Source organism: Prionailurus viverrinus, chromosome D1 (genome assembly GCF_022837055.1).
Source record: "Prionailurus viverrinus isolate Anna chromosome D1, UM_Priviv_1.0, whole genome shotgun sequence".
NCBI classification, from domain to species: Eukaryota; Metazoa; Chordata; class Mammalia; order Carnivora; family Felidae; genus Prionailurus; species Prionailurus viverrinus.
Genome location: NC_062570.1, coordinates 104,600,420 through 104,736,028, shown reverse-complemented (window position 1 = coordinate 104,736,028; position 135,609 = coordinate 104,600,420). Strand labels below are relative to the sequence as shown.

At 41.1% G+C, this 135,609-nt stretch overlaps 5 protein-coding genes across 8 annotated transcripts; 1 reads left to right on the top strand and 4 right to left on the bottom strand.

The window, feature by feature from the left end:
• Window positions 1-1,610: 1,610 nt before the first annotated feature.
• LOC125147055 (membrane-spanning 4-domains subfamily A member 4A-like) lies at window positions 1,611-7,882 on the bottom strand. Of its 3 annotated transcripts, none has more exons than XM_047824016.1 (7): window positions 7,661-7,882; window positions 4,572-4,710; window positions 3,836-3,970; window positions 3,570-3,626; window positions 3,068-3,184; window positions 2,188-2,289; window positions 1,611-1,807 (listed from the first exon to the last, which is right to left on the bottom strand). In XM_047824016.1, the coding sequence occupies exons 1-7, from the start codon at window positions 7,729-7,731 to the stop codon at window positions 1,721-1,723; spliced, it is 708 nt and encodes a 235-aa protein (XP_047679972.1). In that variant the 5' UTR covers window positions 7,732-7,882; the 3' UTR covers window positions 1,611-1,720. The 3 variants fall into 3 exon arrangements, with proteins under 3 accessions (XP_047679972.1, XP_047679971.1, XP_047679973.1); XM_047824015.1 differs by having other exon boundaries at window positions 4,572-4,681; window positions 7,661-7,862; XM_047824017.1 differs by lacking the exon at window positions 3,068-3,184 and having other exon boundaries at window positions 4,572-4,681; window positions 7,661-7,860.
• Window positions 7,883-19,839: 11,957 nt separating this feature from the next.
• LOC125176005 (high affinity immunoglobulin epsilon receptor subunit beta-like) lies at window positions 19,840-28,297 on the bottom strand. The gene is made up of 7 exons (XM_047876709.1): window positions 27,748-28,297; window positions 26,320-26,443; window positions 25,650-25,784; window positions 23,564-23,620; window positions 22,630-22,785; window positions 22,186-22,284; window positions 19,840-21,324 (listed from the first exon to the last, which is right to left on the bottom strand). Exons 1-7 carry the CDS (start codon window positions 27,807-27,809, stop codon window positions 21,229-21,231), a joined length of 729 nt encoding a protein of 242 aa, XP_047732665.1. The 5' UTR covers window positions 27,810-28,297; the 3' UTR covers window positions 19,840-21,228.
• Window positions 28,298-37,678: 9,381 nt separating this feature from the next.
• LOC125146975 (membrane-spanning 4-domains subfamily A member 3-like) lies at window positions 37,679-53,391 on the bottom strand. Of its 2 annotated transcripts, XM_047823915.1 has the most exons (7): window positions 53,140-53,390; window positions 47,177-47,348; window positions 46,393-46,527; window positions 43,399-43,455; window positions 41,327-41,485; window positions 38,761-38,862; window positions 37,679-38,137 (listed from the first exon to the last, which is right to left on the bottom strand). In XM_047823915.1, exons 2-7 carry the CDS (start codon window positions 47,330-47,332, stop codon window positions 38,108-38,110), a joined length of 639 nt encoding a protein of 212 aa, XP_047679871.1. In that variant the 5' UTR covers window positions 47,333-47,348; window positions 53,140-53,390; the 3' UTR covers window positions 37,679-38,107. The 2 variants fall into 2 exon arrangements, with proteins under 2 accessions (XP_047679871.1, XP_047679872.1); XM_047823916.1 differs by lacking the exon at window positions 46,393-46,527 and having other exon boundaries at window positions 53,140-53,391.
• A 15,455-nt stretch (window positions 53,392-68,846) lies between these two features.
• Window positions 68,847-76,569, bottom strand: OOSP2 (oocyte secreted protein 2). Its single transcript, XM_047823287.1, has 4 exons — window positions 76,506-76,569; window positions 71,860-72,038; window positions 70,842-70,945; window positions 68,847-69,045 (listed from the first exon to the last, which is right to left on the bottom strand). Exons 1-4 carry the CDS (start codon window positions 76,567-76,569, stop codon window positions 68,847-68,849), a joined length of 546 nt encoding a protein of 181 aa, XP_047679243.1.
• A 128-nt stretch (window positions 76,570-76,697) lies between these two features.
• On the top strand, window positions 76,698-96,113 carry LOC125146588 (oocyte-secreted protein 3-like). The gene is made up of 5 exons (XM_047823286.1): window positions 76,698-76,788; window positions 90,356-90,534; window positions 92,841-92,938; window positions 95,047-95,188; window positions 95,988-96,113. Exons 1-5 carry the CDS (start codon window positions 76,698-76,700, stop codon window positions 96,060-96,062), a joined length of 585 nt encoding a protein of 194 aa, XP_047679242.1. The 3' UTR covers window positions 96,063-96,113.
• The last annotated feature ends 39,496 nt before the right edge of the window (window positions 96,114-135,609 follow it).

The following is a 135,609-nucleotide window of genomic DNA, read 5'->3' as shown; positions in this document are numbered from 1 at the left end:
ATAAATAAGAGAGAGAAAATTGACAAAACCCCAGGGCAGAATATCAAATAACTTATGGGGTTACTCTACCCTCAAAGCAGTAGATCTTAACTCCCTGACTCCTTGAGTCCAGGCTGCACATGCTGGCTGGATAGTGACATCCTTCTGAAGAGTACAGTATAAGAAGTCAGGGAAAAGCTAACTTTAGTGTGGAAAAAACTGAAAAACTGTACTCAGTGAGGTGATTAAAGCCAACGTCAACAGCATAAGTCATGTTGATAATATGTACCCTTGATTGGATGTGATAAGGATCATATTGTACTCCTGACGTCTTCCTCCCCAAACCTCAAAACACTAGTCTGATCATGAGAAAAATATCAGATAAGCTCCAGGTGAGGGACATTCTGCAAAATACTTGATCAGTATTCCACAAAACTGATGATCAAGTTTTGATGATCAAGGTCATCAAAAACAAAGGAAGTCTCAGAAATAGTCACAGCCAACAGGAGGCTAAGAAAACATGGAAGCTAAGTCTAATGTCGTGTCTTGGGTGGGGATCTTGAAAGAGGAAAAGGGCACTAACTAAAAACTAAAGACATCTGAATAATAATAATGCTGTAATGATAACGTATCAATATTGGTTCATTCTATACTAAGGTAAGATGCCAACTGATTTGGGGTATATGGGAACTCTTTTAATATTTTCTCAATTTTTTAAAATAAATCTAAAGCTGTCGTAAAAAGAAATCGTATTCAAATTATTGCAATGTGATACAAAGACATCAAAATGGTTAGAATGAAAATCACATGATATCAGGGTACAGATGTACAATACCTGGAATTCAGGCATTGCTAGAAGGCAGGTGCATATGCCATATGCACTTTGGACATGGCCTAGCAGTTCCACTGCTATACGTAGACCCGATGGAATTTTACACACACACGTACCAAAATATACGGATACATTTTGCACGCACGGCATGATTCGTCCCAAATCGAAGCATCCCAAATATTCATCAATATTTATATTTATAATAGATTGTCCTGCAAGTCTTACAATAGAATATCTTGCAGCGCTATGAACAAAGTATTACCACTGGCAATGGCGGGAATGAAGTTCACAAACATGCTAGAAGAAAGGAGCCATAGCCAGTGCATATATTTCGCAAGACTCCATTTTATGAAATTCAAAGATGCAACTCATATTGGTGGTAAAAGTCAAGACAGCAGTTAAGCTGGGGATCTTAGTGAGTGAAAAGGGGAATTCACCATTGTCTGAAACTGGTAGTGTTTACTCATGGATTCGGATGCTGCTTACACGAGGATGTCCACCTTCTATATAACTAAAAATTGGGGGCACCCGGCTGGCTCAGTCAGTAGAACATGTGATTCTTGATTCCTGGGTTGTAAATGTGAGCCCCATGTTGGGGGTAGAGATCACTCAGAAATTAATATCTTAAAAAATATTAGGCAGCTGTTATAACCATGGTCTACTCAGTTTTCTGTATGTGTGGTTTAGGGCCTTTACAAGTTATGAGAAATGACACTGTGCATCCTAGTCATTTGAGTGGCAATAGGACGAAGTGGGAGATTGGGACTCAAAACCACAATCAGCAGCAATAGAGGAGAAAATGCACTTTATTTGGTTGTGTAATAACTATGCTCCTGTGCACAGATGAGAACACTTCCTGGCAGGCAAAGAGATACACAATGAATAATATTTTCAAAAGCAGGAATTATTCTATTCAAACTCCAGCTCCTCATAAATATGTTCATGGGGGGCTATTGCTGAAGACACCTTGTCATTGGTTGACTGGATAATCACCACCTGTGGATATTGAGAATAATATATACCATTATTCACATCGTCTTTCAGCTAGAGGGATTCGCATTTATCCTGGTGATGCCTACTTTTTTTGTGTATTCTAGGACCTGAAAATTAAATGTCCCTTCCTTCAGGGCCTTACATCCCTCACTCGATAAAAATTGATATCCCGCAAGACCTATGAGGTTCCTGGAAACATACACCATAGCTCTATCCGTGTATTCCTCTGTCTCCTTCAGTTTCAAGAATGACTCATGTACATAACTATCTTTCCATCACTCTGCTTCCTTATCCTTCTCATTGGTCCAGAGAGGAGGAGAGAGACAGTGAGAGAAACAAAAACGTGACAAATTTGAACCCTCCATCAGGTCCTCAACACTCACCTGAGTGACAAAGCAGGTCACCTTGCACCCAAATACAGAGAGAGAGATAGCGATGCTGACTTCCAGCAGGGAGAGGACTAATATCACAATCTCAAACATCCTCTAGAAAGGAGGAGCAGATTCCATGAGGAGAGAGAAGAGGAAAAGGAAAGGAATATTAATAACAGATGGATACTTCCCCTGGCCCTGGATCCTCTGATTCCAATCTGACTCCTTCTCCTCTACGGAAACAGGTAAATTCCCTCTCATAACAAACCAAAAAAGAAAAATTGAAAAGCAAATCCTAAAATAGCAGAGGGGAGTTCTATTCTGGAACTTCATTAAGTGCAAGGAAATTCAGATGAAATCACATGTGTCTGCATAGTTTTCTGGGCTTAGAGATTCTCTGTGTTGTCCACTTCAGGTTATTTTCATCCCTGTATGAATTTATACCTTTTTCTCATCTAAAGAGCAGAGAAACTCCGGGTCTGTGAAAGCGATATCATTGCCCTTTCCTTGTACATACACATACCCCCAGAGGCTCTGAGCATCTTGGCCTGGTGTCCTGACTCTCCTCAACCCACCCACAAATGACACAAAGCCTGCTGAGCCAGTCCAGCTGTCCACCCCCATCGTAACTTGACCCTGGAGACTAAAGAAAGAGCCTAATGATCAATTCTCTAACATAACTGCATTCAGAGAAGAATGAGAGAAAAAAAGGTAACTGTCCTGGTAGGTCCTAGCAGCAAGGGACTGAAAATTCTCCCCGTGAGCTCAAAGTCCCAGATCTTACTTATGGTGATAAGCCAGGATTAACTGGGAGACAGTCATCTCACACTAGTATGCATTTAGATAATATAAATATAATTGCAGAAAATAAAAGCAGCTCAAAAACACTTACAAGAATAAGACACTTTTTCTCCGGTGCAAATAGAACAGTCAGTTCTATTATTAACACGATTATCCCTATCACTCCTGCAACAGCACTGAGCAAGTTCACTCCCAGGCTGCCTTTGATCTGGAAGAGAATGATCAGTGTCCCCTACAACCCTCTGTTTCTTCTCCTTCCTCCCTTCGGAGAACACAAAAACATTCATTCATTTGGAAGGGGTTGAAGACACATTCTCAAATAAGTTTCCTAAGTCTAAGAAAGAAAAGAGAATACTGCTGAAGCATTGGATTCTATATTCACAGATTAATCCCAAGGATGGAGTTTCAGACAATAGGGGCAAAAAACAAAAACAAAAACAAAAGGTAAGTCAAACCTCAGTTTCCTTATGGAAGAATTTGCCATGACCCCCATAGAGCCCAGATGATTCAGAGAATCAGAGATCATTTCTTTTGCCTTGAGATACAGCACTTACGATTTTACTTGTTGCTTCTGGGCCCAGGGACATACTTACCAGGTTCAATGTCATTTTTCTTCCAGCTGCAATAGACACAGCTCCAGATAAGAAGAACTGAAAATGGAAGAAACCACTCAGCCTGGTGAGCCTACACCTGTCCTTCCACGTACCCTAGAGGTCATCAGAACCCCAGTCTTTAGGCCACATACTTTGCTCTAAGAAGTAAAATCCCAGGTCACATCATTGGTTTGTAAGAGGGAAGGCTGGAAGGAATGTTTGTGAATTCTACCGCTGAGGAAGTTGAGATATTCCAACATACTCACAAATAAGGATCCCCATACAGGATATCCTGAGACCATGGTAAGAGGATAACACCAGTAGGGAAAGTCAGAAGAATAAAAACACAGACCTATAACAAACAGGCACACTTTCATCAGACCAATCAGGATCTGAGTCACCTGGGGAGTGAAAAAGAAGATACGCTCAGAGTATGAAGCATGCAGGCTTCTAGGAAGATGATTTTGTGGTCTCTACACAGAACTCCCATCCCCTGGCTTTGAAAGGGTTCCCAGAATGAAATCCTTAGGAATCCATGGCATTTTCTCAAGTTCAAGACTGTTTAGAAAGGTTTTATGATGCGGTGCCTGGGTGGCTCAGTCAGTTAAGCATACAACTTCAGCTCAGGTCATGATCTCACTGTGAGTGAGTTCTGACAGCTCAGAGCCTGGAGCCTGCTTCGGGTTCTGTGTTTCCCTCTCTCTCTGCCACTCACAGTCTGTCTGTCTGTCTGTCTCTCTCTCAAAAATAAATAAACATAATAATAATTAAAAAAAAATTAAAGGTCTTATGGTAACCTTCTTCCCCACCCCCCTCACTAGGGAAACACATTTTCCTTTCAGATTCCGGATCTCTGGTTTTGAAAAAATCTATTTCCTGCCACTAGGAAGGTCAGTTTATGACACAGCTAATCACACCTCAGGAGCCACAAGGGACAACAGTTCTCCTCTCTGGAAATGGCTATTTCCCCAAATACTACGCTTGGAGGTCAAGCTCACTCACCCCCAGTATTTGGGGCTCCCCCTTCAAGAAGATCTTCAGGTTGTCTGTCTGGTCTACTTGGATGATGTTGTCTTTCTGGAGAGGATTTGGGCCAAACCATCCAGTTGTTCCTTTGGGTGTATCAACATAGTCTTTAGTGCTGTAAAATGTAAATATTTTACAGAGAACAGATCCACTCTCCAACCCCTTTATTCTAGATATGAAGAACGGCTTTTGGAAAAAGGTATCATAAGGCAAGTTTGGTGTGACAGTAAGTTAAATTAAGTTATAATTTCACTCACACACTGTGTAAACTTGGGCAAGTCTTTTTTTACCATCTTCGTGCCCTAGGCTTTGAAACTATAAAAACGGTGTGCTTGGGGTACCCACCTCCTGTTGCTTGCCATACATCCATATGATTTCAAAAGATTTGTACATATAAAATTAGAATTGGTATATTCTAATATTTATTTATTTTTGAGAGACAGAGAGAGACAGAGTGCGAGCAGGGGAGGGGCACAGAGAGGAAGACACAGAATCCAAAGCAGGCTCCAGGCCCTGAGCTGTCAGCACAGAGCCCGTTGCAAGACTTGAACTCATGAACCTCGAGATCATGACATGAGCTGAAGTCGACGCTTAACCAGCTGAGCCACCCAGGTGCCCCAGAACTGGTATATTCTAAATAATTAGCAGCGTCATTATTTTTCATGTATTATTATTAAATTTTAATGTAAACATTAATGCAGAATGCTTAAATTTATATCTTCGAGAAAAAAAAAATGACTGATGGAAAGTGAATCAATTGTTATAGAGAGTCCTGAAAGGGATATGTGTTATGCTTTTCATTCACAAGCATACTATCCATTCATTCAGTCAGCAAATTTTGACGAAATGTCTATCAATGAAATGTGCCAGACCCTGTTACAGGTTTTGTTGCTTAGGACTATAGTGACGAATAAAACACACACAATTCCTGTCTGTTGGAAGCCTACGATACAGTAAAAGAAAATAAGTGTTTAATTTATATCATGAATTTATAAGTGCGTGTGAATAGAAACTACATAAAATGAGAACCTTCACTTTCCATGTAAGAAAACTTAGTTTTAAAGGGATTATATCACTTCTTCAATGTCAGTCAGCATTTCTGTGTTTGAAGCAAATGAGAATTACATTTCCCTAGCACACTGGCCTTTGCTAATGTTCCCCTATACCACGAGCATAATGCTGATCAACAAAAAGCTCTGATGAGCCAGAGCTGAGTCAACATGGTTTTCGGAGGTCCTTTTTTTTTTTTTTTAATGTTTTTGTAATGTTTTTATTGATTTTTGAGACAGACAGAGACAGAACATGAGCAGGGGAGGGGCAGAGAGAGAGGGAGACACAGAATCCGAAGCAGGCTCCAGGCTCTGAGCTGTCAGCACAGAGCCCGATGCGGGGCTCAAACTCACAGACTGTGAGATCATGACCTGAGCAGAAGTCGGATGCCCAACTGACTGAGCCACCCAGGCGCCCCTCAGAGGTCCTTTTAATTGTCTTATATTCCCCTTGCAAATAGATTTGTTGCAGCGATAGCCCTTATTCTTTACCCTTCTCTGCATTCCTACAAGTGCCACATGACTTTACTGTAATATAAATAGAGCTACTATCAAATAAATGTATTTCCTTCTCCCCTTAATTCTGATTTCAGCCATGTGACTCACTTTGGCCAGTGAGATATCAGCAAATGTTTTAAAAGCACAGGCTCTTGAACTCATGCCATGGCTAAGAAAACATAGCTGAGTCACCTTGCTTGAGGATACAAGACACTGAAAATGCAAGATGTCATAACATTCATGTTGGCTGAAGTCATCCTCAATCAGATGGCAATTATGGACCTTCATTCTTATGAGTGATCCCAGGGGATTTCAGAAGAACCATGCACACCCTTGTGCAGACTTTTCAGCAATATACATGTTTATTGCTTTAAGCCATTAAGTTTCAGGGGAGTGTTTGTTATGCACCATTACTGTGGCAATAAATCACTGATGCACCCTTGTTTATGCTGTCTGATATGCTCTGCCCTAGTTCTAATGTGACCTATAATTAGTGTGGTTTCTTTATATTTCCCAGTTTCTTTCTCATTCTTTAGCCTTAAAGAAAAAAAGATTGGTCATTCCTGAATAGTTTCCCACAGGAACAGAGATAATTATAAATAGACTTGAGCAGTAACTTCACTACCTCTGTTGAGAAAAAAGATCATTGACAGAGCTTTGACAGCTCTCTGTTCAGGGATCAGGATCCAGGTCTAAGCAAAACATCCTGAATACAAAACTTAAACTTGTGACCTTAGATGACATCAGCTCCCAGATCGTTTTTGTGTGTGTTTAAGGCTCATAAATACAGGGCAATGTCACAACATGCTAGTATATGATCTTATGTGTCTCAAAAAAGAATAATAGCTTTTTAATTTTTTTCAAGTTATTTATTTATTTTGAGAGAGAAGGAGAGCACAAGCGGAGGAGGGACAGAGAGAAAGAGAGACAGAATCCCAAGCAGGCTAAGCACCATCAATGCAGAGCCCAGTGTGGGGCTTGAACTCACGAACTGTGAGATCATGACCTCAGAAAGAGTAATCTTTCTATCACAAGACAGAGAATAAAGAATGGGCCACAAAAGTTTCCTTAGATGATCAACTTTCATAGTTTCCCTCTCAAATCAGGTCGGGGAGAAGCCAGGGTGTGTTGAACTACCTTCTGCACATGAATATACACAACAGAGCCATTTACTAGGAAAGGAGGGCTCTGTCTGATACCTTCAGTCAGCCACTTCTTCCCTTTCCCTTCCTTCAATTTCTCTGGCTCAGATTCCATTTATTCTGGAAGTTAGTTGATGTTTTCCCTTTGAAGAAGATGTTGAAGGAGGCAAAATTCTGCAGCCTGAACATTCACTCCCACATAGATGAGAGCCTAGCCTTCTAAAGCCAGGTCAAGAGCAGGCTAACTTGTCCCAAAGTTCATTCACACCTCAGCCTGTACTAGACACTTTTGACCCACATTCCTACATATCATCTGCCAACAGCTCAACACAGAACTCTTCCTAGAAGCTGAGAACAGAAGATGGGCTCTTCCTACCTTTGCATCCCTCTAGAACTGCACGAAGTGGGAGGTGCGAGCTCCTCCGGGCCATCGTTCCGTAACACCATTTCCACTGAGGAGTCTGATCTGATCTGAAGAGTAATTGGGCAATCATCTTCGACTCTGTGTAGTCACCATTATTTCCTGTGGGTCATCCTACCCAGCCCACCACAGTGAATAAACTGTGCTTGCATGAGATAGTGAAGCCACGGACAAACTAACAACAGAACTTGCTTTTAGATCTTGATGGCACTCCCAGGCTGTTTTCTTAAGTACCATATTTAAGGCTTTTCATAGCAAAACCTCAGTCACAGGAGAACACGTGATTCTGACTTTTATCCAAGGGCCAAATAGCAGCTAAGAATAAACTTGAATTTGTGCAAATTAACATTTTGCTAACAAACATCAGGACAAAAATCACTAACAACTACAATTGAGTATACTAATCATAGGTACCAACCAACCCTTTTGATAGCCCTTTTCTCTTGGATACACTGGAAACCTCTTCCCCCTCTACCTTTATTGATTATGATTATGATTATGATTATGATTATGATTTTGCTTGAGATATAACATATGATGTTCTACCCTGGCCTTCCAAGATGGGTTTTCAAAAATTTACCCACAGCCCCTAGGTCCCATCAGTTGGTCTACAAAATCAGGAAAGATATTCCATTTATTTTATGGCTTGCTAATTACTTGATTTTTTTTAAATCAGAGAACCAATTGCTGCAGAAGATCAAGAGGTAGAAATCAGACCCCCAAAATTTGGTTTTTTACTGATACTATTTTTTTCTACAATATATAACATAAATAAAAGTTATATTCTTCCCACATTGATTTTCCATGCTCTGCTCTTTGCGTGTTTCACTGGATCTGAAAGTCTGCAAAAGGGAGGTCATTCTGTTAAGATATGGGCAGACAAAAGTAGAGTTGTGCTGACAGTTCAGAACCTGGAGCCTGGTTCGAATTCTATATCGCCCTCTCTCTCTACCCCTCCTCTGCTTGTGCTCTGTCTCTCAAAAATGAAAGGGGGAAAAAAAAGAGGTTAGAGTGGAAGAGAGCCAAAGCATAAGAGATTCTTAAAAATTGAGAACAAACTGAGGGTTGATGAGGGGTGGGAGGGAAGGGAGGGTGGGTGATGGGTATTGAGGAGGGCACCTTTTGGGATGAGCACTGGGTGTTGTATGGAAACCAATTTGACAATGAACTTCATATATTGAAAAAAAAGTAAAAGAAATAATAATTTAAATAAATAAATAAATACATGTAAAAAAATTAAAAAACAAACAAGAAACAGTGATAGATTCTCTCTCTGCCTCTCTCCCTCTGCATCTCCCCCATGCATGTGCACATGTTCTCTCTCTCTCTCTCTCTCTCTCTCAAAATAAATAAATAAAAATTAAAAAAAATTTAAACCAGTATTCAATACCTATAAAAGAATCATGCAGATGAAAAATAAAGGCCACCTACTTGGAGGTAATATTTGCAAGATATATAAATTGCACAAGATTAACACACACTAAAGGCTAAATGTTTGTGTACCCTCCCAAAAAGATGGCTAAACGTTTCAGCCTCCTGTGCTTTCAGCTGATGGTTCTGGGAGGTGTTTTACACACTTTTTCAAAGGTATTTGGGTAATCGAATCCCACTTGTGCAAAATGGTAGACCTAACCATCGTGTTTTGGCTTTCCTTCTCCCTTCCTGTCTACTCTCCCCACCCCTTCTCACAACTTTCTGAGCTGACCATCCAATAAACCCTCTGCACTCAAATCCTTGCTGCTTTTAGGGGAAGTGAGTAGAATAGAACCGGAAGTGGCTCTAGGAAGAAAATCTATTAGATTTTGGAAGTAAGTGTCTACACAATCAGATAATCATAAAGATTCCATATTAGGGGGAATTATAACGATGATCTCTAGCATGCTGTAACATCACTACTGAGACTCCAGACTGCAGTAGGTAGGAGTGAGGTCAGTGTAGAAGAGAAAGCTTTGAGTTAAGCAGTTTTAGTGCTTTGAACAATATGGGATAAGGATTGTGGCCGTGGCTGGTGATATTAACTGCATTAGAAATCTAGAGGAAAAGGAATAAAATTCTTAGGTCAGTTAAATATCAATGCAATACACACTATGGAAGTCATGAGGCTTCCCTTAAAACACTTATAAATATATATATTCTGTAGCCAGAGAGCAGACTGTGTAAAAAACCAAGCACAAATTTAAAATTTTAAAGATAATACAACTGCAAAGGGCACCAGACACCTGTCTTTAATAAGTCTTTTATTGTATTGTCAGGGACCTCAGTTTTAGGGGAGCTGTGTGGCCACTGGTGGGGTTTTCTGCGACTTCCTACCATGGACAGCAGCAACCACATCGTAGTTTACTGGAAACAGCTGTTATTTTCCAACTACGTCCCTTTCGTGCCCTTTGATACTCTTATCTGTCTCTTTTCTGATCTCCTCCATACCCCCACTCATGAAGCCTCAAAATTCAGGGTGCTACAGGAGAGAGGCAGTATCTTCCAAAATGATTGAATCGTTTTATGTTCCAGTTTCCCCACAATGATGCCAGCACTTGATATGGCCAGTCTTTTTCATTCTACCACGCTAATAGATGTGAAGTAATCTCATTGTGATTTTAACTTGTGTTTTGAGCTCTTTTCATATCATCCTTTGTTTATTTGGTCAAGTGTCTATTCAAATCTTTTGCCTCCTTTTAAACTGAATTGCTTTTTTTCTGGTTATTGAGTGAAATCTTTGTATATTCTGCATGCAAGACCTTTATCTGAAATATGATTTAAAACTCTTTACTCCCCACCTTTTCTCATCTTTTCATTCTACATTAACATCTTTCAAAGAACAGATGTTTTTAATTTGAATTCCAATTTGCATTTTTTAAAGCGGATCATGCTTGCACTTCTCCAAGTTCATCAGCAAGAGCAAGAGAGATTTTTCTCTCTAGCAAGAAAGCCTCTGCCAGTTTACAGGGTAAAGGAAAACCTGGAAATTCAAATTTTTGAGTTTTCATGACCGTATCTCCATTCCGAAATCTCATCACCCCATTGTTTTTCACTGGGGTCCCTGACAATACAACTTGGCAGTTTCTTAAATGTAAAACATCTTTCGTAGGACTGAGCCTTTCCACTTCTAGGTGTTCACCTAAGGGAAATTAAAGCTTACGTCCATATAAAGTCTTGAACATGAATGTTCGCAGTAGCTTAATTTGTCATAGACCAACCTGGACACAGTCCAAATGCTCGTCGATAGGCAAATTGATAAACAAACTGTGGTAAATCCATACAATGGAATGCTACTGTGTACACGCAAAAGCATGGATGACCACCAGTAGAAGGTTGCTGAGTAAAAGAAGCCCAGCATAAAAGAGCACATGGTTGTCAAAAGAGATTATATATCTTATCACGTTATGACTGGGAAAGGAAGAGAGGCAAGAAAGATAACGTTGTTTTTCAAAGAGGTTCCTCTTTCTGGAATAATCTACAAGGTCACCTTTTCCTACACAGGAAATGGAATTATCTTCAACACCATCAGTGGGCACATTCATGTCACAATAACCACAAGGAAAGATTTTATATTGAGTGAATCTACCCTCCAAGATGCAAAGGTTGGGCCACACATTATGCACCGCAATACAGACCCATAACCATGGTTGAACATTTTCACAGAGACATGGGAGAAAGACTGTCTTGAACCTATAACTTACAGTCTTCCACACATACCAAAAACCCTCAGAGTTAGTGATGGCGAGTCATCTCTGGCAACAGACACCTGTGTCCATCCTGGCATCCCGTTCCATCCTAAATTTCTCTCTTCCTGGTAGAAAATATAAATTAACCCATACAGGAAAGGGAATATGCAAATAGGTCAACATCCAGCATTTGGTAAGATTATCTTGAATATGTATGTTGGATTTTTATAATGGAAACCGGTGGTGGCGGTGGGGGGCACTTCTCATCCCATATCTTACTTTGTGTAAAAGGGGCTGGAAGACTGGGGTCAATACTTCCCAGATACCTTAGCTAGTGTTCTGGAGGCAATTTATACTCTGCCCATGATACATGCTAGAAGAAGATCTGGTAGGAGAAAGAGAGAAGTTACGTACTTTTTTCTAAAATGGCAGGAAAAGGGGTGGATGCGTGTTTCAGCAAGCACGAGGTTTACCAGCAACATCGGTCACTTGCCTCAGTGTTTTAGGGTAGCTGTCTGGCCACTGGTGGGGCTTTCTGCAACTTCCTTCCTATCATGGAACTTCCTATCATCCTATCATCTTAATATACTGGAAACAGCTGTAATTTTTTAAAAAGATAGGCAATGGCAGTGTCTTCCTGAATCTGGCTCCCCAATAATTTCCAACGTTTTTTAAAATTTTTAATTATGGTAAAAAAAAATACAACCAAAAATTTGCTATTTTAACCCTTTTTAAGTACAGTTTCAGCACTGTTAAATATATTCAGATACATGTGCAACAGCACTTAGAACTATCTCTTGTTGGGGCACCTGGGTGGCTCAGTCAGTTGAGCATCTGACTTCGGCTCAGGTCATGATCTCACAGTTCGTGGGTTCGAACCCCGCATCGGGCTCTGTGCTGACAGCTCGGAGCCTGGAGTCTGCTTCGGATTCTGCATCTCCCTCTCCCTCTGTTCCTCCTCTGCTCTCACTCTGTCTCTCTCTCTCCAAAATAAATGAAGATAAAAAAAAATATTAAAGAACTATGTCTTGTTGCAAAACTGAAACTATACCCACTGAACAACTCATTTCCTACCCCAATCCTTGGCAGCCACAACTCTACTTTCTGTGTCTAAGAATCTGACTTCCTTAGATCCTCATAACAGCGGAATCAGAATCATACACTATTTGTTTTTTGTGATTGGCTTACATTACTTAGCATAATGTCCTCAAGGCTCAGCCATGGTGTACATTTGACAGGATTTCCTTCTCTTTTTAGGCTTAAAAACATTTCATTGTGTGTGTAGACCACGTTTTCTTTATTCATTGGTCTGTTGATGAACATGTGGGTTGTTTCCACCTCTTCTGTTACTGTGAGTAATGCTGCAGTTGGTGTGGGTGTGCAAATATTTCTTCCAGATCCTGCTCTCCATGTATCCCCTGAAGTGGAATTCCCAGATCAAATGGTAGTTCTATTTTTTCACTTTTTGACAAGCCCCGTACTGGTTTCCGTAATGGCCATACCCATTTACATTCCCACCAACAGAGTGAAAGGGGGCTCTTTTCCTCACATCGTTCCCAATCCTTATTATTTATTGTTTTTGTTTGTTTTGAAAATGGCCATCCTAATCTACTACAGGTTTTTTGCTCTTTGGTTGCGATGAGGCTTAGATGAAACATAGACAAAACAGGTCATTTTAAGCTGATGGCAACTTAACTTTAATGGCATACCAAAGCTCCCCCCATTAACTGCCTTTACACTTTTGATGTCACAATTTACCTTCTTGACATGCTGTATTCATTAATAAGTTATTGTGGCTATTGTGATTTTTAACACTATTTTTCTTAACATTTATACTATAGTTATTAGGTGGCTAACATGCCAACCCGTTACAGAATCAGTCTTCTAACCCCGAAGGCACATTGACCTTTACCAGTGTGTTGTGTACTTCCATGTCCTTAACTAACATCTTTTTATTCCAGCCCAAAGGTCTGCTTTCAGAGATTCTTGCCAGGCAGGTCTAATGGTGATCAACTCCTTCAGCTTTTGTTTGTCTGGAAAGATCTGTATTTCAGCTTCATGTCTGAAATAACTTTGCTGTATACAGTATTCTTGGTGGGCAATTTTTTTCTTTCAGCACTTTGAATATGTCATTCCACTATCTCTTGGACTGTAGGGTTTCTGTGGAGAAATCTATTAGCCTGATGGTTGTGTAGGGTTTCTTTGTAGGGTGGGCTTCCTGCTGGGGTCCTAAAAGCAGTCAGCAGGAACTACATCCCTTTCATGTTCTCTGGTACTCTTATCTGGCTCTTTCTGGATCTCCTCCATACTCCCAGTCATGGAGCCACAAAACTCAGGGTGCTACCAGAGAGAGCCAGGTTTCTCCAGCAGTGAGATGCACAGCTGTGGCAGCTGGGAATTCACGCATTGCTCTCACTTGTCCCTGAGAGAGGTCACCACCAACCACTTCAGCCCCCATGCTGTGGCTCCTCAAGGAAAGGGCACCACCGGAAGTTCCTCTAACACTCTCCAATGTGTCCAAACTTGGCATTTGTTTTGGTTTTGCTTTGTTCAGAGTGTTAGAGTCTTTCCTTGGCAAGATTAGACTTCTACAAAGTCTCTCTTGCCTATGAGTGTCTGCCCAGGTGAGCCCTCTCCTGGTTTTCCCCTACTGGAGGCCAAGGGGTCTGGGACCAGGTAGCAAGCTTCCACGGGTTCTGCAGCCCCTCCTGACATCTGTCTGCCTGACCCCAGATGCACAAGTCAGCAAAACTCTTCCTAAGTCCCTTGGTGTTTGGTGCTGAACCCCATAGCTCTTGTAGAGGTGCTTTTGTTCACAGATGGAAGAGTCGATGTTTAGTAAGGGGAACAAAGAAGAGAGATATCTTATGCTTCGTGATGTTGGTGTCAGTTCAATGCTCCAAGTTTTCCACATCAGGAACAAATGAACAATCACTTAGAAGATGGCAGAACTCATCTATTCTACACGTCTCATTACCAAGAGAGGTGGCAGAACCAAGTGGAAACAACATGGCTATTAAATCAAGCTGGCTTGGGTTTAAATCCCAACTGTGGAAATCTACTGGCTAAATGGCCTTCGGTGAATTATTTTTATACTTGTGTAAAGAACCTTACAGATTTTAAAGAGAGATATTGTTTACCTCTCAGTGTGCTTTAGAGATTAAAGTGAACTAAAACAAGGCTTCCAGCAGAAGGCTAGAGACCTAGTGGAAATTCAATTAAGTTTCACTTTATTCTTGTGGGAGTTTGAACTCCAGTTCAGCTTTTTGAAATTTAGTTGATTTCCTATGGTAACTTCCCTGCTAAGGATATTGTTCCTCTTTGTTCTAATAGTGTCTCTATTCACCCAAATGAATCTTTCTTTTTCTCTCTCCCTATTTGAATATAAACTTCTGAAGGACAGGATTTGTAGCATATTTCTTACCTTCTGTGACAGAGTAAAGTATCTGGAATTCAACATGAGATCAGCCATCATTCTGTTCTATTGTCATATCCATAGAATCCCAATAGATAAAATATCTATGTTATTTACGAGTGGCAAAAATGTGGCCAGAGGCTGGAAGTGATAGTTGTCTATCCTACGATACTTGTTTTTTGAAACAAAAAAACATTGAAAACTACTACACCATGTAAAAGATGTTCCTAACTTTCTTACATAGATTAATTGCCAACACTCCTTCTGACTGGCCTGAATCTATCCTTGTGACCAAGTCCTTCCAGAAGCATGGGCCAGAATCCAACCCAAAATGTTATCTGAGGCCACCAAAGAACAAGAACAGGAAATGAGCTGTTCTATTCGGGCACCTTTTTGCCACAGCTGAATATTAGAGCCCAGAATCTCCCTTGATTATGCATCCCTCTCTTCCCTGTGTTTGTTTCAGATTGAGGCTTTTGCACTGTTTTCCTAGGAGTTCGTTCCTAATAGGTTAATAGTATGTGTTAAGATATTTCTCATCACCCAAGAGAAATGTTTTTATAAGTTGCCCTCCCAAGGCTCATCTGAAAGCATTTTTTTCTCTATAGCGTCTCCCCACCTACTTCTCTGATGGTTTAGGGCTAAGACAATATCATCCTCTAATGTACATTTCATTCATTTCAATTTAGTTAGAAATATTCTATGTGAAGACTGCTAATAATTACCTTCCCTGGTCCCTTCCAGGATCCCATACCCACTTTCTCCCACTAGAAATGACAAGGTACAGGTGAATTTTGTGAAGGGCTTCTGAGAAGTTGGGATAGTGTGTCTCTTTTCGGGTTCAAGATTAGGCATCAATCCTTATGAATGCAGTATATCCTATTCACCATTCCAGGCACTTGGCTACATGATCTTTAGGCATGCATAATGAATTTGAAATAGTTATATTTCATATACCCATTTAAGAAATAAGAAAAATAAACTAAGATAAAATTGCCCAAGGTCAGAGAGTTGGTATCTAATGCAGCTACTGCAATTTGCTTCTGATTGTATTATATTCCCAAGTTCACATTCTAAACAATTCCTGTTCCACCAAAACCCTAGGCAGGGCATCCCAGAGAGAAGCTGTTTGAGAGACATAAATTGAGCCCACTTGACCGTTTGTGGAGTGAGTAGAGGTCTTCTGGGGGGGGGGGGGGGAATACTCACGAAACATAGCAACTATCAATGGACTTTCACACTCTTGCATATATAAATTCACCTCAACACTCTACATAAGTCTGCAATTATGGATACAGTAACTTATTTTATCAGTGTTTTTTGTAGGTAAACCCAACCCTCATAGATTTGAATAATTTGGGAAATTTTATTTCTAAGACAATTTTCAGAAAGAAACCTTAGGTGAGCTTTTTGTCAGAAAAGTTGAGGACAAATATTATTGTTGCAGACACGTTGCTAGGACACACGTTAAATAGCATCAGATAGCACTGATTGCTTTTGCCATCCCAACTACAAACTTAATAATTGTGATTTACCAAAAGCACAGAAATATCAGTTAGAAATCTTTTGTCACCTTTTCAACAATTTTCCGTTCATTTTAGATGGAGAGCCCGAAGTCCACAAAGGGAAAAGACTGTTCCCAGTTCACATTGCATAGCAAATAAATAAGAGTCAGGACCAACTTGTAACATGAGATTCATTTTTTTTTAATGCTTATCTTTCAGAGAGAGAGAGACAGAGTGTGAGCGGGGCAGGGGCAGAGAGAGAAAGAGACACAGAATTTGAAGCAGGCTCCAAGCTCTGAGCTGTCAGCACAGAGCCCAATGCGGGGATTGATCTCATGAACTGCCAGATCATGACCTGAACCAAAGTTGGATGCCTAACCGACTGAGCCACCGAGATGCCCCAAAATGAGGTTCATGATAGCAATTTCTTTAGCCCTTTATCCCACCATTTATTGACAAGACATGGCTGACAATTGTTCTTACAACTGTTTTCTGTCCATAGGGTTATTTATAGATTGTTCCATTTGATAAAACATTGATTAAAAAAAGAGGACTCCACACCCTGTTCTTGGTCCCAGGCAACTGAATTGGTGCTTTGATTCTCTGTCATCCTTGGTCAGACCCTCACCCTCAAACACAAACACAAACACAAACACAGATAAGAAATCAACTGAAATTATTTCAATTTATTGCACAAATACTAGTAATTGAGGATACATCAGGAAGATCACAAGTACACTAACAATTATTGATCACATACCACATCACAGGGTGAAGTGGTTATGAAGCAAAAAATGAAGGCTGGATGAACAGGTGTGCATTAGGCAGTCTTCATGGAGTAGATGACCTTCAAGTTGAAATTCTTAGAAAGATAATTTGAAGCAATGAATGTGTGAAGAAGGCCAGTTGTGTGCTCAGGGTATGCCTGAAGTGGGCATATGATAAAAGGCAGGCAGGGGGCAGGACAACTATCAGAATGGTCTTGAGACAAAAATTGTGTCATATACACAGGAAAGATACAGTCAATAACATGGTTAAAATATGAATTGAGTTAGAGAAAGAATGATAATGTACAATTGTAAAGGATCCATTTCTCTTTTTTTGCATTTTTTTTTGCATTTTTTAAGTTTATTTTCATTTATTTTGAGAAGTAGAGAGCAAACAGGGGCAGGGCAGAGAGAGAGAGAGAGAGAGAGAGAGAGAGAATCACAAGCAGGCTCCACACTGTCAGCACAGAGCCTGACACAGAGCTTGAACTCATGAACCATGAGATCATGACCTGAGTCAAAATCAAGAGTCAGATGCTTAACTGAGTGAGCCACTCAGGCGCCCCGGACTGAATCCATTTCTAGGGGTCCTGGTAGACCAGGCTTTGGAGTTTGGATGGGAATATATATGCCATGGAAGCGATGTGACCAAGAATGGTGATACAATGTAACAAACAACACAGTGAAAGGGTATATTTTCATGTTGCTATCAAATTTTGAGAAACACAATTTTATTTCAGAAAAATGAAAGTAGAAAACCTGAGGTTCTAAGGCTAGATGAAGCATACCAAGTGTGTGGTTATGTGATCACTTTTATGGCCTGGGGAAATTAATCTCTCCCTGTCACTTTTTAATTTTGGCAAAGTATATAAAACATAATTATTTTATTAATGACTTGTGAATAATGCCCCAAGATGACTCTTCTGACCCTCCACAGGACTCATCTGCTTAGGCTAAAGATGTGAATTATTTTTTCCTCCTCTTACTAACAAAAACATCCACAGCAATGTAATCATTTTGCTTATTTTTCTTTGTGATTTTTGATTCACAATCTATTCTCTTACTTCTCATATCACATATACCTGCATTGTCTCTTTCTAAATGCTTCTGCAGATGTTCTATTCACTTACTCACCACCAGCCCCTGGTTCAAACTTCTCTGCACCTCTGGCGTTCATTCGCCATTGCTACTTGCTCTCCCCATCTCTGTGCCTCACCTGGAGGCAGACTTCTCTCTTGTCTACCACACCCAGGACAAGACGTCTCTTGTAGACTTCTCTCTCACCCTGCCAGCAGATGCTGTCTGAGCTGGTGAGTTATTCTCTCTTTATCTGACCTCTCTCTACTTTGAACTACCTGCTGTCTACTGTTCCACAATGCACTTTTCTGACTAATTCTTGTATCTTCTACCCTAGAATTTTGTCCTTCCCGTCACCCCTGTGATTATAGGCATGTGAAAGTTAACTTGGCTTCCCTTTTATCTCAAAATAATTCCCCCAGAGTATTAATCTGCTTCATTAATGATCTCTCCAATAATGACACCAAATTTCATTTTGACCAAAACTCTGTATTAGATGCCATCAGGCTCTCTCTACTGCATTTCTTTTTTGTCTCCTAAAAATAAAAGCCTAAGACTGAGCCTAATTTAGGTCTATAGGTGCTCCTCCCTCATCAATGCATACTTTTTTTTGTGTGAGAGGGAGAGAGAGAGAGAAACCATAAGTGGGGGAGGGGCAGAGGGCAAGGGAGAGAGAATTCTAAGCAGGCTCCACCAGTGAGGAGCCCAACTCGTGGCTCAATCTCACAACCATGAGATCATGACTTGAGCCAAAATCAAAAGTCAAACACTTAACTGACTAAGCCACCCAGGCACCCCTCATCAATTCATATTTCTGACTTCCTACATCAGATTCATCAATTCATATTTCTGACAATCCATGTTTCACACACACTTACCAGGTATTCTCCTTTGGCCTTAGACCCAGTGACGGAATGTGTTTATCAACCAATCACTTATCAAATCTTGTCTTTTAATTCAACTTGTTAACAACGTCTACCAATTTCTCTTTCGCTCCATGTTTTAGGTATGACCATTTCTCTCCACCCCCACTGACTCCATGTAATCTCAAGTCCTCATTCATTTATTCTTCTTTCATTTCAAATTCCTCATTAAACGATCTTTCCAGTTATGGTTTTCCTGTATTTTTACCCATCCATATCACCAGATACTGAGTAACCTAGTAAAACTCCCCACTGCTCACTCATCATTCTGCAAACATTATTGAACAAAATTGTGTCAGTGAATGTGAAATATGAATGATTCAGAAAATATACAGGTTTTTGTGAGACTTTGTGTCTTTGAAAAAAATGTATGATCATTAAGGGGATGTAAAGTATTTGCATATGGAGGGGCACCTGGGTGGTGGCTCAGTCGGTTAAGCATCTGACTCTTGATTTCTGCTCAGGTTCATGAGTTTGAGCCCCATGTTGGGCTCTGTGCTGACAATGCAGAGCCTGCCTGGGATTCTCTCTCTCCCTCTCTCTATACTCCTTCCACTCCCTCTCTCCCCAAAATAAATAACCATTAAAAATATTTGCATGTGGGGGGCGCCTGGGTGGCGCAGTCGGTTGAGCGTCCGACTTCAGCCAGGTCACGATCTCGCGGTCCGTGAGTTCGAGCCCCGCGTCGGGCTCTGGGCTGATGGCTCAGAGCCTGGAGCCTGTTTCCGATTCTGTGTCTCCCTCTCTCTCTGCTCCTCCCCCGTTCATGCTCTGTCTCTCTCTGTCCCCAAAATAAATAAACGTTGGAAAAAAAAATTAAAAAAAAATATTTGCATGTGGAAGTTATATATAGTGTAAGGTGTGTGTGTGTATTTGGTTTGAAAAAAAATTATCATTTAGAGAAAAGAACAATTTTGACTGGAAAACCTTAAAGAATGAGGAGGGACTTAAAGTAGGGATTGAAGAAAGAAGAAATTCAAGCAAGCACAGAAGAGATGACAGAACATTTCAAGTTGGGGTGCTGATGTGAGATGGTCAAACAGTGTATTTAAGAGAGAAAATTGAAGTGGAATTAGAGAGTGGGGCCATTTGAGTTAGTTTTAAGTGTGTGTGTGTGTGTGTGTGTGTGTTCCCACAATAGACCTTTAATCCTGGCAGGTAAGTTATTCCTAATGTCTTAATTTTACATATGAGAAAAACCAGGTTAAGTAAAAAAAAAAAAAAATTAAATAACTTCCCACAACCCACTCAACTAATAAGCAATAGGCCTGGGATTCCAATGCGCTTTCTAAGATCTGTGATCCTTCTAACATTCCATGTTGGACTCTCCACATAAGATCAAACATAAGCAGAAAGCATCCATTGCTAAGCTGATGTGATAAGCATCCACCAAAATGATTAATAGAATAGAATTCTTTTCAAATTTCCATCTGACAATACTCCTATTGCTAATTATCTGCCAATTGGCCTCCTTCTCACCTCCAAATTCACCTTAAAGGAATTTCTTTCTTCTTCGCAACTCAACCTGGCACCTGACCCAGTGGTATATCTTCTCAGAATGTTCCCCCATCCACTCCATAAATACACTTTGAGCTCCCATGATATAGGAAACTGGGAAACATGAAGTGAAAGAGACAAGTGTGGAAAACTTAGAACACTTATTTGGTCCTCAGTATACATTTGCTGAATGGGCTTTGTCCTTTAGGTGTTTACAGTCCAGTAGGGGGACATATATCATGCACATCTGTAGCCCTTACAAACTCTGAAAAGGGCTAAGAACCAAACATGACCGAACTGTCAAAGTTTAACTCATGTCTCAATCAGACTTCCTCTTGTTTCAGAGTAAATGCTAACTGATTATTTGTTGACTTCCCACAAAAGTAGGTAGAGACAGCAATAGAAAACAAAAAAAATAGGAGTCAATCATATCTAAAAATGGGTGAGGCAGAAAACAAGAAAAATGGGAGTCAATCATATCTAAAAATGGGTGAGGCAGGGGGAATCTAGGTGAGCAGAAACAACAGATAGAGTATTACCATCTTGAGAACAAATCTTAATGTAAAACTGGCAGACCATAGAGAGAATTGAAATTTTGTCGGTAGCCCCTTAAACAAAGATCTTGGTTTTTTTCTAGACCTTTTGCTGTGAGTCAGAATGTTCTGAACACATAATTCTTATGAATCAGCTGGAGATGTCTCCCCTTTGTCTTCCAACTCACTGTAAATTGGCGAATATATGTTTAATTCTTCATAAAGACGATCTTCTGGAATCTGATGAGGGAAAAATGATTTAATATTAATCACCAAGAATTTTCCACCACTAGACGACTTGTCCGAGAGATCTATCTCATCTCTTTTGACTTTCTGAGTGTCACTCTCTTTCTCATTACACTGTAATTATTACTTCCATCTCCAATAAACCAAGCCAGACTGGCTGGCCAAGTGGGCCCAGGAGAAATTACATCAGCCAATAACAAGCTGGTGAGACTACTGTGTCTGAACTTTGGTATATCTGCTGTCTTATTTATCTTTGGAGGCAAGTGATCAAAACAACAAAAAAAAAGGCCACCAGACTTGAATGCTTTGGCAAATGGACAGATGAAGGGAGTGTGTATCATCTGGAAGATTTGAGTCAGTGCTTGTGCAAGTATTGGTGAGTCCTTTTCATACATCAAAGGTATAATGGATGGGTAAGGCAAGCAGAAATGTAGTTGGTAATCATGAATTAGGAAGGAAAGAAAATTGAGCCTTCAGAGCAAGAAGGTGAAAGCCAAGAAAAAAGAGAGAGTAGGAACACATATGAGGGACCTATTCTGGAAGCGAAAATAAGCCCAGATACCTGGGAGGTTCCATCACATGCTACTTTCACATTTGTCTCTCATGCTCAACCCACAGCCTTTTCTAAAATTATGAAAACTCTACTTTCCTCATGCTCAGTCCTGAGGATATACCCGGAGATTGGGGCTTTTACAAGTGGAAAAATGTGATTTAAAATACAAGTTGGGAACCAAAATACTGAAACAAGAAGAAATAATTTTCTAGAAGAAATGTTTCCAGAGATCCAGGCCGTACTTTTAAGATGAAGCTCAAATTCTTCGGTTTGTCATTCAGGATTATCAGGCCTCTACCTACCTTCTTTTCCTGGAATACTTCTCCAAGACCATAGATCATGAGTGACACAGCACTACAAAACCCCAGGACGGTGAGAAACAGGATCATTGCCACGATCTCCTGTTGAACAATAACCAACAAGACAAGTGGAGTCACAAGGTAGGTGCCCTGAAAATGTGCTCCATTATAGCAGCCCCTGATTTCATCACCCCCTCAACGTGATCAGTCCCAATGAAGTGACATATGCATGGGGACACCACACGATGGTCGTCCAGGCAGGTGACTCCAACCTCACAGAATTCAGCTGGGAAGGGGTCGGCAGCCAGCATCTCCATACATGCACCCCCAGAACACTATGTTATGTGATAGAGGTTACAGCAGAGGATGGGGTTCACGGAAAAGGGAAAGAGAGCTCTTACTTGGATTGGGAGTCAGAATCTTAGCACTTCCACAAGAAATACATACGGTGGAAAACCAAGCCACAAAGCAGAAGTCAATTCCACGAGCTTCCGGGCAGTTGTAGATATGAGGCCAGCAACTCTTCAAGTTGATGGTCAGGATGAAGATTCCTATTCCTGCAACAATGCTGCTGACGGTGTTTGCTCCCAGGCTTCCCCACACCTGATGGTGAAGGACAATACTCAGACCTGGGCCTCCATCTGCCAGCGCATTCAGTAGACCGCCCTGCATTCTTACGGCTGGTTGCATCCAGTAAATTCTGCTTTGGTTCCAAATGTAAATTGAAAAAGGAAATCTTGACAGTGTACTCATTGTTTACTAAGCATCTATAACCTTCTTGCTAGGACTGTAGTCAGGAAGGCCCTTGTGGACACACATCATCTCTCCTCAAGCAGTCTCCTTAATCAGAAACAAATCAGGGGCGCCTGGGTGGCTCAGTCAGTTAAGCCCCCGACTTCGGCTCAGGTCACGATCTTGCAGTTCCTGAGTTCGAGCCCCGCATCGGGCTCTGTGCTGCCGGCTCAGAGTCAGGAGCCTGCTTCCGATTCTGTGTCTCCCTCCCTCTCGGCCCCTCCCCTGTTCACTCTCTGTCTCTTAATAATAAATAAACGTTAAAAAAAAAAGGAAATAAAAAAAAAGAAACAAATCATCCATTTGATCATATGACTGTACTCACAAGGACAAGGCCCAGTGTGGGGATATTTCTTAAAACAAGTGTCAAGGTACTGATGCTTTACTGTCTTTTTAAGAAGACGATTGATATTGTAATGGTTATATTTTTAATGATTATATCCAACACAAAGTAGATTGGATAAAAAAAAAAAACCCACGTCCACATTCACTCATTATAGGGGAGATGATGGCACATCTCCCTCAAGACTCCTAAAATTCCATTTTTCTTATTTTCTCACAGATGGATAAAGACAGAATTGCAACTCACCAGATATATGGCATATTTCTTTTCAGACAGAATTGGAAAAAATCCGGAAATAGCAAACTGTTCAAAAGGAAGGAAGGGAGAAATAAAGTGAGTCTCTGTCTGTCTTTACTTCCCCTTTCTCCCCTATCCTCCAAATGTAAGGTTAAGTTGTGGGTACTCTATAAAGCTATGTATTAATATTTCCCATAAGCTCATCATTTTTGTCCTATAGGGTGCTTCTCAAAATTAAGTGTGCATATGAATCATGTGACAGTCTTGTTAAAATACAGATTATTATTTTTTAATGTTTATTTATTTCTGAGAGAGAGAAAGAGCAGGGAAGGGGCAAAGAGAGGGGGACAGAGGATCTGAAGTGGGTTCTGTGCTAACAGTGGGACTCTAACCCATGGACCACGAGATTATGACCTGAGGCGAAGTTGGACACTTAACTGACTGAGCCACCCAGGCATTCCCAGATTACTTTTTTTAATTGAAGTATATGTGACACACACACAATGATACATTAGTTTCATGCATACAACATAGTGATTCGACAAGTCAATCCATTACACTCTGGTCACCACAGGGATAGCTACCATCTGTCCCCATACAACGCTATTACAATACCACTGACTATACTCCCTGTGCTGTGCCTTTTATTCCACAACTGATTCCTTCCATAACTGGAAGTCTTTATTGCCCACTCCCTTTCACTCATTTTGACCATCCTCCAACACCCCTCCCCTCTGGCAACCTCCAGTTTGTTGTCCGTATTTATGGGTCTGTTGCAAAATGCAGACTTTTATCCAGTAGGTCCTGGAGGGGGCGTGAGATTCTTCATTTCTACCAGGCTCCCGAGTGATGCTGATCCTGACAATCCATGAGTTACTGTTGGAGTAGCAAGGTCCAGCAGACCTGGTACATGACTGTTGTAAAATGGCTCTCATTTTGTTGTAATTATTTGTTTGTATGAGCATCTTGGGTGTTAGAGTGTCAGCCCCTTTGGGCAAGAAGCGTGTGTTTGTGGCATGCATATCTTGGGTCTCACATAGGTCATGTAGACATAAAGTAATTATGAAGATGTACATGGGTAAAGATTTCTTGAAAATATAAGTCAATAGCACAAATTCAAAACAATTTCAAAGGTTCAGAGTGTATGATGGGTAGAGAGACACCTAATAAGCGAAGTGTATGGAATGAAGGACAGTAGAGAGATGTGTCAAATAAAATATGGCAAAGGTTCAAAAAGAGTCATAAACGGGTGCCTGGGTGGCTCAGTCGGTTGAGCATCTGACTCTTGATGTTGGCTCAGGTCATGCATGATCCCAGGGTCATGAGCATGGAGCCTGCTTCAGATTCTCTCTCTTACTCTCTCTGTCCCTCTCCCCCACTTGTGCTATCTCTAAATAAATAAATAAATAAATAAATAAATATTTTTTTAAAAGGAGATACAATGAGAAAGCACCTAAAAGAGTTTCCGGGACATAGTATGAGTTTATCAGATGCCCTTGGCCTTGTTTGACCTTGTCCTCCTCACCTCCTCAGTCTCTTCCTCCTGCCGTCACGAAGATAACTTGACTGACAAATAGTGTGAGGGATATTTTTCTAGAATTGGATTCTGAACGTTTATTTATTTATTTATTTTGATATTGATCTCTATTTTTGAGAGAGAGAGGAGACAAGAGGGAAAGGTGCAGAGAGAGATTGGGAGACACAATCTGAATCAGGCTCCAGGTTCAGAGGTGTCTACGCAGAGCCCGATGTGGGGCTCAAACCCAGGAACCATGAGATCACGAGCTGAGCTGAAATCGTACGCTTAACCAACTGAGCCACCCAGGTGCCCCTAGATTCTGAAAGTTTCGATTCATTTTTTATTAGCTAAATGTCCCTTGGGCAATTCATTTCACTTTTATTAATCTCAGGTTTCTCATCTGATAAAAGAGTACTAATGTGCTTACCCCAAGTGCTTTGTAAACTGCAATACATATATATATATATATATATATATACTCTAAATACTAGAATAAATAGTTGGTTAGATCTGATGTGGGCAAGAGAAAAGCTACATGCAGTGTTATTTCAGAGGCAATTGTAGATGTTTACTCACAAACATTGCACCCCAGAATGGGTAGCCTGCTTTAAATGATGAAAAAAAATCTTCCTTAAATTCGGAAGCATTGATCGCAGAGCAGACGATTATTCCAAAACAAAGACATATCAAAGCAATCAGAATTTGTGTTACCTGTAGAAAAAGATGCATATGTTTTGTAAAATAAGAAGGTATTTTTTCAAGACTGCATCAAAGTCCTTATGATGAAGACCAAATATGAGAAATTGCTTGGGTGTCTTAAGCCATCCTGAGACAGAATTCAAATGCAATATTTTCTAGAATCATCAGGCCCCTCTAAGAATGGATACAGGCATGATCTGATGCAGGGATGGCCAATGCATTTCTCATGTGCCTTTATTTACATAGTCATGGTAGACATCAATAATTGTTCTTTCCATCGAGGTGCAGACAACAATTATTAATTTGATATTCGTGATATTAACCCACCAGCAACTGACCAGTGTTGGCAGATCCTCTTTGCCATTCTTCTCCTAGTCTTCATGAGGAAATGCTTCTCTCTGCTCAACCGGGCCCCATGTTGCCTCCTCATCTACCAGATTTTTCATGCCTCATGAATCCAAGTGGGGAAACTGTTCATACACCCAAATACTCTGGCTCAGAGTAGAGCCAGTTCTACTCTGGTTGATGTGGGAAGATGCTCACTCACCCCCAGGAATTCCAGCTCCCTCCTCAAAAACCTCAGCCAGGTACGGCTTGGTGGAGCTGAGGCAGCCTCCTCCCGTAAGGCGTTATCATGGAGAGATACTTCCGAAAGTTCGATCTGGGGCACGCTGTATAGTTTAAGCAGAAATTCAGCCATGAGAAAATTCTCTCTCTGTGAAGTTCTCAACTGACAGGAATGGGGGGGGGGGGGGGGCGGGGATTGACTATTTTTTCAAAAACAATCTTTCAGTGAAAGTCTTTATTATAATGTATAAGAAACTGAGTCAAAGTTAGTGGCCAAGATCACTGTCTAGCTAGTGATTAGATGAACAAAATGGAACAAAAAATGAGCCAAGTCTTCTTATTCTTGGTGTGGGGTCACTACCAAGTTCTTTCTCAGTGATCTACGCTGATAAATAAACATAAAAGCAAACAGACGCGTTTACCTATGTGTCTCTCAGTCTTTTTAACCCAGAAATGGACCTGAATATATTTTGCCAACGACACACTCACCTTCATGTGCACAAAGGAATGGCTTTTAAGGGTTGGTTAAATCTCTATTCTTGTTTTCAGCCTCAGAGGAGGCTAACAAGAGCTACTGTCCTTTCTAAAACTTTGGAATATACTTAACATTTTGCAATAATATTCAGTCCAATATTGATTCCCAAAGCTCTGTCATCAGTCTCTCCTAAAATCTTTAAAAGGAAAGTCTTAATAACATGCCCATCTTCAGTATTCATTTTTTTTTTAATTTTTTTTTTCAACGTTTATTTATTTTTGGGACAGAGAGAGACAGAGCATGAACAGGGGAGGGGCAGAGAGAGAGGGAGACACAGAATCGGAAACAGGCTCCAGGCTCTGAGCCATCAGCCTAGAGCCTGACGCGGGGCTCGAACTCCCGGACCGCGAGATCGTGACCTGGCTGAAGTCGGACGCTTAACCGACTGCGCCACCCAGGCGCCCCCCATCTTCAGTATTCAAAGGAAAACTGAATTATGCACATTCCCCGCCACCCCCTGTTTTCTCTCTAAACAGTGGGACAGGATTCCGTGGAAGGAGACTCACAAAGATTAAACCAGGGATGAGCCCAGGGTTGTTTTGAAAACTTTCTCTCCCTGAACACACCTCAGATGCAGAGGCAAGAAATCTCAATCTTCGTTAGTACGAAACTCCCCTACCTCAACCCCACAATAGAAGGTCCTTCTGTGAGAAAGTTCACATTATTCCCAGTTCCCAAGCTGAGCGAAAACCTTCCTCCCCATCACCCAGAGAGAACGAACTACTGGCAAAGTATAGCAGATAGCTTCTTTATACTCGATGTATTCATTAAACCAGATGGGTCTGTGCCTAAATCCATGAATTGGCGTCTCCCCAGCACTGTCACTATCACTGGCCCACTGGGAACAGAAAGAAAACAGTAGCCTGTACCTACCTGGAGGGGCTTTGTGACATTGGGAAAGCAAGACCTGCCCTGCTACTACTTTCTGTGTCCATTTTTTCATGAGCTGAGCGAGCCACCCGTGAAGAATGCTGTTACGATGAGCCTTGGTGGGCTTCCTCTCGCCGTGTGCTCCAGATGGTCAGTGAGGATGGGTTGTCTCATGACCTTGATGACTATCTTCATACTCAAGGCATGTGTCCCACAGATAAGCTTCCCAGCTGATAAAGAGCAGTAGGTTTGTTTGTGGTTTTGTTATATCGAAGAACAAAACTGAGGGACTGAAGAGGGATAAGTATGGAATGAGGAAATTTGAGACTCCTGGAGAATAGACCCGCCTGCAACCCGGACCATTTACAGAACCAGAAAGAACAAAAAACAAAAACAGTTGAGTGCAGACTGAAGAGGTGAGAGAGAACCGCAGGACAGAAAGAGATGTTCTTCTCTTCTGGAGCTTTCTCTACTTGGCCGTTTCTGTGCCAGAAGTTTTCCAAAGGTACTGTTGAGAAGCCTGTGTTCCCTGTTTACTTTTTTAATTTTTTAAATGTTTATTTTTGAGAGAGAGAGAGAGAGACAGAGAGGGGAGGGGCAGAGAGAGGAGACATAGAATCCGAAGCAGGCCCCAGGCTCTGAGCTGTCAGCACAGAGCCCGACACGGGGCTTGAACCCACAAGCTGTGAGATCACGACCTGAGCCAAAGTCAGGCGCTTAACCCACTGAGCCACCCAGGCACCCCGTCTTCCCTGTTTAAAGTGTACTTGCCTTCATGCACAATCAAAGGCTGAAACACTGCGCAAGTGTGTCTTAGCCTCTGGATCTCTGAATTGGTCTCTGACTTCAATATTTATTGTCTTTCTCTTTCTTCCTGACTTTTGGACACTATTTGTATGAGTCTCTGCAGCAGACAGGCTCCAAGACTGGACAGGAAGAATGCCGTGGGCCTTTCCTGATAGAGTGTGGCAGCTAAGTGTTCACACGAAAGACTCCACGAGCTGCTAAATGTTAGACTGACTCTGCTGCTTTGATTTCTGTGATGGTGAGGATGCGGCCATGGAGAAATGAGGGGCGTGAACTTGGTAATAAATCTTATAGGCTGATCGGAGCAGCATCGGACCGAGCAAGGTATCTAAATTAGGGTCCCAGCTTAATGAAGGTGCTCATTTTAATGACATAACCAGCTAGAAAAATGAATGCACAGGTTAAGATTCACAGATCTGGGATTGTTTTATTTGAGTTTAACTACAGACATAACCCAGAGTGGCTCTTTCTTAAACTATGAGATACTACAAATTGCACCTCTAGTCAGTCACCTGCAATGTGTCTCTGAGATGTGATAAAAGTCCCCCTCATTCTCCAGGAAACTGAGATATGTGTGTGAACAGAGGACATTACATGATATATAAGCATACCTTTCATGACAGAAATTTACTAACCCATGTGCCATCTTCCCACTGTGCCTCTGGCAACTTGTGGACCTAACCAATGTCTTATTGGAATTAAGAAATAACACTCCTTACATGTACCCCAATGTTTATAGCAGCACTCTCAACAATAGCCAAATTATGGAAAGAGCCTAAATGTCCATCAACGGAAGAATGGATAAAGAAGATGTGGTTTATATATACAATGGAATACTACTTGGCAATGAGAAGGAATGAAATCCTGCCATTTGCAGCAACATGGATGGAACTGGAAGGTATTATGCTGAGTGAAAGAAGTCAATCGGAGAAGGACAGATATCATGTTTTCACTCATATGTGGATCTTGAGAAACTCCACAGAAGACCATGGGGGAAGGGAAGGGGAAAAAAATAGTTACAAGCAGAGAGGGAGGGAGGCAAACCACAAGAGACTCTTAAATACGGAGAACAAACTGAGGGGGGATGGGGGAGGAGAAGGGAAAGTGGGTGATGGGCATGGAGGAGGGCACCTGTTGGGATGAGCACTGGGTGTTGTATGTAAGCCAATTTGACAATAAATTATATTCATAATAAAGTAAAATAAAATTAAATTAATTAAATTAAATTAAAATAATAAATGTTTTGCAAATGGAAAGAAAGAGAAAGAAAGAAAGAAAGAAAGAAAGAAAGAAAGAAAAGAAAGAACACTCGTTTACTTACATATTTATCCAAAAAGGACATCAGGCTCTGGGTCAGGCACTGCTCTGTCACCGAGCATGCAAGGGGTGGATACCATGGTCCCAGCCCTGGCCCCACTCACCCTCACAAGCTAGCAGAGTAGGACGCAGATAAATGAGATCAGGTCTCCAATATGTCAGATGCCGCTGGAAACAAGGAGATTGTAACAACTCTACCTGATAAGGGTTATGCAGCGTTCAAGGAAGAGATTCCCTGAGCCAAGTATCATTTGAGCCAGGATTTAAAATTGCTTGCCTCTCCCTCAGTGAAATGAGACCACATCTGCTGGCAAATTGCCTGAAGAAATGCCTGTTGATGGTGTTTCCTGGGAGCCCGGAATAGTGCATGATGCATGCAGCAAAAAATTAGAGACTAGGCTTGAGATTTAGACGGGAAATAAATGGAGGATGGTCTTTGGTGTTCGGACAGGATACTCGTTTGCAAGAATTTTCAATAGCATAATGCAGATCAGAAACGGAAGACATATCTTCGGGCTTCCAGACTGTTTCACATGTGGGTTTCACCAGCCCCCTCTTCCCACCGCTCTTGAGAGGCCCACCCTCTCCTGGACCCACATGTGGGTCCTTTCAGCACGCACTGTAGTCTTTCACAATCATGAACACTGAAACCCAGGCCAACATGACTTTCCTGTTTTGGTGGAGGCAAAATCGTCCAGATGAGTTTTAATCATGCCTCTGCCTGAAAGGAAGAGATAATAGTTAAAGGTTTCCCGCAGGCCGTGCATTTCCTCCTCCGGGCAGTGTATTTGCAGGCACTTTCCATCCATGCGACATCTTTTCCACGAGCGAAGCTTCTTCTCCAGGTACACACTACACACTGGATTTGTCTTTCCAAACTCAGAAGAAATTTGCTTTCAGATCCCATCTGAACAACTGTTTTCTCAAACTGAATGCTCAGTTTCCTTGAGATAAGTAGGCACCAGTTTGCATGTTACAAATGGAAAGTTGCTATCTCTTAGCGGGTATTTTCTGATACTCCCAAAGGAATTATTACAGCCTTATTCTCTCTGTCTCCCCCTACCCACCCTCTGTTTTCTACAACCGAGAGTATGGGTTCAATAAATACAAGAGAGGGATGCCTGGGTGGCTCAGTCGGTTAAGCGTCCAGCTTTGGGTCAGGTCATGATCTCGTGGTTCGTGGGTTCGAGCCCCGCGTCGGACTCTGTGCTGCTGGCTCAGAGCCTGGAGCCTGCTTCAGATTCTGTGTCTCCCTCTCTCTCTGCCCTTCCCCCACTCACGCTCTATCTCTCTTTCAAAAATAAACATTAAAATATTTTTAAATAAATAAATAAGGGTGAGAGGCCCAGAGAGGCCCAAACTGACACCAAACTCCAGGATTCCCTGGGAAACTGGGAAAGAAAGGAAGGAAGGAAATAAGAAAATATTGTTCTTTTTAAATAAGAAAAGCAGGCCAGGTGGCTCTAAAAAAAAAAGAAAACCTTTGTCTCTTCATTTACATGACTCCAGAAATGGGAAGAGAAAGATTGACACAGACTGCCTCAGGTGCTTAAAATCTCCTTGAACCCTTCTTTGAAATTGGAGCTTATCTGCCAGTCTGGGCCACGGAACTGCCAAGGTCCTGCACGTGTTCATTCTTTATCTGCTCACACTCCTTCCAGCTCCCCAAATGGCACTTTCACAGGGAAAATCCTACGCATGTAATATATTTGTTCTCTTGTGACCAAAAACATCTGCTTAGTGGGGGGAATACGAGACACCTAGAATCATGGGCAAGGGGCAGACATCAACTCGTATTCCTCGTATGGATGATGAGCTTGTGAGATTTCCTGAATCCTCTGCCTTTCCCGCTGCCCTCCTAAAATAACTATATTGGGATATTTGCTCATATTCATTTTTTACTGTTTCCAGTATTATTCCAAACTTTTCACAATTTCCTATTCTTTATCGGCTTATTGGTGAAAATGTAATTTTTTTAATGTTTGTTTATTTTGAGGGCAGGAGGGGCAGAGAGAGAGGGAGAGAGAGAGAATCCCAAAGCAGTTTCTGTGCTGTCAGTGCAGACCCCCACCTGGGGTTCAAGCTCATGAACCGGGAGATCATGACCTGAGCCAAAATCAAGAGTCGGATGCTTACCTGATGGAGCCACCCAGGTGCCCAGCAAACGTAATTTTATCTCCCAGTACCTTCCAAGTGTGGTGTAAATAGCCTGTCAATCCTCTTTTTCCCATTGCTAACCCTGGAGAATAAAGTAGCACAGATTATTTCCTGGATCACCTGTCTGCCCTTGTTCCAGTCTGGACTGGTTGCCTCTAAGCATGTCACACTGCGGTCATCGTAGTACTTTCCATTGCCCTGTCTGACACTGGGTTCCCTATTTCCTTGATCCCGTGTGTTTCTCTTGCTTAGTGTACCATTGCAGGTTGGTAGTGTTAACCTTAAAGAACAAAAACACCGGGGGCGCCCGGGGGGCGCAGTCGGTTAAGCATCCGACTTCAGCCAGGTCACGATCTCGCGGTCCATGAGTTGGAGCCCCGCGTCGGGCTCTGGGCTGATGGCTCAGAGCCTGGAGCCTGTTTCCGATTCTGTGTCTCCCTCTCTCTCTGCTCCTCCCCCGTTCATGCTCTGTCTCTCTCTGTCCCAAAAATAAATAAACGTTGAAAAAAAAAATTTAAAAAAAAAAAGAACAAAAACACCGAAAACAAAGACAAAACAACAGCCAGTTGTTTTAACAGCAAAATGAGTTTGCTCAGGAATAGCAAAGGAATTTGCAATTTGAGACAAGCAAAGTATGGCAACCTGCAGGCGAGTCCAAAAAGACAAGGGAAGCTCAGCTTTTATTAGGTTTCAGAAGGGAAATAAGGAGGATTATTCTGTACAAGAGTTCATTGGCGAAAAACAAGGATTTGAGGTTGTGGTGGCTTTTCACTGGCTGCAGGCGGAGGTGAGTGCGTCGTTGCATGGACAAGGAGAAATCTTTCTTCTTTTTCTTAAAAGCAGAAAATAATATTTTTTTATGTTTATTTTTGAGAGAGAGAGAGAGCGCGCGCGAGTCGGGGAGGGGCAGAGAGAGAGGGAGACACAGAATCCGAAGCAGGCTCCAGGCTCGGAGCTGTCAGCTCAGAGCCTGACGCGGGGCTCAAACCCACGAACTGTGAGATCGTGACCTGAGCCAAAGTAGGATACTTGACCGACTGAGCCATCCAGGCGCCCCAGAAGATAAAATTCTATGTGAAAATATCCTCTCTTGCTAAAATAATTCTTATCTTCCTTCCTCCTGCTGGTAAGGCAGGCTGGGGTGGGGGAGTGGTATGTGTGCGAGAGCGCCCCCTGCAGGGCTCCCTGGCTCCGTTTTCAATTTACTCATGGTCAGGGTAGAACACACTCTCCAGTTACAAGCTGGGAAAGGGTACCTGGGAGATAGGGTTTTTGGGATTTTGCTAGCCTGAACATTTCCTGTTTTACACCCTTGTACTTGATTGAATTCTAAAGAGGCATAGAGTTTGAACGGGAAAATATTCTTTTGCTCAGAATCATTCACTCTATTTTCTTCATCTATAGTTCATTTTAGCAATTCCAATGTAACTTCTAATTACAAATATTTGTATGTGCCATGTATTTTCTCTCTAGAGATTTGTATAATATCTCTTCACCCATAGAGGTGAAAATACATGATGTTTGGATTTAATGTAAATCTTACACATTAATTTTACTGGATAGTCAGGGGCCGTTTTTGAACTGGAGACCCACTCGTGTACTTTGTTATAAAAAAAAATTACCCATGTATTCTTTTTTGATAACTTCCTCATTTAAAAAGTCTGTTTCTTTCATCTCTGTGGGCCGCTTATTAGGCAGATGGCAGACATCCAGAATTTGTCTCTATTTTCATGTCCTTCTCACATGTAGAATACACTCATTCCAGCCCAATGGCTTCACTCATTCCAGCATCAACTCAAAAATCTTAATGATGTGGCAAACCAAGGCAGAAGGAAAAAATTAATTTTCCTCACAACTTACAGCCATTGACACGTCCTTAAGAGAGGCAGAGTGGCCTTTGTCTGGGAGCTCAGCTGTCTTAATGATGACACTCTGCTAAGGGCAAAAGGGAATCTCAGCTTAACATTATCCTGACCCCCCAGGATCCCAAGTCTACTTTAACATATAAAAATGCCTTTGAAAACTTCTTTATCTCTACCCCCTCCCAAGACATATTTTGGCAATCATACTCCAAGCTTATGGTCCCCTGATAAACATCTGAAGTGTCTCATGACTGAGTTTTTACTAAACAGTAATAAATTATCTTTTCCTAACAACAGCTAGCCCCCCTCAAGGTCCTGGAAACCTTGTTTCCAAAATTCCTTAGAGACTTAGGCTGTCCCTAACCCCTTCCCAACCTGAATGTATATAATCAGTCACCCGTCACAAACCCAGTACAGCTCTTCCTGCCCAAGGTCTTGTCCCCATGCTTTAATACAAACACCTTTTTGCACCAAAGACGTCTCAAGAATTCTTTCTTGGCCATCGACACCGAATCCCAACACTTCAAGCCACATCATTAAGTCCCGAGTCTCAGCTAAGCAACATCTACATCAGATATGGTGAGACAATTCATCTAGAGGCAAACACTTTTATGGACTACTCCGGTTCCTTTTTAATCAGTATCAAATTGTGACAATTTATCTAACCCTTTCTTGGGTTGTGGCTTTATTTTAAATGTTTGACCTCATGAATTATTGTTCAATGGAAATAGGGACAAAATGACCCTACAACTTATAATTTTATCTCTTAAGGTTTTTAAAAATTTATTTATTTACTTTGAGAGTGAGCAAGTCAGGGAGGGGCAGAGAGAGAGGGAGAGAGAGAGAGACTAAGGATCTATACTGATCTTTAAAAAGGAAAGGAAATTTCCCCCACTTGTAGATGCACATATAGTGAAAAATGAGCAAGATCTTGAAAGGAAAAATCATACAATTAAGGAGAATAACTGAAAACTATAAGACATTAATGAAAGAAATTGAAGAAGACAAAATTAATAGAAATATATTCCATGCTCATGGACTTAAAGAATTATACCATCAAATGTCTGTACTACCCCAAAATAATTATACCGTGCAGCTAAAACAATGTGGTATTTTCACAACAACAACAAAGTTCCTCAAAGAGGAAGTTCTGGATAGATGCTTGAATGTTTGTGTGCTACAATATAGTATATAAATTTCTAGAATTATTAGCTTTCTAAAAAGATGATGATGATAATGATGATGATGATGATGATGATGATGTCATTCTCTATAAAGTAAATTACAGATGTATTAAATAATCATGTCTCCATGGACTTGAGGTAAGGAAGGGTTTCTTGCACAAAACACGAAAGGCATAAATCATGATGAAACGTTGAGTAAATACAACTACAACAAAAACGTGGGGTGGAAACGTAACAAGAGCTAACAAAAACATCAAAATAAAACAAAACAAAATCAGAATGGGAGAAGATATTTGCAACAAATGCTGTTGAACAATACAAACAATGTATGTGTTCCTGAGACTTTCAGTTCCAGAAATAGGCTAAATTTCAGAGGTGGTTAGGTGAGAGTTCGATTTCTATTTTCTGAAATTCTCTTACATCGCCTTCGGTTTAATACTGAGGTTAGTTTTTGCCACGACCACTAGTAGCTACTAGTTCCAGCTGCATCTTAATTCACAAATACATTGCTCATATTTTACATTTGTCAACAAAGACTCCAACTTAATGATGATGGTTCCACAACTGAATCAAGCCTTGGTCCAGGAACATTTTATGGGCTGATAGAGTCACAAATGGAAGTGTTCTGATGGCTCTGGATCTATCATGGTGGAGCCCAGGGTGAGGTCAACTGCCCCAAAATCTCAAGGTTGCCATCAACCTGGGAATAGCTAGAATGAATGCTGGCTAGTCAATCACAATATCCACTACAGGATGTCAAAATCCTGTAGTGATCTTGTTTTGATCAAAATTTGTTAGCCGTTATCTTTGGCAAAATGCAAAGAAATGATTTATTTATTTATAACATATTAGAGGAGAAAAATAGAATTAAATAATGAAAATGTTGATACAAATGTTACTACAAATACCTTTCCTTCAACTGAAGTTTTTTGCCTTGTGTACTGTATCAGATTCTTAATCAACCTTTCCTCCACTAACTCCTTCCAAAGGAGATCTCTAAATTTCAAGTAAGTGCATGGCTTGTCCATATTTATCCAGTGGTGTGCTGGTGGATATTCAACAACTGGCTTTCCAAAGCTAGAGGGTGGGGTGGGAATGTGACTTGTGGCTTCTACCAATCTCTGAGGTGTAAATACTACCACCATAGCCAATTGTCAGCTACCAAAAATATGTTAACTTGCGGTCCCTGCAAATTTAAAATCAGCTCTCACAAGTCGATATAAGCCAGCTCAACACCACTGCAGAAATTTTCAACTGCTTCTGAAGACTCCTAGAGTTGCTCTGTCTTGTGGTCTCCTGTGAAGCGTGTGCTTTTTCTCTGTCCAAAGTTTTACCTTGCCATCTTTCCCACACACATCAAAATTAGATACACTAAACTCTCCTGTTAGTTCCCTGGATATCCCCAATTCTCTTCAGCTGAAAGACTTTTGCATGAATCCCCCTTCATCGTGCAAATTCTAGTAATCGTTAAGACCTCATTTTAGAAGAAAAGTCTTCTAAAAAAATGATATCCCCTCTAACCCAGGTTAGAAATTCTCCCTATGTCTTCCCAAGATTCCTATATTTTTCCTACCACAGCCCTTATTCCTGCATGTTGTAATTACACATTTCCATTGGGTCTAAATCCCCCACTATGAGCAACCTGAGAGCAGAGACTATATATCATTCTCTAATGCACATCAAACTTTTCACACAGCGCATGCACATAGTAGACATTCCCTAAATATTGCTGAATGGATTAAAAAAACATAAAAATATATAATATATATATTATATATATATAATATTGGTCCAGGGACCTATATTATATATACAATGAGTGTGTGTGTGTGTGTGTGTGTGTGTGTGTGTTCTGAAGAAGAGAGGCAACAATTAGTAGAGAAGAATATGAAAGAATTTTTGCCCATGTGGTAAACATGATGCTAAGAATAGCCTATGGGTATGAACCTACGGACATTATGAATGACTCAGCTCAGTATCAAGAGAGGGGAATTAACTTCTAAATCTGAAACATAAGCACTTCAGCAGAAGATAAATCGGGAACCAGATATATCTGGAGGAGACTTAACATCAAACTGCCACCTTAAAAAGACAGCCATTGATGTCACCAGGGGGATGGGAGGAGCCACAATGGAAGTGAGGGTTTCTGCCATCCTCCCTGCACATCTGACCACCGTCCCACCCCAGCCTTAACAGCAGTGGCGGCACCAACAACGGCCACTTAGTACTTGTGGTTCTACGTACCACTTACAAGGGCTGAAGCCTTATAACAACTGATGAGGTAGTCCATTGATATTACACCTATTTTATGGATGAGGAAAAACAGGTCAGGGAGCTTAAGCAACTTGCTCAACTTCACACAGGTAACAAGTGACGGTATCACAATTTAAACCCAGATCTGTAAGGATCTAAAGCCCTTATTCCTTACTTCTCCGTTTTACAGTTTCTCGCCATCCTTTGAAGAACAAATGTTGATTGATATTGCTCTCAAAGTCCCCGATCGACACCATCGCTTACGTGTCAGGGCTTGTGGGAATCTCAGAAGCTGACCGAAATAAAACCTCTGAGACATGACCCTACCCCCCTCAAATGTGAGAAAAAATGATCTTAACGATGATAATGATGATTTTTTATTTGAGGTTTTACAATGCTGACGTCAGCTAAAGTCAAGAAGCATTTTTCTGCAATGCAAAAAACATCTGACTCGTTTTCCTTCTCAATGGGTGGTTCGGAGTTGGATTTAGAGAGAATTCATAAAACGGGAATTATTCTGCCTGCTTCCTTTAAACCTTGTAAGGCAATGGAGTAGGTGGGTAAGAAGAAAGAGCACCGATTATGGGAACAACTTTGGAGTGGTGAGCACAGAATTTACAAAAACAAAAAAGTTGAGTCAGATATTCAAGTTTCTCATGCTTCGTGCCGTAAAGAGAGGAGGCTCCTGTCTTCCTGAGGTCTTTGATGAAGCTCTGACTCATTGGAGAGTTGAGGTTGAACTTCCTTGCTCTCAGATTTAGTTTCATCAGGAGGCATTTCTGCTTACACAGAATTACCAGGTGAGGAAATCGCCTGGAAAATAAAACATCAGTCTCCAAGAAAAGGATCATCATCTCCCTCTCCTTCCATCCCTTCCTTAATCATCATGATTATCGTCAATAATATGTGTTCACTGATTACTACTATGCTAAAGTTTTATATACATAGTCCTCACAACAAATGTCAGAAGACAATGAAAATGTTTTCATCTTATAGGTGAGTTACCTAAAATCTAGAAAGAATTCATGGTTTTTCCTGGGTATACAGTTAGAAACTGACAGGTTACATGGAAATTATTGAACTTAATTATATCTGTATAAAAATATGTTAAATATTATTATTATATTATTATATTGTAGTAACTGTATTTTTATTGATATTGTCATTTATTATCACACTAATTATATTACTATAAGATCATACTGTGATGTTATAAATGTATTGAATATTATTTTAAATATATTGTTTCCGGTTAGATTTTCACATCAGAATCCTTTTCCAGCCTTCATTCCATCCCTCACTTTCCTACCATGTCTAACTCCAGGAACCCCACAAATCTTTACTACAAAAAAGTATATCTTTTCAACTCTGGAAGTCGGAGAGAACCTTAAACCTTAGCAGACCATGTGAATTATTAGTCATGGAAACAAACTCACCTCTCTGGAATTACATGCGTTTTCTGCACACCACATGGCTGAAACAGAGATGCTGATGCATAATTCCAGCAAGGTAAGGATGAGCATTAGAGACATGATGCCCTAGGAGATATGATCCCTCATATGACACATAGTACAAACATTCAGAGGGAAAACATGTCATCAAGAAACCAAATATAACATCTCCCTCCATTAAAACAGAACAAAGTGAACCATAGATTAGGTTTAAGACACAGGCACACACCAACATTCTTTAAGAGACACCTCATCAACCTAAAAACATAGAAACTGGGGCCTGGGGGGCTCAGTTGGTTAAGTGTCTGACTCTTGATTTTGGCTCAGGTCATGATCTCACGGTTCGTGGGATCAAGCCCCATGTTGGACTCTCTGCTGACAGCATTGCCCTGGTTGGGATTCTCTCTCTCCCTCTCTCTCTCTGCCTCTCCCCTGTGTACCCCCTCTCTCTCTCTCTCAAAATAAATAAATAAACTTTAAAAATAAGTAAATAATGGGGCACCTGGGTGGCTCAGTCGGTTGAGCGTCTGACTTCAGCCCAGGTCATGATCTCGTGGTCTGTGGGTTCGAGCCCCACATCGGGCTCTGTGCTGACAGCTCGGAGCCCGGAGCCTGTTTCAGATTCTGTGTCTCCCTCTCTCTCTGCCCCTCCCCTGTTCATGCTCTGTCTCTCTGTGTCTCAAAAATAAATAAACGTTAAAAAAAATTTTTTTAAATAAGTAAATAATAAATAGATAAATGGAAAAAATTTACCTGGAGAGAGAGATACATTGCATTTTTTATCAACCACGTGAAGTGGTCACAGCTGAAGAGGCTGTAAAGGCAAAATTCTGATATTCTTGCTAACGTCTAGGAATGTGAGTCATAGCCAACTAAAGAAATGAGTAGGTAGTTCAGAACAATGGACAAAAATGACCCCCCACCATTTCATTAATGGGATTTTATTAGAAGGTTTATGTGTCTATGCCATCCCTAGAAACTAAACACTAAACTGAAATATTAAACACAAAATTACTAGACTAGCGATCCTGCTATTATCACTGAGGCACCTCGAAGGAGAAGCAAACACAAGATTGCTCCAGAAGGAAAATACTACAAAACCCACCTGAAAACAACAACAACAACAACAACAAAAAAAAACCCAGACCCATAGAAATATAAACTTAGATAATTAACAATACATTTCAGAAAGAAAAAAAATGAGGCACAAACTTCTTTGCCAGCAAACAGGAGGACTGGGAGTCAGGCAGTAAAAATAGGTCATCAAATAGGTCATCACGGAGAAAAAAGGCAAATTTAAAGGAAAACCTTAATTCTAAATTGACCTCAGAAGAGGGAGAATATCTAACGCAAACAACAACATCATTTGAAAAGTTTCTTAGGGAGCTTCCCTTTAAAAATAATATACCAGGGCGCCTGGGTGGCGCAGTCGGTTAAGCGTCCGACTTCAGCCAGGTCACGATCTCGCGGTCTGTGAGTTCGAGCCCCGCGTCGGGCTCTGGGCTGATGGCTCAGAGCCTGGAGCCTGTTTCTGATTCTGTGTCTCCCTCTCTCTCTGCCCCTCCCCCGTTCATGCTCTGTCTCTCTCTGTCCCAAAAATAAATAAATGTTGAAAAAAAAATTAAAAATAATATACCCCCAAAATTCCAACGTGAAGTACCACATTCCAAACTTCAGTGACTCATGATTCAAAAATCCCAGGTCACAGAGAACACTGTAAATCTCCCAAGTCAGTTTTATTAAGTAAGATATGAAATTTAAAAAATTTCATTTAATCTCTCTGGGGAGTGTAATAGTAGCAGCAGCAATAAATACTAATATTATAACACCATGTGCACTGGTTTTTTTTTTTTTTTTAATGTTTACTTATTTTTGAGAGAGAGAGACAGAGTGTGAGCAGGGGAGGGGCAGAGAGAGAAGGAGACACAGAATCCGAAGCAGGCTCCAGGCTCTGAGCTGTCAGCACAGAGCCCGATGTGGGGCTCGAACTCATGGACCGCGAGACCATGACCTGAGCCGAAGTCGGACGCTCAACCAACTGAGCCACCCAGGCGTCCCAATGTGCACTGTTTTAATTGCTCATCAAATATGAACTTGTTTAACCCTTACATCAACCCTGTGAGATTGATACTATTACCATCCTCATATCAAAGATGAGCAAATTGGGGCGCCTGGGTGGCTCGGTCTGTTAGGCATCCGACTTCAGCTCGGGTCACGATCTCACAGTTTGTGGGTTCAAGCTCCGCATCCGGCTCTGTGCTGACAGCTCAGAGCCTGGACCCTGCTTCACATTCTGTGTCTCCCTCTCTCTCTGCTCCTCCCCTACTCATACTCTGTCTCTCTCTCTCTCTCTCTCTCAAAAACTAATAATAATAAAAAAAAAAAAGATGAGCACATTGAAACACTATCTAATTTGCCCTTCATTGTAGAGCTAATAAGTGGCAAAGCCCAGATTCAAATCAAGGTAGCATGATACCCGATATGATATTCTTCTGTACATTTGAGATCATTTGGAATATTTTATAATTAAACATAATTTTTGAAAACATACGTTTGATAAGACGTCCATGCAAATGCATAAGTCCAGTGACTGTGAAGACGGACATTCCTTGAGAGAATACTTATTAACTGCTAAATTGATCGAGACCATAACAAACCCAACTAGAGCAATGGTAGTGCTGGCAATATTCATTCCAAAATTGTGTTCCACCTAAAAAAAGAACAGGAATTTTCAATTAATATAGGAAGCACAAGCTTCCTTCCTTTGGTAGCAATTCATTTAAACCCCCATCTAAGACCTGCGGGTCTTAAGAAGAACTTTGGTTCTTACTCTGAGGAAAATAGAGTCCCTGGAGGATTTTGAGCAAAGGGGCAATGCAGTTAGATTAATGGGAGCACTGAGGTCTCAAGCAGGACTAGTGTAGACAGGGCCAGCGGTAGAAGCAAGGAACCCGCTTAAGAAAGATGGTGTCTGACTGGATGAGAAACAGTCAAAGTCAGATTTAGCTTGAACATAGGGCCAACAGGATGTGTGAATCAATTGGATTCAAGATTGTCAAAGAAAGAGAAGTCAGGGATAATCCTCAGGGTTTGGGCCTGGGAATCTGGAAGGAGGGAGTGCCCATCAGCTGATATGGGGAGGAAATGGAGGGAGAAGGTTGGAGGAGGAAGATTAGGATAGAGTTTGGGAGATTTTAGAACTCTTAAGTGGAAGCAATGAGATCCACCGGCCTGTTGCCCAGAGGGAGATCTAGGCTGGAAGTGTTTATTTCAGGGTTGTGGGCACGCAATGTCACTTGAAGCCAGGAGCATGGATGAGGTCACCAAAGGAGTGAGTAGGGCAGGTAACAAGGAATTGAGTTCTGGGGCACCCCAACTTTTGAAGGTCAGAGAGAAGCAAAGGAAAGGAGATTGAGAAGGGGACACTGAAAAGACAAGAGGAAACCAGCTAATGGAAGTGATCTAGAAGCTAAATGAAGAAATCATTGGAAGGAGGAATGAGTGATCCACTGCGTACTAAATGCTGCCCATGAATCAAGTTAGATGAGGACCGGGAATTGATCTCTGCCTTGCCAACAGAGAAATCAGTAGTGATCTTAAGGAGAGTGTTTACAAAGATGTAACAGGGAAGAAAATAAAGCCTTATTATAAAACAATGCCCTTCCTGGGTAGATTGGAAGTTCTTACTCGATAGGTAGGGAAGAAAATAAAGCTTTATTGGAAAATAAAGCCCTTACTGAGTAGATTGGAACTGGAGACAGAGTGTAGACAATTCCTTTGAGGAGTTTAACTACAGAAGGAAAAGCAAATTGTGCCCGTAGCTATCAGGAGAAAATAAGGTCAAGGTATTTTTTTTCTGCTTAGATTAGTAACTGGATGCTGATAGGCTGATTGAAAAAATCTAGCAGAAAGACATTTGGAGTGATGCACTCAGGTGGGAAAAAAAGGAACAGAATCTAGTATTCAAATAGGGATGACAGCTTTGAAGAAAATCAGAGTCACCTACGGTAAGAAGTTAGAATAAAAAACGAATCGGTTCAGACCTGTTCTGTGAAGTGGATGTTAGAGAGGGCATCTGAATGTTCTTTTCTAAGGGCTTGGGTTTCTCAGAATAGGGAGCAAGGTCATCAACAGAGAATAAAGGTAAAAGAAAAGGGATTGGTGTTCAAGGTGGCCATCCATGGAGAAGGCAGAGTGAATGAGCTAGGAAAGGCGTGTAGCTGGCAGAGAGATGATTTAGTGAGAACACATAACAGGGACTTATGAAGTGTATAAGGAATCACTAAAGGAATAGAACTTTTGGCTTTTGGGTGTGGACTTAGTGGTGGGAAAGGGTACACTCAAAGTAGTTAGAATTAGTCAAGTTTCACAACACACAAAAATCAAGAAGCCTTTTTCTGAGCTTCAGATTCATCAAATATTCAAAGTAACCATCCCAGGAATCATTCACAATCTCCATGATTTTCTGATAATTTACCATCTGAATGCCTTAAGAGAATTTTCTTGTGCATTACACAAGACTCAGTCTCTCAGTTGAATTCACCAACCTCTCTCTCTTGTTATTAATGGGTAACTTATTTCTAGTTCCACAATCATAGGAATACAGGAAGAACTGCCACTTACCAACTTTTTTGTGGGCTTTCTCCCAGCTGCAACAGACAAGGATCCTGAAACAATAAACTGTTTAAACACAGGAAATGAAACAGATAAGAGAACATTAAGTCTCAACCATTTTCATTTTGTCCTCCGTCAATTAGTAGATATCTAGCAATGGTTGCATAAAATTTCTTTCTAAAATTCACACTCTATCACAGAGAATTATACTCGATGTTGCTCATCATTTTGTATGAATAAAAATTTTAATTAGTTAAAATTTTGAGCAGACATGTGATATTTTATTACATCTGTTTTTATACATTATATGAGCGTGCATACTTTAAAAACATAAGATAAAGACATATATGTAATGTGATATAATTATCTTTATGCTTATACTTATATTAAATGTAAATAATATTTATTTACATACACATGCATATATAACGTCATTCTCATATTCTGACTCAAGCTTCAGATGAGGGTTTGATTTATTGGATTAGATGTTCTGAAAGAACTTCAGCAAGTCTGTCTACATTGCTATACCCACTCATTTTAAGTGATTATTTTGATAAGCTATTATTTTCATGACTCTAATTTTATAAAGTGAATTCTCTACAAGTTGATGGCTTTCTCAAAATTTCAAGCTGTTTTATACCCCACAAATTCTTAAAACAATTTGCCAAGTCATGCCTATGGTTTGAGGGCAAAGTTGCCAAAATCATGGAGAGCAAGAGCTGGCTCCATAGATTCAATTCTCGAATATTCTGCCTGAACACAAAGGAACAGGCTTCGGATTCCACGTCAAATAACAAGATGGTTATCACGAGAAAGTTCAGGGTCACTAGAGCTTTATGGTCGAGAGCATATGCACCCTGACCCTATCTTCAGCTTGTATTCATTCAGTCACCTAGGCTCAGTTTTTGCCTACTTTCTTTTTCTGTAAAATAGAGATGTGCATATCCCCATGTTAATATTACTGACCTTATAGCTATATGGGGATGGAATGAAATGATACATGATGATGTCTTGGAAATTGGCCCGGCCCACCTAAAGCACTTGTATTATTAACAATAGCTAAGGTTTTTATGTATTTTTTCCCCATTTAAAAATGGCCCCAAAAGAGGGCCCCCATGTTATTTCTACTATCTTACTGAAGAAACTAAAGGGTAAGAACTTAGATATTTTTCTCAAAGGTCAATAAGGATGGGTAAGAGGAAGATTGGTTCATAGAAGGAATCACATGGTCAATAAACAGCAGGGCCCATATACAGAGGGAAGGGGAGGGAGACAGGGGTGTAGTTGCAGGTAAGACCAGATAATGTCGTGGATCTTAGACTTTACTCCATCAGCGATAGAGCTGGGGCAAAGCTTCCAGTGATGGGAATCCAATGGTCAGATTTGAACCTTCATGCTGAGGATGCTTTCAAAGAATGAGCTCTGGCTTCCTGACCACATTTTTCCAACATACTGACCCCAGCTTTCTGAGAAAAGAAAACTCTTTCCTGATGGAATAACTGAAACACTTCACCATCCTCTGTTCTACAATATGGAAGTTTTCCATTTAGATAGTCAGGATTCATTATGCAGAGAAAATGTGTACTTCAGGTTTTCTAGAAAAATTCAGACTCCAAGTATTTCATCAAAATGATAGTAGGAACTATCTAAAAATTTCAGAAATGTTAAATCCAAATTACGTGTTTTATACTGCATCCAGAAACTGAATGTCATCTTTTGTCAGCATATGAGATTGTTGACAAATTATGAGCAGTTTTGTTTTAAAGAAGATCTGAAGGTCGATGATTCTGAAAAACTAAACTCATGAATAAATTAGAGCCCCAGATTTGCTATAAATTTATATCTTCTTCATTTGCCAATTACACGTTCCATTTACTATTTTCAACTAAACTTGCCCATCTTGGATTTCATGGTAGTCTGAGACCAAACACTTATAAATTCTCAAAGGTCTAACACCAGAATAGACAAGAAAAAAAAAAAAATTAGTGTCTGAATAGCAAATAGTTCCAACTAATTATCTTTTTAAAAAGAAAACAGGGGCGCCTGGGTGGCGCAGTCGGTTAAGCGTCCGACTTCAGCCAGGTCACGATCTCGCGGTCTGTGAGTTCGAGCCCCGCGTCGGGCCCTGGGCTGATGGCTCAGAGCCTGGAGCCTGTTTCCGATTCTGTGTCTCCCTCTCTCTCTGCCCCTCCCCCGTTCATGCTCTGTCTCTCGCTGTCCCAAAAATAAATAAACGTTGAAAAAAAAATTAAAAAAAAAAAATAAAAAGAAAACATCAGGTAGTTGATAATCAAATAACAAATTTATTTATTCAAATAAATTTTAAAACCACCTAGAACCAAAGCCTATTTTATTGATTCCGTTTTGACTCAAATAGGGGAAATCAGTCTTCTGATTTCCAGACTGTAATCAGCAGGCAAATCTCTTATCTCCCAAACCAGGACTCTCTTGACTGCACAAGACAATTCACCAATACTCATTTTTCATTTGATTTTCTTAGCATCCATAAATGTAATAGCTGGATTTAATGCATGAATACATCAAGTTAATGTTTGAGACTTAATTTGTACTCAGCAAATGTGATTTCTCTTACTCAGGAAGGCACTTTGTTTTTTTGGTTTTTTTTTTTTTAATTTTTTTTTTTCAACGTTTATTCATTTTTGGGACAGAGAGAGACAGAGCATGAACGGGGGAGGGGCAGAGAGAGAGGGAGACACAGAATCGGAAACAGGCTCCAGGCTCCGAGCCATCAGCCCAGAGCCTGACGCGGGGCTCGAACTCACGGACCGCGAGATCGTGACCTGGCTGAAGTCGGACGCCCAACCGACTGCGCCACCCAGGCGCCCCAGGCACTTTGTTTTTAAAAGTTGTGTAAGGAATTACAAATCAAACCCACAGCATGCAATCTCCAAATAACCTAAAAACAACACTTTAATAATCTAACACATTTCTAGCAGTGGTATCTAAGAAACGATCTATGGTCAGGGGAACATGAATACGCACAAAAACAGCACCCCATAGTGGGTAGCCTGTGTAGAAGACCAAGAAAAACGGGCGGAAGGCACGAAATATGCTTTGTAAGGAACCTAGAAAAACACCCAGAGCCAGAATTGTTGCTCCATTCATGATCTGGACGGCCTATAAGAAGGAAAAAAGAAAAAAAAAAAGCATAATGGTCATGTACTAGTGTCCATGGAGAAGAGACCATTTGAATTTTCTTCAGAAAGGAGATATCATTGCTGGAAATGATGACAATGTCAAGCTTAACTGGGCAAGGCCTTATTCTGGGAGGTTTTTGTTCTATGCCATTCCCACCGATCCCAATGGCAGCCCTTCATCACCACGTCTCTCCCTCCTCCTGTCCATTCTCACAAACTCCTTCCAGACAGTGGTAGAAAAGTAGAGGCAATATGGCTGGCAACACAGACGGGGTCAAATATCTTCCTAGCACACCTTGGGGGCATAGTATGATGAAGGCACTCAGACATTAAACAGCAGTTCATCCAAGCTTTCGTCAATCCAATTTTTAGATCTAAAATATGGAAGGCATTCATAAGAACTCAGCCTCCCGAGGTGGTGGTCAGACTGGAGTCCATTCTCCAATGCTGACAGGACAGTTCCTACTCCCCAGGTCTAAAATGGGTCCCAGTCTTTTCTTAAAGAAGCAACATTATTGACTTAGTGATGAATAATTCAGAAATCTCTCCTGATGAGGATAGACAAGGTTTTCCACATGCTATTTATTTTCTTCTGTCTTAAACCAATTTGTAAACTAAAGATGACCTACCCCAAGGGCCTGTAACTTCTCCTTCTGGTGATTTTGTGATCCATTAATGGGCTGGTAGACAGAGTTATTCACCACCTCTGGTTCCACCTGGCTCGCTGGGGTACCACCTGCTGAGGCTGCCTCCAGTTCTGCATTCTCATCTCCTCGGGAGGCCATCTGGGGTTATTGATGGCTATCACAGAAAAGAAATCCAAAGGTTTGATGTTTTCCCTTTCCCCACCAGCTACAATTTTTTGAGTGCAACAGAAGGGTTCATTTCCGTCCATACATCAAAATGACTCTCCACAAATGGAGCATCAATTTACATTGTTGAATTTCATTTTGTCTTGGAGTAGTAGACACCATCAAACTACTGTAGTAAGTCTAAGTGCCTCACATAACTTTGAAACAGTGAAGTGTGATTCCTTTCTCATTTTTTATATGTATGTATACATTACATAGCCCCTCTTTCTTCAAATCAATCCTGGACAACCAGACAGGTGGTTTCACTGAAAGTTGATCTCTTGGTTGAGGAAAATGACTTTGGTCACCTCCCTATAATAACAAGAAGTATAATTTATTGAGTTGCTACTACATGCCAGGTACTGTCTGGTTGCTGTGACCGTGTTAACATATTTAATCCTCCCAACAATCTATGTTGCGATACTATTATTCCGATTTTAAAGATGAAAAAATTGAAGCATAGAGAGGTCAGATAACTTACCCACACTTAACACAGCTCATAACTGAGTTCAGCTCTATTAGGGACATTCTTTTTTTTTTTTTTTTTTTAATTTTTTTTTTTCAACGTTTATTTATTTTTGGGATAGAGAGAGACAGAGCATGAACGGGGGAGGGGCAGAGAGAGAGGGAGACACAGAATCGGAAACAGGCTCCAGGCTCTGAGCCATCAGCCCAGGGCCCGACGCGGGGCTCGAACTCACAGACCGCGAGATCGTGACCTGGCTGAAGTTGGACGCTCAACCGACTGCGCCACCCAGGCGCCCCTATTAGGGACATTCTACTTTAAGGTCGAACATTTTTTAATCGTTATGCTATATAGTACTATATGGAAGATACCGTTCTGGGTCACCGTTCGGTACAGCGGAAAGAGTTTAAGCACTGTGGAAGAGACGAATCTAAATCCAAATTTGGCCACTTATTAGTTGTGTGATCTAGTAATGGGAGCCTGTGTTCACAAATGTAAAATGAAAATAATTTTAATTTCATATTAACATGGCAAGAGGCAACTTTGATAAGGTCTGAAGTCCCTAACCTAATAGACAGTTGGTAAATGTTAACTTTAACTCATACTCTGCCTTGTGGCAAAAAAAAAAAAAAAAAGACTCAAAGTATTGTATATAAGGTTCACCAAACAACCACCTCAATCATTACACCCAAAAAAGATGTGTCGCTAAAATATACACTGGGGGCGCCTGAGTGGCTCAGTTGGTTAAATGTCTGACTCGGTTTCAGCTCAGATCACCATCTCATGGTTTATGAGTTCAAGCCCCACATCAAGCTCTGCACTTTCAGTGACTTGGGATTCTCTCTCTCTGTCTCTCTCTCTCTCTGTCTCTCAGAATAAATAAATAAACTAAACTAAATTAAATATATATATATATATATATATATATATATATATATACACACACACACAGTGTGTTCAATCTTGAGCAATATAACTTCCTAGTGGGAAAACTGATAAAGGGAAACTTGTTTCAGATGGAGTCAGAACGCCACAACAGGGGCTTCTCGTGCCCTGTCCCTCCTCCTCAGTTGTAGACCCAACAGGAAGAGAAGCACTTGGCATCTTCCAAGTCAATACCACTTTACTATCCCAGAGAAGAGCAGCCCAGCCAACAAGAGGCTGTCACAACTAAAAGCTACTCTATTTCCAAGTCCCAGTCTGCTGCAAGGGACTTTTTGTGTGTAACAGTAACTCCTAATTCCCCTCTTTCCCTCTATAAAAGAGCAGTTCCTTCTCTTTGTTGTCTGGACTCACATATGATTTTGTGTTAGCTTGTTTGTCCTAAATTGCAATTCTCTACTCTTCCTGAATAAACCCATTTTTGCTAGTAAAATAACTGATAACAGGCTTCTCCAACATAAAGTGATTGCAAAATGCTTCTCTGCTTTTACAACTGATGAGGTGGACAGTAGGAGATTAACCACAGGGGCACCTGGGTGGCTCAGTCGGTTAAGCGTCTGACTCTTGATTTTGGCTCAGGTCACAATCTCACAGTTTATGAGTTCAAGCCCCACATCGGGCTCTGTGCTGACAGTGCAGAGCCTGCTTGGGATTCTCTCTACCCCTACTCCACTTGCTCTCTGTCTCTCTCAAAATAAATAAATAAGCTTAAAAAAGCTTTTTTTTAAAAAAAAAAAAAGAGAGATTAACTACAAACCCATTATATACTGCTGAATTCTGCCAAAACTATTGACTTTGAGTTTAGAATGGTTTCTTAATTTCTACTTTTTGTTGCAAATTGTACGGCAGATCTATTTTTCTAATAATTTCACTCACTTTTATCAGATTAGATCCATGCTGCTTCCTTTCAGGATAAGGTTTACCTTTCCAGTTCTCTATCATAAAGGGTATGTGTCATGCTTATTTATTCACAAAGGCGCTAAGAAGGTGAAAGTCAGAACACATTCTCCTTTAACTTTATCACATTGAAAATTGCTATTTTACCTCTCATCAAAATGTCCTGCCAATACTGATTTCCATGCTAGCATTTAGGTACACGCTCTGTTTAAACACTGATAAATACAGAATGACAAGGAACCCTTACCTTCCATGTTCAATACTATGCACGGAATCCAAGAAGGAGGAAATATCAAAAAGTTGACAGCAAAGTCTATTTTAATAAATACCTAATGTAATCCTGGTCAGGATGTATAATAATAAGAATGGCCAAACAGGGCCACCTGGGTGGCTCAGTCAGTTAAGCGTCTGACTTCAGCTCAGGTCATGATCTCGAGATCCATGAGTTCGAGCCCCACATCAGGCTCTTGCTGACAACTCAGAGCCTGGAGCCTGCTTTGGATTCTGTGTCTTCCTCTCCCTCCGCCCCTCCCCTGCTCGTGCTCTGTCTCTCTCACTCTCAAAAATAAACAAACGTAAAACAAAAATTTTTTAATTCCCTCAAATCCCTCTCTCATCTATGTTGAACATCACCTTGCAAAGCTCAGGCTTAACATTTATCCATTGGGAAATATGTATATATATACATTTTTTTTAAGATTTTATTCTTTTTTAAGTGATCTCCACACCCAACATGGGGCCCAGATTCACAACCTCAAGATCAAGAGTTGCATGCTTCACTGACAGCCAACCACATGCCCTGGGAAATACAACTATATTTTACATAAGATATCTACCTCGCTAAAATGTATTAATGTGGAGAGCGGTGCTCCTTCATGATCAGATACCTGCTTTCCTGTTAGTCTAGCTTCACGCCTCCCCCTCCCTATCTCACAGCTCTGTCCAGCCATGTTTTATTTCTTTTAATGCCCCCCAAGCATCAAGTTCTCAAAAGTCTTCAACTCTCCTTCTCAGTATTATTCCTCTCTTCCTGAAACACGTTTTCCCTCAAGCTCCACCTAGAAAATTTCTGCTCTTCTTCCAGACTGACTCTCAGTCCACATGCCACGCTTTCCTGAGGGAAGCCATCTTGAGTCCTGGTCGGGTCTGGAGGAAGCCTCCCCTTTATTACCTCAGGACGCCCTGCCCTCTGCTTCCCTTTCCCTACTACTTACGTGTCTGAACCTCAACTGACTGGATGTTCACCTGTATCTGATGTCTTCCCATCCTGGTAACCCCAGGGCCTAGATCTGTGTCTGTCACATGCTGCGCACTCAGCAAATACATGCTTAATAAGTAAATGAACTTTTGGGGGCGCCTGGGTGGCGCAGTCGGTTAAGCGTCCGACTTCAGCCAGGTCACCATCTCGCGGTCTGTGAGTTGGAGCCCCGCGTCAGGCTCTGGGCTGATGGCTCGGAGCCTGGAGCCTGTTTCCGATTCTGTGTCTCCCTCTCTCTCTGCCCCTCCCCCGTTCATGCTCTGTCTCTCTCTCCGTCCCAAAAATTAAAAAATTAAAAAAAAAAAACGTTGAAAAAATAAAATAATATAAAATAAATGAACTTTTGGTCCAGCTTGATGTAGCCATGCTTTATGAATGATAAGTGAAATATGTTTGTGAGGATTGGAGCCTCTCATACAGAGAAACTCCCGACTAGTTCTGGAAGGAGGAAATCTATCATTTATTTTTTAAGTTTATTTATTTATTTTTCTTGAGAGAGAGAGAAAGCTGGAGTGGGGGAGAATCAGAGAGAGAGAGGAGAGAGCAAGAATCCCACACAGGCTCCACACCAAGAACACAGAGCCCAATGCAGGGCTCAAACCCACAAACCACAGGGTCATGACCTGAGCCAAATTCAAGAGTCAGATGCTTAATTGACTGAGCCACCCAGGCACCCCTCTAGCCACATCATTTAATTTGACTTTTTTATTTTGTTATTTTGTTTATTTATTTATTTTGAGAGAGAGAGCACAAACAGAGGAGGGGCAGAGATGGGAGGGGTGGGGGGAGAGAATCCCAAGCAGGCTCGTGCTGTTTGCGCTAAGCCCAATGTGGGGCTTGAACTCATGAGCCATGAAATCATGACCTAGGCTGAAACCAAGAGTCAGATGCTGAACCAACTCAGCCACCCAGGTACCTCTTGATTTTTTAAAATAACTATAAATGGGGTGCCTGTGTGGCTCAGTCGGTTAAGCCTCTGACTTCAGCTCAGGCCATGCTCTCATCGTTCATGGGTTCAAGCCCCATGATGTGCTCTGGGCTGACGGCCCAGAGCCTGGAGCCTGCTTCAGATCCTGTGTCTCAGTCTCTCTCTGCCCCTCCCCTGCTCACACTCTCTCTCTCTCTCTCTCAAAGGTAAATAAACATTAAAGAATAAATAAATAAAAATAAAATAACTATACATATCAAAGAGAATTTTCATGCTTCAGGCAAAATAAACTATGTTCAATAATGTGGTCAATTGATGGGGCGCCTGGGTGGCGCAGTCGGTTAAGCGTCCGACTTCAGCCAGGTCACGATCTCGCGGTCCGTGAGTTCGAGCCCTGCGTCAGGCCCTGGGCTGATGGCTCAGAGCCTAGAGCCTGTTTCCGATTCTGTGTCTCCCTCTCTCTCTGCCCCTCCCCCGTTCATGCTCTGTCTCTCGCTGTCCCAAAAATAAATAAACGTTGAAAAAAAAAAATTAAAAAAAAAAAATAATGTGGTCAATTGAGCTTTTTTTTTTAATGGGAGAAGTGTAGATTTCCTGAGAACCCATTAAGTTCACCTATCTGGCTTTTAGTGTGTGTCAGGCATTGCACTAAATGCTTTACCCATTTAACCACCATATGTCTCACACATCCATATAAATAGGTACTGCTGCTATGATACTTTCCATTTTGCAGGCGAGAAAGTGGAACACCAGGAGACTTAAGTAATTTGCCAAAACCCACAAGGCCAGCAATTTCAGGAGCTGGAGACCCGAACCTGGCAATCTGGCTTTCAGAGTATCGTTACCGTCCCTCTGAGCTCATGCAGAAACTCATTTACTAAATCCTTACTTCAGATGTGTCCAGACCATCCCTCATTCCCACAGCCGGCAGCCGAATTTGGAGGCAGCCACTTGGATTATATATATCTAAGAGGTGTGTGTGTGTGTGTGTGTGTGTGTGTGTAGATGGTGTCCACGCCCATGTCTTTCCAAAGAAATAACTAGACAATTATGTCCAACATTTTGAACACCAGAGGAACAATCAGACTCTAAGGGGAAGCCATGCTCGCAGCTGAAAGTTCCAAATCTCTACGTGACAACCAACCAGAACACTCTGCAGACATCCTCACGGCCCACTGACTCTCCTGGGTGGCACCCAGGAGACAAGAAAAAAGGGGGCTTTCTCTGAAGAGCGAATCTGTAGGGTTTACCTTGGAGGCTTCAAGCGTTGGAAGACGTCTTGCCTCTGAAGCCGAGTAGGAGACGCTCAGTAATGACAGCGACGGTGTCCTTTCTGGAAAACTGCAGCCTCTTTGGACTCAGGCTTAACATACCTTTGCCTGAGGCAACACTCTAGAGGAGTCGGTGAAAATGTGGTGCTGGCTGACTGAAGAGTGTGCCAACCACACGGGCACCTGGGACCACTCTGCTTTCACTGCGTGTCCCCAAGGCTTGCCGTTGATTAGGAAACTGGCAGCAGGAGTAACCGTCTGCTGGCCCTGTGACATTGCTTAACATATGGTTGGACCAAGAAATGCAAGCAGGAAGTACAGGGAGATGGGTGGGAAAGTGTCGTGGGATGGGGGGTGTCGAACAGTCACTTGCCCAGTAAGAAAAGAACGAAGTCAGATAGTAAAAGCAGCGTCTGGAGGAGGGAGGGTGGTCACACACATCCTTACGTTCAATTCTCACAGGCTTAGACAGGCTGGTTCGTCTGCCAACATCAAAGATACAAAAATTAGGCAAATTGTAGTTTAATGGCATTGAATGATTGCTGCGTACCAGTCGTCACTCTAAATGCCCTGCGCGCATTAACTCACTTCAGCCTCACAATGACTCCAGGCCGAGGTACAACGGGTAACCCAATCTCACAGAAGAGAAAACTATGGCATAGAAATGTTAACCAGCTTTCCTAACCGGATCCAGTGCCCGGCCAAGCTGTGTGCAAACCTCAAGCTCTGGGTAGGGTGAGGTCAGGGTCATGCCTGCTACTCCCAGTGTGATTTGTAAATAATGATGCCTCCTGGGGTGCCTGGGTGGCTCAGTCGGTTAAGCATCTGAGGTCAGCTCAGGTCATGATCTCATGGTTTGTGCGTTTGAGCCTCACGTCGGGCTCTGTGCTGACAATGCTGAGCCTGCTTGGGATTCTTTCTCTCTCTCTCTCTCTCCCTTTTTCTCTCTGTCCCTCCCTCACTTGCTCTCTCTCTCTTAAAATAAATAAAGTTGAAAATAAATAAAGAGGGGCACCTGGGTGGCTCTGTCAGTTAAGTGTCCGGCTTCAGCTCGGGTCATGATCTTGAGGTTTGTGAGTTCGAGCCCCTCGTCGGGCTCCGTGCTGACAGCTCGGGGCCTGGAGCCAGCTTTGGATTGTGTCTCCCTCTCCCTTTCCCTCTCCCCCTCCCCCGCTCATTCTCTGTCTCTGTCTCTCAAAAATAAATATACATTTCCTTGGGGCGCCTGGGTGGCGCAGTCGGTTAAGCGTCCGACTTCAGCCAGGTCACGATCTCGCGGTCCGTGAGTTCGAGCCCCGCTTCGGGCTCTGGGCTGATGGCTCAGAGCCTGGAGCCTGTTTTCGATTCTGTGTCTCCCTCTCTCTCTGCTCCTCCCCCGTTCATGCTCTGTCTCTCTCTGTCCCAAAAATAAATAAACGTTGAAAAAAAAATTAAAAATATATATATACATTTCCTTAAATTTAATAAACAAATTAATTAATTAATAAAGCTTCTCCTCACTTTCAAAAGTACCCCAGCTCAGAAGATACATTATTGGGAAAATGAATAAAAAGAAACCTCGTTTGTGAAAATGGTGTTGGGAAGCCAAAAGCAGGCAGCTCTCATGGCCTACTGCTTCCCCGGAATGGCAGAGCCCACAGGAAGAGACCTCCCTTCTCAAGCCATACTATTTTGCCTTCTTTAACACCCAGCAGAAGGAAGAAAGGTGTTTCTCACCTCACCACCTTCTCCTGGCAACAGCCCAGCCAATGAGAGACAGTCACACTCAGCCAACAAGGAGCCCCTACACTTAGAATTCCCTTTTTCCCCCAATGGACTTTTTGTTTCTAACAGCCCTCCCCAGCTCCACCCCTTTCTCGATAAAAGAGTGGTCTTCCCTTTCCTTTTGAGGATTTTCCTATGGTTTGCTGTAGCTTGCTTTTGTCACGTTGCAATTCCCTACTATTCCTGCACCAACCCATTTTTGCTGGTGAAATGACTGGCAGTTTTATTTTTAGGCTTAACATTCCACAATCATCCTAAATAAATAAAGTGCCCTTAAATAGATGATGGGAAGATCAGAGCCAAGAGGCAGTAGGGCAATAAATCACATGTGGAGATTCAAAATGCAATCTTTAGGAAGGTCACAGGACAGAGCCTGGAGGCGGCAGCCCATGACTGGGTGAGGTCCTCATTCTAGAAACTGGAGCAGAAGGGGAAACTTGGTCACGAAAAGAGAAAAAGAGGCCGGGTACCATGACCGAAGGAGTGCTCTGGGAGGGGACATGGTGAACTTGGACTCTGAATATGAAGTGAGTGGAGGCCTGGCATCCAGAGAAATGTAATCGTGTGCAAGAGCTCAGGGCTGGTACCCAAGACTGGAGTAGGGACTCTGGAGCTTTGGATGACAGAGAAACTCTAAACATAAGGAAATAGCTAACAGGATGGCAGCAAAAGTTATGTTCCTCATGTTTCACTTTAGCCAGAGCCATTGCAAATGGAATACTGATGAAACAGCAGGAGGAGGAGAAGGCGGGGGGGGGGGGGGGGGGGGAGACAGGGGATGTAGGGAGGGGGAGGAAGTGAGGGATGAAGAAAAGGAGAAGGAGGAGGGAGAGGAGGAGGAGAAGGAAGAGGAAGAATAAGAAGGGAAAAGACAAGAAAGTGCTCTCAGGGAAGGAGAGGAAGAAATATGAGTAAGTGAGGAAAGGAGTAGTTCCTTTTAACATACTCGTTTTAAATTAAGAACTGTAGAAAAAAAAAAGAGCTCTGAAAGGAAGTTAATTAAACTCTAAGACTTCAGTTGTCTCGTTTGTAAATGTAAGACCATAGTACCCACCTTAGAGAACAGCACGTATAAAGATTAAATGACAGAATGCATGCAGAGGTCTTAGCAACCAAGATCTTTACATGCATTGGAAATAAATGAATAAAAATGGGAAGGCTCTTCAGTTCCTTAGAGAGAGAGAGAGAGAGATTATGGGAAACTGCTTTCACAATTTGCACAGATGACTTCTGCTGGTGTGCAATAGTCCCTAATTTCAAGAGAAAATGTTTTCAAGGATGCTGACTAGCTTTTGGTGCTGCAATAACATAATGAATAATCAAGCTCAAAATTCAAGTTGTTAATTTCCAAAAGGAAAAAAAAAATGAATCTTGATTTGAATGAAGTCAATATTCCAGCTGTTCATCCACATGGGACCCATTAAGACCTTGAAAAGTGATACATTTCTCAAGCCTTGTTTGTCTTAATCCAGTTACTAAGTACTGTTTGCATCCTTGCTTTTATCCCTACACCCAAGTGCATGCTAATGTGTGCACATACCTACTAAAATCATGCTCTTCTTGGGGCAGTACCTTTATATATCTTAGTAAGCATATGTATTCTTGTTAAGAAAAAAAAATTAGTTAACCATCTAAAATCTCTGACTTTGAAATATGTTCAATGTGTCTGGCTCATTGCTTACTAGTTTATAGCTTTGCAAGTTTCTAAGTCCCTGCTTGGAAACCATGCCCTGCCAGGTGTGACGTTACTTAGTATAATCATAAGACAATAAAAGGTTGTGGTAGACAAATATTGATGTTACTAGGGTCTGGAAATAGTGAGCCATCAAATAAAATGAAACCAATGATCAGAAACAAGCCTTATTCTTTCCTGTTTTAGCCTCATGCTATTTTTTTAGACAAGGCGGGGAAATACACTTGTACAGATCTAGTCTTAGACTTTGGAGGAAGGCATTGCATTTTTAGAGTTGCTCAGGAAACCAGGAAGAGTTATCATGATATTTGTTGGCAAAAAGAGAAATAGCCTACATAGAAAACATTAGTATAGTGTTCCTCCTCAACTTCCAACTACCTCGTGGAATCATTTGGGTGAGCCTCGCTCACCAAAGAAGGACTGTCTCTATTCTCAGTTGTTCTCACTGTAGTAAAAGAGCACTGGAGACAGGTTTAAGAACTTGTTCAAGGGCCAAAGGGTTTAGGAGATACTCAAAGCTGAGCAATCCTCAGATCCCAAGCCACAACTGGGGAATATCCTCAGAGTCAATGAGTGGGGTGGTTCCCAAAAGGTAGCTAGGGGTCTGACTTGTCTAGGGGGTCTGGTGACTGAGTAATGGCCCCCTCACCACCAAGAATGATGTTTGATCAACTCAACACCCCTAAAACAAATAATACAGTGAAGAAATGGGCAGAAGAGACAAATAGACACCTTTCTAAAGAAGACATCCAGATGGCTAACAGACACATGAAAAGATGCTCATCTTCAGGGAAATACAACTCAAAACCACAATGAAATACCACCTCACACCTGTCAGAATGGCTAAAATGAACATATCAGGAAACAACAGATGTTGGTGAGGAAGTGGAGAAAGGGGAACCCTTTTGCACTGTTGGTGGGAATGCAAACTGGTGCAGCCACTCTGGAAAACAGTATGGAGGTTCCTCAAAAAAGTTAAAAATAGAACTACCCTATGACCCAGCAATTAGATTACTAGGTATTTGTCCAAAGAATACAAAAATGCTGATTTGAAGGGGCACATGCTCCCCAATGTTTATAGCAGTGCTATCAACAATAGCCAAATTATGGGAAGAACCCAGATGTCCATCAACTAATGAATGGATAAAGAAAATGTGATATATATATCATATATATATATATCATATATATATCATATATATGTATACATATGATATATATCACATTTATCATATGTCAAATGTGATATATATATCACATTTATATATATATCATATATATATATGTATACATATATATATACATATTCAAATACTAGTCAGCAATCAAAGAGAATGAAATCTTGCCATTTGCAACAACGTGGATGGAACTAGAGTGTATTATGCTAAGCAAAATAAGTCAGGCAGAGAAAGACAAATATCATATGATTTCACTCATGTGGAATTTAAGAAACAACGGATGAACATAGGGGAAGGGAAGGAAAAATAAGATAAAAACAGAGAGGGAGGCAAACCATAAGAAAATCTTAAATACAGAGAACAAACTGAGGGTTGCTGAAAGTTAGGTGGGTAGAGGGATGGGCTAGATGGGTGATGGACATTAAGGAGGGCACCTGTGATGAGCACTGGGTGTTAAGTGTAAGTGACGAATCACCAGGTTCTACTCCTGAAACCAACACTACACTGTATATTAAATAACTTGAACTTAAATAAATACATTTTTTAAAAAGTTTCCAAATTAAGAAAAAAAAATAATTTTGTGTAATCAATGTCCAGGACAGTCTTAAAGATCCGCATGCTGCTGACTGAAGGATCAAAGTGGTCTCACTGAATTAGCACTGGCAGGTGCCTGGTGGGAGCATAGCTGCTTCTCAAGTGTCAGATGCCCATGTGGAAGCTGGAGGGAGCAGCCTAGTCAGAAGGAGCCCAGATCTCTATCTTTCAGGCCCCAAGGAAGAGTAAAGGTCTAATTTCCATGCCAGTTGATGAGAGAGGGGACCCTAGGAGACACCAGTGAGGGGGACATTGAGGAGAAGATCCATGTTTAGGAGCCTCATATAAGCCACAGTGAATCCCTGCCCAGACCAGGGGCTTTGCATAAAACCTTGTGAGCAAGAACCCCTAGTCCTGCAACAGAAGGGATAGTCTTGTCTGAAGAATGCTATGGGTGGAAGATGAAGCACTTCATGTGGGGACTTTATCCCAGGAACAAGAGAAAGGGCAGGAAGGTCTACTGCACAAAGCCAAGTCCATAGCAGTCTCTGCATAGAAACCACGCCCATTGGAAACCAGCCCTGTCTTCATGGGCAGTGGGGACACTGAGATGCAGGAAGGCATACCAGCTGCTGGCCTTGTCTGGAACAAGATCCTGGGTCTTAGACATGAACCTCTAATGTGGGAAAAAAGTAGCAGAAGAAGGAGCTTCTGGCCTGGGTAGGGCCCATAAGTGAGTGACTACAGGCCTTTGGTCCAGCCTATTACATCAGCAGACACATGTTCAATCAATATTCAGGACTAATTGGAAGATGCATAGGCACCCACTTCTATTTCTAATCAGGATATGAATTTGGCAAGATGTAGTGCTAGCAAAGGGGTCACATGAAAACACAATCATTTTGATTATAGAGCCTGTATTTCTTCTACTCTTCCAACGTAGTAGCCCCAAATCAAAAGATCATATTGAATGAAATAGAATGAAAAATAGTGATATTTTAAAAGGTCTCCCCATAAATAAAGAGTGATCCTGAACTATGAAAAATATTGATATTCAAAAGGTCTCCCCATAAATAAAGAGTGATCCTGAACTATGAAAAGTACTGATATTTAAAAGTCCTCCCCATAAATAAAGAGTGATCAGTGCAAGTCGGAGGGTTCTGTGTTGTGTATAAACATTAGAATTCCTTAGTGTCTACTGCTTTTCTTCTTTGGAGAAGACTGAAAAGGTATTTTAGGGTCAAAAGCTGTTTCTGAAGGAAATAGACCCTATGCTGTTCTAGTCAGATTATTCTGTTGACAACTCATAGGAAATAAAGTCCAAAGCTAATAGAGAAATAAGAACCAACAGAGTAGTGATCATTCACTCACACTGCTAGAACACTGCTTTGCTCTGGCTGGATTCCTTGGGAACAGAGTTTCCAGATAAAATTCAAAAGTCCCAGTTAAATTTTAATTTCAGGAAAACAACAATTTAAAAATATATATAAATATGTTCCATATGATATTTGATTATTTAAATAAAGTCTCAAGTATTGCATGGAATATAATTATAACAATAATAATGTTACCAGAAATCCAAGTTTAACTAGGCATCCTGTATTCTGATCTGCTAAATATCCTACACCTTACTTAGGGCACAGATTCCACTCGATTCTCTTGGATTATTCCTATTGCCAGACATGTTGTAGGCTCTATGCTACCACTCTGCCTCTCAGCCCACCATGGTATTAGACTTCTGGTTTATAAGTGGCTATGGGGCTCCTCAGGAAAGAGCAAAAGAGTTGGCAGCAAGCCCCAAGTGAAGCATATCTACAGGGATCCCACCCTGATGGATCTGCCCCAACTTATTGGCCAAGTAGACCTTCTGAGCATCTTCCAGTGGCTTCTTGGTAAGTCATTCTCTGAGTAAGCCATCAAGTTACTCTTGCCTCCTCAGAGTCAGCCTGCAGATTTTTACTGGGTAGTTTGGGGGCCTTTTAATGGGCTATTTGGGGAACTCCCTGCAAGCTGTGATCAAGAGCTTACCTGGGTCCATCCCTAGATGGGCTGTGATTGAACTACTCAAGTGTAAGATGTTGGGTGCCTCAGTCCAAATGTCTTTAGATCTGTACTGCTCTCCCCCCACTTCGTGTTTCCATCTCCTTTCCATCTTTCCACTAAAATCCCTATTGGCCTTCTCAATACTTTTTCTTTTAAGAGTGTGTATTTCACAGAACAATTTTAATTCTTTTTTTTTTAGTTTATTTGTTTATTTTGAGAGAGAGAGAGAGAGAGAGAGAGAGAGAAGGGGAGGGTCAGAGAGAGAGAAAGAGAGAGAGAGAGAGAGAGAGAGAGAGAAAATCCCAAGCAGGCTCCACAGTGTCAGCACAGAGTCCGAGGTGGGGCTCGAACTCACTAGCTGTGAGATCATGACCAGAGCCAAAACCAAGAGTCAGACACTTAACCAACTCAGCCACCCAGGCACCCTGAACAATTTTCATTTTCTAATAAAACAATAAATTCCAGTCAAAATTCTAACTGATATACATTAAATGTACCTCCATGCAGTTGGGTTCATATGGGATGGAGGTATTGTGCCTTGTAGTCAGGCTAGCATATTTTCTATGTCAGGTTCATTGAACTGTAATACAGTAAATTTCCTCCTTTTTCAGGTGTATAGTCTTCTACATTTAGCTAACATTCATAGAAGCGTAAACACTACTGTAATCAAGCTAAAACAGCTACACATCTACTAATTCTTGGCATGTTGAACTTTTTTCTTTTTATCAACAATTGATCTGGAACTCAATCATGTCACTAAAACCTACTTCTCAAGAAAAAGAAGCCTTACTCTCACCTGTCCCTTGGCACTTCCCAAGGAAAGCAGGAATACATTTGCAAAAGGGAAATCGGCAGCTTTTAAGCATATGAGGTAATCAATACTAACTCTTTGATAAGTTGTAATTATGCTAAGTCCAGCTTTGCCTCGGGCCGAACTGAAAAACAAAGTACCTATTATTATATTGGCTTTGTAAATGTTCTGAAGCAGAGAATGAACATATACACAAAACCTTACATTGCTATGGAGACTCAGGGCAGGCTACCTGCTACAAATTTACAAGAGGAACGTTTAACAACAGAGACATTCTTGTGATTTTATTTCCATTTTTTGATTTCCAAAAAGGACTGGCAATTATTTAAGGGACACCTTAACCAAAAGAATTATTTTGAGACTGTGCAATCTTTGCATGTTCGACTTTTCAACCCACCAGCTCTTGTGATATATTGCCCAAATTGAGAAACCAACAGTAGATTTTATACACATTCGCCTGCCTGAATGATGGTGAAAGCATCTGTACATAGGGTGAGGTCATAAAATAGATACAGACTGAAATGTTGGGCTCCTGATGTTGGGCTCCTGATGCCTGGGTGGGGGAGGGTCTTAAGACTCACAGTGGAGTTCACCTGAGTGAGAAATAAACTTTTGCTCATTTCAGCCACTGACATTTGAGGTCAGATTCTTGTAACAGAACCTAATCAATACTATCTGGTGCGGCGGAGAAACAAGCTTATACTGTTTTGTACAACTGGCAGTGTAAGACCTTAAATCTGAATTCACTGACTCCTAGATTCGAACTGTTCAACAACAGTCAAATTACTCTCAACTATTATTCAAGAATAGTCTGGGGTTGATGATTTTCCTTAAATAACTTTAAAAAAAAGAAGCACACAAGATTACATAAGCAAACAACAACAACAAAAATCCATAAAGCAGTGGCGGGGGCAGGGTGGAACAAAGGACTTGTTCATATATTTTTAAATTAATTCTAGAAATACAGACTTGATTTAATAAGCTCTTATATATTTTGCGCACAATGAAAGAAGAAAATTAAATGGCATTTGATGGAATTCGGTTAAGAAAAGAGATCCCACAATCATATTCTACCCGTTGCTTTATTTTCTCAAATGGCATTCAAGGTGGTCTTCAACTAATCCAGTTAATGGTTACCTTGACATCTCAGCAAATGGGAAAAATGTCCTTCCGATCTTCAGTCTCCCCAATATTAGTATATATTATTACTATCTGTACAATTGCCTGAGCAAGACATCTAGTTGTCATGCTTCATTATGATTTATTTCCAAACCTACTTTAAATCCATTTGGAAATTCTTTTTTCTATTTCCAAAACACATAGAAAATTAGTCCATATATTTTCCATTTCTACTGCCACAAAGGCATGATAACATCATCACTTGCCTTAATTACTTATAAAATTCTTACAATGCCTCTAAGCTACTGCTCTTATCCATTGTTCATAGGGTAATAAGATTGATTTTTAATAATTTGTTTTGAGAGAGGGCAAGTGGGGGAGGGGCAGAAAGAGGGGGACCGGATCTGAAGCGAGCTTTGTAGTGACGGCAGAGAGCCCAATGTGGGGCTCGAGCTCATGAACCATGAAATCATGACCCGAAACAAGTCGGTTGCTCAACCAACTCAGCCACTGAGGTACCCCTGATTTTCAAATATAAATCAGATTACATCACTTCCCTGGTTACAATGCCTGCAGTGACTTATCACTTTACTAAGATAAACACAAAACAAAACAAACAACAACAACAACAACAAACAGTACATGTTCCTACTGGTAGCCCAGACAGATTCCCCATGATAATATATTTCTGTGGACATGGGTATCTGTTTCTTATTTTGGTAAATGACTGAATAATAAAATTATTAAAGACAGTGCACAAAGCACAGTATAATTCTCACAATTAATGGATATTTTATTTACTTTTTGTAGAAGTGAAGCTAGGATGTATATAATTAAATGTTAACAAGGCCTTAAGGGTAGTGGATTTATATATGATTTGATTCATATATGATTTGATTTATATCTGACTTGTTTTACTCTTAAATATCTAATGTTCCCTGTTTTATTTGGAAGGAAGAGAGAGAATCTGAAATGAGTTCTAATAGAACCACATGAAATGGATGGGTTTATATGTCAAAATTACTTTCAAAAGTTTTTAAATAATACAGATACTACATATAAAATAGAAACAACCAGAGGTGCCTGGGTGGCTCAGTAGGTTAAGCATCTGACTTTTGATTTCGGCTTAGGTCATGATCTCATAGTTCGTGAGTTTGAGCCCCACATTGGGCTTTGTACTGACAGCACAGAGCCTGCTTGGGATTCTCTCTCCTCTGTCCTGACCCCACTTGCTCTCTCTCTCTCAAAATAAATAAACTTAAAAATACAATACAATACAATACAATACAATACAATACAAGCCATTAAATTCATGATCATTAAAGATGATGGGAGAGTTTGTGAAGGGAAGATTGGAACTGAATTTGTTCTGGCCTCATCGTTAAATGTTTGTGTGAATTGAAGAAAGATGCCTTCCCCTTTCTGACACTGCCTGGGGAATCAAGTGGCAGGACTGGAGGCCGTTCTAAAATCCAGCCACATCATCACCTTCATCTTGTAGCACAAAAATACTTTAAAAACTTGTTGCCTCACACCAAATAATTTCTTTTACCCCAAGCAATTATTCATCCTCTATATCCTCCCAAATCTGTTAGTATAAAATATTCTTATTTCCAGATGAGGAAAGGGCTCTCTCTGTTCATAGGTATGAACTCTTTTAGTTTTACTGAGGGCTGTGTAACCACTTTAGTAGTTTTCTAGAGAACTAAAGGTCAGCAATTTAAAATGATTTGAGTGGGCATTGAGGCGGGCACTTGTTGGTATGAGCACTGGGTGTTGTATGTAAGCTAATGTGACAATAAATTATATTAAATAAATAATAAAATAAAATAAAACTATTTGAGGCAGCACGGGGTAGTGGCTAATGGCAGAAAGACCGAGATCCAGATCACCTACTTTTTTTATTGTTTTTTTTAATTTTTCTAGTTTTATATTTTATTTTTTCCAGCCTTTTTGAGGCATAATTAGCCAATAAAAAGATGTGTATATTTAAAGTATCCAATGTGATGTTTTGAAATACATATATATTATGAAATAGCTTGACAATCAGGCTAATTTTTATATTAAATCCATCAACACACATAGTTACCTTTTTTGTGAGAATACTTTTTTTAATTTATTTATTTTGAGAGAGAGAGCAAGAAGGGGAGGGGCAGAGAGAGAAAGAGAGGGAGAGAGAGAATCCCAAGCAGACCCCCCACTGTCAGCACAGAGCCCAACGTGGGGCTCAAACGCACGAACCGTGAGATCATGACCTGGGCCAAAAGCAAGAGTTGAACGCTTAACTGACTAACCCATTCAGGCACCCCTGTGATGAGAATTCTTAATATCTACTCTCTTAGATGATTTCAAGTACACCATACATATTTACTATGGTCACCACGCTGTATATTGTTTCCAGAACTTACTCATCTTACAACTGAAAATTCATATCCTTTGACCAACATCTTCCCACTTCTTCCCCACTGTTTCTCTGTTTCTATGAGTTACATTATTTTAGATTTCACATGTGAGTGAAATCATGCAATACTTGTCTTTCTTTGTCTGATATTCTCACCATAATGCCCTTCAGGTTCATCCATGTTGTCACAAATGGCAAGATTTCCTTCTTCTCATGGCTAATATCTATATTCATAATATATGCATAATATGTCATGTATAACACACACATTTTTATCCAGTTATCCCTCGATGGATGTTTAGCTTGTTTACATATCTTGGCTGTTGTGAATAGTGCTGCAGTGGACATGGGGGTGCAGATATGTCTTTGAGATGCTGATTTCACTTCCTTTGGATATATGCCCAGACATGGGAGTGCAGGATCACGTGGGAGACCCATTTCTAATTTTTTTGAGGAAGCTCCATATTGTTTTCCATAGCAGCTGTACCAATGTAACACTTCCAGCAGCAGTGCATAAGGGTTTCTTTTTCTCCACACTCTAGCTAACACTTGTTATTTTTTGATTTTTTGATAATAGCCTAACAGATGTGAGGTGATATCTCAGGGTCTGGAGTTGCATTTCCCTTATGATCAGTGATGTTGAGCACCTTCCCACATACCTGTTAGCCCTTTGTATGTCTTATTTTGAGAAATGTCTGTTCAGGTCCTTTGCCCAATTTTTAATCTGGTTGTTTTCTTGCTATTGAGTTGTAGGAGTTCCTTATATATTTTGGTTAGTAATCCCTTGTTAGATGTATGCTTTGCAAATATTTTCTCCCATTCCATAGGTTGCCTTTTATTTTGTTTCTTTTGCTGTGCAGAAACTTTTTAGTTTGAGGTAATCTACTTGTTCTTGCTTTTGTTGCCTGTGTACTTGGTGTTGTATCCAATTCATTGCCAAGACCAATGTCATGAAGTTTTCCTCCTATGTTTTCTTCTAGGAGTTTTACAGCCTCAAGTTTTTAATGTCTTTAATCCATTTTGTGTTAGTTTTTGGCTGTAAGATAAGAATCCAATTTCATTGTGTGTGTGTGTGTGTGTGTGTGCAAATCTAGTTTTCCCAAAGCCATTTATTGAAGGGACTATACTCTCCCCATCGTGTATTTTTGGCAATGTAGGAGTGCCGCCATCATTGACTCCATCTTTGTTCTTCCATCTTGTTCATGCCTGAGCAATGACCTTCACTGGAGCTATGTGTTCCACATGGAGAGAAGGTTAATGTGTGCCTAGACTGGAATGCAAGAAGGCTTGTTTTGATGGTCCCTAAAGTGACATCCAGAAGGCTCCACTTTAGGTAACTAGTAGAGAGGACTCGTATACAGAAAGTCTCACTTTAGGTAACTATTCTGTCACCTCACCACTTTGTCCCTCTTTCCATAAAAGCTGGGTCTGGCCTGGGCAGAGAATAGCAGCAGAGAACGGGGGTGGAGAATAGCTGTGTACTATCTGGATAACCACCTGCCTGCCCCCATCCTCCCTGTCGGTAAGTAACCCTGACTAAAACTCTATGTAAATAGCATAGACTGGCTTCCTTCATTTTTTGGTCTTGAAGTGCTCTCACAGGCTGGAGGATACTTTACTGACCCTCCTCCACCTTCTAATAAGCATCTTCATTGAAGATTAGTTGATTATATAGGTGAGGGTTTATATCTGGTCTCTCTATACCATTCCATTGTTCTATATATCTGTTTTTATGCCAGTACCATACTGTTTTGATTATTATAGCTTTGTAATGTAATTCAAAATCAGGAAGTGTGATGCCTCCAGCTTTGCTCTTAAGATTTCTTAAACTATTCAGTCTTTTTAGTTCCATATGAATTTTAGGATTTTTTTTAACTTCTGTGAAAAATGTCATTGGAATTTTGATAGGGATTACGTTGAATCTGTAGATCATTTTTGGGAGTTCGGATACCTTGACAGAATTCTTCTAGCTCATTGACTCAGGATATTATTTGGTGTTTTCTCCAATTCTTTTCATCAAGGTTTTATACTTTTCAGTGTGCAGATCTTTTACCTCCTTGGTTAAATGTATTCATACGTGTTTTGTTAATTTTTATATTATAAATGGGATTTTTTAGATTTTTTTTTCATACAGTTCCTTGTTTATGTGTAGAAATGCAACTGGTTTCTGCATGTTGATTTTTTTTTATCCTGCAATTCTACTGAATTTGCTTTTTACTCTAGCAGTTTTCCGGTGGAGTCTTTTTTGGTTTTATATATATTAGATTAGGTCATCTGCAAACAAATAATTTGACTTCTTCCTTTCCAATTCGGATGCCTTTTTTTTTTTTTTTCTTGCCTAACTTTTCTGGCTAGGATTTCCAATATTATGAATAGAAGTGGTGATGTTTGACAAAATTTAACATCTTTTCATGATTAAAACTGTCAACTGATTAGGTACAGAAGGATTTCCCCTTCACATAGTAAAGCCTGTATCAGACAAGCCCATAATGAACACAATACACAATTGTGAGAAGCTGAAATCTTTGCCTCTAAGACTAGGAAAAGATCACCAATTTTAAGAGAAGCTGGCAAATGATTTAACCTATGTTTCTTTTCTCATCTGTAAAATTGGTACAATCGTCATACATAACTTTGGGGTTATTAGGATTAAGTGTGCTGTTAGTACGTGCTAGTAACATTGTCTGACACGTGTTAAGCCTCACCGAAGTGTTACCTTTAAGTTTCATATGAACTGTCAAAGGTAGATGCCCACTGTGACAATCTTTAAATTCTTGGACAAGTAACCATAAGCAACATTTTATTGTAAATGATATAATAGCAGCACTTCAATTTTTTTTTAATTGAAATATCTTAGTGAAAAATACCTTGGCAAAATCAGATTCCAGACTCACGTAACATTCAAATACACATTTAATAAGCAATTGAATGGCACAGCTCCATCCTCATAAACGATATAAGAAATATCCCAAAAGTCAGAAGAGACTTTTTTTGTGCGTTGCATGGTAAAATTGCCTCCTTGGGGGAAAGAAGGGGTCACAGGTAGCTGTTGACAAATGGTTATAAGAGGATGATACTGTGATAGGATGATCCAACCTTTCACCACCTCAATCAGTTGATTATTTCAAGTGTGGAAAAGTCACATCAGGGAGAGAACAGAAAATGTGACATCAAATTTCAGTTAAGAAAGTGGTTGTTGAAATCCTAGAATATGAATCTAATTTCCTTCTGCAATAATTACTCAAATATGATATACATAGAATACTTTTAGGAATTGACTTTACTAATTAGGAATTATTTTTAGGAACTGATTTTACTAATTAGGAAAGCCCACACAAGTTAAAGTATCTTCACACAAAAGGACTTTGTCTTTCCTGAGAATATGTTAAATTTTAGACTCTGCACAAATTTACTCTCTGGCACATTTAGATACCTATCTCTATTCTTTATTTTTACTAAAAGAAAATATTAAAAAATTTTGAGAGAGCATGCACACGCCAGTGGGGGAAGGTCAGAGAGAGGGGGACAGAGGATCCGAAGCAGGCTCCACTCCATCAATAGCAGAGAGCATCTTGTAGGACTGGAACTCACAGACTGGGAGATCATGACCTGAGCTGAAGTCAGATTCTTAACCAATGGAGCTACCCAGGCGCCCCTACTAAAAAATATATATATATTTAGAACATATTTCTTGAAGGTTCATATTAATTGGATCAAATTATTGTCATTGAAGACATATTGTTCTACCATATAGAATAGAAAATAAAATTTTTGTGAGACAGAGACACAGAGAGAGAGCAAGCAAGGGAGCATGCATGGGGTGGGACAGAGGGAGGGGCAGAGAGAATCTTAAGCAGGCTACACACCCAATGAGGAGCCCAATACAGGGCTCAGCCTCATGACTGTGAGATAATGACCTGAGCCGAAAACAAGAGTCATATGCTTAGACGATTGAGCCACCCAGGTGGCCCTAAAAAATAAAATTCAAATGGCTAGTATAAATTACCTATTAACATTAAATTAATCAGCTATACCCCTAATGAATAAAAAATGAAAAATATACTTTCACTGAATCAGGACCTTTACTGAATTAGGGATGTTTAGGGGTAAGATATCTAAGAAAAGATTTATACTAACTTTTTTTTAATACAAAAAAACAGTTTTTCGAACAAAATTCATGATGCCAACTCCAAGTCTCCATTTCTCCTTAAGGAGGGAACCCGTCTGACTTGAACTTAGTAATCCTAGCTCTTCAGGTGTTGTCTCAAAGTCAGCAATAAAGGGACTGGGGTCCAATTTTATTTCATTATCTGCAGAAACTGGTGTGAGCCATACTGATTTCCTAAAAAACAAAACAAAACAAAAAAACAGAAGCAGATATTATTGGCATACTTGGTACCAGGTCATTCTGAGTCTACAGGTGGGGACAAAGTTATTTTTTTACCACTGTTGAACACAGTGGCCATTTTCAGTATAATGATTTAGGGGTGTGGCACAGGCCTTCTGCATAACTGATGATTTGTAATGCTTGCTTCAGTAAAGTACCAAAGTGCCCAGTGGAATGGATTTAGACAAGTGGATTCCTAAGAACAGTAAGTAAAAGCTGTCAAAAGCTTAATCTGACCCCATGCAGTGGTAGTAAAGGATATGTGTGTGTGTGTGTGCGCATGCGTGTGCAGCAGTAACATTTATGCACCAGTAACCTAATCATATATCTGTTGGCCTTGTTTTCATTTTTTTTCTAAGGAAGATAAGCTGCAAACAACATCAAAATTACTATCGAAGTAGAAATGCTGTAGTCATCATAATTAATCTGGTGGCCCACGGAGAGGCAATAGCTCCAGGGCATTATTTCAGAGTGTTTTATATTACTGGAAGCATCAGCTAATATATAGGAATGAAAATGTGTGTGTGTGTGTGTGTGTGTGTGTGTGTGTGTGTGTCTACAGAATCCAGTGTTAGTGTCAGCTACTCCCCAGAGTATTGCTAAATTCCTCAGCCTTCGATTTGCCTTATGAAAATAAGTTAAAAGAAGATCAAAGTATTTAACAATAAGAATGTATGTAATGTACACTTAAAAATGGTTATAAATTTTCTATGCTAATTTGGATGTAAATTTTAAAAAATAAAATTAAAAAAAATGGGTACAAATTTTATCTTATGTATATTTTACCACAATAAAAAATACCAATTATCGGGCACCTGGGTAGCAGTCGGTTAAGCACCAGACTTCAGCTCAGGTCATGATCTCATTGTTCGTGGGTTTGAGCCCTGCATCGGACTCTGTGCTGACAACTCAGAGCCTGGATCTTGCTTCGGATTCTGTGTCTCCCTCTATCTCTGCCCCTCCCCAACTTGCACTCTGTCTGTCTCTCAAAAACAAACAAAAAATGAAACATTAAAAAATTAAAAAAAAAATTCCCCCCCACAAAAAGGATTCTGATAATGTTATAAGATACTATACACTTGCTCTGAGCTCTACCTTCTTTTTTTATGTCAACTATTTCCATATATCAAACAAGGATGAAATCTTTTCCAAGATTTGTAACTCGTAAAACTCAACGTGAATATTACAATGACATGGTAACGTGTTTCAGTATTCACCATTCCACTTGGTCTCAAAGTTTATGTGGGGCCCCTTTGGGATTCAGCATCTCAGTTCCACAAAACTGCAAGCAAAGTGCATCTAATGATTAGGCTGATAAACCTTTCCTTTCATGCATTTCCATGAGTTAGTATTAAAATGAAGGACTAGTTTTCTCTTTTTAGTCATTCACTGTATTCACATGGAATTAAGCCATGAGATGTATTAGGGTATTATAAAGGAGAAGACGTTAAAAAAAAGCATCAGGTTTGACTCTTCCACTTATTAAGGCGACTGGGTATCTAATGATTCTGCTTTGCAGTTCAGTTACCGTAAAATAACCTAGTTACACTAGACTGCATAGGTTTTGATTCTAAAATAAATATTACATTAAAAAATAAAAATACTCCATATTATGATAAATGTCAATTTCATGCTTGTTTGGAAATACGCTTACGGGTGAGTCAAATCTAAAGTCTATGCTTTGCAGAAGCATCTGATTTGGTAAAGGTAAGATGGATGCTTTCCAAAGGAGTCTGGTCTATTGGACTGACCTAGAGGCAGAACATTCCAAAGGGATTTTCTGGCTCTCACAATGCACAATCCTAGGGTTAAAGAACATCTCTGTTTGAAAAAGGAGGGTATCCTCTGAAACAACCTAGAGGAGCACAATATTTAAGCAGAAGGTACTTCTCGTAACAGGGGAGGCATACATACATTTGTATTCTAGTTTAAGATTTATGCCTAGGGGCGCCTGGGTGGCTCAGTCGGTTGAGCGTCAGACTTCGGCTCAGGCGGCTCAGGTCATGATCTCACAGCTCGTGGGTTCGAGCCCTGCGTCGGGCTCTGTGCTGATGGCTCAGTGCCTGGAGCCTGCTTTGGATTCTGTGTCTCCTCTCTCTGCCCCTCCCCCAACACATGCTCTGTCTCTCTCTGTAGTGAAAATACTTCTTCAGTGAAAATACTGCCTCAGGGCAGTTCAAATGATCCAATGAATAGGATAAACCTTCGCAGGATTTGTGACTCTTCCCCTTTGGAGCATCGAATGAAACTTAAAACTGTCTGCTAAGCTTTGGTGAAATAGAAGAGGAGCTGAAGGACAATTTAAAATAGGTTTCCTAACCAGTCAGGAAACCTGTGCTCTTGGGTCCTGTGCACATGAATGGCCCAATGTTCAGTGAATGATAAGGAAGGGACCATGTTGTCATCTGCCCATAAATAACGATAACTAGAAGCAAAATGTAATCCTTAAAACAAACAAACAAAAAAAGACAATAATTTTAGAGCCAGGTATAAAGATCTAAAAAACTACTTCAAAGTTATTTTTAGGGGCACCTGGGTAGTTCGGTTGGTTATGCATCCCACTTCAGCTTAGGTCACGACCTCACGGTTCATAGGTTCGAGCTCCACATTGGGCTCTGTGATGACAGCTCAGAGCCTGGAGCCTGCTACAGATTCTGTGTCTCCCTCTCTCATCGCCCCTCCCCTGCCTGCACTTTATCTCTCAAAAATAAATAAATGTTAAAAAAATTTTTTTTAAGAAGTTATTTTTATAAATAATACTGTACTCACCTTTGTCTTGATCCCACGGTCATGTACAGGGTATATCAAATCATATGCAGAGGACTGAATCCAAGTCATAGGGCAACCTGATCCCAGGTGCAATTCATCAGCAAATATATACAGATCACTGTTGTGCCCACATGGGCTAACCAAGATCATAACCCAGTCCATTGAACAACTTACTGTCACTACAGAAAGAATCATATAAGAAAGTATCAGATGTGTATTTACATCCGGGAAGAGCCCAAAGAATATTCAGCTCTGCCCTTTGTGGTAAATAAAAGGTATTTCTTTCTCCGGCCAAGGTAATCAAGGCTTATAGAATAACATATAAAGGGTTTTCACATTACCGGTTTTTCCAAAATATCTGCATATTATCCTCAAATAACTAGGCTTCATTTATTTCACAGGGAAGAAGATCAACACATAAGAAAATCATAATCTTCTAGTCCCCTGCCTCCTCTAATAGAGATTATATTCTAACGAGGGTGATGTATCTGGGACCACACAAAAGGCACAGAAGTAAATTGCAATGCATTCGAATAGGAGAGATGTATTCCCAGTAATGCTCTTTGGAGAGGGAGAAGGGGAAAGGGTGGGAGAGTAGAATCCTGATCTGGAACAGTCCCTACCAAAGACAGAGCCACAGAGGAAAGACTCTGAAGAGAGAAAATCCGCTGCCTGGGATGGCAGTTCTGTGAAGGTTTCCATGTAAAACCTATTCTTATCCTTTACATTGAAATCTTCAGTCAGTCAGGGATAATCACTATTTCTGGAGGCGCCTGGGTGGCGCAGTCGGTTAAGCATCCGACTTCAGCCAGGTCACGATCTCGCGGTCTGGGAGTTCGAACCCCGCGTCAGGCTCTGGGCTGATGGCTCAGAGTCTGGAGCCTGTTTCTGATTCTGTGTCTCCCTTTCTCTCTGCCCCTCCCCCGTTCATGCTCTGTCTCTCTCTGTCCCAAAAATAAATAAACGTTGATAATCACTATTTCTAATGGACTCATTTATCCCGTGGAAGAAGTAAAGACGGACAGTAACCAGAGCTTCTCAGAGCGCTGATCAGAGTTGAACTGCATGGATCCTACTAATGTTCAGAAAGAAAACACAGATTTATTGGCTTTAAAGAGTCATGATTAGTGGTAGGGGGAAAAACTAATGAAACAGGTTACAAAACTTCCAAACTGGAGAACAAAAGAGAATGGAGAAAAACAAATTGAAACAATTTAGAAGAAGGCAAAAAAGCCTTAGGGGAAGAGACAAAACATCAAAGCAAACAAACAAACAAAAAGGACAAAAATTAAGCCATAGGGGGATCCTGGGTGGCTCAGTCGGTTAAGTGTCTAACTCTTGCTTTTGACTCAGGTCATGATCTCACAGTTGTGAGTTTGAGCCCTACATTGGGCTCTGCACTGACAGTGCACAGCCTGCTTGGGATTCTCTGTCTCCCTTTCTCTCTGCCCCTCCCATGTGCTCTCTCACTCACTCTCCCTAAATAAATAAAATAAAATAAAATAAAATAAAATAAAATAAAATAAAATAAAATAAAAAAGTAAGCAATAAGATGATTGCAATAAATGAACTGCAAGTATATGTCAACAATAATAAATGTAAATGAACAAAATACTTCAGGCCAAATGACCAACAGCCAAATGAAGAAATTATAATGTATTTATATAATCAACTTCTAGGTAACATGGCAAATATAATTATAAAGTATCAATCTGAAAAAAGTTATGAGAAAGAAGCAAGTCACAACACAAACCTTATATATCTAACAATACAAAATTGAAATGACAGATAACCATTTTTTATAAAAGATTTTTTTCCAAACAGAGACTATTCTTCGGTAGCCAGTACCTGCCCCACACTTAAGGCATGCGACTCATAACCCAGAACATGACCCCACATCTCATCTGATACAGCCTCCTCATGTTTTGCAAAAGTGGAAGTAACCGGGTTTAAATTTTATCTTCCTATTTCGACGCTAATATAAATTACTCTAACACAACCTGTCATCCAAGCTAGGATAAGTACTTTGAACTTGGATTTCATTTCATAATTATCTTTATATTCACAGCTGCACAGAACCCAGGGAATGTTGAATATACATAGTTTGAATTGTAGCCCTTGTTGATAGTACCACCTGCACGCAGAACTTCCGGATGAGCAGAAATTACAGAACCTCCCCCTTACTGTTTAACAAAGGGAAGGGGCGGGAGAGAGTGAAAGTCTGACTGGCTATCCAACCTATAGGAAGGTAACCTTCTTACAGCTGGCTGGATAGGGCTTGAATTCTATAGCTACCCAATTATTAGATTTTGAAAAAACTGGTTAACACTGCAATGCAATTTATTCACGAGTCAGTGAAGGCCACAGAATGGGAAGATTCACAGTCAGGACGAACAGAAGTTCTGGCAGTTTGACGGAGTGTACTCAGAGCCTCAGTCCAGTTAGTGGACTGGGCTGGACTGGTTCAAGTGAATGTGCACACAAGGTGGCAATTCTAGCCAGTAACTGGAAAGTTAAGCTACAGTGGTTTGGGATGACATTTAAGACAAATTTCCCATACTCCCGAGGTCTCCTGGGAGCTGTAGGTGTTCTAAACACTTACATGCTTTGGAGCCTAACAGAACCTGGAAGTAAATAAAGTAGTGACCTCTTATTCCAGAAATAAGTAGTTCAGTCACTGCTGAAGTCCGATCAATGCCTCCTGTCCCCCACCAGCATCTCTCTAAAGGCAGAAGAAAAATAAAAAAAATTGGGGCACCTGGGTGGCTCAGTCGGTTAAGTGTCCAACTTCAGCTCAGGTCTGATCTCACAGATCATGGGGTTCAAGCCCTGCATCGGGCTCTGTGCTGACAGCTCAGAGCCTGGAGCTTCAGATTCTGTGACTCCCTCTCTCTCTCTCTGTCCCTCCCCTATTCATGCTCTGTCTCTCTCTCTCAAAAAATAAATAAACATTAAAGAAAAAAAATTTTAAATAAAGTAAAGCAACAATAGGAGTATGCTCACTAATACTCAGGTGTGGTAAGTGGCTATTGTCTCCTACAGAAAGGACATAAAGTGATGAGTAAATTGATAAGGGCTCCAAGTAGAAAGCCTTGCTTAAAAGCTGCCTTTGGAAGGCATATGTGAGCAGATCTGTGGTCAGGAAAATTGTTAGGAAGATTTTCCTTCCTAAAGCAGTTAGGATCACCTGTCATGGGTGTTTTCCATTATTTACGCCGATCTCAATAATATACCACACGCCACATATGATAATGGCAGTCTGCACATCATCTAAAAATTATATTACCTGTGCCGTGAAGCACAAAGCATATACCTGATTGACTTTGACCCTGTACTCTTCACAGATGTGCTGAGTAAACTGCCACTCTATGGTAGCTGTAGAAATATTAAGAGCTGGAGGATGATCTTCCCACAGCAAAAACTCATTAAATTACCTCCCAGTAGATGACTCTTGCATCAATTTAGGAATTGACAACAGGTAGTCGTTGGAAGAAATAGTCAAACAAACGACTTTAAAAATGACCATCTGCCATCAATATTTATTACTTCTCACTTCATACTTCTCACAAATAAGTCTACCATGACTCTGAGCAAGCCAGTCCTGTGTCAAGGGGCTAACTGTCCACTTATTATCTTCTTTCCTAAAGCACTGGGGCTTTCCCATTCCCCTTCCCCTTACATTCCCATTACAAAGTAATAATAGAAAGTCGGATCACACAATGAAGAGAATGGCTAGAGGTTCAAACCTTGACGAGGAAAGCTTCCCCAAACAGTAATAGGGAGCAGTAGACCTTGGAATACATTCAGGATATTCTTAAACACTTTGGAGGACCTAAGTCTTCCCAGGGTGAAAAAATATTCATATGTAATGAGCAAGAGATTCCAACACTTCATAAGCCAGTAAGTTCTGGCTCTTTACAGATAAACCATCAAGAAAGCAAGAAAATTCAGGGAGATGGTTTGCGGGGAAAGTGGCATTGGAGAAAGCAGGTGTTCTATATTAGTGACTGTCACCTCCAAATCGCTCCATGGGTTGGAAATATTATCCTACTGTCACCTAGATAAGAGTATGAGAAGGACCCTTCCTAGAGGAAAAAAGATTGCGACATTTAAAGTTGGATTCAACAGGATAAGTGGATATGGACATACAGGGAGTCCAGGCTTCTGTTGTCACTTATTTTTCTCATACTAATCTTAGTCAGTCTGACATTATGAGGTCATGCCTCTAGCATCGGAGAAATCTGAGGGAAAACCCGAGGAACACATGTAGCTGCCACGCAAATTGGCTGAAGTAAGTAGAATCTTCCTTGCACCTGAGCATCATAGATCCCAGCCAGGCCTCAATGTCCTGCTTCCTCACCCCAGATGACCCCAACGCCCTGTGCTCCCCACTCCAGGTGCCCCCAATGCCATGTGCCCCTCTATCCTAGATGGCCCCAATGCCCTGCATCCCCTTACCCCAGAGGGCCCTTACTCCCTGAGTCCCCCACTCCAGATGGCCTCAGTATATTGACTCAAGTCTCCTCGGCCCGAAAGCACTTCCCTTCCAGCTGCTTGTTAAGATCTGAACTCTTCAGGAGGAGAGTTCCTGCATGGAAAGCGACCATAACTCCTCCAAGAAAGTGTTCTTTAGAACTGGCCTCTACCATAGATGCTCTCAGTGCAAGGCCAAATCAAGGCAGCAAGGAGCGACCAGACTCCTAAAGCCATAGAGACCTTCATCTGGACAGACCCCCAGCCAGGACTTCTCAGGAAACAGGAAGTCGTGCGGCCTTACGTGATTTTATACGGCATCCCACACTCAGCTGTCTTCATTTTCCTACTGATTTAGATAGGGCATGCGGCACCCTCTCAATGTCAACCACCTAAAAGCTGCAACTCTCCAGATTTCCCAAATACTGACTCTCCGAAAGGCATATCACACAAAAAGTGCTATTTGATAACAGACGGTGTCTGCATGAGGCCTGTTGAGACCATCTGGGAGGCTAGCATGGCACATGACATTTCCAGTACATGCTAAATTGTAGGAAATTACTGGCACCAGCTGATTTTTGGGTGTCCAGCTAATATGTGGAACAGCCTAAGTCATATACATTTGAAATCAAAAGATGATTATTTCTTCTTTTTTCTGACTTTGGCTGGAAGAATCAGCAGCAGGGATAATAAACTGACTTGCCCAGAAACAAACATCCCCAGGAGGAGACAGGGACCTATAGAAAGCCATCTTTCTTGGCATCAAGGAAATCTAAAAATCTGTCTTTATTGATTTGTCCATAAATTAATGTTTTAATTAGTTTAGCCAGGTCAAGCCTTAAAAGTATTTACTTATAACACGAGAGAATAATGTTTTTTTCATGCTGAGATTTCTTAGAAAAGAAACATTTATATTCGTGTATTTTGTCCCCTTGTGCCATATATATAATTTTATGTATAATAAGTATATATATTCATTCCAGTACTCAGAAGTTCCAGCTAAGCATTTTTTAAATAATTTTTTCCATCCTGTTTTTGTTTTGTTTTTTTAGAGTTTATTTATTTTGAGAGAGAGAGAGAGAAAGAGAGAGAACGAGGGAGGGGCAGAGAGAGAGGGAGAGAGAGAATCCCAAGCAAGCTCCACACAGTCAGCACAAGCCTGATGTGGGGCTTGAACTCCCAAACGATGAGATCACAACTTGAGCTGAAGTCAGATGTTTAACGGCTGAACCACCCATGCACCCCAAAGTTCCAGCTAAGCATTTTTTTAATGTTTATCTATTTTTGAGACAGAGAGAGACAGAGCATGAACGGGGGAGGGTCAGAGAGAGAGGGAGACACAGAATCTGAAACAGGCTCCAGGCTCTGAGCCCTCAGCACAGAGCCCGACGCGGGGCTCGAACTCACGGACCGTGAGATCATGACCTGAGCCGAAGTCAGAGGCTTAACTAACTGAGCCACCCATGCACCCCAAAGTTCCAGCTAAGCATTTTTTTAATGTTTATTTATTTTTGAGACAGAGAGAGACAGAGCATGAACAGGGGAGAGTCAGAGAGAGAGGGAGACAGAATCGGAAGCAGGCTCCAGGCTCTGAGCCATCAGCACAGAGGCCGACGCGGGGCTCGAACTCACGGACCGTGAGATCATGACCTGAGCCGAAGTCAGATGCTTAACCAACTAATCCACCCAGACACCCCATATGTTTATCTTTTAAATCATTCCAGTAGAAGCATCTAGTATTGTTCTAGAAGGCATCAGAGTCTACTGCTTAAGAGCTTCTACTGCTTAAGAGAGTTTCTCTGCTTTCAATTTACACAAGTTTGGAAAATTAGTTAAACAAGCTAAGGCTCATATTCATACTCTGTAAAAAGGAGGTAATAATACTATTTCCCTTGTAAGTTTATTGTGACTATTAAAAGGGATAACAAACGTAAGCAGTCTAGCCAAAGCTAATAGCATACAAAAAAAAAAAAAAAAAAAAAATATATATATATATATATATATATATATATAAACAAGGTACATAGTGTACAAAAGTACATATATTTTCCTCAAACCTGAGTGCAGTGAATTCAGGTTTTATATACTTTTCCAAGGAAGCCTTCCAGGCCAGGAAAGAGGCAGATAATATATCCAAAGTACTAAGTGAAAAAAACTGTAGGTGTTCAGCATTTGTGACTCTCAAAGGACTTCTTAAATTCTTATCCTCAATTATTATTTTTAAAGATGTTGGATTCAATACCACAGTGTTTCAATACTATTTATTTCTGAATCTGTTTCATAAACAATATTTTTCTAAGCATATGTATTCATACATGGGGCAACAGTTTGGGAATCTTTTTTTTTTAAGACTTTAGGATTGCTTATGAAATGTGAGAATTTTCACCTGTGTACACTTAGAAAAACTTGCTTGTCATATATGCTACCCCAATAGCTTTTTACTTGTAAACGTGAGATGACTTCTAAGTCCTCTAATTGTCTCTTTAGACTTTCTGTCTCTTGAAAGCATCTGCTAACATTTTACTAAAGAAGTATTCATTGAAACCTCAAAAAAAAAAAAGAATTATTTATTTAATCTTCACTTTCAAATATACTGGCCTAAAATGGAAGTTTTCCATTTAGATAGTCAGGATTCATTATGCAGAGAAAATGTGTACTTCAGGTTTTCTAGAAAAATTCAGACTCCAAGTATTTCATCAAAATGATAGTAGGAACTATCTAAAAATTTCAGAAATGTTAAATCCAAATTACGTGTTTTATACTGCATCCAGAAACTGAATGTCATCTTTTGTCAGCATATGAGATTGTTGACAAATTATGAGCAGTTTTGTTTTAAAGAAGATCTGAAGGTCGATGATTCTGAAAAACTAAACTCATGAGTAAATTAGAGCCCCAGATTTGCTATAAATTTATATCTTCTTCATTTGCCAATTACACGTTCCATTTACTATTTTCAACTAAACTTGCCCATCTTGGATTTCATGGTAGTCTGAGACCGAACACTTATAAATTCTCAAAGGTCTAACACCAGAATAGACAAGAAAACAAAAAATTAGTGTCTGATTAGCAAATAGTTCCAACTAATTATCTTTTTCAAAAGAAAACATCAGGTAGTTGATAATCAAATAACAAATTTATTTATTCAAATAAATTTTAAAACCACCTAGAACCAAAGCCTATTTTATTGATTCCGTTTTGACTCAAATAGGGGAAATCAGTCTTCTGATTTCCAGACTGTAATCAGCAGGCAAATCTCTTACCTCCCAAACCAGGACTCTCTTGACTGCACAAGACAATTCACCAATACTCATTTTTCATTTGATTTTCTTAGCATCCATAATTGTAATAGCTGGATTTAATGCATGAATACATCAAGTTAATGTTTGAGACTTAATTTGTACTCAGCAAATGTGATTTCTCTTACTCAAGAAGGCACTTTGTTTTTAAAAGTTGTGTAAGGAATTACAAATCAAACCCACAGCATGCAATCCCCAAATAACCTAAAAACAACACTTTAATAATCTAACACATTTCTAGCAGTGGTATCTAAGAAACGATCTATGGTCAGGGGAACATGAATACGCACAAAAACAGCACCCCATAGTGGGTAGCCTGTGCAGAAGACCAAGAAAAACGGGCGGAAGGCACGAAATATGCTTTGTAAGGAACCTAGAAAAACACCCAGAGCCAGAATTGTTGCTCCATTCATGATCTGGACGGCCTATAAGAAGGAAAAAAGAAAAAAAAAAACATAATGGTCATGTACTAGTGTCCATGGAGAAGAGACCATTTGAATTTTCTTCAGAAAGGAGATATCAGTGCTGGAAATGACGACAATGTCAAGCTTAACTGAGACAGTGCATGTGTGTGGGGGAAGGCGGGGGGGGGGGGGGCGGTGGGTAGACAGAGAGAGAGGGAGGAAATGAGAGAATCCCAAGCAGGCTCCACACTCAACGCAGAGAGCCCCACGTGACGGCTAAATCTCATGGATCATGATCTGAGTCGAAATCAAGAGTCAGATGCTTAACAGACTGAGCCACCCAGGCGTCCCAATAATGTGTGTCTTAATGAAAATACATTTCAATTTTTGTTAGTATGGGCAGTAGGAATGCAAGATAGGATTTTTTCCTCTTTACTTACTGTATTTGAGGTTCTAGAAACCTCCAGACTTATTGAGGGTGATCATCTAATGTACAGGCCAATTTGAGGTTTCCCAGTTGTCCTCTGTATTGTCTTCTTATGGCTATATATTGCTATTCGCTTTATTCTGAGTACAATAAAGACTGATGCATTGGTTTTATTATCTCTCTTTAATCTTCTATCATACACTAAAATCTTACCTTCAACTTTCTTTTTCAGTTTAAATTCTATTATTTTTTCCTTTTTAAAAATTAAGGCAAATTTGGGGTGCCTGGTTGCTCAGTCGGTTGAGCGTCCAACTTCGGCTCAGGTCACGGTTTCACGGTTCGTGGGTTTGAGCCCCACGTCGGGGTCTCTGCTCTCAGCAGAGAGCCCACTTCAGTTCCTCTGCCCCCCCCTCTCTGTCCCTCCCCTGCTCACGCACTCTCACTCTCAAAAATAGATAAACATTAAAAAAAAATAAGGCAAACTTTACAGACAATAAAATCCACTCTTTTTATATTACAGTTCCGTAAGTCTTGATAAATGTATACAGTCAGGTCACCACCACAACAATCAAGACATTGAACATTTCCATTACCCCAAAATATTCTCATATACCTCTTTGCAGTCAGCTGATCTCCGAGACCCAGCCTCAGGCGACCACATATCTGTTTTCAGTCCCTATAATATTGTCCTCTCCAAAATGTCATTTAGGCGCACTTGGGTGGCTCAGTCGGTTGAGCGTCCAATTTCAGCTCAGGTCATGATCTTGTGGGTTCGTGGGTCTGAGCCCTGTACCAGGCTTTGTGCTGACAGCTCAGAGTCTGGACCCTGCTCCAGATTCTGTGTCTCCCTCTCTCTCTGCCCCTCCTCCGCTCATGCTCTGTCCCTCTCTCAAATAAATAAACATTAAAAATATTTTTTTAATGATTTAAATGGACTCATACAGTACACAACCTTTGTGCCTGCCATATTTCTTTCAGCCTAACGCTTTTGAGATTCATTCAAGTTGTTAGCGGTAAAGGTACTTTGTTCCTCATTACAGCTGAGTAGTATTTCATTGTGTGGCTGTCCCACTAGTTGCTTAATTATTTATGAATTGATAGAGATTGAGGCTGTTTCCAGTTTGGGGCTATTGTGAACAAAGCTACTGTAAATATTTGTGTATATGTCCTTGTATAGACATATATAATAATTTTTCTTGGATAAATACTCAGAATTGGAATTTCTGGGTTGTATGGAAAGTCTGTGTTTCATTTTTTAAGAGGTTGCAAATCTCTTTTCCAAAACGATTGTGTCATTTTGAAATCTCACCAGAAATTTAGATTTTTAATTGCTCACCCATACTTGGTGTTATGGGTCATTTTAATTTTTGCCCTCCTAGTAGGTGTGGCTCTCATTGTCCTTTAAATGTGCATTTTGCTAGTAATTAGTGACATTGCACAACTTTTTGTGTGCTTCCTTGCCATCTCTCTGTCCAAACATTTTGCTCATTCTTACTGAGTTTTCTTTTTATTGAGTTACCCCTCCTGAATCTTCTTTTTTATGAAGATTTCTTTTTAGAAGAGTCACAGCTAGCTGTCTTAATATGTTTCACAATATTCATTCAGAATATGTCTGGTTATTTCCTCATAATTAGACTCAAGTTAAACCTTTTTGCAAGAGTGAATCATAGGTGATGTTGTCTCCTTGTAGTGAAGATCTCATAAAGTTAGGAACATTTACAGATCTTTCTCATTGCTCATTTTTCTAATTTCTTTTTCTGCATTATGTTGTAGATTTCTTTATGTATCAGGGAGATTATGCTTTTATCTGTGACGTAAGATGACAATATTTGCCTCCCAGGCAGTCATTTGTCTTTTGACTTCATTTGTGGTATTGTTGCCATTGAAATTTGTTTAATTTTTTTTTTCAAATTGTATTTGGCTGCATTTAACTTACTGCTTCTGGAACAGGAGTCGTAATTAGAACAGATTCCCTCTACACTGTTCACAAAATAATTAACACAGCCGGCTAAGTCCACAGTGGGCTTTTTACAAGGACCAGGGGAAAGTCAGTCCAGGGCCAAGAAATCATTTGCCTTTGTCATTTGTAGTTCACTGCCATTTGTGTTTTTGTATCCAGTGCGATCCCCAAGACACCTAACTGACTCACATGAACTCTCAGATAAGTAGCTAGTAACACTAAAACATCTCAGGTTTGTCCCATTAACACATGCGTGCAAATGGAGAGAAGGGGGAGGGGAAAGGAGAGGAAGGAAGGGGAGTGGAGGGGAGGGAAGAAAGAAAGAAAAGGAAAGAAGAGAAAGAAGAGGAAGGAAGGGAGGAAGGAAAAAGAAAGAAAAGAAAAAAGAAGAAATCTCTCTAGCTATGGTGTCCACTGGTCCCACATACAGGCCTGGCTTCTGTCTAAGGGAAACAAGACAGCTCGGTCTTACCCTCAGGCAGCTCTGGACCAGCTCAGCCAACCTCATCTTTCAGAGCCTCTGAAAGGAACACTTCTATTCATGTCAAGAAACCCCTGTACATGTCTACAGCTTTTCCTTCTTGCTACTTTGGGCTTAGAGTTCCATTTCTATTTGCCAGTCTTTTTCTTTCACATGAAGAATTGTTTCTCTTGTAAAATTTACAGGATAAGGGATGACTCACAGCAGAGGGTCCCCAATATTCACACAGTTCTCTTAATTGCTCAGTAATTTTTTTTACAGTATCTGTAGGTCAAAAGAAATACTAATGGCTTCATGTATGAAGTGGTTACATCAAAAATAATTTAGTATATATTTATGCCCTAACAACTTCATAGCCATTTGAAAACATTAGAACACATGCATTGAAAGAAAAATTAATGTGCTTACTTTATTGATTAACCACAATTACTTACTAACAGAATGTGTATGCCTGTTTGATAATACATAGCTTCTCAAATTTTGGAATCAGGTTGGACATCAACATTCTATTTTTTGTTCCACATTTCTTTTCCCACAGTGACTGCTTCTGCTTTTTACAGCAACCACAACACCACCAGCCCCACAAGGATACGGCCTCACTGAAAGGAACATAGTGCCATCAGATGTCAGAACTATGGGTTACCTTGAACGAGCTATTTGTACAGCACCTGCCAGCTTTCAAGCATCATTGTGTCCCTGGAAATTTTAAAGTATTCTCTGGTAGCCCCGGAACTTCTCTGCAGTGCCTCTGGGCTCCCAGGACACTGTATAGGAACCATGGAGTTAAGGACAAGTTTTGCACATCTGTAGAAAAGTCTGACATGTTAATGGCCCTTTTAATGGCACAGTAAATTCTCACAAATAGGCTTCTTGTTAAATTACAGAAGAGGGACACCTGGGTGGCTCAGTCAGTTAAGCGTCCAACACTTGATTTTGGCTCAGGTCACGATTTCACCGTTTGGGAGATTGAGCCCACATCAGGTTCCGTGCTGACAAGTCTGCTTGGGATTTTCTCTCTGCCTCTCCCCTGCTCTCTCTCTCAAAATAAATAAATAAACTCAAAAAAATGAATGAAGATAACCACATGTGGCATACTTTGTTTTATGTTTTTTCTCGTTGATCTATTCATTCAATTCTTCAGTAGATATCTATTGAGCACCTAATAGGACAGGTGCATGTCTCAGAGAAATGAAAGCTGATTTTCACACAAAAACCTAGATAGAATTGTTCCTAGCAGCTTTATTCACAATGACAACATACAGAAAAATACACAGATGGCAGAATGCCACAACAGCCCATATGTCGTTCATTGAGTGAGCAGTCAAACAAACAGTGGTAACCTAGACCATGGCATATCATTGGGCAATAGAAAGAAACATTATTGGGGTGCCTGGGTGGCTCAGTCAGTTAAGCATCCGACTCTTGATTTTGGCTCAGGTCACGATCTCGTGGTTCGTGAGTTCGAGCCCACATCAGGCTCTGTGCCGTTGGCACAGAGCCTGCTTGAAATTCTCTCTCCCTCTCTTTTTGTCAGTCCCCTTCTCTCTGTCTCTCTCAAAAATAAATAAATTTTTTAAAAAATTTAAGAGATCTATTCACCTTCAGTGGTGATGGATCCTTAGAAAACAGACAATATCATTACTCCCTTCATGAAGATAAATGGACACATCTTTCAGGGAAAATTTAGCAGTAAATATTAATTACCTTTAAAGTGTTTGTACTTTATCACAGGGGCAGCTGGGTGACACAGTTGGTTAAGCATCTGACTCTCGATCTTGGCTCAGGTCAGGGTCTCACGATTTGTGAGTTCCAGCCCCACATCAGGCTCTGCACTGATGGTGCAGAACCTGCTTGGGATTCTGACTCTCCTTCTCTCTGCCCCTCCCCCTGCTTGTGCTCTCTCTCTCTCTCAAAAAAAAAAAAAAAGAATAAAGTTTTACACATACTGCATATATATATTCACTATACTTATATATTATATCTGTACATGGTGCATATATATATAGTAGGTATATATTTACCTACAGTACACACACACACACACACACACACACACACAGCTTTTCACAGGCCATAGGAATTTTGAAAATCTTCTGATTAAACAGACTCTGCAGGAGATACATATGGCTCACCCATGAGCGTCCATCAGTGCTAGTCTGCTGTGTCTCTCTGGAAATATGTCAAACCTGGTTTTACCAAAGGTTAGACTGTCTGGCCTCTAATGAGAACAGTAAATCAAGATACTGGGACTCTGTCAAGGTTGATTTCTTACAAACAGAGAAGTAGTCAAGGTTAGACCTCCTGGCCTTGTTGACTTCTCCTTCCCATGTTGATAAAATCCAGCCCAGTCCCGCAGCTATTGGGGCAGCCCCTATTAGCAGAAAGAAAGAACGAAAGAAAGAAGGAAAGGAAGGAAGGAAGGAAGGAAGGAAGGAAGGAAGGAAGGAAGGAAGGAAGGAAGGGTGAAAGAAACAGAGAGAAAGAGAAAAGAAAAAAGAAAGCACACCATAAACTGTGGGGGTGGGGAAATGCTCCAGTGGTGGGGGATGAAATGCATCCTGGGATCAGAGCTTTGTGGCATCCCTAACTCATCCCACAAAGTACCAAAAATTGGCCTACAAAGGTCCTAGCAAAGACAGTCCTCTGGACACTGTGTAATGCTTGGTTGGGCTCACTCTGTATATCACTGTGGATTTCCATACCCAAGTGATCGAGAGAGAGTGGGACGTCAGGATCTGGAGCTGACAACAGGTTACCGGCCTTCTCCCTCTTCTCTGAAGTGGCTTAATTGAACACATCTGAGTGTGGCATCAGGCATAAAAACACTGCAGGCTCCCCCAGCCCCTCCCAGCTTCCTGTTGCCCGAGGAGCTCTCGACCCAGCATCCAGCATCATGAAGGCCTGTGTGGGTTTGGGAGGATGGCTGTTCCTACTCGCTTCTTTGATTTGGACGTGTTCTGGGCAAGAGCCAGGTATCAAAGGTGACCCCGAATGCTGGTGCCTCGAAGGGGGAGTTTCTCAACCACCACGAGCCGTGGGGCTTCGGGTGGCTTAGACTCGATTGCCCTTCCCCCCTCCAAAATTTAAGAACTCTGACTCTCCTGGCTCCGCACTTTATTTTCCCCTTGTGTCCAGCCGGATACTGTTGAATGAGTGAAGGAATATTGAGCTCAAGGAGTTGTGTTTTCTTCAGGTTCTAGGAATTAGTCTCTCTTCTCCCACTTCTTCCACACGTCAGCTGCTGGAAATTCCCACCAAACCGTCCTTGGACCTTCTGCTCTGTCATGTGGCTTTCTCTCCCCTTTCCCAGCACCTCCTCTGTTCTTTCACTTTAAACCTTAGCCCCTTGATCACACGTTAACTGGCCTGCCTCGTCGAACTGCCTCTCTTCCCATCCAGAGCATCACTGCACAAGATGCAATGCAAGTGCCTGTTTCTTAAGATGCGACTCTGACCAAACCCCTCCTTAAAAATTCTGGTGCTTCAGGGCGCCTGGGTGGCTCAGTCGGTTGAGTGTCCGGCTTCAGTTCAGGTCATGATCTCACAATTCATGAGTTTGAGCCCCGCGTCAGGCTCTGTGCTGACAGCTCAGAGCCTGGAGCCTGCTTTGGATTCTGTGTCTCAGTCTCTCTCTGCCCCTCCCCCGCTCGTGCTCTGTCTCTCTCTCTCAAAAGTAAATAAACATTAAAAAAATTTTTTTTAAATTCCGATGCTTCCCAGCAGCCAGCTGGATGAAGCATAAACTGGCCTTCAGCATGCCATAAAGCCTGACCTCAAGCCACCTTCTGATTCCATGTGTCTGGTTCGTCCCCAAACAGGGGCTGTCAGACTGCTGGTTTCCCCCACAGGCACTGCAAGGTCCCACTCTGGTACCTGGAGAAAATCTGGTGCAGAACCCCTCATAATATATTCAAGCCATGTAGATCACAGACATTGGGTCACATCAAAAGAAGCAGATGTTAATTTAAAAACTAAGAGATTTATAAACTGTTCTAAATGCTCAGAAGGGAAAGTTAGTCGGATTACAAGTGCATGTAACAAGCAGAATTGATGTGGTTCCCAGGGGACAGGAGAGCCTTCCTGAAGAAGTCCTATGTAAGGTAGGACCTTGGGGATGTCCTGTCTTTACTTGGGGTAGGACTGAGAACAGGGAATGACTCTGCTTTTCTGGCTTAAGTTAAAAAAGAGTTGGGCAAAATGTCTCTGTTTCTGAAGCAGTGATCTGTGTGTAGGCTGTTGGACTGTGACCAATGTGAACAGAACACAGGGAAGTGGAAAACGGTGACTTGAGTAGGCAAGGGAGGGTAGAAAGGGCAGTGGGGGGGTCTGAGATGAGGGGGTGTGGATCGTAAGCAAGAAGGCCATCCTCTCTGCACAGGGCATGCTCTAAGAACAAGCCTTCCCCAGGCCTCGGGTGATGTGCTGGCCCAGCCATTCATAGAGAGCTGAAGGACAATGTCCAAGTTGTAGGGAAGCTAGGGATAGAAGATTCTGTGATGGAAACATCAGGACTCAGGAGTGAGGGTTAATCAAACATGACCGCCCCCCCTTTGTGCAGGTTCCCCACGAAGAGAGCACAGGATCTGTCCCCACCCCATCTGGCCCTAGAACCTGAAAAACAGGGCCTGGCTTACTTCTGGGGCAGATGCCAGGTTAGGGCAGCTCATGTTAAGGACTTTGGTCTTTTTCCTACTCACTGTAGGAACCCCAACCAGGAGACCAGGGCCGGGTAATAAAGATGAGAATAGTGTGCTGAGAACCGTTGCATTCGTTTGACTTAGGGTCTCAGCCACCCCACAACTGCTCTCAGCAGTCACAAAACCAAGTCAGGTGGATGAAGGATTGTGGAAGGCAGAATGACTTCTCAACAAGTAATCCCTTGTAAACCAGTTGTGTGACGTGGTGGAGCCCTTGACCGGGCTCACCTGTCAAGATGAACCCTGACCAGCTCGTACACTTGGCCAGCCAGGCCCTTGAGTCCCTATTTCCAAGTCTGCCAAACACAGAGACTCTCATTCAATTCCTCAAGGATATTAAGAAGTTCAAACTTAAAATAATATTAGAAATGTGATGGTCCAAGGAAAGAATGAATACACAGGTGCTTTGTAAAGATAAATCACTCTCAAAGTTTTGGACCATGAAATTGAAACTGTGTGTGTGTCTGTGTCCCAGTGATTGGAAATGCCTGGTAGCAAAGAGGCATATGAGGCTATTAGGACTTATTGTCATGGTCAAGTGTCTCTTGTACTTCAGAGCTGACAATGAGTAACTTTGTGCAATTTCTAGAGTGGTCCCCTCTTCTCTGTGGGGAATACATTCCAAGGCCCCTAGGGGCTGCCTGAAACCGTGGGTACTACTGAACCTTATGTATGCCATATTTCTTCCCATACACACATACCCACGATGAAGGTTAATTTATAAATTAGGCACAGTAAGCAATTAACAACAATGGCCGATAATAAAATAGAACAATTATAATAATATAGTGTGATAAAAGTTATCACTCTCTTTCAAAGTACCTTATTATACCATAAGCACCCTTCTTGTGATGATGTGAGATGATACAATGCCCACGTGTTGAGATGAAGGGAGGTGAATGACGCAGGTGTTGTGCTGTTCCACACCACCCCATTCGCTGCTACTGACCTTCTGAAGTCAGAAGGAGGATCATCTGGGCGCCTGGGTGGCTCAGTCAGTTAGGTGTCCGACTCGTGATTTCAGCTCAGGTCATGATCTCATGGTTTGTGGGTTTGAGCCCCATGTTGGGCTTGGTGCTGTCAGTGCAGAGCCTGCTTGGGATTCTCTCTCTCTCTCTGCCCCTCCCGAACTCGCTCGCGCATGCATGCTCTCTCTCTCTCTCAAAATAAACTTTAAAAAAAACAAAGAGGAGGATCATCTGCTTCCTGACCACAGTTGACTGCAGGAAACTGAAATTGCAGAAAGGGAAACCACGGATAAGCAAGGACTCCTGTGCCCTAACTAAGTCACCTTTAATACTAAATCTTGCCCTCGTGCACTCAGGCTCCAGCAGCTTTATTTGGGCTACTTCTGTTACTATAGTAACATCACAATACTTCAGGTCCCCCACAAAGGCTAGAATCCGATCAAGCCCTTGCCTCCTTTCCTGATAGTAAGGTCCATGTTATCCTTCTGTTTCTCCCCTCCTGGTATTTAGGACAGGCGGCATCAGAATGCTCAATTTCCATCTAACATTTTCCTTCCTTGCCTATTTACCTGCTGTGGGCCTATTTCCAGCAGCAAAGGCATAGCAGTAAAGAGCTTCTATCTTTCTGGATAGTGACAGTGGTAGTTTGGGCCAGGGTCTTGGCCAATCCCAACACCCAGTCCAATACCAATTGGCCAATCTAATACCCAATCCAGGGTATTGGATTCACATGAATCCAAATTTTTTTAATGTTTATTTATCTTTGAGAGAGTCAGAGAACTAGAAAGGGAGGGGCAGAGAGAGAGGGAGACACAGAATCTGAAGCAGGCTCTAGGCTCTGAGTGGTCAGCACAGAGCATCGTTGGCTCAAACTCATGAACCATGAAATCATGACCTGAGCCGAAGTCAGACATTTAACTGACTGAGCCACGAGGCACCCCAAGTGAGATAAATTTTGAAGGTAAAAGTGAGAAGACTCAGGAATAGACGAGATGCAGGTATGAAGGACAAGGAGTTCAAAGAAATCCTAGCATTTCATGGCTTAGAAGTTGGATGGATTGTGGTGCTGTTGACCGAGGTGGAGAGCAAACCAGGAGTAGGGTCAATCAGAGCTTCTGGATTGTACACATACCTTTGAGAGAACTACTTCAAATATCCACTCAGATGTCTAGCAGCTAATTATAGAGGTAACTCTCAAACTTGGGAGAGAGGTCTAGGTCAGGCATGACAATGGGATCCCCCAAGGTAATGTGATGTAGTCCAAAGAGCAATGACCCAGTGTGATTTTTCAGTCCCAGCTCTGTATTCTGTGACCCTGAAAAAGTCCCTTCATTCTCACCATATTTACTGCACACCTGCTACTGTGTGGCACACAGCCATGGGCAAAAGTTAAAACATGGGATCTATTTTCACCAAGTCCAAGTTTTCTAATACTAGGTGCTGGGGAACTCAGTTCCTAGCACGAATGCCCTAATAAAGATGCAGTCCTCTGCTCCTCCACCCAAGATGGAGGCTTGAAGACACATCACCACGCTTCTTTCTCAGGTAAAAATTCTGAGTGCTGTGTGAATTCACTCTGGTCACCTGGGGAGTGGCAGTCTGAGAGAGGTAGAGAGCCCCATGTAATGCCGTGAAGGGAATCGTGTTTTCCACAGATCTCGAAGTTCCATTTCTTGTAGTTGAAAATGGTCTTCCTTCTTGGTACCTAATAGTCCTGCTCAAACTTCGTGGAGCTGTTCACTGAAACAGATTTGCTGACTGTCTTCTTTTTTCTTTGCCTCCTTTGACAGTGTTGGTGGAATGCAGCCGTTTGAATTTTCTCGTTGTAGTTAAAAGAGCACTGTTTTACAGAGATGAATTGGTAGGCCCTGATGAGTTATTTCTGGGGACTGGCTGTCAGGCAATTCGAGTGTGGCCGGACAAACTTGAATTTGACTATCCTGTTAGTCTGTGCGGAATTACAATGCAGGTAAGAGAAGGAATCGTTTTCCCGGGTACCGTCTGTACAGTCTTTGGAAGCACGGCTTTATGTTTGTTCTTATTATATATTATTATTATAACAGGCTCCTGGTCTTGATCATTGATACCACAGACTGAGCAGATGCATAGAAAGAACCTGAAGGACATTTTGTTTTCATTCATTCACCAGAGACCTACCATGTGTAGGACATGGACAGTGAATAAGAAACTCAAAGAGCTTTCTCTTAGGAGGTGTAGCATACCCATTATTACATGGATGGCATGATAGATTAGCCAGCATTTTCACACAGTTTCTAATCCTCAGAATTTCACGAGGTTGATGTCATCTACACTTACGTAGATTAAGGAATTGAGGCACAGGGGCCAGTGATGTAACCAAACTCGGGAAGTCAGGGCCAGAAACCAGGTCTGCTGACACCTATGCTAATAAGCTCTTAGTTTTATTTTGTTTTCGGTTATGACTCTGGGATAAGCAACTCCCATTATAGAATGTACGACAATGACTTTTTTTTTTTAAGACCATGGGGATTTGGAGGAAAGGGAGATCTGGGAGGGTCTTGAACTAGCAATCTGCTTTACTTGTTCTTTTCCTCACAAGAGAGTACCAAAAATCTGAGTACCAATATCCTAATAAGGAAAGCTCTGGGAGGGTTTCGATGTAGGAGGTTTCTACCACACCAAAGGTAAGTACAATACATCCAATTTATCTCATCTTCGTGGGTGTTGCTTTAAACATGGGGCTAAATATTTTCTGCCAGGAACCTGGCCTTCAAGTCACAGGTAAGGGAAAACTTGGACATGAGAGCATGAAGTTCCTTCACTGGACCCCCTTCCCGGACCCATAAGGATCGTGGTCTGAAAGCACAGTTCATGCTGGTCCAGCACCTTGCACCAGCCCTTATTCCCCCCACAATGCCATGCTAGTCACTTAGCTCTACTCTGCTACACCTGCCTTGGAGAGATCCAAAGGCATTTGAGATGCTTCTAGAGGTTCAAGGCGCCTGCCACTCCTAGAGTCCTTGGCAACAGCCTAACTCAGTATTGATCAGGGATCAGGTATCAGTAAGCAGGGATGATTTTTTGCCTCCCCCCCCGCTCACCCCGTGGTCATTTGGAAATGTCTAGCACCAATTTTACTTGTCAAAACTGGGCAGGTGGTAGGGTGCTACTGGCATTGAGTGAGTAGGGGCCACACACGATGTTAGCACCCTACAGGACAGTCCCCACAACAAAGGATTATGTGGCCTGAAATGCCAACAGCATCGTAGTTGAACAACCTGGCCTAACCCATCACACTTGCCCTCTCCCCCACCTTTGTGCTCTGAGCAGCCTTTCGCTAAAGGAGCTTAGAACCGTGAGAGCAAACACAGCCTCAACTCTTAGCCTCATTGCTACATAAACCAGATGACAACACTTCACATTTCTAAAACTGCTTTTTTTCCTGTTTCACCCCTTCACTGGAATCACTGAACCAGACAAATCAAGAGACCCCAGGAAATATATGCTTCATCCATCTAATAGGATACTATGCAACTAATAAATGTATACAATAATCCAACAGCTTGAGAACCTCTCTATTGAAGTAGGGAAACGAGATCTGTAGATCTTTTTTTTTTTAACTATATATATAGTATATGTTGACTATAAAAAAAAAAGGCGGGGAAAAAAAAGTTAGGTGGAAATACACGCAAATTGTTACAGAATGAAAACAGGCTGATCTGCTTATAGGAATTAAATCTCATTTGTTGAACACCAAATACACTTGAAAATTCCCTAAGAGGAGTACATGTTTTCCATTCAGAAAACTCAGTTGTTTAGCACAAATACATAATTTTCAGTTAGCTGTCTTCCTTTTGGTCTAAGTGTTTTTCAAGGATCTGGAGACCAGAAGTAAAGAAAAAATACCACGTTTTAATACGGAGATCAGAGAAAGCATTTCAGATCCCCCTCGATAAGGGTCATCTTAAAAGTCCTCTTCTCGTGGAACAACTTTTCTCCCCAGCAGCTGTGGAAAATTTTTCCTCCCTAGAATCTTGATTTGAAGAGTCTAACGCAAAACTTTCAGGGTCGAATGACCTTCAACCTCCAGTTGTATTCAAAAGCCTCTGCCACGCCTTCTCATTCTGTTGTGTGATGCAGCTAAATGCCTCTGCTTTGCCAAAGAGAATTTAACTACCCTAACTGGGGTAAATATCATGATCTCTGGAGACACTGTGTGGCCAATTTTTTATTCAAATATATTAAAATATGTTGAGACAACTGAACACCTGTTTCAAGGGCCTCTTTTCCCACCAGGTCTTCTGTGATGGAGCCGTCTTCCATTCCTGGCTCACCTATGTACCAAAGAATCAATCCATTTCTGCTAAACTTCACCTGGAGTGTACAGTTCCCAGGTCAGTCCAAAAACTCCATTGGCTCCTTCCTTCAATACAGATAGCTCTTTGCTGAAATGCACTGCTATCTACTTGGAAACCTTGAAAATCGTGACTGTTTTTATATAGCTTCTCAGGGTGTCTGTCAATGCTATTGAACCTCTACAGAAGCCCACTACTCAGAGGTCAAAGCTCGGGACAAGTGAGTTACACAGAATTACAAAACCGGGAGTGGACTTCGCTTCTTAGTTTTAGACCCTTGGGTTCCTTCTATCCCTTCTCCCACAGATCATGAAACTTGCTGCCAAACATAACTCACAGCACCAACACTTGACGCACAGCATCTATGGAGATTTCTAAGGCAGGAAGTTGAGGTTTGGGAAGGCAGAGACATAATAATCCATTTCCCCTCCTGCATTAGAAATCCATTAATAAATCATAAGCTATGAAAGATGTCAATCAGAATGTAATTTATAGTAAAGCCACGGGCAAATGAAGCTTTAGCCCTACAACTGGAAAGCCTCATGAAAGTCCCCCTGAAATGAGCTTGCAGACCCAGGGGAAGGAAGAGCTGGAAAAATACAGGTGTCCCCCTTGCCTATATAAAGCTCTGCAAGTGCTTTTGGCAGAGGTTGGCCTCCTGGTTGTGGAGCAGACCAGAACACGGCCCTCTGAAGTCGGACTCCACAAAGAGAACGGTGTTCTGCCTAAACTAAGCATGGCCAGTTCCTTTTCCCAAATTTGCCATCAGATAATACTTTCCTGCTTCCTTAGAAAATTAAGGGACAGGACCTAGAGAAGTTAAGTTGTTTTTCCCATAGATTCCTGTCCTGGAAAGTAGTATAATATACACCTGTCTTCTCTGGAAATTTCAAAAAATTAGAAGAAAAATAGTACCAAACAGCTTATTAAAAAAAGAAAAAGAGGGGCCTCTGGCTGGCTCAGTCAGTTAAGCATCTGCCTTCGGCTCAGGTCACGATCTCGCAGTTTGTGGGTCCAAGCCCAACATCAGGCTCTGTGCTGACAGCTCAGAGCCTGAAGCCTGCTTTGGATTCTGTTTCTCTCTCTCTCTCTCTCTCTCTCTCTCTCTCTCTCTGTCTCTCTCTCTGTCTCTCTCTCTCTCTCTCCCCCTCCCCTGCTCATGATCCCCCGCTTCCTCCTATCCTTCCTCCTATCCTCTCTCTCTCTCTCATTAATAAATAAACATTAAAAAATTTTAAAGGAAATTCTATGGTTTAAGCCATAAGTATACAATTTCTTCTAAGCCAGTTGGAATTGAATTGTGAGGACAGGATCAGAAAGTTTGTTAAGCATTGAGTCTATCAGGTCACAGCTTTTGAGTGAACATCCTATTGGATTTTCAAAGTCTTCTGCCATGTGTTTTTGTTCTGTTTTCTGATAAGATTAAGTAACTCTGCTTTGCCAGAGAGAACTTTCATTACCTTAATTGCTAATGAACTTGTTTATTGAACACTTACTATGTGCCAGCCACAAGTTTAGAAAACTTCAGGCATTTTAATCATCATTATCAACCCCATGGGTAAGGCACTTGTATTGTCCCTATTTAATGTTTGAGAAACTTGGGCACAGACACATTAAAGATTTGCAGCGTCACACAGCTAGAGACTCCTAAATTTAACTCTAGGTAGAATGGCTGGAAAACCACTGCCTTGTATCCCTAGGCTCTGCAAGTCTGTATTGGTTAGCAAGCTCTTGTGTCAGCTTCCAACCTGACCAATGTTGTCTTTCAAACAAAAAGAAAAGACTTTTATTCCATCTTGATTAATGTATTAATAAACTTCAAGACATTCTAGGAAAATCTTGCCTTAAACCCAGTACTGTCTTCCAGCAAAAATTACAGTGAATATATTCTTGAAATAGTTTTTCTTAATTTAACAGAGGATAGTTTCTGTGTCCTTAAGTTATTATCTAACAAGGAGGGATTTGGTGAGGGTCTAGGGAGTTGAACAAGGACATGATCATGCATTGTGCTTAAGACAAAATAAAAAGTTATAGCTGTTACAGCAAGGCCAGGCAAAAGCTGGGTCCAAAGTTCAATCCCAAAGTTCAGAATGATATCTTAAGTCTTTGTATTCCTTTTTAATTCCCTTTCCCCAACCTTTTGAAAGCTCCTGTGTCTCACCTGATGAGTCCTATAACAACACTGAAGTGAGCAATGGCTTCCTCCTATCCTCACCTGTTCAACACTGGTTCTTGATACAGTACAGATACTGCATGAGATGTGGCTATACCCACTGGAGAGAACACTGGGTAAGGATACTTGCAAAAGCCAATATTTAATGTGCCCAATCAGGTACTCTATGACGAAAAGAAAACCGCATTTGGGCAAGTAACAACAGGTAAAGTCTAAATCCCCGTTGAAGTATAAGTGGCATACAATTCCGTAGTAGAGACATAGAGGTAGAGTCCTGTTGGGTTCTTTCTCTTGTGCTTGGAGCACACTATACTTGGTATTCATATGAGGAAGACCCTCTACCTTCCCGTCTTATAATTCTCTCCTCACCCTAGGATTTTTTTTTTCTTAAACAGGAAGGGTTTCACTCTACAAATTTCATGCCTAAATATCTGAGTCCAAAACCAATGACTGTAAGAGAAGGAGTTGATAAGTTTAGAGGTTACCAGATTAGAGCATCTTTCTTATCTTTTGTGGGGCAATTAAATATCTTAAGGTGGGAGAGGGCCCTTTAAAAGAACCAAATGAGCTAAGTCATTTGGGTTTTCCCACTGGCTCCAGTTCAAACAAAATTGTAAACATGTAGAAGACTCCCTAGAATTGTGTCTTCCTTTTTGCCTATAATCTCTAAGAATTAGGCTCTACATTGCTCCCAGTCTTAAAATCTATACTATCTCAAGACCATCTGGGATATAACTCCTATCTGAGAGTTAGAGGAAAATCATATCCTAAAGCTAATCTTATGTATTTTAGCTGTTTCCATGCCCATTTTAGCCCATGGATTTGAGCTCAGAGAGAATCTTCCCCCTCCTTTGAACAATATCCCAGCTCATAAACATCAAATATCAGCTAATTATGGACCTTGTTTTTCCACAGTCCACACCTTTTTATGGACCACACAATTATTCACTTCAAGAGCATTTCTTCCATCCTTTCACCGATGACTTTTAGAAGCTTTTCGCCTTGGACATTCAGCAGCAATACGGAAGTAACCCAGCCCAGTCATGTGGCATTTTGTTTTTATATATTTACATGTTTTTAATTCATTTTGTAATCCCTTTCACGATGCCTTTGAGAAGAGGCCATTTGTATTTTTAACTTTCAATGTGGCCACAAACCCATGAATAAAAACTGACACATTTTATGATATATCTGTGTTTACTGCATTTCTAATTTAGCACTCCATGCTATGGGGCTGAGTTACCAAGAAGGTGGGAGCCTGGGGGAAGGTTATGACCAGTATTGTTCTCAGTAGCTATTTAACACCCAGCTGTTGAACATGGGTGCTGGTTGTGTGCAGTAACATGGCTAGTAAGATCACATGGAAGAGAATGAATAGAAAGTGAGACCCTGGGTGGCTTGGTTGGTTGAGCGTCTGACTTTGACTCAGGTCATGATCTCACGGTTTGTGGGTTCAAGCCCCATGTCAGGCTCTGTGCCGACAGCTCAGAACCTGGATCCTGCTTTGGATTCTGTGTCTCCCCCTTTCTCTGCTATTCCCCGTTAGTGCTCTGTATCTCTCTGTCTCTCAAAAATGAATAAAAACACTAAAAAGAAAAGTGATATTATATTTTCAATTTGCACGTCCAATTAGTCTGAATTCATGCAAGAGAAAGTCCCTCTCTGAAGCTATCATGGTCCAGGCTCTTTCTACTGTCGTTTTCACAAGGAACAGCTGCATTTCTCAGCAAAGGTACAGGACATCTTGATCTCAGTCCACCAGGGCAAGATCTAGATTCCGCAAACCTCCCTAGGTAGAGCTCAGGCATTAAGAAATTGGGTGTGGGAGCCTGCTTCTGCATTATTTCTTGTGACCACCTTTTTGCCTTGCAAGTAGAGCCGTTTCCATTTCAAAAGTCTTCTTTTCCTTTGCTTTCTTCTCACTACCTCTGACTCCTCCCTCTGATTGTCTCTCCCGGGCTATGCGTGTGTAGGATTGCAGGCTACAATGTCAGGGTTAAGTGCTTTCTTGGGCTCTGCAACATCGGCAACCCCTATAAAGAGATGCCCCTGCATAGCCCTCCCTATGTTCCCAGGGCTAAAGTTCCTGATACTTTACCAGCTGTGAAACTCCACTTCCTAATATTACTCCCCACCATCTCCCCACCCTTACCATCTTCTCCTGCAACAATCCTTTATCTTATTTTTACAGCTCTTCCCAATGTAAACAAGAGCCATTCAAGGAGCAGTCCAAACCTCTGTATCCCCGCCCCCCAAATCTGCTGGAAATCATGCACAGAAGCCAAGATTCTAAAATAAACCTCCACCCACCAAAAACATGTGTGTGGATGAATAGGTAGACAGACAAATACAAAAATGCATAATTTCTAGAACCTGTACATTTGAAGAGGCCCAGGCCAGGTATACTCCAAGAGTATTCCGTACTAACAATTGACTTCAGCCCCCAAAATGGGTATTTTTCTATACACAATTGTATTTGAAATAGAAACATCAGTGATTTGGCACTTGAGTTACAGTGGCACAATACCATTCATTCAGTTAACAAGTATATATTAAGAGATTACTATGAGCAAAGTATTGTTTTATGCCTTAATAACACATTAACTTTTTTTAAAAAAGACAAGTTTCTTCCCTTCTTGACCTGACATCCTAATATATAAGAAAAACAAAATAGGTAAAATATATAGTATGTGTTTAGTGCTAAGAAGGAAAAAATAAAGAAGGGGGATATAAATGTTAATGTGTGTGAAATTTTAGGTAGGATGGAGAGAAAAGGACTCACAGAAAGATAGCTGTGAATAAAGAGACAAGAAAGGGTGCCTGGGTGGCTCAGTCAGTTGAGCATTCAACTTTGGCTCAGGTCATGATCTCATGGTTTGTGGGTTTAAGCCATGCATTGGGCTCTGTACTGACAGCCTGGAGCCTTCTTCAGATTCTGTGTGTCCCTCTATCTCTACCCCTCCCCTGCTCACACTCTGTCTCTCTCTCAAAAAATAAACATTAAAAAAAAGAGAGAGACAAAGTAAGCAAGTAGCCAGCCATATGGATATCTAGACATAACAGGAAGGGTAAAGTCCTGAGACAGAATGAGGTATCTACAATAATGCCATTTAAAGTAATTAGGGATTTATGCAAACAAAACAGCCCACATTTCACACTGGACTCAAAAGATATTCATCCAATACATTAGAACAGTTAGCTTTGATGGAGGATTGATTGATTACATCGGTTAAATCAAGAAGGGGGGGGGGGGTCTTGCATCGGCCAATGATCACAATGTGTGATTAACTTGACCCTTGAAATCTCTTTAAAAAGTATAATCACCAAGTTAGATTTTGTCAAAAATTGGAAACAGAGGAAGCTAGGCCTCTCAGCTTTCCCAGGTGGATAGATATAACAGTGAATAATTAGTCCCTCAGCAGCTCAATCAGAGTGTTTAGTATTCCTAAAAATCATCGCACAGGGTAGCCCTCCACAAAGAGGCTCTTGAACTTTATCATGAATCACAATCACCCGGGGAGCTTGTTAAAACACAGCAAGAATTTGCATTTGTAACAAGTTCCCAGGTGATGCTGATTCTGCCACTCCAGGGCCCACATTTTGGGAACTACTACATAAGGATGAAGGCTACTCTATGGACAACATCTTCAAAAGTCCTAATGATGCTCTAAAGATGACTCAAAATGCGTCCACTTCCTTGGTCTATACTCCAGGTCTCAGGAATATGGAGTTTCAAGTGTGTGGAGAGCTTTCTCTTTGTTCTCCAGATTAATGAAGCGATCATGTACATGTCAGTGTAGCATTATGCATGAACCGACTTTAGACTTCTCAGCTCTATCAAATTCCAGTTGCTTGAGAGGTTCTTAACCTGTGATCTAGCATAAGGAAGGCCTTTGTGGAGTTACCTTCTACATGTTTCCTTGATTTGGACATGTTCTGGGCAAGATTCAGGTGTAGGAGTACAGTTTAGCTGATAGCTTGAAAGGGTGGTTTCTCGATGACCATGAGTCATGGTAAAAGATGGCTTCACCTGCCTCCATTTTGACCTGAGCCTTTCTAGTTGGGTTCTTCATTCCAGCTTGTCTCTTGGCTCAGGCAGAAGACCCTAAGGGCAAAGCATCCCCTGATGGGAACCGAAACAACCCCCTCAAGCAATAAGGACTGAGCTGAGCCAGGAAGACAACGCCTGTGATTGACTCCAAGACAGTGACCTATTAGACCTTCACTGCCCACCTGCACGTACCCACTGACCTTTGCCCCACATTTTCCTTATATAAACCTGGAAATATTTTTAGCACTTTGGAGATAGTCTTTGAGACCTTAGTCCGCTGTCTTCGCGGTGTTGGCCTCACTGAAATAAATTCCTTTCTTGCTTCACGGCCACTCATTACTCTGCCTTTGGATTTTGTCAGCAGTGGGTGGCAAACCCAGCCTGTTTGGGACCCCTGGAGCCACACACTCTTGTACCCCTACACCCCAGCCACAACGGAATTCCTAGGTTAGTTACTAAAAGCTGAGAATGAATGGTTCTAATTGGCCCTAGATATTATCTTTTCCTTGGGTCTGATTAATACTGTTGAACAATCGATGAACTCACATCATTATCTTCTCTCTCGAAAACATAGTCTGAGGGTTCACAGAATTAACTGTTTTTGCCTCTTATCCCTCATTTCCTCCCATTTAGTCATCCATGGCCCATCTGCTCTCCCTTCCTGCAGATGGTACCTCCGTTGTTCTTTTACCTCTTCACACTAAGTCACATTGCAACATATCATCAACTACTGTCCCTTATCTGATTGTATCTCCTCCCCTCTACCCCCAGAACACTACTGTGTAACCTTAACTACTCCTTAGTTCAATTCTTTCTTTAAAATTCCAGAGCTTGCCTACAACCACCCTGGTGAAGCAGACTCAAATTCTATTTCACCTTGCACATAAACCTCACTCAGAGCCCCCTGTCTGATGCCTGCTCATCTAAGAACTTCAGGGAAAAACATACATGACTTTTTTATTCTGCTGTTTAAATAACCTGTCTCCAATACCATATGCAGACCATACAGATTCTACAGAAAAGGCACCTGATCTTTAGAGCAATGTTATGATATGACCATGCAGCTCGTGGTGGTGAATTCTATCTTGACTGGGCCACAGGGTGTAAAGACCTTTGGCTTATCGTTCTTCTGGGTGTCTGTGAGGGTGTTTCTGGATGAGATTAACACTTGACTCTGTAGACTGAGCAAAGCACAACGCCCTGCCTAGTGTGGGTAAGCCTCAATAGAACAAAGAGTCTGAGTAAGAGGAAACTCCTCCTGCCTCACTGCCTTCAGGTTGGGATACTGGTTTTTCCTGCCTTCAGACTCAAGCCAAAACTGGCTCTCTGGGTCTCAAGCTTTTGGACTAGAACCACACTGTTAGGTCTCCTGAGTCTCCAGCTTGCCAACTACAGATCTTGGGACTTATTAGCCTCCATAATCACATGAGACAATTCCTTATCATACATACAAACATACGTACCATTTGGTTCTACCTCACTGGAGAACCCTAATACACAGCTACATAAATTTTCCTCAGTGCTAACGAACAATACATTTTACTCTAATCGCCTTATGAATCTTTAGTAATAATAAATGCTACATTTTAGGAGGTTTTATTTATAATAATGAGTAAAGTCTCTCTTCAAGCTGCCCCAAATGATGGATTATTGTGGACACCTGACAGGCTTCAGTTATAATAACACAAAGCAGCTGGTCCTCTCACAACTTCCTGTTCCCCAAACCGATGTTGCCTTGGGTGCTGGCCAGATGAAGGTTTTCCTGGCATTAGGAGGGCTGCACCTCCTTTATGCTGTGTTTTGGACTTGCTCTGGAGAACAGCCAGGTATTTATAGGGTAACAGAAAACATAGTGGGTAACTGATGATCAACGAGGAGGCTAATTCTTGGACTTTCCAAATCTGAATGTTTCAATCTGCTGTTACGTTGCTAATAACTAAGGGTCTATGCTAAGTGATCTGCTTTAGATGACTGAGCTTGGGATGCCTTGTCTCCCAGCTGGCTTTACCACGGGTAGTGTCCTTTGCCCTGCAACACCCTTTCCCCCTTTAAGGATCCTTATCATGCTATAAGGGAAATGGGGTTGGTTGATCAGATAGAAGAGGTTTCCAATGTATCTGAGATGGAAAGGTTATCTTGGCTTTAGCCATGGAGAAAGATGCCTGGACAGAACCCTGGAAAAGAGAAACACATTCACAGTATATGTATATGTATCAAATGCTTATCTCTGGATTCATTAGCTATTTCAGAGGGACCTTTACTTTTTCAGCTTGGTGAACCAAGATGCCAGTAATTGGAATTATTTGTAGCAGAAATTTTGACAATGAGGCCAAGAGAGTTATATCCCAATACATTTTCAAGATACAGAGTCTAGTCTACCCCTAGAATCCAATTATTTGAAATACACATAAGGACTTTGGGATGGAGATTCTTAGTGCTATTTCTAGAGAAAAAATAAATGATCTCTCACAGCTGCAGAGACTAATTCAAAATTCTGATAGACACAGATCCTGTATCCCACAGTAGTTTTTTTTTTAAGTTTTTTTTTTTTTTTTTTTGAGACGAGAGGGGAGGGGCAGAGAGAGTGAGGGAGAGAGAGAATCCCAAGCAGGCTCCATGCTGTCAGTGCAAAGCCTGACACAGGACTTGATCTTACAAATCATGAGATCGTGACCTCAACCAATGTCAAGAGTCAGATGCTTAACCAACTGAGCCACCCAGGTACCCCTCCCACGGTTGTTTTTTAAGACTTTTTATATAGGGAAAATCAGGGGGACATAAGAATGTAGACATCTGAGGCCCATTCCACATTTAAAGAATTGGCATTCTGAGAATTTGGCCAAGGAACTTGTTTTTTTAACAATCGCTGTAGTTGACTCCACAATAACATTTTAGTAAAGAGCCAGTGACTTTATAACTACCTGATTCTAACCACAATTGGGACTCAATGTGAAGTCACTTTATGTACATGTTCATAGTGGACAAAATTAACTCTCATAAAATTTGGCAAGATCCTTCAGTTCTTTCCTACCACATGAGTTCATTTTAATATCGTCCATATGCTAAGCTCTCTGAGATCTTCCCACTATTACTATTATCTCCCTTGAACTCTTCCAACTATCTATACAACATATTAACTTGAATATACAATATTTATCTTTAAATTTTTACATCTAAAATGAAATGCACACATTTTTTTAAAATCTCAAACTTGCCTCTCTCCAGTTTTCCTCATCTTAGTTAATAGTAGTACCATTTATCAGATTCCCTTAGAACTCTCACTTTTCCTTCCGTAGCCCCACATGCACATGCATCCAAAATGTTTCTAGAATCCCACTGGTTCTGCCAATCTCTTCTACAAAAACTCAAGTCCAAGCTGCCAGCAGCTAGTCCTGGTCTATTTGAATATCCTTGTAACTGTTCTCCCTGATGACACTCCATTCCAACAACCTCCTCTCCTTCTACCCACTAGAATGAACTTTTAAAATCATAAATCAGATCCTGCTTACCCCACAGTGTGCTCACCATGGTTCATTATGTTCTAACCCCACTGATCTTTCTGTTCTTGGAAGTCACCAACCAGTGTCTTTACATTTCTTTGTTTTTTTTTTTATTGACATATCATTAACATACAATGTTACATTAGTTTCAGGTGTACAACATTGTGATTCAACTTCTCTATATGTTATGCCATGCTCACCACAAGTGTAGATACCACCTGTCACCATACAACACTATTACGATATCACTGACCATATTCCCTAGGAAATCATCAACAAAACAAAAAGGCAACCAACAGAAAGGGAGATGATATTTGCAAATGACTTATCCAATAAGGGGTTAATATCCAAAATATATAAAGAACATAGACAGCTTAAAACCAAAAAATTGAAATAATCTCACTGGACAGAATGACAAATGACTTAATGCCTGAGTCACCCTCTGTTAAAAAGAGAATATCTAGTCTACCCATCATATATGAACCAAAAAGGGAGAATGGACAGGCCAATGGTTTTGTGTGAACTCACGTTTATGATTTTAGTACTGAGATTCTCCAGTGGTTGGAAATGGCCAGCAGCTAAAGATGGCTTTAAGACTATGAACAATTTACTCCACTATACTATAACTATAACCTAACTATAGGTTAACTTTCCAGTGGTTCTATGCTTGCCTCCTGAAGAAAGCACATAATTCCTTTCTCAGATTTTCCAATTAATCCTCTAAATTATCAGCAGTCTCAAATTACTCTGGGATTTAACTACCAGATCTTATATTTCACCACCCAACTTCTTGACTGCTAGCGACCTTTAATGCTTCAACTAATAATATTATAGCATCAATTGTCTTTGGCTGATTGGGCATAATACCTCTTGAAGTCACCAGCTCTTTCCAATCCTTTATCAGCAACATCCAGGCAACTTCATCTTTGGGGACCTCTCTTCACCACACGTCCTAAGTTCTACTTCCGTTTCAGTTCTCCCCAAACACAGCCCGTTGTGATCAGGGAGGGTCTGCACAATCCTCCCTCTTTCTCAGTAACAGGTAGTATTGTTCATGTATTCATTCAACAAATACATAGTGAGAATTGATTGTGGGCTTTTTCTTGGCTCTAAGTAATACAACAGTAAACATAACAGACCAAAGCTTCATTCTTATGGAGCTTATATTCTTATGCAAAGAGGACAATATTTGAAACAATTATAATTACTAGATCCAATTAGTAGTAAGAGAAAAGTAGTATCAAAAAGTTACACCTGGTTAAGCTACAATCACTACGTTTCTATACCAATTTTGTTAGTTTTAGTTTGATCAAATAACTGTATTTGGTTCAGAAAATACCAAGATTAAATGTAAATATTAAGATTTAGAACATAGGCTTTGCTTTCTTGAACTTTAAATTGGAAATAAGGGTAGGCAGACCATTGCCAGTAATTACTAATAGAAATGCCACAGTGGAAATGGCCTTTCACTTAGAACTGCACAAGGGGGCATCTACAATCTTGTTTGGGTCAATTCTCATCCATGGATATGATCACCTGGACTCTTCTTGGTGGTAGTGTTTCAAGGGAGAAGGTAAGACTATGATCATCCCCTCTAAAATATATTCTCCCCGACCAACAGGGATGCCTTGTATACTGTTAACTGACTCTGAGCTTCCCTGACCTTCCATGGTACCACTATATCATCTGACACTTTTTCTTTTCTACCTCTCAACAGTGTATGTACGATGCAGCCCCTCTTTGTTCTTGGCCAGGGTTAAGTCAACTGCATTTCATAACGATCTACCTGTGGCCCCTGATGAAGTGTTTCTGGGAGATCGATGTCCTGTCACCTCAGTTCATCCAGGATTTTATGAGTTTCGATACCATCCCAAGGACTGCAACATCAGGATTGAGGTAATTAGGTGTCTGGCTACTTAACTAAATCTCTTAAAGACTTTCAGCCTCACAAACTGCATGTTGTGGATTGTTCTTAGTTTTTCCCTACTAATAAGCTGAGCTGATTTTGTCAAATGTCACCTAGGCCCTGGGAAGTAAAAGAAGGGAAGAAGGAACGGTTTCTACTTGTCAGTCAGCAGTGACTAAACAAGACATAGAATTTGTCCTAAGCTTAGAGACAGGCTTTTCTTCTCCCTCGTCTGTCTCCCTCCCTCCCCCACCTGTCTCCCTCCCTCCTCTCCCTCCCTCCCTCCTCTCCCTCCCTCCCTCCTCTCTCTCCCTCCTCTCCCTCCCTCCCTCCTCTCTCTCCCTCCTCTCCCTCCTTCCTTATATCAGGGGTTAGCAAATTATAGCCTAAAGGCCTGATCTGGCCCACTATCTACTTTTTGTGGTCTGTGAGCTAAGAATAGATTTAAATTTAAATGATTAAAAAATAACAAAAGAAGCATAACACTTTGTGATAGGCAACAAGTATATGAAATTCACATTTCAGCATCCATACATTCAGTTGGAACATTCAGATGGAACATTGCCAGCTCAACCTCTTTTCATTTGCTTACTATCTCTGGCTACTCTCGCACTATATCACTGGGACAGAGGTCACAGAGCCCACAAAGCCAAAATGATTTACTATCTGGTCCTTTAGAGAAGTTTGTCCATCCCTGCTCTGTAGTATAAAAGCTAACCAAGAGGCCTCAGATGCCTCTACATTTTTATAGCCTTAAGACACAGCCAGTCTAGGGGCACCTGGGTGGCTCAGTCGGTTGAGCATCCGACTTCGGCTCAGGTCATGATCTCACAGTCTGTGAGTTTGAGCCCCGCGTCGGGCTCTGTGCTGACAGCTCAGAGCCTAGAGCCTGCTTCGGATTCTGTGTCTCCCTCTCTCTCCGCCCCTCCCCTGCTCATGCTCTGTCTCTCTCTTTCTCAAAAATAAATAAAAACATTAAAAAAATTTTTTTAATTAATTAAATAATTAATTAATTAATTAAAAAAAAAAAGACACAGCCAGTCTTTCCTGGCTGCAGGCAAATGGAGGAAAGGTGTGAGTGGTTGACACATTTGGTATCTACAAATGACTGCCCAAGCCATCTCCTGATGTCTCAGCTCCCCAGAGAGAATCTGGCCCCCCACCTGGGGGAGGGGGCGGTTAGGATGGGCAGAACAAGAGCATCAGTCTAAGGAGGAGTGTGGAGAGTTGGAAAGCCTCATAGAAAACTTTGATGCCTTGCCACCACACATAACTCCTTTCATTCCATCCAACCCCTGTGAGAAACTCTGAGGGAAGTTCCTCTCCTCCATTCAAAAACCAAGAAACTAAGACTTAGTGTCTTTTTAAAAAAATTTTTGATATTATGTTCATGTTCTGACAAAAATCTGAGGATGTTGATGACAGTTAGTGGTGGGGCCAGGTAAGCTAATGGGAGAGTTTCAATTACGTTAAATGAATATTGAGAATCCATTTTTTTTAATGCACAAATACTCATGGTAGCAATCTCTAGATGATGAGATTAAATCTTTATATTGTCCATACTACATTTTTCATATTTTCTTGAAAAAAGTTATTTGTTAAGAACCTATAAACCTACTTAAAGTACTCTTTAGGGGTACTTGGGTGGCTCAGTTGGTTAAGCATCCAACTTCAGCTCAGGTCATGATCTCACAGTTCATGAGTTCTAGCCCCACATTGGGCTCTGAGCCTGGAGCCTGCTTCGGATTCTGTGTCTCCCTTTCTTTCTGCTGCTCCCCTGCTCACGCACATCCACTCTCTCTTTAAAAAAAAAAAAATAAAATAAACATGTAAAAAAACTTTTAAATACATAAAATACTCTTTACAATTAGATGTATCTCTTCCTCATCTACTATTCACAACTCATGCTCAGCAACTCAAAGCTTCTTAGAATCTAGAGAAAAGTTTCTCAAGAAAAGAGGTTACAAACCCTTTTTTTAATGTTTATTTATTTATTTTGAGAGAGAGAAAGCATGCAAGCAGGGGAGAGGCAAAGAGAGAGAGGGAGAGAGAGAATCCCAAGCAGGTTGTGCCCTGCCAGCACAGAGCCTGACATGGCTTGATCCCACCAACCGCAAGACCATGACCTGAGCCAAAATCAAGAGTTGGTTGCTCAACTGACTGAGCCACCCAGGCGCCTCTATAAACCATTCCTTGATAATTATAGATAATAACTTTGAGGCAATATGGTTCAAATTCAAGTAGCAGGTGCTCCCACCTCCTATGAGCCAAACCCTATACCAGGTGTTAACTCTTCTGGCCACTTAGGAAAAAGCCCTCTTCCCCATTGGGAAGATGCCTTTCTGCGTGCATGTGTCTGCTTTTTAGAGCTGTTGACTGAGCCATGAATTCCTAACAAGATCTTTTTTTTTTTTTTTTTTTTTTTTTAATTTTTTTTTTTCAATGTTTTATTTTATTTTTGGGACAGAGAGAGACAGAGCATGAACGGGGGAGGGGCAGAGAGAGAGGGAGACACAGAATCGGAAACAGGCTCCAGGCTCTGAGCCATCAGCCCAGAGCCTGACGCGGGGCTCGAACTCACGGACCGCGAGATCGTGACCTGGCTGAAGTCGGACGCTCAACCGACTGCGCCACCCAGGCGCCCCCCTAACAAGATCTTTAAGCTGACTTACACTCTCTCTTTGTCTCTTCAGGTCCTCCCAGGAAAGCATATCCTTTTTGTATCTGAAATCATCTTTAGGTCAAAGTTCTCAGATCTTGAAGCTTCCATACCTGTGGCCTGCATTGTCTTCCAGTAAGTCTAGAATGCCCAAGTGGTTTCAGGCTCTCTCAACTGCCTTTATCTGCTTAGGGGAGGCAGGGTGGGAGCACTGAAGCTGAGAGACCAAGTTACTATGACATGGTGGACCAGACCCTCGTGAGACTCTTACCCCCTTGATGCCCTCTTATTCTGTGCTCTTGACCTCCCAGCTGTGCTACTTATTACCAGTGTGACTTTGGGGAAGTTACTTTATAACTCGGTGCCTCAGCCTCCTCGTCTTATAGGGAAGATTAAATGAGACGATGCACATAGAGAGACTGGAAAAGCTCTTGCTCATAAGACGCACGCAGGGCACAGTGGCTGGTGCCATCACTGTATCTGTTCATTCTCTACAGTGTGCGTAGAGCTGCGTGTAGGACTAGGTCTGACTTCACCATCTACCCAGAAGCTCTTAGACTGAGAAATCAATTTGTTCTCATTATATTTACAGTCCGAATTACAAACTATGTTATCTCTTAGCCAAGACCAACGGCGAATATTAGAGGTCCTGATTCACCCACAGGGGATGGGAGTACTGAATACTGATGGGCTGGGGAGAGAAGGGAAGCTTACTAGAATACTCGTTTTGACTTTAAATGTTAAATATTTCAAATGTCTCTGTGACCTGTGGGATAGGACTCCTATTGGCTCATTGAGACTCTACTTTTTACAATCATCTAAGATTGTTAAGTTTTGAATTAGTGATTATTCATCAGGTAATAGCAAATGTGGTGGCATATTTGGGAGGGCCCTCTTTTATATAAAGCTTACTAGGTTCAGTCCTTAAACTAATAATTTATTTTCTTTAAAAAAAAAATGTTTACTTACTTTTGAGAGAGAATGTGAGCAGGGGAGAGGCAGAGAGAGAGGGAGACAGAAAAATCCCAAGCAGACTCCACACTGCCAGTGCAGAACTGATGAGGGGCTCGAACTCACAAACCATGAGATGACCTGAGCCAAAATCAAGAGTTGGATATTTAACCAACTGAGCCACCCAGTCGCCCCAATAATTCACTTTCTAAAATGGAACAGGATGAAAACATTTCATACTGTTTGGCCCATCAGGGGATAAGGATACTGATGCCAAAGCAGGAAAAGTAAGGATCAAGGGCCTGGCTTCAGGTTCTAAACCTCAGTCACCAGGACTTGCAAGGACCCTAATTCCATCCCTCTCTCTTTATCTGCTTTTCCCTTCTATAGCCGCCCAGGTCCTAGAGGAATAACCACAGGAAATGATGCAAATAAACAAGGTGGCCTCAAGAAAAGATCAGGAATAGCAAATTTATACATTGGAGAGACAGTCAACAGGAAAGGAAAGGTGAGCTTACTTAAAGCACATAGATTAATGCTGTCCACGGATATTTTGTAACCACAAACAATAAGATTTTTACAGGGAAATTGTGTAAATTCCTGTGCTTCCAGTTCAGGAAAGGCTGGTTCATGCTTCCTTGCTTACTAGAGGTGTTGATCTTTCTGGCAGCCGCTGTCTGTCTGGCATTAACTGGCATATTAACTAGCATTAGCCATGTGACTCATCCATGCAGGATGAGGCAATGGAGGAAACATCCTTACCAAAATCAATATTAATAGAATTTTAAATATACATGTTTTAAAATTAACACGAAAATCATAGAATGTGGAATTTAATGAGGTAATAATCCATGAGAATGTGCACTCAGAAATATCTTAAGCTCGGACTCTGTCCTGAAAGGATTAAATGGCTGTCAGGGAGGACATTTCCTAAATTATACGGATTTTCCTTCCCAGACAGCAGAGGAGGAAAATCCTGAATATATACATTAGTATGTGTTACTAACCTGGGATGTAGCTCTCCATGAAGAGAAAAAGCTATAAGCTAGAGGTGGTGAGCACTTTTTAAAATTTGGGATAGGCACCTGGGTGGCTCAGTCAGGTAAGTGTCACACTTCGGCTCAGGTCATGATCTCACGGTTCGTGAGCTCAAGCCCCACACTGCACTCTCTGTTGTCAGCACTGAGCTGAGCCCATGGTGGATCCTCTGTCCCCCTCGCTCTCTGCCCCTCCCCCCCACTCTGACGTGTGTGCTCTCTGTCTCACAAATAAACATTAAAAAAAATTTAATGGGATAGGTTACAGATGCTATTTTAAAAAAGATATATACCACATTTCTCTGATATATTCCACCGATAAAAAAAAGCAAAAATACTTACATCTTTAGACATATACAACTCCTATATTAATTTTTTTAGGACATGACCCCAAACATTACCATTTTCTTCCTACCCTCACCATCCCTCCCTGTGACTTGGGAATGTTAGGCCTTTGGGGGCAAATGGTAGAGAATGACACTGGAACAGATTCTGGCTCCTTTTCTTTTTGCAGAACTACCTTCATGTGCAGTTTTGGTGCTTAAAAAATCACACAGCTTGTCTGTCTCCACCCGAGAACTTGGAAGCAGATATAAATCCCTATAGCTGTGCCGGGGACACTGCATGGGAGCAGCTGGAATCCTGTCTGAGGATCCTGTGTGTTCTCATACATTTTTAAATGTTTTAGAGGGCTTGGTTTTTCATGGAATGGCCCTTTGTTGTTTTACGATCCCTTATTTAGAAGGGTCTGCCTCTGCTTTTAACTTCAGAAGGAATCATAATAAAATGTGTTTTCTTTTCGTGGGTTAAGTATTATTTCTTAATCCACGGTGCCTCATCATCCGTAAAACTTGTTACATGCAAGCTGAGTTTGCATTGGTTGTTCAGGGTCTGTAGTCGGTGGTTAATGCTAGTGAGGCTGAATAATAGAGCCTAGAAATCCAGCTAATCTATTTGGGACTCTTAGAGTAAATTAAAGAACTGCTCGAAACGAATGAAGTTAGTGTTGTGGGTGGAAAGTTTCCTACTTCAGCTCACATGGCTCCATTCCAAAGAAAGGAGAGGAAAAACCATTGCAAGTGCTTTCATTTTACTAATGGGGCTCCTGGTGGCCAAGAAGGAGGAAGGTTTAGTCCTAGACTATCAAAGCCGGTGCTATCAGCTGGGTTGTTGACTACTGGTCCAACACGACCAACAAGTCCACAATTAAACTAAAATCTTTCTAATGTTCTCTGAACAGAACTGGTTCTGAATTTAGGATATGCCCCATCGTACGAAGTATTTGGAACTCTTTCCAGAAATCTTTTTTTTTTTTAATTTTTTTTTCAACGTTTATTTATTTTTGGGACAGAGAGAGACAGAGCATGAACGGGGGAGGGGCAGAGAGAGAGGGAGACACAGAATCGGAAGCAGGCTCCAGGCTCTGAGCCATCAGCCCAGAGCCTGACGCAGGGCTCGAACCCACGGACCACGAGATCGTGACCTGGCTGAAGTCGGACGCTTAACCGACTGCGCCACCCAGGCGCCCCATTTGTTCACTATAATATACATAGCTCCATTTCACCCATTCTCCAGGATTCCTCAAATCTTTCACTACCCCCTGTTTAAATACTATGGATCAGGGGGCGCCTGAGTGGCTCAGTCAGTCAAGCATCTGACTCTTGGTTTCGGCTCAGGTCATGATCTCAGTTTCGTGAGTTCGAGCCCCACATCAGGCTCTGTGCTGACAGTGTGGAGCCTGCTTGAGATTCTCTCTCTCTCTCTCTCTCTCTGCTGTTCCCCCACTCACTCTGTCTCTCTCAAAATAGATAAGCTTTAAATACATACATACATACATACATACATACTATGGATCAGAATAGAAAGGGGAAAAAAAAGATGTTTTGAGCCATGGACATAATAATAGAGCCAAATATCCCACAGCAGAGCAAATATTAGTCTCATACTGTATTAGTTTGCTAGGACTTCCATGACAAAGTATCGTAGACTGGGTGGCTTAACCAACAGAAATTTATGTTCTCATAATTCTAGAGGCTAACTGTCTGAGATCAAGGTGTGGGAGGGGTTGGTTTCCCCTGAGGCCCCTTTCCTTGTCCTGTAGATGGCTATCTTCACACATGCCCGTGTGTGTGTGTGTGTGTGTGTGTGTGTGTGTGTGTGTCCTAATCTCCTCTTCTTATGAGGACACCAGCCATAGAGCATTGGGGCCATCCTAACAACCTCACTTAACCTTAATCACCTCTTTAAAACTCTATCTCCAAATACAGTCAAATATATGATTTGGGGGGAACCAGTTCAGGCTGTAACACTTCACCATTTGACCCCCAAAGTATATGTCCTTTTCACATGCAAAATACATTCACCCCAGCCCAACAGCCCCCCCAAATCTTAAACCATTCAACCATCAACTCTAAGTACAAAATTGTATCTGACCATCATCTAAATCTGGTGTGGGTGAGACTTGAGGTACATTGATCCTGAAGCAAAATTCCTCTCTAGCTTCAAACCTGTGAAACCAGACGAGTTATCTGCTTCCAAAACACAATAGTAGGGCAGGCATAGGATAGACCTTCTGCAATAATGTGATTAGAAGAATTATATATTTGGCCATTCAGATGACCAAAATATACTTCTCATATATATTTGAACTTCATCTGCAGTTACCCACTCACGGCTCCCCAAACCTTTGGAATTTCCTGAACGATAAGGGCAATGGGAGCATCTTTTGTTATAATATTTGGTCTCTGGTCCTTGGGTTCTGAAATCCCTTCAGAGAAGGAAAGGTGGCATAGGTGTCTTGTTATTCATAAAAAACCCCTAACCACCATACCTGGGTTCCTGTTAAAGAAGTGACTTGCAGAGCACCTAGGAATGTAGGCGTGTTGCCAGGGGAAACAATCATGATTATAGGATTGGGACTTGCAGTCCAACCTCCTGAATTCTGGGGAAGGGAGAGGGTCTGGAGGTTGAATCAATCACCAATGGCCAGGGAGTTAATCAATCATCCCTATGTAATGAAGCGTCCATAAAAAACTAAAGGGAGAGGGTTTAGAGAGCTACTGGGTTGAAGAACTAAAACGCTTCCCTGTTCCACCTCACTGAGCCGGGCTCTACAAGAACAGAGGTCCTTTGTTCAGGACTTAGCCCTGTGTAGCTCTCCATCTGGCTGCTGATTTGAATCCTTTAATATTTCTGTAATAAATCAGTAACCTAGTGAGTAAACAGGTTCCCTGAGTTTTGAAAGCCATTCCAGCAAATTAATCAAACACAAGGAAGGGGTCGTTAGAGCCTCCAATTTGTAGCCAGTTGGTCAGAAACACTGGTACCCCGGGCTTGCAATTGGTACCTGAAATGGAGGACAGGCCTGTGGGACTGAGTCCTTTCTTTACCCATGGAATCTGATTTTATCTCCAGTAGAGAATGTCAGAGTTGCGTTGAATTCTCGGACATCCTGGTGGTGTCCAAGAATTGCTTGTTGGCATGGAGAAGCCTATATACACACACTTATACACAGACAGGAATTGGCCCAAGGTACCTAATTTACATTCTTATTCCAAAAAGGAGAAATTGAAAAGAAGAAAGGGATCACAGGTCCCAAGCAAGTCCAAAATGTAGCAGGAAAAAAATCCTTTTAGATTTTAAAGCCTAGGAATAATCCTCTTTGGCTCTATGCTCTGTACTCAGGGCCTACCAGGACAGTACCCCTGGCTCATTGGCCCTGGGCCCTGTGGTGGCAGTGTCAGCCCTGCCAAACTCCAAAACACCTTCAGGGTCATTTTTCCCTTTTCTTGAAGGGATAACACATGTTCACCACAGACAGCTCTATTGGCCTATCCTGTAGAATCCCAGAATTCGGGGGGCATGGGTTCATGATGTCGCAGTTCATGGGTTTGAGCCCCACATTGGGCTCACTGCCATCGGTGCAGAGCCTGTTTCAGATCCCTTGTCTCCCTCTCTCTGACCCTCTCCCACTTGCACATGCTCTCTTGCTCTCTCTCGCTCTCTCTCTCTGAAAAATAAACATTAAAAAAAAATTTTTTTTTAATGAATCCCAGGGGTGCCTGGGTGGCTCAGTCGGTTAAGCATCCGAGTTCGGCTCATGTCATGATCTCGTGGTCTGTGAGTTCAAGCCCCGCATCGGGCTCTGTGCTGACAGCTCGGAGCCTGGAGCCTGCTTCCGATTCTGTCTCCCTCTCTCTCTGCCCCTCCCCAGCTCGCGCTCTGTCTCTCTCTGTCAAAAATAAATAAACATTAAAAAAAATTTTTTTAATTAAAAAAAAAATGAATCCCAGAATTCTGACAACAAAGTGTCAGCAAGATTGGGTGTTTTTTTTTGGAGGCCTCTCTCCTTGGCTTGCAATCTTCTCTGTGTGTTCACACATGGCCCTGCGTGTGTGTGTGTATGTTTGCATCCTATTCTCCTTTTCATTTCAGATGCCAGTCATATTGGATTAGGGCCCATCCACATGACCTCATTTTCCATTAATTACCTCTTTAAAGACCCTATCTCCAAATACAACCACATTCTGAGATACTGGAGGTTAGGCCTTGAATATATGAATTTGGAAATGGCTCAATTCAGCCCGTAGCACATACCTAGATTTGTCATGTAATCCCAAAACTGGAAAATAAGGTTTTCTTGTATGGCCAACAAGAACAAACGAGATTAATAAGCATTTGAGCAATCTCTGGCAAAGTAGAAGAGACAATTGTTAAACACTTTATAAGACAGAATAAGGGTTGACTACATTTTGAATTATTCATGACATGGTTTGATAAAATAGGTTTTAACTATTAGCACACCAATCAAAAATAAAATCTCATCCAATTTTCATCCTTGGATTTTATTTTAAAAATGTGTCTTGAGAATTCTCTAAAACGTTTTTTTAATGTTTTGCAATTTAAACATTAAGTAAAAATAATCAGCATCGGGAACCAATACTTCTTTGACTTCTGAATTCAGAGCATTCTTTCCTGGCCTAATTTCTCAATCTGTGATGCCAAGCTTCATCCTTAACAGAAATATGCATGAAATAAGGAAAATAGAAATCAGGGGTTGTCAGGGGCGCCTGAGTGACTCAGTCAGTTAGGTGGCCAACTTTGGCTCAGGTCATGATCTCACGGTTCGTGAGTTCAAGCCCCACGTCAGGCTCTGTGCCGATGGCTCACAGCCTGGAGCCTGCTTCGGATTCTGTGTCTCCCTCTCACTCTGCCCCTCTCCCGCTCGTGTTCTGTCTGTCTCTCTCTCTCTCAAAAATAAATAAATGTCAAAAAAAATAAAAAATAAAAGACATCAGGGGTTGGCAATCTATATCCCATAAGTAAAATGTTATCAAAACATAGGCATGCCCATTCCTTTCCTTAATGGCTGCTTCCTGGAACTTCTACCATGTTTGTTTTTTTGGATCAACTTTATAATCATGTTATTAGATCCCCCCTCCCCAAAATCCTATTAGTATTTTGATTGGAATTGCACAAAATTTTCAGATTTGTTAAAGGAAAATTGGCATATTTACAGTTTCTTATCCAGTAGCAATGCATTCTCTCTTTAGTCAAGCCTTATGTTATATTCTACAGATTTTCAAGATTTCCTGATTAAAGGTGCAGCATATTTATTTTCCACTGTGTATTTGTTTGCTATTGTGACCAGAACTTCTGCTATTTGTAACTCCTGATAACAGGATATGTATTTATTATGCCTATGATTATTTTGTGTATTGGCATACTATATATAGTAAATATTATGCATATTGTGCATTTTGTCTAATATGTATCATAAATAAATGTTTATATTCCCCCAAAAGTCATATGTTGAAACCTAATCCCCAATATGATAATATTTGGAGGTGGGATCTTCAGGAGGTGATTAGGTAAATGAGGGTAGAGCCCACGTAAATGGGGCTACTGCCCTTATAGAGGAGATTCAGAGAACTCCCTTCCCCCTTTCGCATGTGAGGACACTGTCAAAACACATTTGGGTCATCTGTGAGCCAGGAATTGGACTTTCACCAAAGACCAATTCTGTCTGCACCTTGACCTTGGTCTTGCCAGCCTTGGAACTGTAAGAAATCAATTTCTGTTATTTATAAGCCACCCACTCTATGGCATTTTGTTATGGCAGCTTGATTGGACTGATCATATGGATATATGTTAAATATATTAATTTTAGTGAGTTTTATTACTTTTAATAGGACAACTTATTGATTTCTCTTACGATTTTTAATTTAAATTTCTCTTACTTATTCAAAGCCAATTCCTTTGAAGGGTTCAGATATTAAGCCTACCACCAGAAAAAAATTATTTTGTCCCATCTTTTTAAATTTAAGAGAGACGTTATCTCAAATATTAGCTGATGGCTTCCTGTCACTAAACTCTGTCAGCCAGTGTTTGGAGGGATTAGATACCTAAATCAGATGTTTCTGAAGTGTGCCTGACTACATTTTTCCCTAAGTAATGCAATGCCCTTTATGAGCAAGCTACAAGCCAGAATGGCATGGGGACTTCCAATCTCCTGGAAGATTCCAAAGGTGAGCCCTATCTGGAGTAGTATGTAGAGCTCCTTATATGTATATTTGGGGTAATAGGTCAGGAAAAGTAAGCAAACCGAATTCCATTTCCATACATGACCAATCTCTTAAAAGAATTATGCATTAGAAATTTCAAGGTACAATGTGAATGATTGGCAAGGGATGTGATGTTGTGTGTTACATGTTCTTTTAAGAAAGGTCATAGACTCCTAGAGCTCCTTAGGGAAATGGAATCTTCAAGATGCCCAATGAAGCCAACATTCCCAGAGTGGAGCTGAGTGTGGGGGAAAGCAGTGCAGATCAAAGATCAAATGCTGGTGACCCACTGAGATTAACTTGGCTTGATCTGGATACTATTACTTTTTTTTAATGTATTAATTAGTAGCCAACATTAAAAAGCAGGAAACTTCATGTTAAACTTGAAAACTTTTGCATTCTCTTGAAAACCAAAAGATCTACAACATTTGGGTTTGGGTCAAGTATGGAATATACCCTCAAAAACTAGGTTAGGCTCTCCAGGATGACTCCATTTTCATCATTCTTTACTTACTGATTTATGTTACCTACCTAGACCCTACTTATTTATAAAAGTTGTATTCTTTTATAACACTATCTTCCAAAAACTAAAAAATATGTAAGGAAATGTATAAGATTTAGACAACTTCCTGACAAAGCAGACCATTTGGGGAGGGGAAAAAAATCCACGGAAAAGCTTTTTTTTTTTTTTTTTTTTTTTTTTTTTTTCATTTTCATTTCAGGGTCACTACTGTCTGCCTCTGGTTCCCATTCAGGAGGTAGTGGGCTTTGGACTTTTAAAGAATGATGGAAATAGTAAGTAGAAATATTTTTTGTACAAAGGCAATGGATTCATCTCAAATGAATGCTAGATATGAGGGAGAGAAGATACAAACTATAACCACCTTTAGCCCTAGTAAATGCAAAATCCTTGCACATCTTGTATATGAAAAACTGTAAGATGTGTACCAAAAAATCTATTAGAACGAATAAACACCTTCACAAATGTTGCATGGTAGAAGATAGTTTATAGAAATGCAATTGATTTTTGTGTAACTGAACAATCTGGGAATGAAAATAAGAAAACAGCTCCATGTATAATAGCAAAGATGCTATCACAAGAACTAAAGATTCCAGATAGGGAGTATAGCACCTGCATGCAACACAGAAATAAGAAGATGCATTTAAGAGAGTAGAGAAGACAACATCACATTACCCCATTACCCACCCCATAAAGCCCATGCAGCCAGCACAGAGGCACCCTCCCTTTGGGGAAGAGAGAGTGAAGTGAGAACCAGACTTCACCATGGACCCCAGCACCATATCTGCACCACCACCAGGACAGCCCCCGAAGACCCAGCCTCCAAGATGGTTCCCAAGGACCCAGGCTCCCAGCCCACCCCAGTCTCCATACCAACCCCCTGAGACTCAGGCTCAAGCTCACCCCTGCAGGAAGTAGCATACGAATAGAAATAAAGGCACATAGAAGGAAGAAAGGATGACGTAACACTGTCTCTGTTTGCACATGACATGATATTTTATATGGAAAACCCTAAAGACTCCACCAAAAAACTGTTCAAATAAATGAATTCAGTAAAGTTGCAGAGTACAAATTCAACATGCAAAATTCAATTGTGTTTCTATACACTAACAACAAACTATCTGAAAGAGAAATTAAGAAAATAATTCCGGGGTGCCTAAGTGCCTCAGTCAGTTAAACGTCTTTTCATTTTGGCTCATGTCATTATCCTAGGGTTGTGGGCTCTGTGCTGAGTGTGAAGCCTGTTGGGATTCTCACTCTGTCCCTCTCCCCTGCTCTCTCTCTCTCTCTCTCTCTCTCTCTGAGATAAAGAAAGAAAAGAAGAGAAAAGAAAAGAGAATTCCATTTATAATGGCATCAAAATTGATAAAATATGCAGGGCCCCAGGTAGCTCAGTTGGTTAAGTGTCTGACTTCAGCTCAGGTCATGATCTCATGGTTCATGAGTTTAAGCCCCACATTGGGCTCTCTGCTGTCAGCACAGAGCCTGCTTCAGATCCTCTGTCTGAATATATACATATAAAAAATAATAAAATACTCCAGTATTTCAGATTCAAAATACTCAGATAAATCTAATCAGTAAGACAGAAAGATCTTTACACTGAAATCTATAAAATATTGATAAATCAAAGATGACATAAATAAATAGAAACATATCTCATGTTCATGGGTTGGAAGAATTGATATTATTCAAGTGTCCATACTAACCAAAGCAATCTACAGAATCAGTGCAATCTCCATAAAAATTCCAATGGTATCTCACAAAAATAGAAAAAGCTAACTAAAAATTCATATGGGATCACAAAATACCATATGATATTGCTTTGTTGCCAAAGCAACAGAGATAACAAAGCTGGAAGTCAAACTATCTGATTTCAAAATATACTACAAAGCTACAGTAATCAAAACAGCATGGTACCAGCATAAAAACAGGCCCATATAGACCAAAGGAACAGAATAGAGAACCCAGAAATAAATCCACCCACTTATAGTCAGTTGATTTTCCATGAAGTTGTCAAGAACATACAGTTGAGAAAGGACAGTCTCCAGTAGTGTTGGGAAAACTGGTTTTCAACATAAAACATGAAGCTAGACCCTTATTTCACTCCATATATAAAAGTCAACTCAAAATGTATTAGGAATCAAGATTTAAATGTAAGACCTAAAACAATAAAACCATAGAAGAAAACAGGGAAAAACTCCTTGACATTAGTCTGATCAATGATCTTTTGGATAGGACCCCTGAAGTACAAAGCAACAAACTACATTGAACTAAAAAGCTTCTGCACATTAAAGGAAACCATCAACAATAGAGTGCAGAGAAAACCTACAGAATGGGAGAAAATATTTGCAAACCATGTATCTGATTAAGGTTAATATCCAACTATGTAAGGAACTCAATTCAATAGCAAGAAAACAAATAACTGATTAAAAATGGGTGGAGGACCTGATAAGACATTTCTCAGAAGACATACAGATGGCCAACAGGCATATGAAAAGGTGCTCAACATCACTAATCATCAGAGAAATGCATATCAAAACCACAATAAGATATCATCTAGCACCTGTTAGGATGGCCATTATCAAAAAAAAAAAAAAAACCAACAAAAGATAACAAGTGTTTGTAAAAAGAAAGAGAACCCTGTGCCCTCTTGGTAGGAATGCAAATTGGTACACCTGCTATGGGAAACAGTATGGAGATTCCTCAAAATATTAAAAATACAACTACAATATGACCCAATCCCACTTCTGGGTACTTATCCGAAGGAAATGAAATCAATATCTTAAAGAGATAGCTGCACTTATGTTTACTGCAGCATTATTTACAATCGCCAAGATTTAGAACCAACCCAGGTATCCATCAAGGGATGAATGGACAGAGAAGATGTGATATACGCATAAAACACACACACACACACACACACACACACACACACAGACACACACACACACACATTGGAATATTATTCAGCCATAAAAAAGAAGGAAATCTTGCCATTCACAAGATGAATGGACTTTGAGCACTTAGTATAACACTATATGAGATAAGTCAGACAAAGGACAAGTCATGTATGATCTCACTTGAGCATAGAACCTAAAATAACAACAGTGAACTCAAATGCAGAGAACAGATTGGTGGTTACCAGAAACAGGGGTGAGGAGAGTGAAATGGGTAGAAGTGGTCAAAAGCTACGAAATTCCAGTTATAAAATAAATGGGCCATAGGGATGTAATGCACAGCATGGTGACTATAGTTAATGATAGTGTACTGTATATTTGGAAGATGCTAAGCATAAATCTTAAAAGTTTTGATCACAAGTAAAAAACACATTATAACCTTATATGGTGATGGATATTAACTAGGCTTGTGGTGAGCATTTCACAACAGAGACAAATTTGAAATTGTTAAATTTTTTTTTTGCTTAAATGTAATAGAATGTTATATGTCAATTATATCTCAATAAAGAAAGTAACAAAAAAAATTTCTCAAATTGCTAATGCAAAGACCTACAACCATAGAACTCTTAGCATAGTCATGGGGCGCCTGGGTGGCTAAGTTGGTTGAGTATATGACTCTTGATTTTGGCTCGGGTCATGATCTCAGGGTGGTGAGATTTCCCTCTACCCCTCTCCCCTGCTTGTGCACTCACTCTCACTCTCTCTCTCTCAAAAAAAATTAAATTAAATTAAATTAAATTAAATTAAATTAAATTAAATTAAATTAAAAAGAAAAAAGAAAACAGGAAAGTCACAAATCTTCTTATCTTGGATTAAGTGATTGTTTCTTAGACAGGACACCAAAAGCAGATACAGCAAAAAAGGAAGAAAAGAAAAGAAAAAAAAAAAGATGAATTGCATTTCAAAATTTTAAAGTTCTGTGCTTTTGAAAACACTGTCAATAAAGTGAAAAGACAACCCATATAATGGTATAAAATATTTATCTGAAAAGGGACTTGTATCCAGACAGAAGAAGAACTCTTACAGGTCAATAAAAAAAGACCCAATAACCCAATTAAATAGGTAAAAGAGGGACACCTGGGTGGCTCAGTCGGTTGAGCGTCTGACTTCGGCTCAGGTCATGATCTCACGGCTTGTGAGTGCAAGCCCCGCGTTGGGCTCTGCGCTGACAACTCAGATCCAGGAGCCTGCTTCAGATTCTGTGTCTCTCTCTCTGCCCCTACCCCAATTGCATTCTGTCTCTCTCTCTCTCAAAAATAAATAAACATTAAAAAAAATAGATAAAAGATCTGAACGGCCTTTTTCCAAAGAGATATACAAATGGCCAGCAGGTACATGGAAAGATGCTCAATACCATAGTCAATAGGGAAAGGCAAATTGAAACTCCATCAAATACCATTCCACACCCACCATGATTACTAGCATAAAAGAGAAAGAAAATTACAGGCATTGTCAAGGTTGTGGAGAAATTGAACCCTCCTACACTGCATGCAAAATGAGACAGTCACTTTGGGAAACAGTCTGGCAGCTGCTCAAAAACTTTAAATATAGAGTTACTGTATGGGTCTGTACTTTTACCCGTATGTATTTACCCAAGACAATTGGAAACCGAGAATCTTGCTCACAGTTGTTCAGAGCAGCACTCTTCATAATAGTCATAAAGCGGAAACAACCCAAACGCGGTATACCCGTACAAAAAAACATTAGTCAGCCCTAAAAAGGATTAAGTGTTGATACATGCTACAACATGGATAAACTTTTAAAACATGCTAAGTGGGGGGGCCTGGGTGGCGCAGTCGGTTAAGCATCCGACTTCAGCCAGGTCACGATCTCGCGGTCCGTGGGTTCGAGCCCCGCGTCAGGCTCTGGGCTGATGGCTCGGAGCCTGGAGCCTGTTTCCGATTCTGTGTCTCCCTCTGTCTCTGCCCCTCCCCCGTTCATGCTCTGTCTCTCTCTGTCCCAAAAATAAATAAACGTTGAAAAAAAAAAAAATCTAAAAAAAAAAAATAATAAAAAAAATAATAAAACATGCTAAGTGAAATAAGCCAGTAACAAAAGGCCATGTATTACCTGATACCATTTGTATGAAACGTCCAGAATATGAAAATCTATAGAAAGAGAAATTAGATCAGCCACTGGCGAGGGGAAAGGGAGACTAGGTAGTGACTGCTAATGTGTATGGGGTGCCTTTTGGGGGTGACTAAAATGTCCTACAATCACATAATTAGATGGTTCCACAACTTTTTAAAAAGTAAATTCTAGGGGCGCCTGGGTGGTTCAGTCAGTTGAGCATCTTACTTCAGCCCAGGTCATGATCTCAAGGTTCGTGGGTTCGAGCCCCGCATCGGGCTCTGTGCTGATGACTCGGAGCCTGGAGCCTGCTTCGGATTCTGTGTCTCCCTCTCTCTCTGCCCCTCCCCCACTCACGCTCTGTCTCTCTCTCTCTCCTTCAAAAATACACATTAAAAAAAAAAAGTAAACTCTAGTGCTTGCTTCAGCAGCACAGACACCAAAGTAAATTCTACCCTCAACATGGGTCTTGAACTTGTGACCCTGAGATCAAGAGCCACATGTTCTACTACCTGAGCCAGCCAGATACCCCACAACATCTTAAAATACTAAACCACTATACTGTACACTTAAATTTTTTTCAGTGTTTATTTATTTAAGAGAGAGGCAGAGAGAAAGAGAGCATGCACGTATGAGCAGGGGAGGGGCAAACAGAGAGGGAGAGAGAATCCCAAGCAGGCTCCACACTATCAGCACAGAGCACAATGTGGGCTCCATCTCATGAGGCCTGAGATCATGACCTGAGCCAAAATCAAGAGTCAGGATGCTTAACCAACTGAACCACCCAGGTGCACCTTAAAATTCTATAAAATAAAGTATTCTTCCCTATTCCATGACTGCTAGTTAAAGTGAATGTGACAGGCCTGCTTTTTTGTTTTTTAATGCTAACTAATTAAATTACAGGTCCTTCTTTTTCAATGGATAATCTTTATAATAAATAAAAATAAATCTGGAAAAGAAAGGAAACCACCAAGAGAGAGCAAGAGAGAGAGAGAGATCTTTTTTTATCATAAAACTCATTCCAAAATGTGATTTGATAAGCTATCATACCAAAACACTCATAAGAATATCAACACTGGCTTCTGTGTACTATGGAAACTTGCGACTTTTCTATTTGTTAACCAAGGTGTCCCACAAATACCCATGTGCTTGTGGAAGTATAATTTCAAAGGGGTGTTGTAAGGCTCCGAAAACTATAAAAATTGGCCTTCATGCTCTGGGAAAATACTGTCAAAAGAGATCTATAGCTCTGATTGGTTGTTTTACTTTATAGTTTATTGTCCCTATCATAACATTGTGGTTGATCTGTCTGCACCTCTTATGTAGTGGCATAAACTTTGTAACAGTCTATTAATCCTTTTGCCTTTGTCATTTCCCCCCATGTATCTGTAATAAAGTCATGCTTTGAAATATGGGAAAGGAATAGAAAGGCAAAAGAAATTAGAAGTATGCAAGCCTCCATACCATAGTTGATAATTCACGGTTTGTGGGTGTGAACTAGTATATGGAAGGAAATGAGAAACATTTGTACACAACACGTACACACCTCTAAATGGATAGTCCAGTTATTCCGCGCTTAACTTTCCTACACCTCTGCTTCTTTTGAGTTCATTTTGTAAAACCACTGCATGTTAAATGCAGAGTCCACTTTCTCATCCTCCACCAAAGGTCAGTGTTGAATAGTCAGAAAACCCAGGTTTGTTCTCTGGATTTCCTGCTCCCCTACACAAGTCCCCTGGCCTTGACTTCACTCTAGGTACATTTTCAAAGAAAAATGAAAGATACAAGAGGTTTTGCCACTAAGTTCTATTGAACATTCAGGGATTGAAAAATTCCAATTTTTCCCAAACTTCTCCGACACATGACAAGGAGTATATTAGAAAGGGCAATTGTAGACCAAACTCATTCACAGACATCGATGTGAAAATCATAAACGAGGTCCTGGAAAATCCACCTGGATCACACATTCTCGGATCCTCCCTTCCTCTAAATCCAATTTATGGGTCCCACTGGTCTTTCTTTTCTTTCTTCTTTTTTTTAACGTTTATTTATTATTGAGAGACAGAGCATGAGCATGAGCATGGGAGGGGCAGAGAGAGAGGGAGACACAGAATCTGAAGCAGCCTCCAGGCTCTGTGCAGACAGCTCAGAGCCTGACATGGGGCTCAAACCCAGGAACCATGAGATCATGACCTGAGCCGAAGTCAGACACCCAACCGACTGAGCCACCCAGGCGCCCCTCCCATTGGTCTTTCTATCCTAAAAGCACCAAAATCAAGTGTCATAAAAATGAACAGGTTCTTCATGGCTTCATCTTCAGCCATGACTGCACCTATCTTGCACTGTGCCACTGCAAGTTAAGATCCAGGGTTAGTTTATGATTTGAAATGTCCATAGCTCTAACCTCTTTCTGAACCCCACACTCGGTGACAAGGTGATTAAACCCATACCCCTTCTCAGTTATGTTGGTTACAGGACAGTCAATCCCCAGGGACACTTCATCAGAATGCAAAAAGTGACCTTCACCAAGTAGAGGTGGTTCCACCACAGCCTGGAAAGTAGAAGTACATCCTATTGATACTGTTGAAAGAACCCAACACACAGAGATTCAGATAGAAAGTTTTGTCCCAGAGGGCACTCAGAGAAGATGTGAGCTTAGCATCTCATAAACTAATTAGTTAGCTAGTTAATAAACACAAACACACACACACACACACACACACACACACACACACACCAGAACATCCTTGAGAGATGCAATGCAATCATTCATATGAAGTCACAACAGTTGTGAGTGAAAAATTAACATCGGGTTAGCCTTGTGCAGGCCTCTCTGGGGACAATCTCCATCATCTCCTCCTCCCAGCAGCACTTCCTTAAAAACTACACAGTTAAGGGGCTCCTGGATGCCTCAGTCTGTTAAGCATCTGACTCTTGATTTTGGCTCAGGTCATGATCTCATGGTACATGAGATTGAGGCCCCTGTGTGGGGCTCTGCTCAGAATTCTCTCTCTCTCTCTCTCTCTCTCTCTCTCTCTCTCAAAAATAAATAAACTTTAAAAAAACTACAGAATTAAGTTAAATGTGGGATGTTGTCTCTGCTTTGCTTGCCGTGTGGACGTTCTCCTGGACTGGGGGAGCCTCAGACAGGGGTGCAGCCTTGGGTCAGCATGACCAGGCCAGTGTAAATCATCAGTGGAATACCAAAGCCGCAGCTTCTCTATAGCTTCTGTCCCTCCTCCATAGCAGCCAGACACTCCTTTTGTGGATGAAGGGACAAAGGAAACCACATATTTGAGCAGCTTCTGGATCTGCCGATGGCATAAAGATCTGTACCTACTGTGTCCCCTGCCCTGTGTCCTCCTAGACAGTGACAGGAAGAGATCTTAGATTAAAGCCTGTTTATGTCTCGTGAGTCTGTTATCCACAGTTGTGGTGCCTCATTCATGCGACTACCAGGGTTAGATCCCAAGGAAGGTTTTTAATAGATATGCAAAGATAGGTCCTGCAGATAAAGCTATCCATCACTAGGTTTTCATGATAAGGAAATACTAGAAGTAACAAAGTGTTTACTTTCTACATAGTATCGGTGACTTTTTTAAAAAGGAAAAATATACGTAGTTTCGGTGAGAAAAGATTGCTGCAAAACAAGCCACAGACGGACACACGAGCAAGGCAAATAAAACAACAGGTGTTAAAAGTTAGCTTTATGACCAGGAAAATAAGTGAGAAGAGAAAAAATGACACAGTCACTTCAGGAGGGCACAGGAGACAACCAGAGGCAGATGGCTGGGTTAGGAGTAGACCAGTAGGTCAGCGTGGGACACGGATGAGCAAGCTGAAACTGTAAGTAGGGAAATCTTCTCCCCCAGGTAGGGTGAGTGGGGATGGTAGGGGGAGGGACACAATGGGAAATACCTACATCTGGAAGAAAGAATAGAAAGCAGCTCTTTCCCAAGCATCAGGATAAACTAGATAAATCACTTGCTTTGGAGGGAAGGAGAGGGCAAAAGAGAGACAGCAGTATCACCACAGAAGTCAGAAAAATAGAATGACAAGTCACTTCTGTTCGAAATAGCAAACAAGAAAAGGGCCAGCAACCTATAAGAAACTACACCTTTAACCTCCAAACAACAAAGCATGAGGGTTGTTCTTGAACCTGTATCCTGTTCAATAAAAGTGAAAATCATGCACAAAACTAAAAATGATTGTGAGCCCACAAAATCCTTCGTGATGTCCGCTCCGAACACGGGATCCCAGAAGCACCTGACCTGTTGCAGGTAATTTTACAGCCACTGTCAGCACCCACAGGGTGCACTTACAAATCGCTCTGCTGATTGCTTTTACTTTTCAGGAATATATGTATTGTGTTATTGCTGATCCAAACTGCCTCATATTTGGAAAAATATAAAAAGTACAAAGAACAAAAGAAAAACTCTATACAAACCACTATTTTTGTATTCAAAGAAAAACTTCATTCTGCCTCATGAACACTGACATGCTCCTGATCACTCCAGTACTGACATCGGGGGTGAAAATCAAGTGCCCCCAGCAAGTCTCTTTGAGAACCATGACTTCTCCTGGCCCTCTGAAGTTCCTGGGAAAACATAATGTTCAGGGAGTGTCGATGGGTGCTTGTCGAATTGTTGGGGAATGGCATTTAGGGTGTTTTGCAAACTTGAGTGGCATCAGAATCACCCCCAGGGCTTGCACAACTACAGACTACTGGGTTTGTGCTCCAGGAGATTCTTCTTTAGATTCTTATGGGGCCCAAGAATTTGCATTTCTGAAAGTTCTCAGGTCTTGCTGATTCAGCTGATCCCAGGACTACACTTTGTTCCTGATCCCAGGAACACTGACTCAGTTACTCAGTTACTCAGAACACTGACTCTCACTTTGGAGAGCACTCTGTTCAATGGCTCCTAAACTTTATCAAAATCATCTGAAATTGGGGCACCAGGGTGACTCAGTCGGTTGAGCATCCAACTTTGGCTCAGGTCAGGATCTCACGGTTGCTGAGTTCAAGCCCCACATCAGGCTCTCTGCTAACATTGTGGAGCCTAGAGCCGGCTTCCCATTCTGTGTCTCCCTCTCTCTCTCTGCCTCTCCCCCGCTTGCACTCTGTCTCTCTCTCCCTCTCTCTCTCAAAAATCAACAAACATTAAAAATAAATAAATAAGGAATCAGATGTATCTAAGAACTACTCAATAAACATCATCTTTGCCAAATCAATGAGGAATACAAAAATGAATCGAAATCCTGCCTCTCTTCATATATTCTCCTGGTCTTTCCAGCAACTATATAATATAAACATTGTAAAACATTGATGCTATTTGTGCTGGTGGTTGAGGTCTTTTGAGACTCAGGAATGACCTAAAGGAAAACAGAGAAACCAAGTCCAACAAGCATGGCATTGGGCCAAGTTCTAGAACCAGCAGTCTGAACAAAGCCTTTCCAAAAGAGGAGGGGGAAACCTTCACCCAATGTAGGATCTCACACCTCCCTTTCAGCTTTAGCTCCTTCTAGACATCACATTATAACAAGGGAAAAGAGATGGGATAAATTCGTTTGCCACGTGGCATTTTGTATCACCCCAAGATCTGCCAGGAGGGATTTCTGCTCAGGGAACAACCTCATTCTGGTCCTCTCCACTGTGCCTCTTGACTGGAGCAAAAGATTGTGAGACCAAGGGGACAGGCCCCCAAGAACCCACTCCTCCAGAATTACCTGCCCAAATGGCCCTGAGGTCACATCCAAGATCTGCATGAGCCCCTTCCAGAGTCTACCTTCCCAGGTGTATATACAACCAGGCCCAGAGGGTGGCCAAGGGGCAGTTGTCTACTGGTAATATGGACAGAGCTTAGAAAAGTCATCTGTAGTATCCGCACACATGTACTCCATGAATTGGATGCTCCTTACAATGCAGGTTAAAGTGGGGCTGGAAAGAGAGGAGAAATGAGGCCATGGGCCATGGGGAGTGAAGTAGAGTGGTGAGAGATGGTATCTTATACCACACTGCAGTGGTCCAGCATGGAACTCTAAGGGTTAAGGGTGCTAAATTAAACATCGTTCTATCTCATTATGAAAGCTGGTTTGTCAAAACAGGAGGGCAGAACTTATCTTGATTAAGTTTCTTCAATTGATTTATAACTTTTATAGATATGGTAGATATGCCTCCCCTTGTACACTTGCCCCCATCCCCAAACATGCTAGGTAGAAACAGACCTGCAGCCCTTGGTGCCCAGCTCAGAGTGGCTTGTGCTAGATATCTTCTGATCTCCATGGAAGCTCTTAGAACCTTGTCTTGTTCTGCTGATAAGCCTTGAAGGAACTGGGCTTTACTAGACATCATGGTTCTTGGTTCACTTCTCAATGTTCACCTTCAATAAATCCAGCAAATAACCAGAATTACATAACTTTTGCTTATTGGCTCAGAAAGAGGTGAAACAAAAGAAACAGAGATTATCTCAAAATGGATCTGCTTGATTAGATAAAGAAATAGATGATTCTTGGGGCGCCTGGGTGGCGCAGTCGGTTAAGCGTCCGACTTCAGCCAGGTCACGATCTCGCGGTCTGTGAGTTCGAGCCCCGCGTCAGGCTCTGGGCTGATGGCTCAGAGCCTGGAGCCTGCTTCCGATTCTGTGTCTCCCTCTCTCTCTGCCCCTCCCCCGTTCATGCTCTCTCTCTCTCTGTCCCAAAAAAAAAAAAAAAAAAAAAGTTAAAAAAAAAAAAAAAAGAAATAGATGATTCTAGCATACTTAGTACTTGGGCGACCTTGACTCCAAACCCAGATGCTTAAATCTTGAATTCACTCTCAATCCTAATGGAAGTCATGCTAATTATTTCCTTTAGTTTCTGGTTTTCTCCTGTCTAAACTTCTAATATTTATTCTGAGATTATCTACCAAAATGTGTTACCAATTTATCATTTGCCTTAAGGATCTGAGGTGGTTCCTTTCAGCAAATATTTGATGACCTCATGATATGGCAGGAAATACAACAGCTGACAAGAAAGACTTATCCTTACCTTTGAGGAACTTACAATCTGGCAGGGACAAGTATGCTAAACAAACACAGTTAAGAAATAATTCTGCAAGTAGAGAATTGCAATTCTCACAGGTGTTACAAAGGAAAGTACAGGGTGTCAAGAAAGTAGATAACAGGGGAAAATAACTTGGTCTGGGGGGAGTGCAGATAGAACGTCCCAGAGGACATGAAATGGCACCACTCCAAAGCAAGCCTTCAAGAGGAAAACCATATGTGCCAATGAGCCTTGAGGAGGGAAAGAAACTTGTACAAAAGAAGAATAAGAATGAGTGAGGCTGGAGCATAATGTACAAGATAATGAGGTAACGCTGGACACACAGGCAAGGATCAAAAGGTTCAGGTCCTGAGCAATCACATTTAAAATATGGAGTCTTCTTGGGGAGCCTGGGTGGCTCAGTAGGTTGAATGTCCAATTTTGGTTCAGGTCATGATCCTGCTGTTTGTGAGTTCAAGCCCCACATCGGGCTCTCTGCTGTCAGCACAGAGCCAGTTTGAATGCTCTGTCCCCCTTCACTCTCTGCCCCTCCCTGGCTCACTCTCTCTCTCTCTCAAAAAAAAAAAATTAATACAATAAATAAGTAATAATAAGAAAAAAATAAAATAAAATAAAATAAAATAAAATAATAAAATAAAATAAAATAAAATAAGGAGTCTTCTTCAAAGTGCAATGGAAGCCTTCAAGGTTTTGACCAAGAAGCAAATAATCATAAGCATGGTTTTGAAGATCACTGTAGGAGAAGAACTGAATACTCAGCCCCAAGAGTCACAGACATATTTTCAATTCTATGAGGATTTCAATAAATCGTTAAAAACACTACCAGCTACAACAGTGAAATACCTCTTCTGCAAGGAAAATGCAAAGTGACATTTTTAGAGATTAAAAGTCTTAGAGCAGTCTATGTCAAACTCGGCTCCTTGAGAATTCCTTTTCTTTAAATAGGGTCTATGTATTAATCAAGTTTGAGAAATGCTGCTCTAGGAGTTGCATGGAGAATGCTTTGGAAGGGGTCCAAGGGGCCAAGACAAAGATTTGGAAGTTATGATGGGGGTGCAGAACTCCTGGTAATGTAGACCAGAGTAGTAGCAGTAAATGCAGAAAAAAAAGCAGACTGGTTCCAGAAGGTAGAATGCTTGACACTGGTGATTACTTAGATCGGTGATGGAGGGAGACAGAGGTATCAGGACTGACAACCAGACTTCAGGTAGATACAACTGAAATGATGGTTATTAGTGAGATACTACAAGTTAAAAATTATGAACTGCCTGTTATGGACCAGTTCCTACTCTAAACAATCTTGTGGTAACTCATCAAACTCTCACAGAAACTTAGGAGTTAAGAATTATTTGTATGTACATTTTACTAATAAACTGGGACTCAGGTTGAGTGACTTCCCTAAGGTCACACAGCTATTAAATAGCAAAGAATCACCAATGAAGAAGCAAGTTAGCAATAGAAGGAAGAGCTTTGAATTTGGCATATGCTAATTTTGAGATTCCTATGGGACATCCAAGTAGGAATATAGAGGAAGCCATTGGCTATACATTGGGACTCAGAAGGAAATCTATGCTAGTAGTAAAAATGTGGGAAATGTTGGTGTATTTGTAGGCTTCAAACTGGATTGGAGAACACCTAGACTGTGTAGCACAAGAAACAATAATAGTTTAATACAAAGTCCTGAAGACATACAACATCTAAAGTTAAAATATATATATATATTGGTAGTGAGGACAAAGGAGGAGTCAAAAAAGCTGGGAAAACTATCAGGGGGTGAAGGTTGATGGTACTGTCACAAAAGGGGAAAGTGTGTCTCAAATTGGAGAATTAACTACACTGAGTGCTCTTAAGAGTTCTGCTAGAAAAGACAACCCACAGAGTGGGAGAAGATATTTGCCAATCACGTATCCAATGAGAGACTTGGCTCTAGAATATATAAAGAACTCTTATAACTCAGCAATAGAAGAGAAATAAATAATAAATAATAGAGGAGAAATAAAAGAGAAATGACCCAATTTAAAGATGGGCAAAAGATCTTTTTGGAGTGATGAAAATGTGCCCTAACTAATTGCAGCAATGGTTGCACGTATCTGTGAATGCTCTTATCTGTGGACACACAAAAATCCATTGAACCAAAACCCATTGAAACCACGTTATCCAGCTAAATCGTATAGAATGTGAATTATATCTCACCAAAGCTGGTTCTTCAAAAGTGAGGGTGAAAACCAGGAGCTGTCCATTACATTTGGAAACAGCTGGTTGGCAACGTCACATGAGGAGTTTGATACAACGGTGGAAGGTAGAAGACAACTACAGAAGTTTAGAAAAGTCTGCCAGCCATTTGACTAGTGTAGGAGCTATTCCCCACCCTTTCTCTCTTCCGCTCTGAATCAGAGGACTGATCCCTGTAAACTTCGTCCCCAGACCCCTCTGTTAACTGGCTCCTATGGAAGAGTAATGGAAATAAGGCTGGATGGTGGGGATTTACAGCTGGTTCCATGGTCTGTAATCTAGCTTTCAGGGATGCCTGGGGATTTGACCCCTCGGTCAATTCTCCTAACATTAACTCGGAATTGTTATGAATTTACTTACAGCAGATGCAAAATAAATGACAATCTAGAGAAAGACTAGGCACTGTTTTGTTGCTGCTGTCCCAGAGGAGGAGGACTTTTCACATATACCTGAGGGGCTGTATAACTAACTAGGTAGGTGTAAAAGGTGACGAGACCCAGCACTCTCAAGTGCAGAATGACAGGAACATCAGAAGCTGTGCCTGGGAGTCATAACATCTCTGTGTTGATACTGTGCACGCCCTGAATCCTTTCTTATGGCTAAGGAAACTTGATCCTGGTTGAAGTCTGTTGTGCCTCACGAGTTTGATTGTAAATTTACATTCAACCTCTCTGTTGCTGGAAGAACAGAGGAGACATTGCTGAGGCACTGACAGGAGACTGGAAGCTGGGAGAGGAGGAGGATGTAGGGTGTCTCTCCCCCTGAATCTCTTCTCCTGAGATATCTCCAGTGGGTCTACCTCCTGACAGGCAGCCCTCCTTTCCATGGGTCCATCGCCTCTATTGGCCCCTCCACAGCTGGAATGGTGTCTCTCTGCAGTTGCTAAACTTTGAGTTGCCCCATCTTCTCCTGTCTCCTCTTTCGGCTCCCACAAACCTTAGAAACTAACCCCCATATTAAATCAGTCTATTGAACTACCTGGTGTGTTTTCTGCTTTCCTAACTGGACCCTGACTGACACAATTCAAAGCAGGAGTGGTCTTACAAAATAAAGCCTTAAGTTAGAATTTTGGAATTGAATGCCCATTTATTTTGGTAGGACTGCAGTACCGCCTCGTTGTTAGTAGAAAATGACACATTAAGGGGTGCCTGGGTGGCTCAGTCGGTTGAGCAGCCGACTTCAGCTCAGGTCACGATCTCACTGACCGTGAGTTCGAGCCCCGCGTCAGGCTCTGGGCTGATGGCTCAGAGCCTGGAGCCTGCTTCCGGTTCTGTGTCTCCCTCTCTCTCTGCCCCTCCCCCATTCATGCTCTGTCTCTCTCTGTCTCAAAAATAAATAAACGTTAAAAAAATTTAAAAAAAGGAAGAAAATGACACATTAATAATCGGTGGCATATGGTGGCATTACATTGGTTTCCCTGTCATCTATTGTTTCTTAGGGTGATGGGCCCATTGAAGGCAAGATTTCTGGAGATCAGTCAGCTTCTGCAGTTGGCTGTGGTTGCAGTAATTATGATTAAAGGGAGTATGTGGTAAGATGGCTGTTTCTATCATCATGGGTCAGCTTACAGGGATAAAATTATAAATCCAATATCTTCACCTCTCTGTTCAACTAATGGTCAGAAAACCAGACAGCTTCTATACAAGCCTGACTAGATGTAAATATTCCTTATGCCCGCAGGCCAGGGGAATTGGAGAACTAAAGCTAAAATGTAATTGTACAGCTTGCAGAACCACAATGAAAGTTTAGCATATCACCCACCAAAATCCCTGTTGTAAAGATGTGGTCATTGACTAGCAAGGAGTGGGATTCTGAGAATCAAGATGAGCGTTTTGAATATACTTCAAAGAATCTGAGAATCTTGGACCAATCACTTTAAAACTGGTTTTTTTTTTTTAGTAGAATTAGCATTTCCTATCCTGACTGATCTTCCTTTGCTTGAAGATCCTGTATTAATCTAATTTGATGCAGTTTTCTTGCAAGGACATCCCTGTTCTCTTTAAAGCCTGGGCCTGTGATCATTCATTGCCTCAAGAACCATCACTATTATCAGATCCCAATGTGACCCAAGAAGACAAGGGCAAAGTTAGACCCAACAGAGGATAGCTTAAACACAAAAATAATTACAAGACCTTCCTAATGTACATTTGCATAAACTTAAAAAACATGTGTGGGATTGGATTCTTGGTATATTAGACCAAAGAAAACAGAATATAATGTTGGATGATGCCAAACTTGTCAATATAGATGCCGTTACCAGAGACTATGAAATGTGCTAACTTGAACAACAGCAAGTGGCTCCAACATTTTTCTTGGTTGATCATATGAAACCTGGACTCAAAAGTGACCTACATGAAGGTCCAGAGAATACTTTCTCCATGATGAAATTAGGAAAACAATGAGTGAGAGGAAATGGTTGGGAATAATAGTGAGAGATTTGGTCATTACAATGATCTGTCAGTATAAATGTCACCCTAAATTAGCCAGATTAGGTAACAGTACTTAATCATCCAAGACAAGCTTGGAGCAATGACTGTAATTGACAACAGAATCAGCATAAAAATAGGAATATTTTAGCCCACAGAGGTCTCTGACATCAGCTAAATGAATCATGAGGTACCTAAGCACGAAATAGGTGATCAGCTTACTAAAGTATTGCTGGAAAAATATATATTTCCAGTTTATAACTGGAAAAAACTCTAAGTATCACATATCAGTTATCTACTGCTGCAAAACTAACCACTCCAAACCTAGCAGCTTAACACATTTTCTCACAAATATATGGGTGGGCAATTTGGGCTAGATTTAGCTAGATAGTCTATCAATCTTGACCAGGGTCATTCACATTATTTTATTCACCTGGGGTTCAACCAATGCTAAACGATCTAAAATCTCCTCACACAACATCAGGATGACAACTAGAATGCTTGTGTTCTCTGTGTGGCATTTCCAGAAGGCTAGCTCAGGTTCGTACATGCGATGGGTCTCAGGATTCAAACCACAGAATTCAATGCAAAAGCAATTTTCAAACTTCCTCTTACATCATATTTGCTAACTTCCTATTGACCCAAGTAAATCACATGACCAAGGCCAAATTCCAGACTAAAATTAAAGATATGTCCTGTATGGAGATATAAATTTAAAAAAACACTAGCATGTAGGTATCATTTAAAGTCTTGAGATTTGGGGGGCGCCTGGGTGGCGCAGTCGGTTGGGCGTCCGACTTCAGCCAGGTCACGATCTCGCAGTCTGGGAGTTCGAGCCCCACGTCAGGCTCTGGGCTGATGGCTCAGAGCCTGGAGCCTGTTTCCGATTCTGTGTCTCCCTCTCTCTCTGCCCCTCCCCCGTTCATGCTCTATCTCTCTCTGTCCCAAAAATAAATGTTGAAAAAAAAATTTTTTTTAAATAAAGTCTTGAGATTTGGGGCACCTAGGTGGCTCAGTCAGTTGAGCATCTGACTTTGGCTCAGGTCATGATCTCATGGCTCATGGGTTCAAGCCCTGCATCGGGCTCTGTGCTGACAGTTCAGAGCCTAGAGCCTGCTTTGGATTCGGTGTCTCCCTCTCTTTGCTCCTCCCCCACGCACACTCTGTCTCTCTCTTTCTCTCTCGGCTCTCAAAAATAAATAAACATTAAAAAAATTTTTTTTAATTAAGTCTTGAAACTTAATGTGATTACTAAAGGAGAAAGAAGAGTTTTAGAGATTGAATCTTCAAATATTACAACTTTTAGAAAACTTAGATGCATTAGGAGGAACCAGCAAGAGAGAACACCGAAAAGGATCGGTAGGACAGTAGAAAAAAGGAAAAAGAAATAAAAAATAACAAAAAAATTTTCATGGGAGGATGGTGTTCCAGCCAAGTAAAGTAACTAAGTAAGTAAGGAGAAAAAAGTTATGAATGTCAGGCAAGATAAATGAGAATTTTAAAGCAACATTGAAAGCAGCAGTGTGCAAGTGACTAGTGATCCTGATAAGATCAGTTTTAGTGGAGGGGTTCAATTTCAGGCTTACAACTTCTACTTCCATTTTTATGTTTTAAGCCTTTGCCCCATCAAATCTAATCTCTCAGGAGACATAAATAAACCATAACTATGATGCTGTTCATTAGATCCCCAGAATTTACTCATCTTAGAGCTAAAATCTGTACCCTTTGACCAACATTTCCCCAGCTTCTCCAGCCTGTAGCCCTGGCAACCACTATTCCAACATCTGCATCTATGAGTTTGACTTTTTTAAGATGCCACGTATAGGTGATATCATATGGTATTTGTCTGTCTCTGATTTATTTCATTTAGCGTACAATCCTCAAGGTCCATCCATGTTGTTGCAAATAACAGGATTTCCTTCTTTCTCATGGCTGAATAATTTTAGCCCACAGTTGGGGCGCCTGGGTGGCGCAGTCGGTTAAGCGTCCGACGTCAGCCAGGTCACAATCTCGCGGTCTGTGAGTTCGAGCCCCGCGTCAGGCTCTGGGCTGATGGCTCAGAGCCTGGAGCCTGTTTCCGATTCTGTGTCTCCCTCTCTCTCTGCCCCTCCCCCGTTCATGCTCTGTCTCTCTGTCCCCAAAATAAATAAACGTTGAAAAAAAAATTTTTTTTTTTAAATTTTAGCCCACAGAGATCTCTGACATCAGCTAAATGAATTATGAGGTACCTAGCCACAAAATGGGTGATCAGCTTACTAAAGTATTGCTCATAATATATAACTGGAAAAAAATTCTCAATATCACTTATGTTATCTACTGCTGCAAAATGAACCACTACAAAACTTAGCAGCTTAACACATTTTCGCACAAATCTATGGGTCAGCAAATGTGTCAGATTTAGCTAGATAGACTATCAATCTTGCACTGTACATACATACCACATTTTCTCCATCCATTCATCTGCTGACAAAACACTTAGACTGATTCCATATCTTGGCTGTCATGAATAACGTTGCAAAGAACATGAGAGTGTAGCTATCTGAGATACTGATTTCACTCCTTCGGATAGATACCCAAGAGTGGGATGACTGGGTCATATGGTAGTTCCATTTTTAATTTTTGAG

Excerpts from the sequence above, each read along its gene's own strand:
- LOC125147055 (XM_047824015.1), bottom strand. The coding sequence starts at position 7,778 with ATGATTGCCCAATTACTCTTCAGATCAGATCAGACTCCTCAGTGGAAA. Across the intron at positions 4,682-7,660 it reads AGTTCTAGAGGGATGCAAAG|GAACAACTGGATGGTTTGGC; the intron begins GTAGGAAGAGCC and ends ATACACCCAAAG. Across the intron at positions 2,290-3,067 it reads AGAAAAAGTGTCTTATTCTT|AGGATGTTTGAGATTGTGAT; the intron begins GTAAGTGTTTTT and ends CCTCCTTTCTAG.
- LOC125176005 (XM_047876709.1), bottom strand. The coding sequence starts at position 27,809 with ATGGACACAGAAAGTAGTAGCAGGGCAGGTCTTGCTTTCCCAATGTCA. Across the intron at positions 25,785-26,319 it reads GGGAGCTGGAATTCCTGGGG|GTAACACAAATTCTGATTGC; the intron begins GTGAGTGAGCAT and ends CTTTTTCTACAG. Across the intron at positions 22,786-23,563 it reads AGAAATATGCCATATATCTG|GTGTGGGGAAGCCTGGGAGC; the intron begins GTGAGTTGCAAT and ends CTTCACCATCAG.
- LOC125146975 (XM_047823915.1), bottom strand. The coding sequence starts at position 47,332 with ATGGCCTCCCGAGGAGATGAGAATGCAGAACTGGAGGCAGCCTCAGCA. Across the intron at positions 43,456-46,392 it reads CACTATGGGGTGCTGTTTTT|TTTATTGTTTCAGGATCCTT; the intron begins GTGCGTATTCAT and ends GTGTTTAAACAG. Across the intron at positions 41,486-43,398 it reads GAAAGCCCACAAAAAAGTTG|GTGGAACACAATTTTGGAAT; the intron begins GTAAGTGGCAGT and ends TTCTTTTTTTAG.
- OOSP2 (XM_047823287.1), bottom strand. The coding sequence starts at position 76,569 with ATGGCTTTAGGAGTCTGGTCGCTCCTTGCTGCCTTGATTTGGCCTTGC. Across the intron at positions 72,039-76,505 it reads TTGCACTGAGAGCATCTATG|TGACAGTAAGTTGTTCAATG; the intron begins GTAGAGGCCAGT and ends TTCTTTCTGTAG. Across the intron at positions 70,946-71,859 it reads ACCGTGGGATCAAGACAAAG|GTTGTTTCAGAGGATACCCT; the intron begins GTGAGTACAGTA and ends GTGCTCCTCTAG.
- LOC125146588 (XM_047823286.1), top strand. The coding sequence starts at position 76,698 with ATGCGGCACCCTCTCAATGTCAACCACCTAAAAGCTGCAACTCTCCAG. Across the intron at positions 76,789-90,355 it reads AAAGGCATATCACACAAAAA|TGTTGGTGGAATGCAGCCGT; the intron begins GTGCTATTTGAT and ends CTCCTTTGACAG. Across the intron at positions 95,189-95,987 it reads CCCACTGGAGAGAACACTGG|TCCACACCTTTTTATGGACC; the intron begins GTAAGGATACTT and ends GTTTTTCCACAG.